The 144179-nt window shown below is 33.1% G+C and overlaps 2 protein-coding genes across 2 annotated transcripts; both read right to left on the minus strand.

Moving 5' to 3' along the window:
- Window positions 1–842: 842 nt before the first annotated feature.
- LOC145330132 (uncharacterized) lies at window positions 843–39747 on the minus strand. Its single transcript, XM_080174717.1, has 17 exons — window positions 39629–39747; window positions 38916–38947; window positions 25628–25842; window positions 24869–24953; window positions 24202–24308; window positions 21349–21413; window positions 20906–20931; window positions 17912–17941; window positions 13869–13925; window positions 13340–13411; window positions 11088–11135; window positions 9791–9824; window positions 9202–9264; window positions 8800–8860; window positions 8313–8363; window positions 6345–6388; window positions 843–1531 (listed from the first exon to the last, which is right to left on the minus strand). The coding sequence occupies exons 1-16, from the start codon at window positions 39689–39691 to the stop codon at window positions 6351–6353; spliced, it is 1047 nt and encodes a 348-aa protein (XP_080030843.1). The 5' UTR covers window positions 39692–39747; the 3' UTR covers window positions 843–1531; window positions 6345–6350.
- Window positions 39748–41030: 1283 nt separating this feature from the next.
- Window positions 41031–47858, minus strand: LOC145330133 (uncharacterized). The gene is made up of 5 exons (XM_080174718.1): window positions 47264–47858; window positions 43128–43201; window positions 42147–42361; window positions 41684–41787; window positions 41031–41216 (listed from the first exon to the last, which is right to left on the minus strand). The coding sequence occupies exons 2-5, from the start codon at window positions 43178–43180 to the stop codon at window positions 41046–41048; spliced, it is 543 nt and encodes a 180-aa protein (XP_080030844.1). The 5' UTR covers window positions 43181–43201; window positions 47264–47858; the 3' UTR covers window positions 41031–41045.
- Window positions 47859–144179: the final 96321 nt, after the last annotated feature.

Raw genomic sequence — 144179 nt, forward strand, 5'->3', positions numbered from 1 at the left:
TACGATGCTATATATAACTATTTTCTACTTTCTTACATAAACAATGATGCATTTTTCCTTATATTCAAATTTGAGTCTCAATAACTCTAACAAAACTGGTACTAATTTTATGTTTTTAATTTAATATTCGTGAGAAATTATCTGTAATACGATGCCCTACATAATTTTTCAGTTTGGCTGAGAACCGGTTCTAATCCAGTGGATATTAATCGGTTTCGAAGCCATACTGGAAAATCTATTTTCTATATAACTTGTAACTTTAAATAAATGGTAATATAATCAGAAAAAATATCTTATCCGAAGAACTAATATTTTCTGCAAACTTTTCCCATTAGTCGCGAAATAGTCATTCTTGAGACAAAACGTGTTGTTTATCTGTATGTTAACATAAAATATACTCACAAGAAACTACTATTTTTGACTGGCAGAAAAGTTAGAGGCATAAAAATTTTCTTTTGATAAAATATCTCCTTTGGTAACAAAGTAGGATTTCATGTTGTATCATTACATATGGTTAAAACTAAGATAAATAAAATATTTTTTGTTGACTTTGAAGTAAAATTAGCTTAAGCATGAAGGTAATGAATTAATTTTTCAATTACAGTTCGTCCATCGTTAGAAATTGCCACAAAAACCTTAAAGATAAGCATGGCAAAGACAAAATAATGCGCAGAATATGCACGGCTACAGAAAATGCGTTCGAAAAAGTATCTTACTCACGCGTTTATGTTCACTGCGCGCGCATATCTGTAGTTTATTAGGTCTTGGCTATTACAATACTTGGCTGAGCCACTAGCCTTTAGGAAAATAACAGCCTTTAAATTATTTTAAAGGCCTAAAAGGGGATCCCCTTTTTTTTTACGAATTTGATGTCATAATGAAATCTTAGAAATGTACAAAAGCAACTCGTTACAATATTGCATTATAAAAAAAAAACATAAAAAAGTCACAAATATCTGTTACATTCATATTAAACATTTAAGGCTTTTATAACGTTTTCTATAATATGGGTAAAAAATCTACGATGTAAGGCAGCTCAAAAATATTTTCCTTTCGAGTTACTTTCTCTCTGCCAGGGACGTCCAAGCTTTTTATAAAATTGGTAAAATGAAGGGTTCTAAAGCTTTGAGGAGGTAATCTAATGTATTTAAAAGAATTTAAGAGGGGTTAAAATCATGGGTTTTAAATGTTTGAGGAGGGTAATCTAATGCATTTTTTAGATTTTGAGGGGGTTAAAATGAGGAGTTTCAAATTTAACCCCACCCTTACTCCCTGTCAAAAAAGTAATAATAAAGATTTTAATTTTTAGATTATTTTTCACAATCGACCTATAATAATTTTTAAAAACTTTGACAGAAATAAATTTTGTAGAGCTGACAAACAAACAATTAATTATAATTATGGATAAAATTGTAACATTAAAAATGGAATAATAACTATAATACAGGAATTACTATGAAGATATAAATGGTAAAAAATGTTGCATCTGGTATAGTAGTCTCATGCGTTGCAACTTGCATGGTTCAAGTCCCTGAAAAAAAAATAATGTTATAATAGACATAGTATATCTAGATGTTCCATCTGACCTTAAAATTCGTCACACCTTAAAAAGGAAATTTCAACAGACGAACAACTTTATTTATGTTTGTTATACACAATTCTTTAAATAATAATACCAGCAATGAAATTTATACGAAATTTAACATAGCAAAGCTTTATCCTAAGTAATACGACTATTTATAGATGATAGATTATGCTATATTCCAATTGACAGATTTAGAAAGTGTGTCTCTTAATTATCTCTATATTACAATTACATTGGGTGTCTAGTTGATTAATGAAGCAGCCGCAGCCGATTTATGGCGGCAGAAACTCAACAGCTAATCACAGCCGCAGTTAAATAGCCTTCATGTACAATCAAAAGGCAGATATATATAAAAAAAGGATGACAACATCCATAAAAGCGAAGCACTGAAACGGTAGGACAAACGGACACTAACACTTGTATAGTGTATAAATGTCGAAGCAAAATTGTAAGTAAAATTGTTTAAAAACTGCTTGATACAGAATAATGTTTAAGGACATACTTACAGTTTTAGGACTTGATTATAGAGTTGCTTCGCTTATAATATTATACTTTGTTGTCCCAAGAATCAGTATACCAAAAATCAGATCAATCGGATTATTAGATCACATAAAAATTTGTTGTTAAAAAGTAAAAAAATCAACATGTTTAAAATGGACGTACGGACATTCTGGTAATGATTATAGAGTTGCTACGCTTTCTAAATCGTACCTAACTACTAAAGGAATCACCGTGCAAAGTTTGAAATCAATAGGACAATTCTAACATGCCTAAATTAGCGAAAAAAGCTATACGTTACCATAATTATAGAAAAGCCTCGCTTTTAAAAATCGAAGCTGAAAAATCCGACCTAAAAAATAAGCAGCTGCCATTTTGAACCAATACCTTAGGAAAATACTTTAAAATCAAATGATTAAAAAGTAAAACGCATTTGTTGAGATCTTATCCTTCATAATGACCTACATGATTAAGTATTTTTTTTTGGGGGGTGGGCTGAAGCCTAGAAGTGTTTTCTTATGGTAAGGCAAAAAACTTCCCTGGACCTATATGAAACTGCTCTGTAAGGGAAAACTAAATCTGTTCGGCGGTTAACGACATATTTTGTATACAAACAAACGCAGACAGCCACACATGCCGTTTCTATTAAATAATAGTGAAAACTTTAATAGAGTTTATGTAATCTATTAAAAATTTAATGGTTTCAAAGGGAAAAAGGTTAATTTATGATAGATATTGTTTATTAAGAAACTTGTGCAATTTGTGGTAAAATTTTGATGAATCGTGGTTTTCATAAATATAAGGATTGTATTATTATCAAATTTATTTTAAACAAGGACAAAATATTTCGCTTTTTAAAAGCAAAGCTTTTTTATAATTAGGGTCGAGTTTATTTTTCGTTAATTAGGCCTGTTAGAAATGTCCTATCAATTTCAAACTTTGCATTTAGATTCCTTTAGTAAGTAGGAACGATTTAGAAAGCGTAGAAACTCTGTAATCGTTACCAAAATGTACGTGCGTCCATTTTAAACATGTTAATTTAATCTTTTTAACAGCTAATTTTTTTGTGATATAATAATGAATAATCCGATTGATCGGATTTTTGAAATACTGATTCGTAGGACAACAAAGTATAATGTTACATGCGAAGCATCTCTATAATCAAGTCATAAAAATGTAATTATGTCCTTACACATTATCTTGTATTTAAGCAGTTTTTCAACAAATTCACTTACAATTTGTTTTGATTTTTTTTCATCTATATTCTGATTATTCAGTTCTGATACTCTACAAGTGTTAATGTTCGTTTGTCCTACCGTTTCAGAGCTTCACTTTTATGGATTTTGTCCTTGTTTTTGTTTAATTATCTCAGTATCTCAAATAATAAAATATTTCTATGGCGGCTATGAACCAGATTATTTCTTCTGGATAAAAAATGGTTCTGAATGATCCTTGTAATGTTATTTTAATTTTCCTAACCGCTGACAACTGTATATGAAATCAAACGACAAACATATCACATATCCTTCAATCCCTGGCTTTAACTACTGTTAGTTACCACACAATGGTAAAAACTTTAGCAACAGACAGAGAAAATAGTCGATAAACTTTTACTTGGATGTTGGACCAGATTTTCATGTACTCTGATAAAGTGGTACTATCAGCTGGCTAACGATATCCCCCATACAACTCTTTTATCTAATCCCCTCCCCTACTACTTGATAAACGAACTGACAGAATAAGGTCCATATTAGCAAGCTAAATTGACAACAAATTTCTCTGTCATAATATCCACGTATATGCTATATCCATTTAGATAATAAACCATAATTGTTAGAAGGTTACAAATTGATTTATTTACTTTTTTTTATTGGAAATAATAAATTTCTTAAATGAACTATGCACAAGGAAAGCTTTATATTTGTGTGTGAGGCAAGGTATTAAGCTATTTGCCAGAGAGGGGGTGATTATTATGCTAAATGAAAAAGTTAATCATATGGAGATTTAAATAAAATACGTTGATATATTGACAGGGGAAAATGTCCATTTAGGTCCTCATATTAGACCTCATTTATTTGTCAGTTCGTTCATTCAATAGGAGGGGAGGGGTTTAGAAAAGGGGGTTATTTGTTATTTTAGCCAGCTGAGAATATAACTTTGTTAGATTACATGGACATCTGGTGAAAGTGTTTTTATGTCAATTATAATAGAACATTAAAATATGAATATGTATAACAAGGATTAAAACATCCATAAAAGCAAAGCTTAACAAATTATTTAGTTTCAACTAAGACAGACAAATGAACATTCACAATTATAGAAAGTTATTGGTTGTTTCATTATGTGTACAAACGTTTCAACCAATTGTATTCTACATTCTTATCCCTTGAAGTCCCTGGAATGTGTGATATAAAACAATTAGAACATAAAAATGCACGAGAGTAACAACAAATTTCAGATTTTTTCTTGAAGCAACGCTTTTCAGCATTATGGATTTGTAAGTACGTACAAATCCAACGTAACGCATAAAATAATCATCCTTTTATAAAAGTAACAGGGTCTGTGTCTGTCTGTCTTTCACAAAAGCTAACCGCTGAACCGATATAGTTCTCCTTTACAGTTTAACTTCACATAGATCCTGGTAAGGTTTTTAACTATTTTTTTTGTGGGGGGGGGGGGTACAATCACCCTCCCAAGAGAAATCACCCCACTTATTTTTCCCTTTACATTTATGGATGTTGTTATCCTTGTTTCCAACTAATACTAAGAGTAACTTTTCATGTTCAGATATCTTCGCCAAGTTTTTAAAGACACGAGAAATACATAGAATTCATACTTTATATTCTATTTATTTTCATTAAAAGCTTTACTTTAGTCAAATTAAAGTTAGATCTAAATATTTATTTTAAGAGGAGTATAAAATCAAATGCTTTACTAAAGTTAATATATTATTTGCTATCAGCTGCGCCCCTAGAATTTTTATATGTGTAATAAAACGAGGAGTTTTAGGTGAAAAATGGCCTAAAACCGTCCAAAGACTTTTCGTTTGCAAGCAATCAGCTTTTTTTTTAGTGATTATAAATCTGACAAATGTTTTGCTATAGTAAAATTCAAGTTAAAGACAAATTTAATATATTTTCATCAAAAGCTTTATTTTAGTCCAAATTAAATTAGCTAAGGATTCATATAATTTGCATGGAACAACTGGAAATTATTTTCCAGTATGGCTTTAAAATCGATTAATATCCGCTAGATTAGAACCGGTTCTTGGCCATACCGAAAAATCAAATATAGCAAAGTATTACAGACAATTTTCCACGAATATTAAAATAAGAATTATAAATTTATAACCAGTTTTGTATGCCCGGGCCTCCGGCCTATCCGGGCTAACAAACCTGGTTTTGATCTTATACTTTTTCATTTTAATATCCGCGCAAAGCTGTCTATAATACGATGCGATAGAAAACTATTCTAATACTCTGAAGCAGAAAAGCCAATAGGAAAACAGCTTAGTAACTTTCCGGCCATATGATTGGTTATACAGTGTACAGATTTTAGTAAGAAGAGCAGTTATTTTTAAATTTTATTCTCATAATTAATCCCCTAGGTATAAATAGTCAAATTATTAGGATTAACTTTCTTGGAACAGAACAATTATTCGAGTTAGTGGAAAAGGTAAAACAACAGATCTATAGTATAGATGTATATACAGACAACTACCTCTCTTTATTTTCAAAGACCTCTTTCGTCTGCTTCTAAATAATTTTCTGCTACTTGGCTGTGTAATATAAGCGATACCATTGGTTGATTTTCAATGACCCAATAGAAAGGTTGCACAAGACAGTTGCAATGGGGAGATACAGTTATTTAACTCTTACTCTAATGGTAAAACTAATATTTGATAAATAAGGATGACAACATTCATAAATCGAAGCTCAGAAACGGTATTACATATGAACATTAACACTTGTAGACAATTAGATCTGAATAAGCAGAATATAATTTGATATGAATCAGTATTCCAAAAATCAGATGAATAGAATAATCATATCACAAGAAAAATTGTTGTCAAAAAAAGTAAAAAATTAACATGTTTCAAATGGACGTATGTACTTTCTCGTAACAGTTATAGAGTTGCTGCATTCCTATATAATACCTTACTGTTAAACATCCAGCACAGTTTGACAATCGACAATTCTAACATGTCTAAATTAACAAAAAGAGATAACTGTTCCGGGCGGACGGACCGACCCATACATACCTTGAATTATGACCGCAGTTCGATTTGATGAATATAAGGGCATTCTGAAAATAAGAAAAAATTAATAATAAATATTTTCTACCTTTTTATTCTAGGAGTTTCCAAGGATGTAGATACCAACAATCCAGAACTTTGTCTAGAAATATATTCTATTGTTTGAAGATTAATACCTTACTAGAGGCCTCTAGGGGCAATTGGGAAGGGGGTGGGTGCACGAGGTAAGGAGGCCCCACTCCGGGACGTCCAAGGAGGGGTAATGGGATGAATACCCCCCCCCCCCCTCCACAAAAATTAATTATTAATTCCATTTTTAAAAAGTAGAAATAAATAGAAGGGGGGTAATTTTTTTAATCCGTTGATTTCTCTTGGGTGGGTGCATGTATCCCATCTCCCCCTCAAAGAAAAACCTTGCCAGGACCTATGATTCGAAGACCTACAATGTATGGGTGGTTAGAGATCCTTCGGTACAAACAGACACACTCACAGACAGAGAGACATCATGTTACTTTTAAATAAGGATATTCTAGCATGTCAAAAATTCTTTAATAACTAACCGACAGATTTCAAGCTACTCCACTATGAATTTTGATTTCAAGCTAAGGTGATCAAAGACTTATCAAATAGTCTAAAAACATCTAAGGGACAATTTTAGCTTTCCAGAAAAACACAATAATTGTTTTTTTTCTGATACTCAACAGATAGACAGACAGCTACATTGCAATTTCTGGACATTTTGAGTTATAGATTAGCTGTAAAAATGCAAAAAAAAACTAGTTGAGCAAGCATTACTCGCTCAAGTTTCAACTACTGCCAGCAAAATAAGGTCATTCTGATGCATGCGCACACACACACACACCACACAATATTATCATACAGGTTGCCAACAATTCTTCTATTTTTTCTCAGAATATTTTTGTTAAGGATCTTACACCAGATTATTATGTACTTTTATCAAATAAAACTTGTAGCTGACAAGAATAACGACTCCCCCACTTACTCCTTTATCCAATCACCTCCCTCCTACTGGATGAACAAACTAACCATTAAACGAGTTACATGTTAGTAAGTTAAATTGCCAATTTACCCCTGTCATTGTTTTAGGCAATGATTACAGGGCACTGGGAGGGAGTGGGGGTGGGGGGAATTTTGAGAATAATTTTACCTCTATAAAGTAAAAAAAATGTAGTAAAATTATTTGACATGTTTTGGCAACCCTGGTCTTAATTCGCAGCATTTTTCCCGCCATTTTCTTGACACTGTTGTTGAATGCATGCAATTCTTATTTAGCTCTTTCAACTTTTGTCGTGTCATGATTCTAATTTCTATCTATTTAAATGAGAGAAAATAAGAAGTTTGACCGGCTGATTTAACTTTTTTTTTGCAAAAAAAGATTTTAATCAAAACTTTCTGAATAAAAAAAATTGTTGATGATTTTTATGATCTAGTATTAAGGACAGACGCTAATACATATAGAAGAGAAGAAAAATAGTAGTTCAAAACCATCCTGGGACCTATGCAAAGGTTTCCTAAAATGGATCTTAAAGGACAAACAAACAAAAACCTTCCAACCTTTGCAAGGACGTCCTAGTTTTTTTTTTTGAGGAGGCTACAATTAGGGGTTTTAAAGTGTTTGAAGAGGGGAACCTAATGCAAGTCAAAAAAGAAGGAAATAGGTCATTTTCCACCAGTTCAGTGCAGTGCAGTGGTAAGAAACCGGATGACATGTCTGCCTGTCTGTCCGTACCGAAGGATCTAACAGCTGGACCGATATGGTTCTCCTTTCAGGGAAGATTTATTATATTTTGGGTGAGGATACCACCTATTTTTCTTTTTCTTTTTAAGACTAAAATGTAAAGTTATGGTTTGACATCCCCCATCCCTCTTCTTTTTCCAGAGTGCCCCTAGAGGCCTCTAAGAGTGGGTCCCATGGCGAAATATAAAGTAGCTGCGCTACTAAAACTAACTCACCATCCTCGACCATCACACTCGTTTCACACTGTATACAGTACATCTTATATCCTGAAAAAAATAATCATTATCAGAGAGAGAGGGGACAATGGGCTGTTTATTACACTAGTCCACAAAGTTTTATTTGTTGGCTTAACAACTTTGGGAACTTTCATTGAATTTTGATTGGTTGGTTCAATAAGTTGAGTGTTCAAAAGTTTCAACCACTACTTTTGAACTATTGAAGGGGTCATTTTGTGTATCATCATTGGGGATGTTTATCAATTTATCGGCTATTGTCTTGTTCCTGGAGTTTATCAACATTTTCAGGGGGTTTTCTAAAATTTATATTGAAATATATCACTTATCATTGGTCATTTGTATTGTAAGACGTCATTTTTAAGGGCACTATAAAGAAACTTTAAAAAAATTGTCTAATATTGCATGTAAGTGTAAATTTTCCATGTAAAAAAACATATCATAAATAAATTTAAATGTTAAAATTTACCTTGTTTTAGATTATTATCTATCACGAGGACCATTTTGGCCTTTTCTTCATCCAAAATTTTCTAAAAAAATATTCTTAGATAATAATAATATTGTAATATTTTTTGAATTCTTATTTTTTAACATTTCAATTGGAACTTATGATCTAATAAATTAGGGAAAAAAGTGTATTCCATGAATAAAATTATATAAATATGAGTTGTTTTTCTGTGTACATATAATAAAGTTTTTTTATTTTCTTTTTCTTTTTTTTTTGGGGGGGGGGGGGCTAAGTTTAATCTCAGTAGGTGATAACTTGTATATGCACCCAAACTATTTTTTTTAGTAATTGAGTATATCTACAGGTATAACTTATTAGATCATAGAGTAGCTACGCTTCCAAATAATCGCAGAAATAACTTACGGCAGATTCCTCGTCCATTCTATCGAGTTCAGCCGCTTTCCGTTTGGCATCTTCCACTTTGCCCTAGATAGAAATAAGCTGTTTAGCAGCCAAACGCAGGGATCTAAAGGGATAAGACAATGGCCGATATATTGATAAACATCCCCATTGATTGAAACGTTTGGACACCAAACTTAATGAACCAACCGATCAAAATTAAATAAATGTCCCCAAAGTTGTTAAGCCATCAAATAAGAAAACATATAATATAAAACCTTGTGGACTAGTGTAATAATCAGGCCAATGTCCCCTCCCTCCCTGTATTAAGCGGCTAAACGGCTGGGCGTACAACAACTTTTATATTTACATTCTATTATTGCCAGTATACAAGAATAACAAATAACCTTAAAATGCCCCAAAAGCGCGCAGCTAACGAAAACTCGCGTTAAACCAGTTTCTAGGGTGTTGATAGTTCCCTGTTGGCTTAAAAAGTTGATATTTTTTTTTATAAAGTTTCGTTAACAATGAATGCATTAAATGTTAAACATAATTCAATAAAAATCTAAGAAGTTTTATTATAATTTATAAAAAATAAATCAAAATCACTCACCGTTAATTCGGTAACTTGATTCATTTTTCTTTTTCTAAAATTAAACATTATAAATTAATGATTGTTAAGAAAGCTACAAGTGTTTAAAAAACAAAAATGGCAACATCCATAAAAGCAAAGCACTAAAATCAGAAAAAAAGGACATGTCAGAATTTCTCATAAGGAAAAAGGATAAGAGGATGAATACTCACCCCTTTTTCATGGTAAAATACTACTTCCCCATCCCTAAATTTAGAAGCAGACAAAAATCAAAAACCGCCCAGGGGTTTTTGTAAGTCAATCATAAATAAAAAGGTGAATAAAAAGAAAAGCGATATTTAGCAAACAGCCGTGGGCGGTCAGAATCAGCTGAATGTTCATTATGAAAAAATTTTCCCCCTTTTTAGAAATAGAAGGATTCATCTTTCATGAACAAATTTTTTTTAAATAAAAATAAAATTCTATGTAATTTTTAATTAAAACATTAAAACGAAAATATCTAATCTAATATTCTTGCCCTAAATATGGAAATAGTAAAACGTAAAAAAATATTTCTTTTAATAATTTTTAATCCTCCCATTTGAAAAGTAGTGGAATAGCAATAAATTTTATCGCGGCAACAGCGCTGAGTAGGCCTCTAGGCCTACTGCCTATTTTCGTCTTCTAGTTGCTTCGATTCCTCTCTTTTATTTTTTTCTCTATGGAATTTCTCAATCAGAACATTATTTTATAAGTTTGAACAAGATTTTACAGAAATTTGTTGCAAAATTGAGTACATTGTTATCCTAGGAATCATTTTTCGAAAAATAAGATGAAGAGGATGATTATCATCAAAAGAATTGTTGTCAAAAATTTAAAAAGGCATGTTTTAAATGAACTAAAAGAGCTATCCGTTACGGAAGGATGGACCGACCCCAATTATAAAAATGCTTTTTTTTGATAAAATTGAAATTCTAGACGTACATATTTTAATCAACAATGATTTTTACTTTTGTAATCATGACTATCTGATTAAATGTCTAATGTTACGGCTAGAATTCAATTTCTATCAGATCAGGGTAATACCCAATGATAAGAAACAAAATTACCCCTGCTCTAGATTTGTTCAAACGATTGGACACTGATAGTTTGATAAAAAGTACCATAAAACTTTGGATACTAGAATTCATAAGTGTTAAAAACTTTCTCTGGTCCTATGAGAAGCTTCATTGTAAAGGAGAACCATATAGGATCAGCGGTTAGCGAGATTCTTTCTACACACACAATCACATAATTACAGATAGACATCATGTTACTTTTATATATTTGGATAATTTACCTGCAATTTTGCGCCGCTACTTTATTCTTACCCCGACGTCTAAACTCCCTGAAATTATCAAATTTATTAGAACAACAAAATTATTAATAGTTTCATTATTTCAGGGCTTAGCAACCGGGCGTCAGCCACCTGCAAGCCTCAGGGAAATTTGCAATTAAAAAAAAACAGCTAAAGGCTAAACCTGATCCAATATAGGGCAATCCCTCTTTTAAAAAAAGTTTTTAAAAGCATCCAAATTTAAAATTGAGGCTTCGTCGCGGCTGACGCGCGGCTGCCGATCCCTGATTATTATTTAAGACGAAAAGATTAAGACTTATTAATGTTTTAATTAATTAACTCTGAGACGTCTGTCTGAACTAAATTTTAAAAGACATAAAAAATGGCTGAAAACTTCCCTTTGCCTCCACCACCCCTGGTGGAGCTATTGGCTTCATGATATTTTTTTCTCTCATATAAAACAAATCTATCTAACATATCTAATAAAAATATGAATACTTATGTAAAAAATCCATAAAATATAATTATTAATAAAAAAGTCTAGACAAATGCAAAAAAATAAGTGCAAAATTGCAGCCAAAATAATAAAATAACAAAAAAACACCTCCGCAAAAACTTTTCAGTAGAAACAATAATAATAATGCTATTATGCTGATATTCTAAATTCTCGGCCATTGTCTAAACTGTATAGTTTCTGTTATGAGATCTTTTTTTTAAGTAGCGAAGCTACTCTACAATTAACTTCCTTTGAACGTCCGTCCGTCAGTCAGTATCGCTCAGGAGGATTGAGATTTACTGATACCCAAAGCTTGGCTTCTGATTTTTCTTGACATTATTCTCATCAGTATAGGGCATATTAAGGTTTATAGAATTCATAGCAGCCCGACTGCATTAATAACAGCTTTTCAGCAGCTATTCTATTACCGACTCAACATATCATACGTATAAATATGTTTGTATTTTTTGTCCCTAAACCATTTTATTTTGCAATCTTTGTTTTCGGGTTCTTCTTCACTTAAAATTTAAAGAGGTCAGGGGCGTCCAAGCTTTTTTTTTTTTTTTTGGGGGGGGGGGGGTAAATACCCCCTCTTGAATGGTTGAGGTAGAGGTAAATTTTAGATTGGGGGGGGGGGGGTAATCTTCACTTTACACCCCCCCCCCCTTGGACGTCTATGAAAGCGGTGGTAATTTAATTTAGCTCAAACATGCTTATCTTCAAAATGTTTGACTAACATACAGAAAAACGTTTAGAGACCATTGTTTTAGAGGTCCTTGGAGCTATACAACTGACCAAAAAGCATTACTGTTTTTAATAAGCGGAAAAGTTTAAGCTATATCCTTTTTACAGAAAGGTCTTAAAAACCTAATGTTCCTACTTGTTTTTTTTTAAATATCATAACATTGCCACTTCTTATACATATGCATAAATTACTTTTTAAATAGGGTATTGATATAAATTGTCAAAATAAGACGATAATAAAAATGCCAATTATCAAAAAATGTCTGAAGATAACGAGGTCAATATTAAATACCACCGCGCCGTCTGTTTTTTGGTACCGCAGCGGAGCTGCTCTAAACTTGGTGAATCCAGGGATCCAAAGGGATAAGACAATAGTTAATAATTTCATATATTTCCCCAATGATGATCCACAAAATTAATCCTTCTGTAGATTACAATTAGTGGTTAAAACGTTGGGAGACTCAACCTATCAAAATACATTAAATGTCTCAAAGGTTGTGTAGTCAGCGAATAAGAAAACGTTATTATAAAACTTTGGGGACTAGTTAAACAGTCCAATATCCCCTTCCAACCTGGATATTAGAGCTTTGGGACCTATCAAAAAGGTCTGACATTTAAGTGAAACAATAGAGGGGACACGTTTTAAATAACTACATTCCCCATCCCTAGGACCCTTTGCCTTCTTTTAATTTGGTCTTTGAAAAACAACTGAAAGCTTCAGGAATATTAACACAGCTAAGTCGATTTAAAAGATCGGAAATCAATTAGCTAGCAGACGAAAAAGATCCCCAACTGGGGGATCCAGGTGTTTGTCTGGTTATACATCTATTTTTATTTATAGATTTATTGTTCTGACCCTGCGTTCCCAGGGAGTGGTATAAATCAAGTATTGACCCCCCTACCCCACCCTACCTGGCCAAATTGATTTGCTCGGTAGAAAGCTGTTCCCTCTGACAGAGATCTTGGAATTCCTCCATGGGTAAACTAGAACAAGAATGACTGTATTACTACTTGCCTGGCCAGGTCTATCTGTTGTTTGTTTAACTGGTTCTTTTCGCACATTTCTGTAAATTCCTCGTGGGGCAAACTGAAATTTTAGGAGCATGTTTTTTTTAAGATGGGTTAACATCCCTTATTTTTATAATAAAGTAACATGATGTAGATGTGTCTGTCTGTACCGAAAGATCTCGCTTAACCGACTTGGTTCTCATAGGCTTGAGGAGGTTTATAGCTGTATGGGGGAGGGTACAATCACCCTCCGAAGAGAAAACGCCCCTAAAAATATTGTGTTGTGTTAAGTTACGCTAGGAAGTTATCCGAAGGAAAAGACTAAAAAAGCCAGAAATACATATTTTTTCTTTTTAAATTTAAAAAAGTTTGAGAGGAAAATAGCAATTTGTCTTGGGCAGGTTTTAAGCTATTTTTTTTACAAATAAGGATTGCAGTCAAGAAATAAACTTATCATTGAATAAGAAAAAATTGGAAAAAATGAAATAAGATAGGTAGCGACGTGTTTTGAAAGGTATAACTATAAACTTACTGACCTGATTAGGTCTTGAAAAAGATGGTCCATACCATTATCACGGGCACGTTTCAAATCCCTAAATAAAATACCATATTAATTGGTGGAAAAGTTTAAACATTGTTATATTATAGTACAATACAATCATAATTCAACCATGGATGAGCTGAATTTTAATTTCCGAATGTGTACACAGTTTCCTCGGTGGCTCCTCATCCTATCTCAATATTTACTACTAGCTAAACAAATCAAACTTCCAAAAAAATCTAAATTTGAATGTATAGTGTATACCTATACACTATACAATCAAAAAAAATTTTAAATTTTGATTTTTTAAAAGTGTTAAGCATTTTTTTCGCTAGTAAACAAAACTGGGTTAAATCTTATAATTTTCATTTAAATGTCCACAGAAAGCTGTCTTTAATACGATGCGATAAAAAAACAATGGTATCATTTAGGCATCGAAAATAAAATTCCTTAGAAACCAATAATTTTTTGTTAATCCCCTCATTAAGTTAAAAGTCAAACAGTAGACTATAAAAGTTTTAAAGATTTTTAATCAATATAATAGATTTGAAATCTGCATAAAATTTTAAGGATTTTTTATAAAATTAGTTTTTTATATAATTCTTTATTTAAAGGCGCAAATACGATTTAAGTTAATAAATTTTGACCAATAGGATAGCTGGATTGGAAACTACCTACGCTCTAATTGGTTGAATGATGTACGTCACTTAAGCTTCTCCAATCAGAGCGCAGATAGTTTTCAATCCACCAATCACAGATCTCAAAATTATTTAACTTAATTTGTATTTGCGCCTTTAAATAAAGAATTATATAAAAAACTAATTTTATAAAAAATCCTTAAATTTTTTTGCAGATTTCAAATCTATTATATTGATTAAAAATCTTTCCAACTTTTATAGTCGATCAAACAGTTCGATTATTCTAACCGTTTACAAGATTATAAGCGACAAATGTATGCAAAAGCACACTCTTTTAAGTAGCAAAGAAAATAACTCAAAGTTGATATTCTAGTTTTAAAAATACAGGGATGTAATTATTTTTTTTGTTTAAAGTTTTCTTTTTAATTCTAACTTAAGTTTTAAAATTTGAAAAGTTAAAAACAGAAAAATAAGTTGCTAAAACTTACTGAAATTATCATATAATGTTTAAAGCATGTCCAAATCATCCATTATGAACGAGAGAACGGACGTACATACCTAATTATAGAACAGCATCGCTATAAATAAATATCAAGTAGTGCAAAAAAGCGCTCTCATAAATTTATAACTCTGAACATTTGCTTTTCAGATTTTAGCAGGGTTAAGGCAATTTAGGAAAAAAAAAATTCCGAGTCAAAATTTTTAGCACGCAGTTTATATCGACTGTTTGGCTTTTAAAAAAAGTAGTCGTTCTCATGATATAAAACTGACAAATCGATAATCTTATTCGATTATTACTAAATGATTATTTCTTAAAAGTTTACTAAAAACAGTAGGAGTTGTGAGTTGCACAATGATGCACTGCACATTAGTTAATCACCTCACAAAATCTGAAACGTTTTACTTTAAAAGCAACCAAGATAATTATGTTTCTCGTCTCTGACGGACATACATGAATAAAATTGTAGCCTTAATAAATACTCTTAAAAAATTACAGACTCTATTTTTTTGGTTGCTTGAGAAATTGACAAAAATCTAGTTTTTTTTTAGCAAGTGGCCTATCCTCCTATCCCTGCACATAAGCAGCAAGTTTATCAAAACGCAGCAAATAAATTTTACAATTGTCAAAATATATCCACAGGGATCGTCAGCCACAATTTGGTAATTTGAAAGGCTTGCCTACCGCTTTTTGTTTGTGCATGTCTAATGGTAAATATATCATCTTATTTTTTTTCGTTTTATTAATTTTTTTCTATAATTCATGGATCTTAGGGGATAAGATAAATGAAAATTGGAGCAAAATTACCCATTCTGAAGATTAAAACTATTAGTTGAGAAGTTTAAACACTACTAGATATTGTATTAGTGACCAATTTTTTTTAAGCCAACGAATAAAAGATTGTATTTGTATTAAAAAGGATATCTACATTACTTACAAAATAAAAGTGACCATAGCTGACATTATATCAACATAATAATACTCATATGACATACTTATGTTGACACAAGGCTCTAAAGGGAGGGAGGGAACATTGGGCTGTTTATTACACTGGTCCCCAAAGTTTTATTAAACTGATGTAACCACTAATTGTATAAATGAATCAACAGAAGGGTTAATTTTATGAATCATAATTCGGAATGTACATCAATTTATCGGTCATTGTCTTATCCCTTTAGGCCCCTGATGAAGAATAGGAGCGCGCTAAAATTCATAATTTAGCGGTTAACCCACCTTTATCTCTTTTTGGACGGGAGCTATGTTATTGTTTTTATGCATTGTTTTAAATTATATCTGACAATAAATAAAGAAATATCAACGTTCGTGGGGGACGTAAATCATTAATGGATATAGAATACGTGGATATTCCGACAGGGGATATTTTGTCGTCATTAAAGGTTGCTACAAAATCCTCATTTATTAGTCAGTAGTAAGGGAGGGGATGGAGTAAAAAGGGTGGTTATATTAGCCAGCTGGGTATAAAATACGTGGATATTATGACAGGGGAAGTTTTGTCGTCAATAAAGGTTGCTACAATGGTCTTCATTGATTGGTCAGTTCTTTCAGTAGGGAGGGGAGGGAATAGGGTAAAGAGGGTAGTTATATTAGCCAGCTAGAATAAACATTTTATTGGTGTATGCAAAAATATCTCACAATATTTACGTATTCTATATCCATTAAATCATTTGACCATGGTTTACTATATGCATACCACAGAAGGGATGAGACATTGAAGGATACAGAGATGGTTAGGTTTCTGGTAAAATCCGTAAAGGTTATGTGTTATAAGTTAAAAACAGTAGTAGAACGATAAAAATTTATGGTAACTTTTTAAAATTTTATTTGTCTATAGTTCTTTTCATTAAGAAATACACATATTTAGTGAATATTATCGTTCTACTACTATTTTTAAGCCTTAAAACACACACCTTTTTGGATTCTACCAGAAACCTACCCCTCTCTTAATAAAAAACTATTCCTTCTAGAGTAATAGTAATGGAAAAGTTTAATAAACGCTCCAAAAGTGTTTAAGCCAATACATACTCTTAGAATCTAATAGACTAGCATAATTTACAGTCCAATGTCACCTCCCTGACAAAGTGAATTATAGATCAGATGTTTAGTTCTCCTAATATTTAATAAATGATAGGTGGATGGCAAAACCTCAAAGAAACCATTGGAATAGGATAATATAGACTAACTAAGCAAAAGTAAACAAGGATAACAAAATCCATAAAAGCGAAGCTCTGATACGATATGACAGAGGAATATTAACTTTTAAAAAGTGTCAGAACTGAATGTAAAAAATAAAATTACAAAATTTTTGACAAAATTATCCGTATATTTGTTGCAAAACTTCTTTAAATACAGAATTCTGTTTAATGATATACTGACATTTTTTGGACTTAAGTATAAAGATGCTTCGCTTGTAATCTTGTACCTTATTGTAATAGGAATCAGTCCTCTAAAAATCAGATCAGTCGGATGTTTATATTACAAAAAAAGTTGCTAAAAAGTTAAAAATCAACATGTTTAAAATGAACTACGGACATTCTGGTCAGCTTATACCAATAACGAAATTAATTCGGGAAAAAATCACGAAACCTATACGTGTTTTTCAGCTGTCGTTGGGGGGCAACACATCGTAAAATTGACGACCTCTCCATTTGCCCCCCAAATATTCTTTTAAATTTTTTCGCTTGTTGGTTATACCTTATACCTGCATTCTGGTAACGATTATATGTAGAGTTGCTACGCTTTCTAAATCGTACCTAATTATTGCAGAAATCAATAGGACAATTCTAACTTGCCTAAATTGACACAAACACCTATCCGTTACTTAAGGACGGACGGACGGACCGACCCTAATTATAGAAAAGCCTCGCTTTTAAAAATACTTACTTTGAATTCTTTCTTCCTCCTTCAAAGGAACTGAAATAATAAATAAATAGTTATAAATAGCATCGTATTATAGACCGCTTACAGCGGATATTAAAATAAAAAATTAAAAGATTAACATCAATTTATGATTTTTATTTCATCATTCGTGAAAAATTGTCTTTTATACGATGCTATATATAATTTTTCGTATGGAAGTTTTATATTCGTAGAAAACTGGATATAATACGATGTTATACATGATTTTTCCGTATGGCTTAAAAGTGGTTCTAATCCAGCGAATATTAATAGATTTCTAAACCATACTGGAAAAATAATTAAAACATTTTAGTAAAAATAAAAATCGTGTGTTTTACAAAAGTTTAAAATGAAAATACTATAAAAGGTAGATAATATTTGGCATGTCTGTAAATTAATCTTCATTATAAGTGCTAAACTTTGGTGCAGATATTAATACGAATTAAAACTAGAGAACCTTTTCTATAATGGGAGTCCAACCTTTCGTAAGTTCGTAAAGGAAAACTTTTATCGTTAATTTAGATATGCTAGAACTTTCAACTTGACGTAATAATAAAGTAACAGGATATGTGTTTGTCTGTACCGTTGGATCTGAACCGATCGGGTTCTCCTTAACAGGGTAGCTTCTCATAGGTCCCGGGAAGGTTTATAACTGTTATGGGGGAGGGTACCTCCACCCTCCCAAGAGAAATCGCCCCTATAAAAAATTAAACACCCCCACAAAAAAATATTTCTAAAAACTTAAATAAGAAGTGGAGTTAAAGTGGAGGGGAGGGGTCGCCCCAACACAAATTTTTTTTAACTTTTTTAAAATTCTAAAATAAAAAATGGGTTTTGGGACTCATGTTTCCCCTTCTCAGGTGCCCCTAGAGGTCTCTAGAGGCGTAGCCGCTAGTTATTAGGTACGATTCGAAAGGCGTAGTAGATTTATAATGCTTACCAAAAGTAATTATGTGCAATATCATATTGATTTTCAGCTTTTGTAATAACATTTTTTATGTGATGGAATTATTCAACGAAATTTTAAAAATATTGTAGGATTCCAATTTTATTTACTAAATTTACTATTATTTTTATGTGGAACAAAAACCAAAAAAATCTGGGTTTGGGTTTTTGGGTTGGGTTATGGGTTATCAACCCTGTATAATATTCTATGTCAACGCACCACTTCAATGTTAAACACGTATAGAGGCTTCTAGCTAAATATAGAATTTCAATTTCTTCTTTCACTCTCAAGGCAAAGTTAACTCAACTTTAACCCAGGGAGGGAGGCGACATTGGGCTGTTTATTATAATAGTCCCCAAAGTTTTATAATAACGTTTTCTTGTGCGTTAGCTCAACATCTTTGGGGACTTTTATTGAATTTTGATTAGTTAATTTATTAAGTTTCATGTCTAAACATTTCAACCACAAATTGTAATCTATGTAAGGGGTTATTTTGTGTATCATAATTGGGGATCAATTGTCTTATCCTTGTCCATGTATAGTTGGGACATCAACATAAATTTAAGCAAATTTTAATTTACAGATGGTAAAACTAACAAGCTTGTAACTTTTTTTTAATAATGTGTAAAGCTTTTTGAACATAATTATCATATTTCAAGTTTTATTATAAAAAATCTCGATGGAAACTGAAATTACCCTGAAGATTCATAAAAAACGATTCTATTATAAAAAAAAGATGGACGTTTAAAATGTTCAACATTTGCCCTATCCCTGAGAGTAGCCGAATTTAAAATGATCAACAATTGCCCTATCCCTGAGAGGACCCGAATTTAAAATGATCAACAATTGCCCTATCCCTGAGAGTAGCCGAATTGCATCTTTCCAGACAAATGATATTAAAAAGAACATTAATACAAGATATATTTACCATGGATATAAAGGGATAAGACAATGGCCGAAAAATTTATGAACATACCCAATCATGAAGTACAAAATTACCCCAATGTATATAACAATTAGTGGTTGAAACGTTTGGACACTCAACTTAATTTACAAACTAATCAAAATTTAATAAAAGTCCCCAAAGTTGTTAAGCCAACGAATAAGAAAATGTATTGTAAAACTTTGGGGACTTATGTAATTAAAAGCCCAATGTTCCCTTCCTCCCTGAATACTTACACCAAATTTAACGTCATATGGCGGAGAAACAAGCATGAAAATATCAAAAACAAAAACGGTTTAAAAATATATAATATATAGTCCCTTGCGTGGCAATTCGTCGTATTTTTAAAATTGCGTTTGATAGGGTTAGGTTAGGTTATATCGGGTTAGAACCCCGCAGGCTCCGCAGGGTTAGAACCCCCGCAGGGGTTAAAAATAGAAGAAAAGCTACTGTGAAAATACGAAGAAACGCTCCTTAAGGGGCGTTGCCATGAAAGAGACTATACCCGAAATTTCTTAGGCAGATAACCGATTGGTTCGTTTGCTGCATTAAAACCGGTTAATTAAAATCATTTATATTACCGCATTTTCCACGAAAAATAAAATAAAAATCATTAGATAAACTCCAGGTTTGTTGGCCCCAAGAGGACGAAGTCCCAGGCAACTAAAGAATGTAAAATTTCAAAAATAGAAACAAAAGTTTAAAATGTACAGACATTTAAAAAAAAAATTTAGTCTCTATTATTTATTTACTAACAAAAGATGACTTTGTAAATGCTACGCTTCAAATATTATGAAAAGAATGCTTTACAAAGAAAAAGTACAAAATATCCAGTTTTATTGATGCTAAAATTCAAAGACATTGTTGCATTTTTATTTAAAACTATTATGGTACTTTAGACGTAAGCAAAGTGTTTGATATTTAAAAAAAAAACATGGTAAACATTAAGTTTCCAGTAAAGCCTGGAAACTGATTTATATCTGCTGGATTAGATCCAGTTCTCAGCCATATTGCATCGTATTACAGACAAGTTTACAAGAATATTAAAATAAAAATAAAACTGATTTAAATAATTAAAAAATTAACTTACTTGCTTCGTTCTCCTCGAGGGTAATTCTGAAAAGAAAGATCAAATTATTAATTTTATTAAATTTTTTTTACAAATCTTAATTTTACTTTGATTAAAACCCTTATTGCCTACCATCATAATAATCTATGATGTTATCATGTAAAGTAACAGGATCTGTGTCTGTTTGTCATGGTGGATCTTGCGAACCAATATGGTTCTCCTTTAAAGTGTAGCTTAACAAATGTCATGAGAAGGTCTATAACAATTTTAGAGGAGGGTGCAAAAACCCTCATAAGGGAAATCGCCCCTAGAAAAAAACATATCCTCCCCCCAAATTCTTTTTTAAAATATCTTTCTTCCTAAACTACACTCCCTCCCCCCCCCCTATGATGTGCCACTAGAGGCCTCTAGGGCCGTAGCCGCTCGCTTCTAATAATATGCTACACTATTTAAAATATACTTACATGAATATTTTTTTCATCCATAAACTTGCTTTGTTTTGAAAAACCACTCGGTCTGATAGGAGGTTCTAAAAAAGTAAATTATTTTTTAGGCGATTTCTTTTAAAATACAATCTTTTAATAATTCATCAAAAGTAGAATGTTGTATGGTTTCTCTTTACAGGGAAGCTTTCTATATGCCTCGGAATGTTTCTGTATGGAGTTTAAAACACAAATGATCAGATTTAAATTACTAGCAGATTCAACCCTAGCAGCTAGGGGTTCTGTATTCACTGGGCAGAAGAGACTAGAAAATTTCTTAAAACCATCCGTAGACTTAAATCTGTAAAAGAAATAGGGTACCCATATGAAGCTAACCAAAAATATGTAGATAACCCAATCAGTTCAGTAGTTATTGAGATCTTAGCTTCAGACAAAAACCCAACTACTTTATATGAATAAATCATAGAATTTAGTGCAAAAACAAACAAATTACATTTTTAGAATAGCTTTGCTGATAAAAAATTGCAATGAAAAGTTGAGCTATATATTTAGTTTGTCAACTACTGTTGTTCTTCTTAATCTTAGGGAACCAAAATTTTGTGTATAGGATCCATTTAATTTTAAGTGGGCCAAAATCTCCACCCTCCCCCCATCCCGGCAATAATAGAGTGGTTAGGGAGTGCAAGCGACCCATTCAAAATTGTTATTTAATTCAAAGTATTGTAGTTATTTTTATTTGAAGCACAAAGTAGTTGAAGAAAGTGTTATACAAATCTGACAAAGTTCGTGCAATCAAAGGGTTGATTGTTTGAAGGGCATTTTATCGTAGAATCATGCACATAATTAAGCAAGATTTAATTCAGTGAAACACCAAAAGCGTTCTCTCTGGAGTTTGTTCTGGGGTGGTTTTAGGCTATTTTTAAGTCCCCTTCCCTCCTCTGAAGAAAATCAGTGATAGGGGTGAAGCCGCAAGTGTAAATAAATGTATACTGCATATTAAGTCTTGAGGATATATATCTAAAAAGATTTCACATGACTTAACCTAACCTAAAATATAAAGCAACATTTGGCTCTAGCCCTTCCCTCTACACATAATCTCTATAGGGCTTGACGATTAGCTCATTTCAGAAAATGGGGTTTTTACCAATGATTTAAACACAACCAAATAAAATCCAACGTTAAAGACTCCGAACCATATTTTATACGCAATGTATGTTCTTAAAAACATTTTAAATTCTAATAAGTCTTTTGCATATTATCTGTGCTTCTTTTATAGAAGTTCAATTAAACTAGCCACCTAAAAATAGCTTTGAACCTGCCTGCTAAAAATAATTAACATATAATTTGTAAAGAGTAAGTTACTACAAATACAAAAAAAAACATAATTTTTATTTTATTTTGTTATGAACATTTGTAGCCTTGTTTATAATATTGTTACCAAAAATGGTTTGGTGTAACATGACAGTGAATTATGATCATTTGTATTTCAAACAAACAAACACATTTAACCCTTAACGGTCGGGGAGGGGGGGGGGGCGTTGAACGCCCCCCCATCCGGTTTTTTCTATCTCATTTTCTGTGTGTGAAAGATAAAGAGCCCAAGCTACTTGACTTTTTAAGTATGGGTATGACACATAACTGAGAGTTGGAATTTTTTGAAAATCTCCATCCTAACGGGCACAGGATGCCAGCAAACCTGGCAGGGTCATCCAGGTAAAGAACAAAAATATTTTTTTGACTTAAACAAAGCATTTTATCTTACCAAATTACTAAAATATCCTTTAGTAGTACATTCTCATCTTAAATACAGGTGTTCAAGTCAATTTTAGGTTCCAGGTATGATCCTCCAGGTCCTGATCCTCCAGGTCTCCAGAAATCTTTAAAAGGCTCCTGTTGCCGCAATTTTTGACTTAGAGACTTCAAATTTTAAACTTAAGCTTTTCTTATATGTCTAGATAATGTATTAAAATTTCATAAAGATCCGCCGCCGTTTTCCCGCCTACCGCCGACTGCGGCGGCTGGCAGCTGCCAAGTACAGCTGCGGCTGCTGAAATTTATATTTTGATATTTTAAATATAAAATTTACATAAAAATAAACATTTTCTGCAAAAAAATTGTTCTTCTAGCTTTAAAAATAAAAAAATTACAGCCGTTTGAAATTTTTAAGTAAAAAAGGACCTAAAAACAAAGGTTGTTAAATAAAAGGGTGAAGGAAGCGAAAATTGACTTAAACTTATAAAAGGTCGGAAATTTATCATAACACAGGGGACTTGCACAAATTTTTTTAGCCCTCTAGCTCTAATAGGAACTGAGATAATAAGGGGGGGGCGTTGAACGCCCCCCCCCCTCCGACTGATTAAGGTGCGGCAAGGGGTCCGACTGTTAAGGGTTAAACAACATATTCTATTTCCAGGGAGGAAGGGGACATTGGGCTGATTATTACACTGGTCCCAAAAGTTTTATAATAACGTTTTCTTATTCGTTGGCTTAACAAATTTGGGGGCTTTTATTAAATTTTCATTAGTTGGTTTTTTTAGGTGAATGTACAAACATTTCAACCACTATTTGTATTCTACAGAAGGGGCAATTTTGTGTATCATCATTGGGATTTTAATTGGATGGTTTCTTAAGTTGTCCAAACGTTTCAACTACTCATTGCAATCTATAGAAGAGAGGTAACATCATTGAGGTTGTACATTAATTTATCAGCCATTGTCTTATCTCTCTAGATCCCCGATTTCATGCTACATTAAAGCGGGAAAATTGTCTGTGTTAACGAAGCTATACATGATTTTTCAGTATGGCCAAGAACCGGTTTTAATCCAGTGGATATTAATCGGTTTCAAAGCCATACTGGGTAAGTAATTTCTTTACCTGGAGTGCCTCCAACATCGACATCATCCTCGCTGTTCAAGCTGTCATCATCGTACTCCCGCGAGTAAGATTCCCGTCCGTTGTCCATCGAAAATGAATCTCTTGATCTGAAGAGAAAAAAAGTGTTTATATTAACTTAAGGTATCGAAGCTACTCTAAAATTAGAAATGCTGGTATGTCTGTCTTTCTTAAACGTGTTAAGATAAATGTTTTTAGTGACGATTCTACTAAATATCTAACTTGGTTCGTTCAGTCTGTCTCTAAATCTCTGGCGCACATTAAATTTCAATACATTAAATCTGCTTGTCTTTGATGCTATTAAAATAAATGGTTGATTTTTTTGGGAGATAAATTTGGTCCGCCAGTCTGTCTGTAATGCTCTTATGCACATAAAATTTCTGAAAAAATGTAAATGTTTCAGGGAGGGAGGGGATATTGGGCTGTTTACTACACTAGTCCCAAAGGTTTTATAATATCGTTTATTTATTCGTTGTCTCACTAACTTTGGGAACCTTTAAATAAATTTGGATTGGTAAGTTATAAGTGCCTAAACGGTTCAACCACTAATTGTAATCTGCAGAAGAATTAATTATTTGTGTCATCATTTGGGATGTACATCAAAATGATCTGCCATTGTTATATCCCTTTAGATCCCTGGTTTATTCACCTGTTGTGTTCAAATGAATTGAAGTTATTTATGTTTGATAATTCCAAAGGAGATCTCACCCTTGGTCTTTTCTCTTCGGACATATCTAGAAAATAATAAAACATTATCAAACCATCAGATTCTAAGAAATACTACTGATAATGTGAAAATAAACTGTTCCAGTTTTTTAATATTTAAACTGTTTTTAAAGGCGAAGCTGCTTATAATTAGGAACGAATAGCTCTTTTCGTGTTTTTAGAAATGTTAAAATTGTCCTATAGATTTAAATCTTAGCATGTTGGTTCTTTTAACAGTTAGATACAATTTAGAAAGCGTAGCAGCTCCATAATCGTTACCAGAAAGTCCGTTCGACTTATCCATTTATATTCTGCTTATTCAGTTCTAACACTCAAGTGTTAATGTTTGTTTGTCCTACCGTTTCAGAGCTTCACTTTAATCATTAAAGTTTAATGGATGTTGTCATCCTTACTTTATCATATTTTAATTTTTTCCCTGCCTTAAATTCTAAAAGGGACAAAAATAAAACTTCCCTTAAAGAAAGCCAGATCTATAATACCAAAAAGAAGAAAACCTTTGTAAACATTCTCTTATTTGTTGGATGACTATTTGGGGACTTTTTAACTTTAATTGGTTTGTCAATAAGTTTCAACCACTAATTGTAAAATACAGAAAGTGTAATTTTATTCAACATTATAATTGAACATCAATATATTGGCCATTGTCTTATCCATGATTAAGATAACAGAACTAAAAGATTACCAAGTCGATTATGAATTGGGTTGAAAAAGATCTGTCCGGCGGACGTCTTTACGGGCTCCGGCTTTGCCAAACGACTCAGACTCACATCTGACGGTAACAGTCTTCCGCTGCCGTCTGGTATTAGGCGGCCGTGCGGCATCACGACAGCGGCCGCGGCTTGGGTATGCAGGGTGCTGGCAGTCAGAAGCCGGTGGTGAGAAAGGTCCGCTGGGTGACTGATTCATCAGGTTAAGTTTCATAATCAGATTTTAAGATGGACTTTTGCAAAACAACTTCCCTTTCCCAAATTAATATTTTGTTTTTTTATTAATCTTACTATGAAAGTAACATGATGTTTGTCTATGTGTCATTCTAAAGCTTAAGATCTTTATTAATGCTGGGCTTAATGGTTCTTCTTTATTGATAAGCCTAGGTTAAGGGAGGGTTTACTATTTTGGGGGTAGATTACCTCTGCCTTAGCAAAAGAAATCAATCCTGGATAATAATCCCTCTCCATCCAATTTTACTTAAAAATAATATGTAATAGGTAAGAATTAACTTGAAAAATTACATTTACATAAAGCTGCAGTTCAAATCCTTAAAAATGTCAACAAAAAAACTTTTAAGATTGTTAGGTGCATATTCAAATATAAGTTCTAAAAGCATTTACAGAACATAAAGTACGAAAATGGCAATTTTGCAAATGAAGTTAGCAACAAAAGCGCAATTAATGTCAAGTGCATGTTGGAGAAAAACGCGTTTCTTTCGCTTCTAAAAATTGTCACTTAAAATGATGAGTAAAATGTTGGTGTCAGATTTACAAATTTTGAAAATTCAAATAAACATTTTTACAAAAGATTTTTCAAAAATTAATATATAAAGTATGTATTAGGTCTAGAAAATTATGTTTTTTTGTTTATAATTTTTAAGGAAGCTTTAACGCAGATATCGTATTTTCTTCAAAAGAACGTGTCCTAACTTTTGTGATTTTTGTGTAACCATTCATTACGAGCTCCCTAAGTTCAATGTTTTGATTCAACGGGGTTCAACAAAATATATTTTTTAATAATTACTCAACAGAATTCAAAAAATAAGGTGTCAAATTAAAGATCTTACTATTTTTGTTCATAATAGCAATTTTCTTCTTTCTTGTTGTGTTTTAGTACCTTAAAATCAACTTATTTAAAAAAAACTTAAATTAATTTAAAAATAAGAGGTCTACAAAAAAAAACAATTGCATATCTAAATTCTATGGATCATTTTACATCTACTTCTTACTAAAAGCACCGACTAGCTATTTAAAAAAAATCACAAAAGTTAGGACACGTTCTTTAAATAGAAGTAACAACCATTTTGTAATTTATATGAAAATTTTTGTTTTACATTTTTTGTTATTCCTAAAGTTATTTTTTTAAAGAACTTCATTTTAATGCACCTGTTTATTTAAAATCCTTAAGATAATTAAGTTTGAAATTTAAGATTTAAAACAATTAAATGTTTTAAATGCATTGAAAAGTGCATATTATTTTGTGTTTTTTTAAACTGAGCGCCATTCTTTTTAGCAACGAAGCTACTCTATAATTCCAATAATATCTATATTTATAAATTTTGGAAAAAACAAGAATTTTTTCGTGAAGATTCTTCTGACCAATGAGGATCTACTTTTTTACTTCCTCCGTAAGTTAGTCCAATTATAAAGCTATGTTAAAAATTTCGATTTGCCACAATTATAAATAAATAAGCCTAATTGTTAATACTGAGAAACTCTTTAACTCACATCACCAGTCTGTTTGTCTATCCTTTCTTTATTTATAAGCTCCGCTTCTCATGGGTCTGTTGTTCTCCTTGTTTATTCTTTTTTACTCTAGTTTTGAAACGTCATAGTTTAAACAGCTACTTTCATAGAGCAAATATTTTAGAGTATTTGAAATTGTGAATATCGAAGCAGGAATATAAAGGGATAAGACAATGGCCGATAAATTTATGTACAATCCCAATGATGATACACAAAATTACCCCTTTAGAATTCAAATAGTGGTTGAAACATTTGTACATTCACCTGAATGAACCAACTAATGAAAATTCAATAAAAGTCCCAAAAGTTGTTAAGCTAACTAATAAAAAAAACGTTATTACAAAACTTTGGGGTCTAGTGTAATAAAATAGCCCAATGTTCCCTCCTTTCCTGATATCGAAGACAACCGATAAAACAAAAATATGAAATGCTATCATTAACAAAATACAATTTTTTACAAAAAAATAGAGCAAATGCATCAAGAAAAAGGATTAATGTTGAGTTTAATAAAAAAAACATTTTCTTTAATAATTTTAATAATTGTTTCCTACTCTCTTTATTATTCTATGTTATTTTTTGTGTTAAATTGTTTACAGTCATTTTAAGAGGAGGGACCAAAAAAAAGAAAAAAAGTTTTCTATTTATAAATACTATTATTGTCTGATCATCTCTGGCCTTCAAGGACTAGAGTTGATGAATTTATAAAGAAAACAGAAAAACATTTTAAGAAATTGATGTCCAAGGGTGTTTAACCTCTCAAGCTTTGAAAGCCCTCATTTTACCCCCCTCAAACTTAAAAAAAAATACATTAGAATATCTACCTTCAAACCTTTAAAACTTTTACTTTACCCCCTTTGAAAATAGAAAGCTTGGACGTCCCTGACTTAAAGGTGTTAATTTTGCTATTTTGCGACACTACCTGCGCTCTGCACTTGTGTTGCACAAATGTTTAAAATGCATTTTAGTAATGGATATATTATTACTTGGATAGTACATCAGATTTTCAGTTTTTATAATAAAGTAATACTCCAAGCGGGCTAAAGTAACGATTTCTTCCTTACATCTTCTCCCCCCCCCCTTCCTTCCTACTGGATGAAAGAACGGACCAATAATAAAGTTATATGCTAGCAAACTAAAATGACGACAATTTTTTCATGTCATAATATCCACACATATTCTACGTCCATTATTTAGCTTTAACATCGTCATTCACAGTGGAATTTTAATGACATAAAAAAATATTCGTTACGAGAGGTTGAACGGACAAAATTTGGCAGGACAGCTATTTATCTTTCATGACGCTACAAATCTTACACCCCCTACTCTACGCTTAATAGCCTAAAACCTTACTTGTAAAAATACTTAACTTCCAACTATTTACGAGAAGTTATTAAAATGTAGGAAAGCTGGGAAGGCTTTAAAATAATTAAATTGGTTAATTTTCAAGACCTATTTTTATTTTATAGTAAATCGAACACGTAAATGGTAATCAGTTAATTATTTTCTAATTTTATTTATTTTTCACAAAGGTATGAACTATCTAAAAAATATTCAGTTTATTTGTTTAGTTGATATTTCAACAGGCTGCTTTTCAGAGATCTAAAGAGATAAGACAATGGCAGATAAATTGATCTGCATCCCCAAAGATTATACATAAAATTACCTCTTTATAATTACATTTAGTTGTTAAAACGTTTTGAACGTTTAAGGCCCTTTTCTTGCTCAATCCCTCCCTAACTGCTGAACCGATATTGTTCTCCTTTACAGTATGCTTCTCATAGCTCCTGGGAGGGTTTATAACTATTTTGGGATAGAGTAATACTACCCTCCTAAGAGATATCACCACTAGAAAAAATCACCCCCTCCGAAAAATATTTATTTTATTGTTGGGGAAATAGTTTACTTCACCCCCCCCCCCCCATTTCAGTGCCCCTAGTGGCTTCTAGTGGCGTAGTCTCTGGTAAATATATATTTGAATATATAATAACTATACTTTGTATCATTTATATTGCAAATATGTCTATCTGTATGTATTAAATTCGCAAAACAATGATTTTGCAGAAAGTTGAAACAAGTCTACACTGAGAACTCTAAGGAGCGTAGCTATTCTTATAATTTTAGCCTGTCCGTACGTCCCCGGGCGATATAATTTATTTCAAAACATATAAATTGTTTTAAAATAGCTTATTATTATATAGATGACAGTATTAATTACTGAAAAAAAAGGGAAAAAAATTCTTATGATATTAAGGGAATTTTGGGCTGGATCACGAAATATAGGGACGAGATAACCATGAATAATTCTTGTATAAATGCAACATGATGTCTATGTGTCTGTCTTGCTAACCGATATGGTTCTCCTTTAAAGTAAAGATTTTTATAAGACCAGAAAAGGTTTATATATATTTTGGGGGAGGCTACCTTAACACTCCCATGATTAATCTCCTCCCCTCCGATTCCTGAAGTTAGCCTTAATGCATCTAGGGGGGAATCCGCCTGTTGTAATTTTATGGCTACGCTTCTTTTTTCCCATAGTCTTGTCCTTGTTGTTGCAATATTGTATTTGTTGATTTGCATAAAACTCAAGTAGGGGGTAAAAATATATGCACATGAAAAATATTAGGAAAAAATTGTAAGACAAAACAGCAAAAAAATCCACAATAAAATAAAAAGCTTCTTTAAAAATTTTAACTTTTCTGGTTCAATAGTTTTAGAGATCTTCAGTAACTAGCAGATAAACACACACTGAACTACTTAGTCATAACATTATTTTACTAATGAAATAGTTAAAATGAAATATGATTCTTATATTTTTTCAGTTATCTACGGTTAGTCATAACAAAAAATCTCAGGAAAAAGAGAATTGAAACTATACATTTTATGCTTAAAATATTTCAATTATTTGTTAGGGAAGCCTTTCTATAACTTACTATCCGGGGAGGGAGGGGACATTGGGGTATTTATTTAACTAGTCCCCAAAGTTTTATAACAACGTTTTCTTATTAGTAGGCTTTATAACTTATTATAAATTTTATTGAATTTTGATTAGTTGATTCATTATGTTGATTGTCCAATATTTTCCACCATTAATTATTATATAATGGATTCATTGGGGATGTACATCAATTTATTGTACATTGTCTTATCCCTTTAGATCCCTGCTTACCATCATTTTAAATAAAAAAGTTTTAATCTAACTTTTTGTTTCCCTTTTTCCTGCATAATATGAAAAATCATTGTTTACTAAACAAAATTTTAAAAGATTTTAAAACAATTATGTCTTCAGATTTCCAAATTTAGTAGGAGAATTATTCAAGTAAGAAAATGTTTTAACAAATAAACAAGGATGACAGCGTCCATTAGTAGCGAAGCACAACATTATGGATGTTCATAAAAAGGGAGGACAAAAATTATCAATAGAAAATCACGAAACTGCCATTGACTTATCCAATTAGATCCCTGCAAAAACTAAGTGCCCCTCAAAATGTTTCAGAAAAACATACACATGGACATGATAAATTGTAAAGTAGCTTCCATGCTATAAATAGTACAACATATTCGAAAATACATTTAATACCGTTTAATAAACAGACTCAATTGGCTTATAGAGTAGCTCCACTCAGGAAGGATGGGGACAATGGTCTTTTTATTATACTAGTCCCCAAAGTTTTATAACTACGTTTTCCTATTTGTTGGCTTATAAACTTTGGGGACTTTATCAAAATTGTATTGGTTGGTTCATTAAGTTGAGTGTCGAATACACAGAAGGGGTAATTTTGTGTATCATCAATGAGGATGTACATCAATTTATCGGCCATTGTCTTATCACTTTAGATTCCTGAGCTGCTCTACTGAAAATATTCAATTGGCCTGAAAAAAATGTGAGATTTATTACACATTTGAAAATGGTGCATAAAAAGCATAACTGTAACAGGGATCTTAAGTGGTAAGACAATGGATGATATATTAATATACATCCCCAATGATGATAAACAAAATTGCCGCTGTTGTTGATTAAAAGTATTGGTTGAACCTACAAATCAAAATTCAATAAAAGTACCCAAGTGTTAGAGCCAACGAATCACGCGGTTATAAAACTTTGAATACCACTGTAATTTAATGTCCAATGTTCTAACTACTGGACATATTTCTAATCAATCTTACAAATAATCTTCTTTTTGTTTATTTTTCAAAGTACCATAAAAAAGATTCTTCCTTTTTCCTAACCCATCAGTACAAAATTCTGTATGTGGATGATATATTATGTGCAGAATTTTCTCTCACCTCCCTCTAGTTGATGAATGTCAGAGAATTAGTGATAGAACAATTGACAGTAAATTAATTAATTAAAGCTTAAGAATCTGAATGGGATGTAGACTGATTTTATTGCTATTGCCTTCTACCTCAAAGGTTCAAAATATAAGGTTCAAAAGAGTAGACATTAGGCACTGTTCATTACACTAGTCCCCAAAGTTTTATAAGAATGTTTTCTTATTAAACTTTACAACTTTGGTTGGTTGGTTAATTAATTTGAGTGTCTAAAGGTTTCAACCACTAAATATAATTTACAGAATAGGTAATTTTGTGTATCATTATTGGGAAATATATTCATTTATCGGCCATTGTCTCATTTCTTTATATTCCTGTACACAGTGCAGTGTAGTAAATATTTTCATGGAATACTAACTTTAGAATTGCTACGCTCTTTGACAGTTGTCTGTCACACAGAGGCCCGTATTAGACACTAAATTAGTATGGAATTGGAGAAGACCATGAAATTTCAAAACTTTTTACCTCCAACATTTTTTTCTATAACATTTCAAAAATAAACCAAAAACCACTAGGACTAATAAAAGGCTAACTCACTCATTTTAATTAGCTGTAAGCGGGGTCTAAAATCAAACACATCCATCTCAGAAATCTAAATCTCAATGACCGACCAATTGATGTACATCCCAAATGATAATACACTAAATTAGTGATTGAGACGGTTGGACATTCAATGTAATGAGACATCCAATAAAAATTCAATAAAAGCTCTCAAAGTTGTTAAGCCAACGAATAAGAAAACGCTATCATAAAACTTTTGGGCCTAGTTAAATAAACAGTTCAATGTCTTCTACCTTTCCTGTGTGTTTCTTCTGTGGTAAACTATTCTATGTGTAAATATCGGAGGATGTAAAGAAGATTTATGATTGTTAGTTGAGTGCTGCCACCTGCAGCAACCTGTCATCCTGCAGCTGGCAACCTGTTGCCAGCCAGCCGGCATCCAGGAATAATGGCATACATATATTTAAACCACAAAAAAATCTTCCGAAATATTTGTGTATGCCTGTTTCTTAGTATATCTTTTATGATTTAACAAACATTTCTACTTAATATATCTACTGGTCCTCTGTTGGTTTTAAGCTATTTTCTTTGGGTGGTGCGACACCCCTAAACCCCCCCAAAAAACAAAAAAATCCCACCCATTTTTTTTTAGGTCGGGACCAATTTTTTTTAGGCAAGTACAAAATTTTTTTGTTTGTTTAAATTAGGTTATAGGTTAATTTTCTGACCTACCCTGCCCTCCCCTAAATGCTAGAACGAAGCAAATAGTTTAAAATAAACTAAGTTGAGTCAAATGAAGGTTTGCAGCTAGAAAGAGAAATAAATCACTAAACCCCCGGGTAACCATAAATTTAGATAAATTTCATTATCATTTCCGTAATTTTTATGGAACGAAAACAAGTTCATTTTTAAATAGCTACAAGACCAAAGTTTATTGATTTAAGACCAAAAAAATCCCTCAAATTTGTAAAAACATTAATTTTCCAAAACAGTTTTCACAATAACAAATAAATTATACAACTTTACTCTAGTCTAAAAATATTGTTAAATATTGAATGTACAAAAAGTTTTACTAAATTATTTTAAAGGGATAAGACAATGGATGATAAATTGATGTCCATCCCCAATTATGATTATCATAATCACGACGTCTAATAATAGCCACTTGTACAGCCCAATTAAGAATACATAAGGCACAAAAAGTATTTAAGAAATGAAATACCATAATAGTAAACAATCCAATTTTAAATACATACTTATAAAATATCTAAAATTCCTTGATTATTGAAAAAAAAACAAGGATGACAACATCCATAAAAGCGAAGCACTGAAACGGTAGGACAAACGGACATTAACACTTGTATAGTGTCTAAACTGAATAATCAGAATATAAAAGTATCGAAAGAGTCGAATCAAAATTGTAAGTAAATTTGTTGAAAAACTGCTTGATACAGGATAATGTTTTGGACATACTTACATTTTTAGGACTTAATTATAGAGTTGCTTTGCTTATACTATTGTTCTTTGTTGTCCCAGGAATCAATATAACAAAAATCAGATTAAACGGATAATTAGATCACATAAAAATTTGTTGTTAAAAAAGTAGAAAAATCAACATGTTTAAAATGGACATACGGACATTCTGGTAATGATTATAGAGTTGCTACGCTTTCTAAATCGTACCTAACTACTACAGGAATCATCATGCAAAGTTTGAAATCGATAGGACAATTCTAACATGCCTAAATTAACGAATAAAAGCTATCTATCTCGGACGGACGTACGGACCGACCCTTATATAGAAAAGCTTCGCTTTTAACAATATTCTTTCATAGTCTCAGACTATTAGAACGTGAAAAAAGTGTGAGGACTTGGGGAGGAAAATGAAATAAAAGGGAAACAAAAATAGGAAAGCAAATATGGGGAGGAGTCAACCTAATTTTTTTTTGCATTTGCAGAATTGAAAAGAATTGTGCAAGCAAGGATTTTGCTGCAAAAAGAAGGTAAAAACAAGGATTCTTACGTTCATAAAATGTACATCAATCCCTATCATTGTACGACTTTTGTTTTAAGTTCAAATTATAATGAACACCTTCTTTTAGGCCAAAACATATCTTTTGTTATTATAATCAACGTAAAATTTTTTCTTAGCTGCAAAAGTCATGCACCTGACGCAAGTGCCCTTACCTAAGTAGGATGATGTCTCTTTGTACGCATTTTCGTCTGTAAGTAGCGTAAGATTTCGTTAACCACTTGACCTATTTGATCCTACATTAGAGTAAAACACTAGAAGGAGAAAGGGTTAAATAACTGTATCTCCCCATCGTAACCACCTTGTGCAACCTTTCTATTGGGTCATTGAAAATCAACCAAATGTTGTCGCTTATATTAACCTAGCAAAGTAGCAGAAAATAAATTAGAAGCAGACGAAAGAGGCCCGTGAAATAGAAAGGGAGGTAGTTGTCTGTACTATAGATCTGTTGATACTACTTTCGCAAAATATTTTCGGCTGCAACCTTAGCATCTATGGGGTCCGTATTTGAAAGGGTATGAAAAAGAGCGAAAAACCATAAAAAAATCTTAAATTTAACAATAAAATAGTTTAAAACCATCCCTATAAACATGTCAAGCTTCCATAAATTGGAGATTCAATCGGTTTAATTTTGAACTTCAGACAAAACAACCTTACTACTTTATATAATAGAATACCTTCAACCTATGAATATTTTGGTTTTAAGCTATTTTCATAAAAAGTAAATCATAAAGTAGATTAACTGAAATGAAAATATTAAGGATAAAAAATAAACAACTGACCCAATAGCCATCAAGAATACAAATTTACTTGAAATAACTGAACAATTGAAACTTAAAATTATAGAATTGGTTTTTGGAAGACAATTCATATTTTAGAAGGTACTAAGCTTCTCTGAAAATTGTAAAATGATTTTTCATCCGTTTACGAGATTTTAATGGATATAAAATCCAGGTTTTTTTGTCGTAAGGACTAAAACTTTTACTTAAAAATTGCTTTAAAAAAAAGTAAAAATGTTAACTATGGAAATCACGAAATCAGTTGCGTTCACAGGGATTTGTCATCCTAAGAAAAACTTCCTAATTTCAATATTAAGTGTAGAAACCCCTCTTTCGCACACCTGTAATATTTAAAGTTGTTCAGATTTTTCAAAATTATATTGTCTAAACCTATAAAGCAGACAATTAACAAAGAAAATTTGTGTCATATCGCAAAATTTTTAATATAGCACAAATTGGAAAAAGCTCTTTGATGCACTCATCATAAAACAACTACGTATTTACTGTATAATTTTGAAACACTTTGATTATTTCAATTTTTGTGGAAATGAGGGCGCAACCAAACAGTATACGTTATCTGATTCATTGTCTAGAAAAAGCCTTCGGGTACTTTTATCAAATCTTGATTGGATAGATCTAACTAGAGGAGTCAAAATATTTCAAATGATCATTTTAATCTATATTAATTACCTACCATTGCTTCGCCCCTAGCCTCTAGAAACTTTGCCCCAAGAGGTAATTTAAAAAAAGAAATTAAGTACCTCTGGTGCTGCCACCACTAATTTCAAATAATTTTTTTTCAAAATTGATATTTTTAGTTTTTGGAGGGGTTCGGGGTGTCCCAGCCCCAAATAAAATAGACTAAAACCACCACAGGTCCAGTAGGTATATTCCTTGAAAGTAGAATCTAATCGGTTCGGTGGTTACCAAGATCTTAAGGGACAGACGGACAGACATCAAGCTGCTTTGTTTTATAGATATGATTTAATTATGCCTTAATTTTTTTAGCTAAATCTATATATTACAAATTTGCTAAAGCCTTAGCAACAGATATTAAGCTGTTTACCTTTTTCCACTACTTAGGAAAGGTGTTTCTACAAATACGCAAGTTTTTTTTTAGTTCCGGTGCTCATTATATACGCAAAGTATTTCCGTACGATATACCGAACAGTATGTCACTAAAGAATTATTAACAAATAAATCTATTAGTTTTAAAAATTACCCCCAAAATGCAAGTTTTACACTAATTAAGAATAAAAATTGAATCATCTTTGATATTTTAAAAATAAAGCACTGAGTTCTTTTAGACATTCTTTCTCATTCGTTGGCTCAAAAACTTTGGATACCCTAGTAAATGATGGGGGTGTTTGAAATTTTAGTGCCTAAACTTTTTAACTAATAGTTCTTGTAATTGTAGAGTGGCTACACTCCTAGCAAAATGTTATGACTAGCCTCTAATTAGAATGAAAATTAATTTTGTGTTTATAAGGGAGAGAGGGGACTGTGGGCTGTTTATTACACTAGTCCCCAAAGTTTTATAGTAACGTTTGCTTAACAACTTTTGGGACTTTTATTAAATTTTGAATAGTTGGTTTATTAAGTCGAGTGTCTAAAAGTTTCAACCACTAATTATAATCAACAGAAGGGGTAATTCTGTGTATTATTATTGAGAATATACATAAAATTATCGGCCATTGTCTTATCCCTTTAGATCCCTGGTGTTTATACAACATATAAAAGCAAATATTAAATAGTTTTTAAACAACTTTGTTCAGATTTAACAGGAATAAATGTCTAGTCTTTTAGCCCATAAAGAAATTAAAATATTGTAATTTAACGGTTTGACCGGTTTAACGGTTGTTCTGGAAATTTGAGTTGGCTCTAGACTATTACACAAAAAGATACCCTCCTTCTTCATTAAAAAATTGATTTTTAATAAATTAAATTCTATCACGGAAGGTACCAACATGCCCCAACTTTTACTTGGGGCAAAGCCTTTTCATTTTAATGAATTAATAAAATTAACAGAATATCTGTTGGTCTATCTGTCTGTATCAAAAGACTTTGGCAACAACTGTACCAATATTGATCCCGTTTACAGAAAAGTAAGGCTTATTTTTAGCTACAAAATATTTTCCTTTATCTCTGCTATTTTCAAAGTTTGACTACTTTTAGCATTAAAGTTTAATGAAATATCATCGCCGCATAAAAATTAGTCGATTATATATTAATTCTTATAAAAAAGTAACAGGATGTCTGGTCTATATGTCTGTCTGTGTGTACCGAAGCATATCCTTTATACCGTTGCTTCTTATAGGTCCTGGGAAGATTTATAATTATTTTGGGGGATGGTACCACCAATTTCCCAAGAGAAATCGAACATAGAGGCCTCTAGGGGCGTAGCCGCAAGTAGCCAAACAAAGTATAATTAGCTAGGTAATTTAAATAATAATAGATTAACATATTTAATAAACATTTTAACAAACTAATTATGTGCTATTTTACATTTGGGTGTAAATGCGCTAGTAATAATTGTGTGCAATTGATATAACACCTCTCCAGGTTTTGTTATTTAGTCTGGAATAATTACTTCTAGTGGTTACTTAACAATCCGAACTAAATCATGAAAATATTTTATGTTTCTTCATCATAGTACATAATTTCGTGGATAAGACAATGGCTGATAAATTTATGTACTACATCCCCAATGACAATACACAAAATTCCCTTTATTTGTAGATTATATTTAGTGGTAGAAATCTTTGGTTACTCAACTTAATGAACCAACTAACCAAAATTCAATAAAAGTCTCCAAAGTTGTTACACCAACGAATAAGAAACGTTTTCGTAAAACTTTAGGACTAATGTAATTAACAGCCCAATTACCCCTCTCTCGATGCAATACTATCATTATAATAAAGTAACAGGATGTCTGTTTGTCTATCTGTACCGAAGGATCTCACTAACCGCTGAACCGATCGGGTTCTCCTTAAAAGGGTAGCTTCTCATATGTCCCTGGAAGGTTTATAACTATTTATTATAACTAGCTAATCGCTGAAACTTAGGCCTCTTGGGGCTAACTTTACTTATAAAAATTTTTTAAAATAATTTTAATATCCGCGAAAAGCTGTCTATACTACGATACGATAAATAACTATTACATCACTTTTTCAAATACGTTCGCTGATCTAAAACAAGCTTTTAAATGTAATGTTCCAAATAACCAAATTTGGGCAAACCAAAAAGGCCAGCCTTTGATTGTTTTTGTTTTTACTAACGTCTATACCTCTAGGGGCACTTTAGGTAGGGAATGAGGGATGGAGAAGTCGATCGTCCTATTTTCAATTTTAGTTAAAAAAAGTGTTGGGGTACATTTTTTTAGGGGCGATTTCTCCTGGAATGGTGGTGGTACCATCCCTTAAAATAGTTATAGACCTTACACTGTATTGTAAAGGAAAACCATATCGGTACATCGGTAAGCGAGATCCTTTAAGACAGACAGACACAAATCTTGATACTTTTATTTACCTACAGATAATTCTATATCACTTGAAAAATCCTTATAATAAAGAAACAGGATGTTAGTCTCTCTGTGTGTCTGTACCGAAGGATCTCGCTAACCGCTGAACCGATCGGGTTCTCCTTAACAGGGTAGCTACTCACAGGTCCCGGAAAGATTTATAATTATTTTGGGGGAGGGTACCACAAACCTCCCAAGAGAAATCACAAAAAATCTAATTTTTTACCTTTAAAGACTTGAACGCAACATAGATAGGTATCGTATTATGAAAAAAACATCTTAAGTGCCACTAGAGGCCTCTAGGGGCGTAGCTGCTAGTAGAAAAATTTCTTATTACTGATTATGAAACTAGCCTGATAGGGTATCTGATTTGTCCAATGTCCAACTAAAAAAATAGAAATACAATAGAAGGAAGACGAAGAAAGTCCCTCAATGACGTCATGAAAATGAAGGATCAGGAGAGGAGGAAGGAGTGGTAAAGAAAACCCCTAAAAAGAAATGGACAATCCCTAGTTTTTATGACGTAACATGCTGATTTGTTGAAGGACTTTCTTCGTCTTAAATAGAAGCAGCTTATAGAGCCTAATAAAAAATGACGTCATACAAATGACCAATTATAGGCCAGTATATATTCTACCTTTGGTCAATTAAAATGTATATTGGCCTATCATTGGTCATTTGTATTGTATGACGTCATTTTTTATTAGGAACTATAAGCTATACAAAATCAAAATCTTAAGATACAAACAAATATTGAGAAAAAAAAGTTTGAAACCATTTTAAGTCTCTAGCATTAAAAACAAACATAAATTTGGATAAAATAGCATTTTAGAAAAAAAAACAACAGATACAATAAATTTGTCGGTTTCCCTCAAAGTTAATAGTCAAGCACTTAGAACACCCCCCTTTGGTATGAAATAAATTGAAAATAGGTGTAGACGTGGGTGTTTTTCGTGTGTTTCTTAATAACTATAGTTATGGTATGGTTAGATTATACTAGTAACTGGGTAGCCCCGCAGTGTTGGATAACTGGGTAGCCCCGCAGTGTTGGTTAACACATTCTTACCTGAGCAGTTTGTCGGGGGATGTGTTGGAGGGGAGGGGAGGCTTGCCGTCTCATTTCATTCATAGGGACGTTCAACACGTAGGGAAGGGCGCGCGCGTAGTTGATAAAATTCACATGCGACTAAATTTTATCAATAGTTTAACTTTATACTGTTAATTTTAAATCTGTGGATGAAGAACTGGATCCAGGTAGACCAATTGGGCTCTGCTTTTCAGGGATTATCACTCCTACCTCAATAGATATTATTTATTGGATGCGGCACCAGATTTGAATAAACTCTGATAAAGTGATGCTTGCAACTGGCTAAATAAGGATACCCCCCATCCCACCCTTTACCCCATCTCCTCACCTCCTATCTGATCAACAAAGTGAATAATAAATGAGGTCCATATTATCAAGTAAAATTGGCGACAAATTTTCCCCTGTCAATATATCCACGTAATGTCGCAAAGAACCTCTAGGGCCGAAGCCACCTATTAAAGTACACAGAATTAGCAGAGAAAGTTTGAATTTGAAATTTATTTCTAATTTTGATTTAATTGTTCAGTTGTAAAAATAAAATGTTTTACAATTAGAAGTAAAACCTTACATTTCAATATTTCTTTAGGGTAAAAAGGATGCTTAAAAAGTCAGGGAGTGGGGGGGGGGATCAATAGACTAAAATTTATACGGGTACCCGAAGTTTTATAAACACGCTATCTCATTCTTTTGTTTTAAAACCTTGGGTACTTTTAAAGAAACCTAGATTGTTTGGATAAAATAGCAGACTCCAAACTTTTCAACCAGTAATTAAATTGTTTGGATAAACTAGCAAACTTGAGTCCAAACTTTTCAACCAGTAATTTTGTCAAGTTCTAATATTAATATTCGGGATATACATCAATTTATTGTCCATTGTCTTTTTCCTTAGGATCCATGTAAATAAGTTCAAGAATATTTGAATTTGAAAGAAAGATGATAAAACCAAATATCTGTAAAAGTGACAGGATCTGTGACTGTCTGTCTGTTCTGAAGGATCTCGCTAACCGCTGAACCGATATGGTTCTTCTTTACAATATATATTTATCTTCATAGGTCCTGGGAAAGTTTTTAACTATTTTGGGTGAGGGTACCACTATACTCACAAGAGAAATAGCCATTAGAAAATGAATAAGTATGACTTACTGGACTTCCCTTTGTACAATTGTAGTTTTCTTACAATTTGAAGTGAAATGTTGTCTTCCCAGCCCCCCCCCCTTCCCTACCCCAATGGCCCCTAAAGGCCTCTAGGGGCGTAGCTTCTAGTATACCATATAGAGTCATTATTTGAATAGGTTTATTTGGAAGTTGCAGGTTTCTAGTTGCTTAACGTTTAACATCAAAATAGTTTTAATTCCGTAGTACAATTCTAATTGGTCAGGTAAATTGTTTTTATTTATTATTCTGTTAAACTATTTTCCTGAGGCGCAAACGGCGGGAAATTGCCTCTTCTGGCGATGAAATGTTGGAGCTCACGATAAGCTTCGGGGGTTGGAGGAGTTGAAGATCGCAGCTGTTCTTCTGAAAGCGGCTCATCTTTGACCTTTATTAGGCCGCTGTCCAGAGTTCTCTGAAGAAAAAATGTAATTTTATTTCTAGTATTGATATGAAACCGATATATATCCGCTGGATTAGATTAGAACCAGTTCTCAGAAATACGGAAAAATTATGTCTAGCATCGTATTTATTATATCCAGTTTTTTACGAATATAAAAATCTAATTGTAATCTTATAATTGTACATTTTTATATCATCGGAAAGCTGTTTATAATACAATGCGAGAAATAACTATTCCATGCTTTTTACTTTTTGAAATTATACACTGTTGTAATGTGTAAATTCGTAAAACATGTAGATTAACCCTATCTATAAAAAAAAAGTAGATCGATGTATGCTCATATGTCTCCAAGTTAGATATTATACCTAATAATTATAATATACTTTTTTTTAATAGGGGGGAAGTGTTTAGTAAAACTTGTGATTTGCTACCAATACAAACTATTTTAGGGATCTTACTGAACACAAACATATGTATACCTGGATCGGCACATCGTCTTTGTCCTCCTTGATTGTGAAGTTTAGAGTTGGTGGTTCTGGACTCTTTCTGGAAGCAGTCATACGGGATTCCAGGTAAAAACGGCCTATGAAAAATTGTATACGATTACTCTTTAAACAGGTATTTATGCTTATTTTATTTTAGGTTAGGTTAAGTTAGGGCTAGAAGGACTTTGTAGGGTCAAAGCTTCCAAAGAAAAGTTAACACTATATAACAAGTAGTAAGTTTTTTGTCTGGAGCTTAAGATCTCAATAACTACTGGGTCTGAACTTATAAGGTTCTCTATACAAGGTAGGCTTAAACATAGGCAATGAGATGGTTTTAGGCTAGTTTAATTTCAGATTTTATTCTTGGGATGGTTTTGGGCTATTTTTCTAGCCCCTAAAACAGAACCACCAGTAACTCTATAAAGCGGCTTCGCTTCTAGAACATTAAGCAACAAACCTGGAGGCGACAAATTACTGTGGCGGTCATCCTTAATCTTAAGGTCCATAGGTCCAGGTGACCGGGTGGCTGGTGCAGCCGGTGACTTGACATTAGCTGGCGGCGACCTGGCAGTGACTGGCGGTGACCTGGCGGCCTCTGGTGGACTGGTGGCAGCTGATGATTGGCGGGAAGCGTCGGTTGTTAGATCCAGCCCGTTCGGACTGTCTTCATAACTAAACAAGAACGTAGCTTTGTTTGGTGCTATAATTAGGCTCGGCCCGTCCCTACATCCACTCCCCTTAACCATCCTTTCCTCTTTTACTGGATGAATGAACTGACCAATAAGTGATATCCATGATAGAAAGCTAACATGAAAACAATTTTACCCTTGTCATATTATCTACGTATATTTTACATTCATTTTTCTAGTAGAGATCGCATTAGTGTAGAGCGTGATGCATTTATATGATCAAATGCACTTTGTCGTATAATATCTCTCGAATTAAATGTCTAATACGTGTAGATTAGTTGAATATTACCATCTAATCCTAAATAAAGCTCCACGTTTATTCAATAATTATTATAGAAATAAATTGTCTTTTTTTCAATATATAAACGATTATTTCCAATAGTAAAAAGCCTTTGGAGCCTAAGATAGGCAAAACATTTTGTTCCAATAAAAAGTACCCAAAGTTTTTATGAAAAGTGTTTATAATTTACAGTTAACTGTCCCCTCACTTATTACCAAAAGTCATATCTAAGGTGACTAACGAACAAAGTGAGTTTATTATATTTATTAATCGCACCGTATTATAGACAGCTTTCCGTGTCAAAATAAAAAATGAAGGCCCGGGATAACAAAACTGGTATTTATAAAAGGATTTTTATTTTGATGGAAAATTGTTTGTAATACGATGCTATACAAGATTTTCAGTATGGCTGCGAACCGGTTCTAATCTAGCGGATATTAGTCGGTTTCAAGGCCACACTGGAATTTACCTGACAGCCCGTTTCTTGGGTGGCAACATCATATCTTTCTCTTTCTTCGTCATTCTTCAGACACTCTTAGCAACCTAATTAAATGGATATATTATTACTTGGATCTTGCATCAGATTTTCATGTTCTCTAATTCAGGTGAAACATGCAACGAGCTAAAATAACGAATCCACCTTCTTCAACTCCCTTTAACCCATCTCCTCCTATTGGACGAACGAACTGACCAATAAACGAATTCTCTGTCATAATATCCATTTATATTGTACATCCATTCCAGAAAAAAACATTTTAAAGCTTGGAAAATTTATTTTTCGATAATAGATCATACAAAAAAATCTCCAGTTTTGGCTAGGTACGGTGGGGTCAATGGCAATTATATTATATTTCTTGTAGGGATCAGATAAAGTTATCTGCGGCCACGAAAATGAAAATTTATAATAATTTTTTTCTAAAAAAAAGATTACTTAATTTTACTATTTTATATAAGAGGATGATAAGATTACTACAATTTAATATATTAGGGAATATTATTGCAACTTTTTAAAATAAGATGATTTTACTTAAAATTCACACGGCTATAAAATGATAGTTATTTTTAGTGCCTATATTTACATAAGCAAAATGCAACTGTTTATTTTTCTTTCAGTACAAATAAAACATTAGTGAATATGCTAATTCGAAACAAGGATAATACAATCTTAAATATTATCTATGCAATTACCAGAGCTATTGTGAGATACGTCAATGAATGGTTGATGTGCATTCTCAATAAAAAAAAGGCCCAATACGATCTGTTAAACTAAATAAATCCTTTAAATTTTATCAAAACTTATTTAGACATTGAACTTCTTTGACAGTAATTTCATATAAATCAAATAAATTGCCTTTTTTTGTTTAAATAATTTTTTTAAACATTATAAATTGTATAAACATATTTAGATCAAAGGCTAGGCAATCGCAGCTTTTTAAGGCCGCCTTGCATTAGCAATCCTATCGCCATATGCCAATTTTAAAAGACAATTAGCTGTCACAGCCGCCAGTTTTTTACCAACAGGTCAAGTATTTCCTTAGGTATATATCAGCTGTGATGTCAGCCACAGCCGTCTTTTATAATTTAAGCCGCCAGTAAGTAAACAATCCAAGCCGCTTTTTCACAGCAAATATTTACATTGGAATTGTATCTAAATTTGATCATGTTCAATGGAAGTCCATAACTACCTCTTTGATTGAACAATCTTTGTCTGAAAGTCTATTTTATACTATCAATGCCTCTGTGATGGCATACAAGACATTCCCCCATTATCTCAAATAAAATATCATGTGCTTTCTTCATGTAAAGATACGAAAATTGATAGTAAAAGCAGGTGCGTTGCCTTGCTCATCTATATGCAGAAAAAAGACTTCCAGACAGAGGTCGTGCAAACAAAGGGTTTGTTCTTTCATTCGCTGGATTAAAAACTTTCATCAAATCTATATTTAGTAGATATAATTTTGATGTATCATACTTGGAGGATGTATATTAATTTTTATCCATTGTTTTATCCCTGAATACCCCTGTAAATGTATATATGATAAGGGAGGGAGGGGACATTAGTTTGTTTATTACAGTACTAGTCCCGAAAGTCTTACAATAATGTTTTCTTATTCGTTGGCTTAACATCCGTGGGGACCTATATTGAATTTTGATCGGTTAGTTCTTTTAATTGAGTGTCCAACGTTTCAACCAGGGGTGAATTTTTAAAAAACTTTTGCCCCACTAAAATCAGTGAGGCAAACAAAAAATTTAGAGGGGATAATTTTGCCTCACTAAAATTTTAGTGGGGCAAAAGTTTTTTTAAGAATTCACCTCAGGTGGGGTAATTTTGCGTATCATCATTGAGGATGTATTTTATTTTTTCATCCATTGTCTTATCCCTGTAAATGTATATATGATGGTGTGTGTAAGTGTTCACCTCATTTCAAATGCATCCAGTTCACGGGGGGAAAGGGACAGGTAACTAATTCTGAACTGATTAGCCACAGCAAAAATATAAAACTGCTTGATTACAAAAAAAGGACTATAACTTTGACTAAAACAATAACGTCCATAAAAAAGCTTTTAAGGAAGATTTCAACGAGAATTATTTATATTATAAGAGTAAATTGTTTTCTATCTTCAATAAATCACAAAAAAATCTTTGGTTAGTTTAGCATTTTAAATTTTAAGCAATTTATGACGGAATAAAGAAAAGCAGATCCTTGGAAAATCATAAAATATTCGCATTTTTTTAATTTAAAAAATTGCTTCTTTTGTAGCAATAACTCGAATGATGTCATTGACTTTTTTTAATGTTAGTATTACTTATTTAGTATGGAGAAATATAATTTTAATAACACATCCTTTATCCCATCAACCTACTACTCTATCAATGCATTTTTGTGCATCATAACATATAGGGTTTTTCATATATTTGAGGAGGGAAAGGACATCTGTCTGTTTATTACACTAACCCTCAAGATTTTATAATATTCATGTATCTATCTATCTAATGTTACTCTATTACTCCTAAGTAATCTATTTATGTACCAAATGTACTACTACATAGTAATATGTTCATGTATCTATCTATCTAATGACTTACTGCACTGTAATTTATTTATGTACCTAGAGTTTTCTTTTCATGTATATTGTATATAAACCATCAATATGTTACTACTCAGTAATCTATTGATGTATCTATCTATCAAATGCCCACAACACAGTAATCTATTAATGTATCTGTCTATCCAATTTTCTACAACACAATAATCTATTCATTTATCTATTTAACAGTTTTCCACAACACAGTTATCTATTATTGTTCTATCAATGATTCAATCCAATATCCCACTACCCAATAATCTATTCATGTATCTATCTATCCAATGTGATACTACATACTTATCTATTTATGTATCTATCTATCCTACTACACAGTAATCTATTCATGTATCTATCTATCCTACTACACAGTAATCTATTCATGTATCTATCTATTAATCTATTGGTGTATCTATAAATCCAATGTGCTACTACAAAGTAATCTGTTCATGTATCTATCTATCCAATGTCCTATAACACAGTAATCTATTAATGTATCTATCTATCTCTAATACCCAATAATCCATTCATGTATCTATCCATTCCTACTACACTATTATCTACTGATGTATCTATCTCTAAAATGTGCATAAGGTTATGCAATGCTGGCTAGCATGGTTCTGCAAGCACTAGAATCCTCCTGCTAAAATCCAACAGTTTTTCCTGTTCTATATATTTCCAAACTTTATATAACAGCTTTATCAGAAGCGAAGCTACTGTATTATTAAGGCAAGTCCGTCTGACCGACTGTCCGATAGAAAAAAGTTATTGAATATGAATTGGATCTGTGGGAAAATTTGCATCAAGGCATATTTAAAGCTTCCTGTAAAAGAATAAAAGCAAACCAGACTGACAGACAAACCAATTTATAGATATACACTCAAGACAAAATTTTTTTTTACTCAAATACTTCTTTCATTATTTCATTAAGTAATATTCTACTAGATTTAGGTAAAACTTTTACCAAATCGTTTTACTAATTTTTTTTCTCAATACTTATAAGTTTTCAATAAGTTTTATTTTGCCTATGTATTTTAATAAAACTCTTGAATAGCTACTTTATATTAGGTAGAAAAGTGTAGAAAAATAGCCAGAAATAGCATCTAGGGGCTCTGTATTAGTACAAAACCACCCACAAATAAAATTCAATTATAAAATAGTCTAAAGTTATTCATGATCTATGCGAATCTTACATTATAGAGATCTTAAGGGACAAACACTATTTTATATTAAATTTTTTCAGTTTATAAAGTTTTTGATCTTTTCTAGATAAAACCAAGGCCGAGCTTCCCCAACCAAAGTTATATTCTATAAGCTTAGCAATTAACTTCAACTCATGCTTGAAGAGGGCAAAATATTTTTCCTCAAACATATTTTGTGCATTTTTTTTGCATTAAAATAAATGTACACAGTAGACATATGAAGAATGATTGTATAATAAATATTGTGCAATGGTTGTTGTGTATATATTGTATGTAAAAATATGCAAAATAATGCAGAAAAATTGGCAAAGCTTACCTGTAAACATCCCTGCAAAATTGTTGGTGCAAAAAACTGAAGCAGCCCCGTTAAGTTGAGGGGGGGGGGGGGCTGGTAGGGGGGTTTGCAATAGTTTGGGGGGTAAAATTGCAAAGTGGCCCGAATATATAACTAGCTGTTAGAGGGGGATGGGAGGCTTTTTTGTTCTAACCACGTAGAATTTTTTACTCCTTCGTCACTAAATTTATAAATTTCTTTTAAGCACTGTATTATATATCAATTTAAGTCAAAATTAATTTAAATTTCACTATTTTTCAATAATGTTAACTTAATATAAAGTTATATCACTTGTTTATTATGTAAGTCTTAAATGTGCAAAAATAATCACGTACTTTTAGTTTGCACGTCTCGACTTGCAAAACACTCGGAGTCACTGACTAAACGCTGGATAGATTGAAAACTGTGCGAACACAAAACTGCGTAGAATATGTCTGTGCACTTATGCGAGGTGAGGGAAGGCTAGTGATTGTCTGCAAGAGTAAAAAAGGGTGGACCAGACGACTGCTGCGTAGAATTGCTTTTTGTTGAAATTTGCAATATAGTGTGCGTACTCTTGTGTGGTTATGAGAATACTAACTGTTTACGGGTGTCAAGTTGAGATTTTGCACGCATGCTCTCCTGGGGATTATAAATAATTGTAGGGGTTGCGCATTTTTGAATCAACTGAAATATTTTTAAAAAATCATTTGAATAGTTTTGTCCCTAGAAAACAAATTATTATTACAGATTCTAGGCTGTTTCTCTCAAACAGAATATATACCTCAGATCAAAAATGATCAAGCTTTTTTAAATTGGTTAAAATGAGGGGTTTCAAAGATTTGATTGGGGTAATCTAATGTACTTTTTAAAAGATTTTGAGGAAGATAGAATTTGGGGGAAATACCACCCCTTTAACCCCCCTTCCCCTGTGACGCCTATGCCACTTTTATTTTAGGTTACCATTCATAGGAGCCATAAATATGTTTATTTTCATTGAAATTAAAAAAAGAGTGGAAGGGGGAGGGAGGGGTATAGTAATCTAAAAAAATATGCTAGAGTGAAAGTACCAGTTTATCTCTTTTCAACATTACTAACAGTCAAACGGGGTAAGTCAAATTATAAATTAGAACAATGTCAGTCCAGCAGTTCGTAAGATCTTAAGCTACGTATAGATACAAGGTTACTTTTATATCAGTTTGTAAAAAGAAAATCTGCCATATTTTTTTTATAAAAAATTAGTTGCTTTAAAAGTCACTTATTTTAATTTTTGGTACATTTGTATTGTCAAAACCTTTACATTAACCTGCTAGACTTATTATATTTTTGTAACAAGTTTTTTTTATAATTATCCCATAATAGATTTTTATAATTCTTTGTTATTTACTTTTCTTTGTTTTGATACTTTTGATATAGAGCTTTAGACAAAACGGTTAAGTAACTAAAGTATTTTTCTGTAACTACCATTGTGAAAAAAAGATTTTAAAACTCAAGTCTAAAGAAAACTTTACAAAAAAAGAGAAAAAGTCAAAATTACTTAATATATATCTCCCCCAAAATAGTTATAAACTTTTTGTGGATATATAAAAAACTTTACTGTAACAAAAACAAATATTCTATCTATGAAAGTATGTCTCTCCTTAAAGGAAAGCTTCATAAAGGTCATGAACGGATTTTTAAAATCAATTTCTTCAAGCCTCCTCCATAAAGCGGACTGGGATTCAGGATGTTGGGTTAAAGCCCCTAACGGCTGAATTGCAGCTTCTAGAAAGTAAAGATAATTTTGAGCAGTTTGAACTACACAAATGTTACCATGGATGGGGTGGGGGGGGGGGGTGTATTTCTGCCCCCAAGGGACAACAAAGAAAAAAAAACTAATAGTCTAAACCTAGAAGAATACCCCCATAATATTAAATTTTCAGGGGGTAGGATGGAGTTGAAAGATGTTGAGTTTCTCTAAGATTAAATAGATAAGCAGATGAACATAAACCCAAACCATAATTTTTGAAATTTAGAAGTGAATAATGGGGAGCGGATCGAGATACTCATCTAAAGATAGCCTTAAACCTGATTATGAAGATACGAATATTCTCTAGATTTGAAATAACACACATAAACACAATTTTTTAAGCAGATTACATAAGTTTTGACTGGAGAACCCTGAGCCGGCTTGGACGATGCAATCTAGTAATGGGGGTGGGGGAGGGTGGAAGGCTTCCCATAGATTAAAGGGTAAGCAAAAGTGTGATTTGCAGAAATGTAGATAGGAAGATAGAGTGAGAAAGAGAGGGGGTAGGGAGATGGAGAGAAAAAGTAGAAATAGTAGTAAATCCGAGCTTTTAGACATTCTTCTCTACCCCCACTTTTTTTTTGTTTGCAGTAAATTTGAGTTTGGGGGAATTTTCCACAGAGCTGGGGAGGGTGGACTGTCTAGTGCATGGGGTACGATTCACTAGGAGACTTTTTTCATTGGATTTTTCAAAATATTTCTCTAATTGGATATATTCTAAAAAAAATCTTTTAATCAAAAAAATATCAATCTTTTGATTTAAAATTGAAAAAGATTTGAAGACTTCCCTTTTCCTTTCAAGCAATTCTACTTATTCTTTTTCGTTCAATTACGGCTTCGCCCCTAGCCTCTAGGGGCTTTGCCCCAAGAGGTAATTAAAACAAAATATAGTACATATGGTGCAGCATCAAATAGTTGATGGGGAATTTTTTTTATTTTTGGGGGGGTTGGGGGTGTCCAACCCCCAAGAAAATAGCCTAAAACCACCGCAGGACCAGTAGTTATATTCCCTGAAGAGTAGAATCCAATCGGTTCGGTGGTTACCGAGATCTTAAGGGACGGACAGACATCAAGCTACTTTGTGTTATAGATAATTGTCTTATTCCCTAAGATTCCTGCATATAAATTCAACACATGGTGATGGGATTTCATTCAATGGTGCAATAACAAACAGTCAATAATTGAAGATCCCAATTGGTATTAAATTTATTTACAGCATTGCCCAAAACCTGTTTAATATCCGCTGGATTAGAACCGGTTCCCTGGCATACTGAAAAATCATGCAGAGCACCGTATTACAGACAAATTCCTCAATTATTAAAAATAAAATTAATACCAGTTTTGTAAGCTAGAGCTTTCTGCCCCTCGGGGCGCAACAAAACTGGTTTTAATCTTTTTATCATTTAAATATCCACAGAAAGCTGTCTATAATACGATGCGCTAAGTAACTATTATTAGTTGCTAAATATTTTTGTGTTGTATGTGCTGTACAAATATCATCTCAAATGATATTTAAGATAGACTGCTATTTTTATGTGTTTAGATAGCCCTCACCAAAGATCCAGTAAAAATGTACCGTGTCTGTCTGTCTGTCGGTCATGCTTAAAGATATAAATTTATGCATTATTTAGAAATATTTGTATATATACTATCTTTATATTTCGCTAGTTTTGGCTGTTTTCATCCTTGTTTAAAAGGAATTAAACTAAATCTGAAAAATATTGCCTCAAAGTGATAGGGGTAAGAAAAAGAAAGAAGTGGGAGTCTGAGATTGAAAGAAAGAGAGAGAGAGAGAGAGAGAGAGAGAGAGAGAGAGAGAGAGAGAGAGAGAGAGAGAGAGAGAGAGAGAGAGAGAGAGAGAGAGAGAGAGAGAGAGAGAGAGAGAGAGATAGAGAGATAGAGAGATAGAGAGATAGAGAGAGAAAGAGAGTTATATAGAATTGAAGTCATCAAATCTTAAATGCATGATGTGTATGTATAGTTGTGAGTGAAGCACATAGAATAATTTAGAATACTATAAGGGGGGGGGGGCATGATGTGTATGTATAGTTGTGAGTGAAGCACACAGAATAATTTAGAATATTATCAGGAAGGGGGGGGGGTTTGATGTGTTTGTATAGTTATGAGTGAAGTACATAGAATAATTTAGAATATCATCAGGGGGGGGGGGGGCAGGGATATGATGTGTATGTATAGTTGTGAGTGAAGCACACAGAATAATTTAGAATATTATCAGGGGGGGGGGGGGGATATGATGTGTATGTATAGTTGTGGGTGAAGCACATAGAATAATTTAGAATATCATCAGGGGGGGGGGGCAGGGATATGATGTGTATGTATAGTTGTGAGTGAAGCACATAGAATAATTTAGAATATTATCAGGGGGGGGGGGGGATGGTGCAAGAACTGTACATCTTACTCGAACCAAAAGTTTCTAAAACATGTTCTCCCATTTGTTGTGTTTAAAAACTTTGCTGTATGCTGTTAAACTTTTCAAACAATAATATCTATAAAAACGTACTTCAGAATGAAGATATTAAATATCAATGCTTTTTATTGATTAATTCATTCTTGTTTTTGTAGAAAAACCAGCGGTCACGGCTCTAGCATCTATATGAATGAGGGTAGCCTCAAACTATCTCAAAATTAAATTTAAAAATTAAATAGCCTAAAACTATCCCAGAACCTATGTCAAACTTTACAATATGAAGATATCAATAAATTCATTGAACTTAATTGACAATTTAGCAACCTGACAACGCGTCTAAAGCTCTCTATGCCAAGCCAGTTAAGGGGGGAGGGTAGAACTCCGCCCCCCCTTCTGAATGAAGGAGGGGTATGATTGACAGAGTGTGTGAGATAGGGGGAGGGAGGGGTGAGTGTAGCAATTTTGCCATGACTTGGGTATATCTGTGCAAAAATTAGTGTCCCGTCGTTTCTGCAAAAAAATCACATACTTCGACAAATTATAGAATTAAAGTTTCATTTTGTCTGTCCCTTAAAATCTCGCTAATGAATTGAGTTCTTAATATTAGGAAAGCCTAAAATGTTTAAATTGAATATACTACAAAATGTATGTTTATATTTGTTTTATAATTTAACTTATTCATAGTTAAAGACAGGGCTCGGCTTAGAAAAATAGCCTAAAACCATCCCAAGAAATTTTTAAAGTTTAAATGAATTGTACATCGATCGGTATCTTTAGTTTAGACAAAAAAACCTTACTACTTTATATAAAGATAAAACTTATTACTGCAATACTTTCGGAATATAAATTTTTTAAAAAATTTGGCAGAAAATATCGCACACCTGCAAAAATTTTAGCATTATTTCTTTTACAATCTTAGCTTTAGAAACAGTATTATGTATCAAGGGGTAAATATATATTTCAATAAAAATAAAATTTTTCTTATTTTTATATTGATTATATTTATTTAAAATTTAAAAAAAAGTTAATGATTTTATTATTATTTCTTTGAGGAGAAGTTGAATAATTATTTGCAAATGTTGAAGTCAGACATTGAGAAGGGAGAGTGAATATGAACAAGTTTAATAATCGGGTTGCCAGTATGGCCTCAAAACCGTTTTACATCCGCTGGATTAGAACCAGTTATTAGCAATCCTGAAAAATCATATATCGTATTACGGACAATTTTCTACAAATGTCCCCTCCCTTCTAGAGTTTGAACAATTCAAAGTATTTAAGCTTTAATATCTTCGATTTTATTTGCTTAATATCATAATAAAGATATTCAAAATTATACCTTCAAGTACAATGTCAGGTACATGCCAGAATTAGAAAGATTTGAGGGAATTGATATTTCAATTAACAGGCGAAACAAAATAATTTTTTGATTTAATACTTTAGCAACCCGAATGTTAGACTTTGTCATTGGATGCAATTATTTGACTGAAATTTCAAGTCAGTACGTCGGCCCAGGCAGTTAAACTAGCTCACCATAGAATAGTATAGACAGACCAGAGATGCTTAGCTCATTATTTAACTAGATGGGGGGGGGGGGAGGCAACCTCCCCTCTTCACTTTTAAATTTATTATTTTGCTTTTGGGAGGGCAGTGGAACCCTCGTCCAAAATAGTTACAAACCTTCCCAGGACATATAAAAAGCTACACTGTAAAGGAGAACCATATCGATTCAGTGGTTGGCAAGATCCTTCAGTACAGAAAGATACAGATTCTTTTACTTTAAAGGATTATCATAAATTTCTATCTAAAACTCTCACTCTCAATTTTGGACTTTAATTGGATCACGATTGGGTTGTACAAAATAGCAGTGTCCTAACTTTTTCACCCAATATTTTAATGGGTAATTTTGTTTGACAAAATTGAGAATAAAAAAAAAGATTATCTTTATTTGTTATGTTAGTCAGAACATAATAAACTACCATAGATCTTAAAGGGGGGGTGGTTAGGGATGATTACCCCCCTAATATCAACCCCCACAATTTAAAATTTAACCCTCCACAAACCACATATCCTCATTTATCCCCCTAAAAAGCTTGGACGTCACTGGAAGCTACCTGTCCATTAAACTATTTACATCCATGTTGTTAAATCTTTCCACCCCCACCACAGCCTACACCCTGTTGCACTTGCTGACGTTATGTTGACATCCACTCTCAATAGGTTATGTCGAACTTTTTAGAAAAATTTTCGTTAATAAATTCATAATAAATAATTCTAATAGTTTTATTATTTTTGTCAGGCATCGAAAGCGATAGGACAATGTTCGATAAATTGATGTACATGCCCAATGATGATACACAAAATTACTCTTCTATAGATTACAGTTAGTGGTTGTAACGTTTGGAAACTTAACGTACTTGATAAACCAACTAATCAAATCCATAAAATTCGCTAAAGCTGTTAAGCCAACGAATAAGAAAACTTTATTATAAAACTTTGGGGACTAGTGTAATAAACAGCCCAATGTCTCCTAGTTATGTTGATATAATTCTAGCATAAAAGTTTCACAGGATTTCAGTGGTAAGAAGGCAATAAAAACTAATTTTAATTCATTAAAAAATATTTGAATAGAAACAATAGGTTTCTACGCTTTCAATTTTTTCTACAGCGAAGCTTTTGAACATTTAGAATGATAATGTTCATCGTTTTTGTATGCATAAATAGTTCTTGAATGATAGTTTTGAATGGATAGGACGTCCAAGCTTTTTATCTTGAGGAGGGTAAACTAAGGGGTATTAAAAGTTTAAGGGTTAAATGATTTTAACTTAAATCTATTTTTAAATTTTGAGATGGGTAAAATGAGGGGTTCAAAAGTTTGAACGGGGGGGGGGGGGGGAGGGTAAACTCCCCCGTGTCTCACACTCTTGGACGTCTATGTGTCAAGCTCTGGACGTTTACCATCGCCAGTGCATATTCTGTCATTCTTGTTGTACTTGTATATTTTTATTTTGGCAAAAGCATTATCATTGTTTAATTAGCTGATATATATATTTTTTAGAAATTTAACTTATTCATAGTTAAAGACAGGGCCTGACAGCCGCCTGTAAGACTCAAGGAAATCACCGTTTTACAATTCAACTCTAAAAGTCTCACTTAAAAATTTTTGTACCTCAATGATGATGAACAAAATTATCCCCTTCTGTAGATTATTATATGTAGTGGTTAAAACTTAAAGAACTAATCAATAAAAATTAAGTAAAAGCCCCAAGTTGTTAAAACAACGAATAATAAAAAGTTATTATACCTTGGGGACTAGTGTAATAAACAGTCGAATGCCCCCTCCTCCCCTGCTAAATAACATGACATAGGATTGGGCAGATTAAAAATAACTAAAGAGTTTGAGCTTATTTGTAGAATGTGTGTGGGATAATCATTTAATTGTCCAAAATTTTTCAGCAGAACTACACACATGGTTGATATGCCTGGGAGGGAGGGGACATTGGGATGTTTATCTAACTAGTCCCCAAAGTTTTATAATAACGTTTTCTTATTCGTTGGCTTACCAAACTTTGTTGACTTTTATTGAATTTTGATCAGTTGTTTCATTAGGTTGCTTGTCTAAATATTTCAACCACAAATCTTCAGAATGGGTAATTTTATGTATAATCAATAGGAATATACATCAATTTATCAGCCATTGTCTTATTCCTTTAGATCCCTGATGATATGCAGAGTAGTTTCACTACTCAAAGTGGAGCTTTTTATAATGCCTATAAAAGTGACGTCATACTAGCCTACCATCGGTTATTTATAAGTCTGTGTATCGGCCAATCATTGGTCATTTGTATTGAATGACGTAATTTTTTTTATAGGCACTATAAACAGTTTCTTTAAAAGCGCTAAGAAAGTATATGATGGAGTAAAAAAACGCAAAAGATTTCAAAAGTAAACAAGCACGAAAAATATATATAAATACGCAGATGTCAATATGATTTGGAGATAAAAAGAGATTTAATTTTCGTTCTTTTTTCCCTCTTAGGAAATTTTAAATGTTACCCCCCTCCCTACCCCTAATTACAAATTACCACCCCCCTCCCCTCAAAAAATTTTAAGATTTTGAAAATGTTTTGTTACACAATCTAATAAAAAAATATTCCGCCATCTAAAAAAGAGAAATGTATGTAGAAGATTGGACAACTTAAAAAATTGAGAGTTTTTATCTAATATTTGCACTAATCTACTATGTCTGTCCGTCTGTCTGTCTGTCCGTACGTCCCTTAAGATCTCGGTAAGCACTGAACCGATCGGATTCTAATCTTCAGGTCCTGTGGTGTTTTTTTAAAAAGTTTTTTAAAATTATCTCATGGGGCAAAGCCCCTAGAGGCTGGGGGCGAAGCAGCTAGTAAAGTGTTAGTGAGGGAAGCGGATTCTTACAGTGATGCTATGTATCTAAGGAGAGAAAAAATAAAACAACTAAATTGTAGTACAGTATATCTGTATAATCTATATAAGATGACTGACAGTCACAGACGGACACACAAAGAAAGTCGTAGTTTAGCTTTGCTTCTAATAATTACAGTCAGAATTTCGCTCAGAACTGGATAACATAGGTTGCACAGCACCCCAGGGATCTCAAGGGATAAGACAACGGCCGATAAATTAATGTACATCCCCTATGATGATAAATAAAATTACCCCTTCTGTAGATTACAATTAGTGGTTGATACGTTTGCACACTCAACTTAATGAACCAACCAATCAAAATTCAATATAAGTACTCAAAGTTGTTGAGCAAATGAAAAAGAAAACGTTATTATAAATATTTGGGTACTAGTGAATAAAGAGCTTAATGTCCCCTCCATCTCTGACTGCACCCTCAACCAAAAGCTTGCTAATTTTTTTTTGCAAATGTAACGCTGAACTCTGCCATAAGGGTTATGACGTGCAGATTTCCCATCAAAATGATGAGGTTTGTGAAAATCTATTTGGGACAGTTAAAAAACATTTTTGCTGTCATTGGTAAAGGTTTGTTTGCCTATTTAGTATTTTAAATAGATTTAATTTTTATTTTATATTTTGGTCTAAAATATTATTAACTAGCGGCTACGCCCATAGAGGCAACAGTAGACAACCCCCTTCACTTTTTCAATTTCAGTTTTAAAAGAAAGGTAATAATAAATGGGGTATTCCTGTCCAGTTTTTTGTTTAGGAATGAATATTCACGAGGGTAAGAAATATTCATTCCTAAACAAAAAACTGGACAGGAATATCATTCTCATTTAAACAAAAAACTCATTTTTATGCTAAATTATATATATTGAAAATAAGTGTTCTTTTCAAAAAATATTATAAATATGAAAAAAGGAGATCATTTTCTTTCTTTTAGTAATTAATAAAAATTATAAAATCTTCCAAAAAAATTTAAAATCTTCTAAAATCATACCAGGGATATAAATGAGATACCAGGGACATAAATGAATATTTACATCCACTATTTAAGGGGTTGTTTATATGGGAATGCATTTTTCTTGGGGCGATTTTTCTGAAAGGGTGATGGTATCCCCCCCCCCCCCCTTCCCTTCTTTAGCTATAAACCTTCCCAAGGACCTACGAGAAGCTACATTGTAAAGGAGAACCATATAAGTTAAGCGGTTATCGAAATCATTCTGTACAGACAGACAGACAAACACACAAACATCGTGTTACTTAACCCTTACAGATCGGGCCCCTATTCCCACCTTAATTAACCCTTACAGATCGGGCCCCAATTCCCACCTTAATAGATCGGGGGGGGGGGGGGGGGCTCAAAGAGCCCCCCCCTCTATCTCGGCTCCTGGTACAGATAAAGACGTAAAATTTTTTTCTGGTGGTTCATGTGTATTTTTAGAGAAAATTACTTTTTTTAGTCATAGCAGTCAGACCGCTCCTTAGCCGCTTTTTAGCAGCCAGCCGCTAAATTTTAAAACAGCTGTAGAGCGGCCAATTTTGCAGCTAGGATGACCAAATTTTAGGACGAACCTTTTTTTTTCATAACAAAAAAATTACTGTTTCTGATCATCGCCAAAAAACGGCAAATAACGGAAACCGCAATTTTCGGCGGTTACGGCGGTAAAACGGCGGTTGCCGGCGCAAATTAATATTTTTATCTGTTTATTATTGCTCAAGGATTTACCAAAAAAAATTATAGGTCTCTAGCTGTAATAGAAGCCACGATATTCATTATATATGTCTGTAGTAAAAGCCAGACAAAAATTGATCATAAATTCGGTCAGGGAGCGTTCAAACGGTCATAACACCACTTTTCTCAGATGGTCATAGATATCTAAGTATTCACCAAAAAAATTTTAGGTTTCTACTTTATACACAAAAGTCATAATGTAGAAATTAAGATTTATTTAGAATTTTTTCTAATTTTTTTTCTACCCAACCGACTTTGACCGGACACCACGACCGACACAGACCAGATATCCTAATAAAATCAACTCTTGCCGACGTATAATTACTAAACTTAAAAAGTCATGAAGTTACAGCTCTCCATCTTACCTACAAAAAAATGAGATTGAAAAAACTAGAGTGGGGGGGCTCTTTGAGCCCCCCCCCCCCCGATCTGTAAGGGTAGATTGGGGGGGGGGGGGGTCATATTGACCCCCCCCCCTCTATCTCGGCTTCTGTTACAGATAAAGACGTAAAATTTTTTTCTGGTGGTTCATGTGTATTTTTAGGGAAAATTACTTTTTCTAGTCATAGCGATCAGGCCGCTCTTTAGCCGCTTTTTAGCGTCCAGCAGCTAGGATGACCAAATTTTAAGACGAACTTTTATTTTTCATAACAAAAAAATTACTTTTTCTGATCATCGCAAAAAAGGGCAAATAACGGAGACCGCCATTTTCGGCGGTTACGGCGGTAAAACGGCGGTTGGCGGCGCCAATTAATATTTTTATCTGTTAATTATTGCTCAAGGATTTACCACAAAAATTTATAGGTCTCTAGCTGTAATAGAAGTCACGATATTCATGATATATGTCTGTAGTAAAAGCCGGACAAAAATCGGTCATAAAGTCAGGGTGCGGTCAAACGGTCATAACACCACTTTTCTCATTCACCAAAAAAATTTTAGGTTTCTACCTTATATACAAAGTCATAATGTAGAAATTAAGATTTATTTAGAATTTTTTTAAAATTTTGGTGCTACCCAACCGACTTTGACCGGACACCACGACCGACACAGACCCGATATCCTAATAAAATCAACTCTTGCCGACGTATAATTACTAAACTTAAAAAGTCATGAAGTCACAACTCTCTATCTTACCTACAAAAATAATGACATTGAAAAAATAGAGGGGGGGGGGGGGGTCAATATGACCCCCCCCACGATCTGTAAGGGTTAAGGATATTTACATAAAAATTATTAAGAATCATTGGTTAGGCTGACTTGAAGAAATATCTTTTTAGTCATAATATTCCTGTCCTATTATATTATTTTTTTCTTCAGAAAAGCTGTCCCTGTCCCTGGGTTGACGGTGGTGATGACCAATTTTTTTTGTATGTATATTCAATTCATGCTTGATATCATATTACCAGGGAGAGAGGGAAGGTTTTGCTGTTTATTACACTATTACCCAAAGTTTTGTGATAAAGTTTTCTTATTCGTTGGTTTAACAATTTTGGGGACTTTTATTGATTTTTAATTGGATGGTTCAATGAGTTGAGTGACCAAACGTATAAACCACTAATTAAAATCTACAGAAGGGGTAATTTTGTGTATCAACATAAATCGTCTTTTCCCTTTAGGTCCCTACATATTACATATGTAGTTTAACGCCTATTAGACAAGCACCATAGAAATGTAGAAAGGGAGAGGAAATTGGACGCTAAATTATACTGGTACCCAACATTTTCAAATATATTTTCCCATTCCTAGGATTGATATTCAGATTGTTAATTCTTTTTTTGTATTTTATTGGATGTGTACATCAATTTACATTAGAATGGAGATGCGATCCTCAATTTTCAAATTCTTTGAACGTACATATGAGACTTTTACAGAAATGCTTCGCATCCACAACTATCTATCTATGCTTGATATAAAATCAACACTATATAGATCATATTATGAACCTTTGATTGACACGTGCCCTGCAATTAACTAGTAGCACTCAGGGGCAAGACACAATTACTTTAGCTAGGCCCAAGGCATTATTTGTATCAATTTATGCATTCATAGGCCTGTTTCTACCTATATGACACCATATATAGGTAACGAAAGCCTATTCATGGTAATCTGTATGTGATTTGCTAATAGTATATGTTTATTAAAGATATTATGTTTATAGTTAATGTAATCATATAAACAACCAGTACATATATGTATGCCTACAACTATGCCTGATTTACGTCACATATTAACACACAGATATTTAATTGCACAGACAAACACTAAAATCCTGGTCCAGAGCTAATGTTATAGCATGTACCTCTTGAATTTATTCAGTTATTTACTAACTCTCCTACCATCAACTTCTCTTTCTGGCTTTAAAAAGGTAATGACTTAGTTGTTTGGCATGCATTGTAGTTTAAATTTAGGCCCCTTAGTACTTAGCATGAATTGAGCTCAGGCCTTATGTTAGAACTCTAACACTTAGCACAATTCACTGCTTGGGACTTAGGGCACATTTCTGTCCTACTCTACTTATAATTTTAACACTTATCCTGTAAATATTTCCATACTTAACTTATGCACTTGTGATATAAATACACTTTATAAAAACATTTTCCTTCCTTAATACTTAATATACTTATATGATTCTAATCGAATATCAAAACCAACCATTTATTCTTAGGTTAAAGCAACATAATACTTCGCGTGGGTCTTTTGTTGAGCTTCCACCAGCTCAACCAAATTCGTATTATACTTGTGGGAATAGAGGGTTAAGCATTCTAAATAAGCGAACCGATGATGAGAATGTCTATGTGTATTGCATTAAAATTAGGTTTTAGTAGTACTCATAGAAGAGCGGTCTCCATACCTAAATATGGACAAACGCCCCATTCGCACACACAATGGTGCAACTTACCGGTTGTATCTTAGAAAAATTTTACTTCATAAATTTTTTTTCTTTTTTTCCTTACCGTACCCGAACCGCCTAAGGCAGGTATTTTTACCAAAATCGAATAATTGTAGCTATGGCAAAATCGGATTTACCAAAACCTGTGATACTATTTGAGAGCAAGGTTAGGACTATGAGGCGTTTGAAGAGATAGGGACTGAAAGGCACGACACAAATGCAATTGAGAGCCTCGTGTACGAGCAGTTGCACTAGCCGACACTCTAGAGGCCCTAGAGAATGCTAGCATATTTGTGGCCATTGGTCGCCGCCCTATAAGGACACTCGCACTGGTTGACACTCTAGAGGCCCTAGAGAATACCAGCACACCGGCACCTCCATGTCCGCCTCTCTTTAGTAAAACACTTGGGTTGGAATAATCTATGATTGAGCTATGTGCAAAATTTTGATTTCTGGACTTAGTCAGAATTTTGAAATTTAGGAGTTGTGCTAGGTGGCGGAGTATATATATAAATCTTCGGACTTGGTATGATTTTTACTTATTCGAAAATTCTCTAAGTGTTGAAATACTTGAATCTTTGATACTTAAACCAGAACTTATTAAGAATCAAGCATGGAGTAACTTTTCATTTATAAGCTATCAAAATACTATTTGTAAAGGACCATTTTGAACTGTCTTATTAAATGAAAACTTAGGAGCAAATCCTATAGAACACGGGAAACGCTGTTAGTTGGGATACATATTGTCTTTGGAGCCATGTTTCTGAAACAATATGCCGAAAGCAGTTAGTACTCTTGAGTCGTAGTAAAGGGCCAAAAGATCAGTACAAACTTGTAGCATTTATACTCAAGTTAAACTATACTAATACTTTGGTGCCGTTAGAACCGATCTTCTGAGATTTGCACTTACTTATACATGCCTAAGACTTATATTCTTAATGCAATTCTGATTTATATGCGGATGTATCAAAATAATTATCGCCTCTAAAAAAAAATTTTTTTGAGTTAAACAAAATATTTCAAAGTCTCAAAGATATTCTCAACATCGATCGGTTGGAATGATATAAGTGTAGACAAATTGCTGTATGCAACCAGAGAAATAATTCCTGAGACTCTGAGCAAAATATTCCACTTTTGGACTTAGCACCGTTTCTATTTCTTTTGTTACAGAGAGAATCTCGAATTTATGGACTTATAGTAATTTTATGAAATTATGAACTTGGTTGGAAATTTACCAAAATTTCGGACTTGTAATAATTACGATTTTTCCAACTAGGTTAACAAATTTCACTTTCCACACTTAATAGAAAATTTTGTCTTAGAGTATTTTTGTCTTAGCCAAAATATTCCAATTATGGACTTAGAGAGATTCTACTTCTTTTGGTGAAGGATAATTCTAACACTCTAATACTTTATAATTTTAAAATCCTTAAATTAGCGAGATTTGCATTTAGTCAAAATATTCCAATAGTGGACTTAGAGTGATTCTACTTCTTTTGACTTATAGGCAATCTCTAAAGTAGCTTTGTGAATGAACTGTTAGGAAATTTCATCTCGGACAAAATATTCCACGTCTGGACTTAGAGTAATTCTATTTCTTTTGTCTCAAGAAAATTCCACTATTTTTGTACTTAGCATGATTTCATTGAAAAATTTTTGGACTTAGTCAAAATTCACTAATTTTGTACTTGGTATAATTTAAAAAAAAAAAAAATTTTTTTTTGACTTAGTCAAAATTTGCTAACTTTTTGTACTTAAGATAATCTTTGATTTTTTCCTAGGCCAAAATTTATTGATTTTGTACTTAGAATAATTTCATTAGAAACTTTTTGGACTTAGTCAAAATTTTCCAACTTTGGACTTAGAGTGATTCTATTTTATTTTGACTTAGAAAGTTTTTAATTCAATCTTAACTTAGAAAATCTTTTGTTTGTATGTTCCTTACAAACACATACATAGATACAATAAACAGTTCACTCATCAATAAGTAGGACATGAAAACTAAATTTTTACTCACTTTGCTAATGCTAACATTTCTATTTCATGTACCACCAGGATTCAGCAGTGAAAGTGAAGACAAGTTAATTACTAGTGATAGTGACCATTAGTGATATAAAAGTATAGTCAACAATATAGGCCCTATATGTACTGAATAGCACACTTTAAGAGACAAAGTTCTATAAACCAAACGCAGCAGGAGGTTGCAGCAGCCTACCTTGGGAGAGTAGGATGTCTCTAAAAGAAGTAGCAGAAGTACTACGGAAAAGTACCCTACTGTCTTTAAAAATCCGGAATCATAAAATTTTATATCGAGAAACGTATGTTTACTTAGGCTTACTAGCACATAGACTATAACCAAGTAACATAAAAGTGTGTCTACATATAGCCCAGAATTTTTATAACCTAACAAATTACTTTTAGATAAGTTAGAAAAAAAAAGTGCACTAAAATCAGTCAGATTAGTTTTCAGAAAAAGAAGAATAAGTATTGCTTAATTCAAAGTTGATAGGCTCCTTTGAAGTTTGATTGACAACCTCCACATTCTAGGTTGGCCACCTAGTGTAGGATCTCACACTTCCTCAGAGTAAACTTGCACTTGAATATTGTAATACTACTAATTATAATTAGATTACATCCGGTCAGATAATTTTGAAAACAATCTCTACATATATAAATATAGGAATATCTAAATTGTATATCCCACTACAGTTATAAGAATTGAAGTCATAAGTGAAGCCCCAATTTTGCGCAAATTACGTTATAGGATTGTAAGGAAACCCCTAATACAACTATAAGTAAGAGGTGGCGAGATCTTTGACATTCAGGCAAAATTGTTGCAATATTATTAGAATATAGACGATCCTTTGGGAGTGAACCTTAGTAAGTTATATTCATAATAGCCTTACAGGAATAAGTAGATCGTAAGCTATAAACACATATCCTTGGAGTGAAGTAAGAGTTCAACAAGGATTATAAATTGCTGTTTCTTTTCTCGACAACCATAATTTGCTAGGAAAGTCGACTCCTGAGCAAACTAAAAGTTAATTTGTGATAGTATATAAGCATACCCAAATTAACTCCGCTGCAAACATTACTTAACTTAATAACCAATTTGAATAGCTAACTAGCTCAAATTGACTCCATAAATAAAACTATATAAAAGTTAAGTAGGAGTGTTTCTACAGTTGAGCCTAATTAAGGATAAGGGTGCATTAGCGCACATCTTTAGAATATCAATCAAAAGCTCACACGTACGTATATACGACGTAGAAACAACTATAGGTGAAGCATATATCATACCCATCTATAGCTAAACACAATTTAAAGCAAAGAACTGTTAACTTAAACAAATTCTTGATTGTTTTAAACTATAACCATTATTTGTACTCCTCTCGAACTTCCGCTATTTTTATCATAAAAATAGTACAACATTCCACTGGCATCTAAAAGAACTTATAATTAGTTCTAAGACTTTACAACTATTATCATGTCATCTGCCCGCAAGCAAGGCCAGCAGGATGATGAAGCTGATAAGGAAACCACTCCTTGTCGGGGACGCTCGACAACACCTGGTATGAACACCCCTTCAGCTAATACAGACATTAGAGCCTCCGATGCTTATGAGGAAATACAAATATCCAATTTAGAAGAGTCAGAACAAATTGACAAAAGGAATATGAGCCCTGAGGTGAATGCGATATCTTTGGCCTCACTAGCAACACAAGCTAACTTATCAGACTCATGGAAAACTGTTTCCCACAGGCGGACAAAAGTAGCCGAACCAGCAGAAGAACTTCTACTCTCACAGAAACTGGACACAATACAACTTGGTAGACCCAACAAGAGTGGTTCACTCGAAGTTGGAAGGCATCTCTGCACAAACTGTACAACGAGTATAGAACACAAGAGAATCCACACCACCAACACTTCGAAATCTAAAGAGAGAAGAGCTAACTACAGAGACAGACAAATTGCCAAAGTAGAGGCCATCTCAAATTATCATAGAAGAAAATCCACCGTTAAAGAAATGGCTACAAAGTCACCCAATCCCAAACCTCATCACAGGGATAACAGGGACAGGCATTCTCAGAGGAATACCAAACGGGATTATCAGGCTTCTTATAGGTTATCACCTGGACGCTACTGTGTAGCATGTGGACAATATTCTCACGACATATCTGATGGATGTAGATTATTATGTGATGATACAGGGCGATTATACCCAACTGTATTGACATCAGCTTTCTGTACAAACTGTTATAAGACATATGGTAAAGAGTTATACCATTCTCGACACTTATGTCCTTGAAGACCAGCCATGATGGAATTATACCATAGTGGTAAGGTGAGACCTAGTGGTGTCTTCAGGCAAACATATGAAGATTGGGCTAAAGCCAATGCTGAGGAATCATCTAGAGATTGTACCCTCAGTGGAATCACAGCTGCCACAGCAGAAATAGTTCCCAATGAGCCTAAAGATCAAGTAGGAGATAACATTACACCAGCAAAAGAGGAAGAAAGAAAATTGTACCTTCATTGCTCTGGTTGTATGCCAGAAGAAATAGATTGTAAATATGACTATGATGTACGCATGACAGCTTTACTTGACTCAGCAACAGATAAAAACATCATATCAGCCAGGTACTATAGCAAGTTGTTCGGCATAGTAATGAACGATGATGAAAATCAGCTGGAAGAAAGTCATGATCTACCAGTTACACGTGCAGATCACAAGATCCCCGAACCCAGAGAAGTAACTCTCATGATTCGCCCCACGTCATTCTCAAGCCGTCACTACCCAATTCCCTTCTCAATTGTAGCTGAAAACCATGAGGATGTCGCACCTATGACAATTGGACTAAACGGTATTAGAAGCCTACAGCTAACATGGACGCCTGTCACAGACAAATACCGGTTAGCACCGTGTCTGTACTCCATTCTTCACCCTGAAGGACCGCTGAGCAGTATCTTCTGTTCTGAACTTGAGCTCCAGCTCTGTACAGGAGTAGTTAAAAAGATCAAAGCTAAAGAAACCCAAGTGATAGTAATGAATATCAACCACTTTTTCAACCTAGCACCTGGAACACAAGTAATCCTCAGCGACGATCATATTTCAAACGAAAATGCAGGCATCAAAATCTTACCTGGACAAACACAACTCATTATCAATGATGATGGACAACTCAGTGGCAGAGCTTTAATAATCAACAACTCCAATCACACTATCACCAACACAGTTATCACTGGTTACATAGAGTCCAGCGACCAATCTATTGTCAGAGAGGTAGTCGTTGATTTTGACTTCTCAGGATCATTCATATATGGACTACCTATGCTACCAGAAGTAGACGAATCTGATGACGAATTGGATCAACTTGCCATAGCACGAAACACGCCAGCTATTAATTAGATCACTCTAATTACTAGTAACCAACCCAATAATACTCTTATACCAATCTGAAACACAAAATCAATAATTACATTGATTAACTTATTAAGCTGATAGATACACTTTAAATCATACAGCTGTCAAACAGGGCACTCACATATCATGAGTGATCTTAATCTGATTATCATCTTAATGCTAAATAAAACTCCAGTCTCATCTACTCCTGAATACAGTAAATTCATCGAACATATAGATAATGATGTAGAAATTAGGTTAAGGTGTATGGTCAAGATTGAAAATTTCACACATTACTATTTCACAAAAAAAAAGAGAGAGAGAAACTTGAATAATAATATAGCTGATATTTTATGGCATAATTCTAAAATCTTCATACATTCACGTGTAGACAAAAGAAAAGATCCTGAACAATCAACAGTGCCAAAATACCACTGGGACTTTGTCTAAAAGACTATTATTACTTGTGAAGCAAACTTTACACTAAAACTCACCCTAAGACAGACAAGACAAAATTGTAAAACAAAAATATATATTAAAGACATGACCTAGACAGTACACTCCACCCCAGGAGCCCAGTATACTTAGGGAGTATCATTAAATTGATTGAACTATTTAAAAAAAAAAACGAAGTCAGAATTACTGAACATATATTTTGAATATTCTGAAGAAAGTTGTGGAGAATACGCACATAAAAGAAAATTTAGTTTGAGAAAATTTCACTTACCTTGAAAAGCTGTAACTTTTCCTTGGTTCTAGATTTACATGTCTATTGCAGTACAAATTGAAAACAAGCATAGCAGTTTTCAAAAGATATATGGACTTACAGTTTTTACAAAAAAAAACTTTTTATGCGCATATTCACAACAATAGGCATAAATGAACCAATAGCACATTCGAACTCACTTATACCTTCGGGTTGGATGAACTTTTGTCTCAATCCTAGCACAACGGTGAAACTTAGAGGACACTATGAAAGTTTGGCATTTGGACCAATTTTGGTAGAATTAACTAGCACATTGACATGTAAAATAACCCTGTCAAATAAAGCTAGTACCACCTCTAGCTTTTATGTAATAGGCTTATTATAAACTACATTATTAGAACTCACAAACCACTTTTACCACCTGATCTAATCTTTATATAAGCATACAATACTATATCACCCCTGGTGATAAGATACCAAACTTATCATTGCATTTGCAAGCAAGGAAAAACCGTATTGAATCACTTGAATTTTGATTATCTTGAAACCCTATGAATTATAATTCCCCAGTAACCTTGCAGTTAACATTAAGTCTAAGAAACACATCTCAGATACTTAACCCATCAGCCTTTAATAATGCCTGAAACATGTACCCAAAACCATACTGTGGCAAAAGTGCATCTAATTTGTATATAATTGTGATACAAACAAAAACTATCGATTAGGATCTGTACGAACAAAACTATATCTTTAATGCTCTTATTTAAGAGCACAGCAACAGTATACATTGTGATATGCCACAATTTCACCCGTCAATGATTTTATTTAAAAATCTAGTAATTAAGCAAAAACCCATTGCCTACCCTTAAAGAAAATTTCAGTCAAAACAAAATTAAGTTTTACTTTCTTGCATATTGTACTCAGACTTCTTTAAAACTTTAAAAACTTCAAGCGAAAATTCCTTCAAAACTAAAATATAACCCAAATACCAATGCATCTTGTCAAACAAATGAATAACAGGTATATTACAATTCTAACCAAAGTAGATTTGAACTGTTATAACAACAACACAACTAATAATAATGCCATAAAATATTTAAGTTATAAACCATATGAACTAATTATAGCTCATACTATAAGAAGGGAACACTTTTGCTCTTCTTTCCTTACGCAATATTATATGCTGTACGCAATTTTTGATAAAACAGGGATATTTTAAAGTTTAAATAATAAAAACTCCCCTATATCTATTTTAAAAAAAAAAGATGCCAAAACCTGTTTTAATTGCTAATCAAAAAATAAGATTACAACTAAAAATCACATAAAAAAAATATATATAAAGGTAAACTTACAGAAAATTCATGGAATTAACTAAATATTTTCCACGTGAGACCAATCCTAATATCACACATACCCTCTCACATATTAATAAATTGCAAGTGTTCAAAATAAACATGGTTGAAAGGAGATCTGATATAAATACAGACAAGTTAAATACCCTTTCAAAATCAAAGAGTTTCAAACCAATTGGCTAATATTTTGACACTTTCATAGAGAATACAAAAGAGTAATTATAAAGTCTTCAATAAAGTCATGGACTAAAAGATAACTAACTAAGCGAGACGCTTCCGCTTATAAGTTTGGCCAAAGCAAAATCTGCGACTAAAAATAAAATATGTGCACAGTCATTCCTTTATGCACAAATAAGCAACATAATGACTATCATCATAACAATGCAAATTTAATTAATACAAAACCTATAATTCTGCACACGTACAGAATTCATATCTATATAACATTGTACATAAATTATAATATCAGATTTCGAGAGATATAAATCAAATCCAATAACAATCACTTGCATTTCCGTTTACCCTGTAAACTCGGGAACAATATAATAGCATGTTATTCTAATCTGATAACAGAGATATCATAATTTATGTAGAATTTTCCCACTCAAGGTTACATATCCAGTGGTAAAATTTACGTCTTCTCTCTTGACAGGGGGAGACCAACCATATACAATACATGTCGACTAAATAAGTCGATCCCTTCAAAAATATTTATACACTAAGATAATATTAATAAAATTGTATATGTATAAGTTTTGAATCTGTATAATCTAAACAGAGTCAAACGAGTAATACAAACTGTACAATTATACGCATGTCACTGCGTAACCCATTATATACAAAATTGAGTTAAAAGTTAAAATATCTAATACTTTTGTGTAAATCACGCAAGCATAAAAACATTATTAGACAACCTTTATATAAATGCCTTGATTTGAGATGAACTTGATTAGTTATTAAGCTTATAACCAATCTACATACAAAAAAAAATATGTCAAAAACTTTAATTATAGTTTGAAACCGGAAACGCCCACTCAGGATCTAGCAGTAGCGAAAGTGGGATAATAAATAGATTTTGGAAAAATAAGTCAGTTTATCATAGAACTCCAAGCAGTGAAGACCTTAACTATTAGTGTAAGTGTACCAGTCAGAAAAATAGCTTTTGATTGTGGATATAAGCATCTAGTAAATAAACTTAACTGTTTAACAATGTATTCTAAGATAATATTAATAATACTAAGTATGTACTACTATAGTACAACAGCAGACACAATGACAGACTTGATACCCACTCACTATCAAAGTGGAGAATATATAGGCTACACAGCTGTAGCAATTCGATCCATTCAAGTTGATATATCTGTAGACAATACAGCGCCTGAAATAGCAATCTATGATGGCCTGAAGAATCAAGTAGACATTAGCTACGATGGACGCACATTCACTTCAGCACAAACTAAACTTATAGGCAAGTTATATACCAAAAAGATTAAGGACTTGCTTAATGAAGTAATAAAACTTATTCGCGACATCAAGGAAGCTATTGAAACAATAACTCCTTTAATAAGTTCTAACCGCATTGAAGTGACTAATAACGAAAATAAGCTTTCTTATAAGCTAGATCATGATAAGTTTGACTTTACACAGTTATTGCTTGCGGAGATAGTACCACAAATTGTAAGTGGTATAATCCTTCATGCCAAAGCAGCTAACTTTGTGCAAACAGCAGAATACTCTTATGTTGATAGCTTGAGCAACTTAGCCATCACGAACTTAGAAGATCTTAAAGCAGACTTGAATTTTAGACTTACTCTAGTTCGAGATCTTGCAAAGACAGACATCACAGACTCTATTAAAACTTTTGTAAGGCAAGAACTTAACTTGGACTATACTCATAATCTTGGATTAGAAGTCCAAAGTCGTTTAAGTGGTGGCACCACATCATTCACCACTATCCTATCCATGGAATTAAGTTCTGAGCCAATAAAAATCTACAGATACGCACCAATTCCTTTTGATGAGTGCTATATCGATTCCATTTATTACTTGGATAAAACCAAAAGAGTTTACAGACAATCTTATTATAACGCTTATCTACCGGTTGAAGCTGACCAGTGCCTTAAAGGACTACTTAGCGTTAATGAAACATTGATAACCAAGCACTGCCCTTTGGCAAAACAGACTTATCCCTACACTCATGTGCAAGATGGAATTGTCTTTACTAGCTTGAGCGAAAATACTAATCGCAGTTTAGAGAATGCATCAATAACTATCACATCCACTCCTTTTATTATAACAGGAGGATTATATAATCTCACATTAGGAGATACAATAGCACAGTTCGCATTAGGATATGACCGACAGACCACGGCACGAACTTTACCATTTGCGTCAGAAGCACTGTGCCCACCAAAACCTAAAGAACCATTGACCATTAGAACTATCTTCGCTCATATAGAAGAAATAGCTATATACGTATCAATAACAATCATCATGGTTATAATATCAGACAGGATCACTACATTCCTAGTCAGACTCTTGAAAAGAATATTAAGAGCATTTCAGAGGAGTTTGCGTATACGCGGTAGAACGCTTATCCCTCAACGACCAGACGCACATCATCATAACCTAACGGTAATCTACGGCCGGAGAGGTCACCCCGCCGCGCATACCGCTAGTTATCGACCTAGAAACTCAAACAGAATAGTTAGATAAATATACAAGTTAACATGTTTCCTAAGACTTAACTTCTAAGGCCTTCAGATGGAAAGACTAACGGACATTCCCAATGATATAAAAGACCTTGCCAAACGGAAAACATAATACTCTCGTAGTTACCTATACAATATTGTACTTGTATTCTTGTATGTTTCTTATAAAAATCTCCACGTTATTATTATATGAGTTATCTAAAAGGATAATGACAAAAACGGTGAGAAAATAAACCACATATATAGTAATTATGATACCAAAAGAACATAGTAGGTAATATTATTACTCATTTTAATTGTTATAAAATAAGCAAGCTTTAAAACTAGGCTAAACGCCTCCTAAAGGTAACAATTTAATTTAATTATTATCACTATTAACGTGACAAACAAACAAGTAACGCTTATAGAGTAAGCTACGTAATTTTATACAACATATGTTAAACCAGTAATTAACAAATTATGTATGTTACTTAAAAATCTCTATATTTATTTTTTTTTAACAAAAGTAGATAATCTTTAGAAAAGGTATAAAAATTCGACAAATATTTCTCTTTGGTGAAAATTATAAAGTTAAGACAATTTCGAAAACAGAATATAAACTTTCATTTAACAAAAATCTTTGAAAAACAAAATTGTGATAATAAGAAAGATTTCTGACAAGTTTTAACAAATTTAGTTAATATTTTTTTTTTGGACTTAAGCTGTATATTGGCACATAGGAAAAATTCCGAGATCATTAAAAACAATTGAGCAATAAATGCAAAGACTTATATGTATATATATAGGCACACAGCTTATCAACGACTCTACTTGAATCAGGAAATTCTATTTGGTGGAAATAAAAATTTAGATTTAACTTTAATGACAGGCCTAAGAAAATTTTACCCCAAAACCTAAATTTCACGGTTATTGTAGCAAGAATTAAAGGGATGTAAAGATCTATAGTTTCGAAGAGGAATGATATATATTCTAAATCTTAGTAAGTTAAATAATCTTCCTTAATGAAATTACCCGATCCATGAAACTACTTTAATTGCTCAAATATTAAAATTTACAAACAGTCTTTACATATCTCTCTAATAAGTACTTGAATAAGCATATTTAAATAGCTTTGGCTAAACATCAGTCCTTCAGTCTACTTAGATATTGGCTACAAAAATATATGCTATTTACAGGTCCTCTATATATATCACAGCACAATTAAAATTCACGATTAATGCACAGGGATGGATATAAATGAAAAGATCAGAGAAAAGGTACTGAGGCGCAAGTTCGATTAAATATCTATATACATAACCCTTAAAGCTAACAAGAATGAATAAATTGTGATATAAGGCTGAAATTAAAATTGTAAGTATAATATTGAGGAAAGAAACTTAGTTCAACTAGGACGAAAGTAATTGAGATTACACGAAGTTTTAAATTAGGGGAAAGAAAATACAACCTTATACCAATATTTCCTTACATACTAGGTTCCTTACAAGCTAACATGTAATGGTATAACAAAATAACAATGGTGTAAATTATTTGGTCTTGTACAGTATGAAAGTCATAACGTTTAATATTTTACTGAATAGTAATCACTATTTTGACTAGTTACATAGATTAAGAATTTTGTCACAGGTGTCTGAGCAGTCTTTGTCTAATAAAATTTACAATGTCTATGACCAAGCTAACATTCGCCACTTCAACGCGTACGCTTAGGGCCGGCAGAACCCCGTCGCCGAGGGACACCTTCAGCATCGGACTCCTCTCTGCTGTTATCTGACGAACGCACAATTGAGGTCAGGCTAGCAGTCTCTGAGGCAGTCTCTGGTGGAAGAGATGGGGTGGGAGTCTCGACTGTAAGACGCAGCCGCTCTAAACCTCCAACCACTCTCTCTGGCAATGGGAACCGAATCTCACTACCCATGGAACCGAACTGGCTAGATGGTATATCGATCTCGAATACGTTCACCAGAGGAAGGGTATTTTCCGCTTCCTAAAATAGGGAAGTAAATATTAGTGAAAATAGAAAATCTTAACAAATAATCAGGGAGAAATATAATAATGTCTACCCATATATACAATTGAGCAGCCTTGATACTTTTAGAAAATTTTTATTAATTCTGCTAAAATCATGATGCTAACCAAGGGAACGGAAATAGCACCATGATTAAAATGACTTATTGTAAATACGCATAGCTAAAGTCACCAACTTCTTTACCTCATGTCACGTAGCTCTGGCGACTAATAATATTAAACGAATGTAGCAAACTTACCGCTGAAAGGTCCGCTGCAGATGGGGAATCAATTCGACTCAAGCATAGGGATGAACTATAGCTGGATCCTTCTGCAGATCCTCCAGAATTGGGTGGGCTAAACCTTAGCATGTTTGTATAGTGTTCCTCCAGATTGACTGAGTTGGTCGCCTAAAATATAATAGATCTTATTAGTTTAATCGCAATATTAACAATGAGTCTAGGAAAATCAGGAAATGAGAATGCCTAAAATCCTGTAAAGCTATATGATTAGGTAGCAATTCAACCCACTTTATACTAGAATTAAAATCTTAGATCGGTTCAAAAATGCTTATGCAACCATACATTTTAAGATTAATATTCTACCAATAAAAGAATTTTAGTTGCAAATACCTCTAGATACGTGTACAAATATGCGGTCTCTTTCTGAAAATTAATAGAAAACTAACGCATGGATACTTACATGTAAACGCTCTGTTTGATCAACAATCAACGGACGGAAGCCAGGACTTCCCGTCGAGGTTTCCAAGCCAACAGGCACACTTCTTCCAGTAATCCGATCCTCAGTGGCAGACAAACAGTGTACGGCAAACAGGCCAATTCTGGACCTCACTTCTGCTGGAGTCGATGGACTAGCAGAGGGAGCCTAAAACAAAAGGAAAACATTAAAGTCCTGATCTAACATTTAAACCCCAATGAGAAACGTACGGCACGAGCAAACTCTTAACTTCCCCAGAGGGAAATAATATTAGGTTGCTACTTAAGATTTTAGTAAATGTTAACTGGTATCTCAACTTAATTGCGGTAACTGAGCAGATTTCTCTGGCGACATAAAACGACGACAAACGGTGAGCGATATATATGGAAGAGCCGAAAGTCAACGTTGAGGAAGTGAGAATAGGACAGAACAACCATACACCAACATGATGCTTTATTATACAAATCGGGTGGCTAGAAAAAAATTATACAAAACAAAAAAAAGAAATATACAACAGAAGAAAACTCACCTGTGTATCCGACAGAATATCATCAATCTCAGAGGACGCGGCTTCATACATGGTGTCCGACGGCTCCGCAGCTGGCGACATAGCCCCAGCTCTAGTCCTGTTGGTCCTGTTACTGCAGTGGAGAAGCTCAATGGTCCTGACGCCTATGTTTCGGAGGCGCGTACATACATCTCTTATCCAGCGAGCCAGCGACCTGTCTGAGGTGTCGTCAATACGTGTAAGAGTCTCAAGCCCTACAGCGCCGAAGAAGACCACTATAAGAGCACATGAAAACAAGGCTAAACCCAACAACATGTTAATTAAGCCATCCATGTTGAAGGTGTCCAGACTCGTCTTCTGGTCTCTCCCCAACTCGGCAGACCCAGAATCGCCTCCGGCAACATCGTCACCAATGTCACCGCAGGAGTTCTGCATCACCGAATTGAGGAGAGACCAGATAATTTGTATCGTTCTACTAAGCATCAGTGAGAGATGCTCGTTGCCGAACATCTCCCCTTGATCCCTTTCGGACTCTACAGTACTTGTGCCCCCATAGTCATCGACATCAGCAAGGCTTGGCATCCCAGACTGGTCGCTGTACACTGAACTCGAGTCGTCTAAGGAGTTTTCAAGAAACGAGGAATTGGCGAGAGTGGCCGCAGCCGCCCTCATTGATTCCTCGAATCTTTCCTTAATATTCTGATGCGCGTCCAGGCTGTCAGGCACATACATTATGAGCGAATGTAAATTTAAAATAAGAGGACTAGTGATTCTGAAAGGCAATATAGTAAAGTTAATTTTATGAAAAAGACTGTACACACGAATAATTTTTTTTGTATTTCAAGCAACTATGGTTGAACCTCCTAACCATTAAAACTTTGATTTATCATCTAAAAGTAAAATTCTTTAAGTTAAAGAATATGTAATTAATTTTACATGATTCAATGCTTGAAAATAGCTATCGTTAAGCTATTCAAACATTAAAAACTTTATTTTATTAGATTCAATTAAGTTAAAGAATATGTAATTAATCTTACATGATTCAACGCTTGAAAATAGCTATCGTTAAGCTATTTAAACATTAAAACTTTGTTTTATTAGATTCAATTAAGTTAAAGAATATGTAATTAATTTTGCATGATTCAACGCTTAAAAATAGCTACCGCTGAGCTATCAAAAACATATTCATTATGATGTATCAAGCAATTAAAAAAACTTATGTACTAGCTAAATCTGAATATCTTCAATGATGTTTTAAAAAACACTTTAGATAAAGCTAGCTAAATATAATTTTTGTAAGCGATCATTTTTTTATATAATATGGTTGAGTTACTCGTAACGTAAATAATCTATCAATTAACGTCATTATAATTGAATTACGTAAAAAGAAAATCTTATTTTAAAACCTATAGTAAAAATTGTTTTAGAAAATTTGAATCAGGACACAAATAAGTTTTGATTATACAAAGGGGACGCTGTAATCAAAAGTTAAAACAAGTAGAATGATGGAATATATCTGTGTCATTATAAGTTTTGTTTACGATGAACGAATTTAACTTTTGCAGACGGAAAACGTAACCAAAACAAGGTACGTCAATTTACTTGCTGACTCAGATATGTCCTATCAAAACTACAAATATTATATAGAACAAAATTGTCATATATTGAAGATGTACCCATATTGCTTCAAACCCACTTTCGTTTAAAAATACAGTGATAAAGGTCTTATCGACGAAGAAATATAAGATTCTTGGGTCTTAAATAATGGCTAACGAATGCAATAATGAGCACATCAACAATCTATAACATGAAAACATTCATATAAAACAAACGGGTTACTATATTTTATCACTTTTATATAAATTCTCTTGGAATTTAGCGGTAAAATTAAAACACTCGAACGCAAGCTCCGCTCGCAAAGACAATTATTATATAAATGAGCATAATTACTGGGCCGCCAGCTTTTTATAACCTCGCTCAAATCCAACCCCTATCACTTTTGACCGCCCAAACATAAACAAAGGGTTGACAACTTATTGTTACGTAAAATTTAATTACGGACGTCGAACGATATATTTTATAGATATTAAGTTTAAAAGGTACACTTAATAGCGACGTAATGTAAGATATTAGTCTTTAAAATGATTAAAATTTATTCATGTTAGAAATAACATAAATACAGCTAATACCAACAATGGTATAAACCATATGTACATATACAAAATATACAAACAAAGGGTTACCAACTTTTGTTAGTAAAATCTTATATTTTTACATATATACGAGTAATGTAACCAAAGAAAATAATACGATATGTAAATACTAATTGTACTTATACATTTTTATATAAAATATTGTTTATATTCAGGAAACAGTTATATTTAACAGAAATAGAGATAACTAACCAATCCATTATAGGTCTATCTGTAACGAAAGAATCTCTAGAATATCCCAGGGATAAAAGGATTAATAAAAGATTATTAAAATTTCTTTTGTTTAGATTACCATAGCCAGGATACCCCAAGGAACCGGTTGGAGCACGCGCACTAACTCTTTTTAGGATCTACCATGGACCAGCCTGGAGATAACCTAGATGATCATGGAGTATTGGAGCCCTACCACCACCCTACCTTGGACGGATTGCGGTTGTGTTCCTGTCAACACCTTGACACAATAGACGAGAACAACAACATCATCACTACACCTGAGTACGATGGATTCTCAGAGAACCTGTCCATCACCATCAGGAATTTCCTGTTAAATTCAGCCCTGAATACCAGAGAAGATAGTAGAGTGGAGACCGATAGTGACACCAGCTCCAGCAGCACACTATCCCTCTCTACCGATGACCTCAACCAACTCTACTATGACCTGGAAAATCACTCAATCACCTTGGACGAGAATGGAAACGAGGTAGCACAAGTGGACGCCCTTGGCTACATATCTACCTCACCCCCAACCTCAACCCACACTTCGAACGAGAGCACTTCACCACCTAGTTCATCATCAGAAGAAGCTGAACTATCCAGAACAACCAAAGCAAAAACATTTATTGATGTGACAAAGTTAGATAAAACTAAACCCCTCAAGAAAAGAATGTATTCTATTTGGGAGGTTTATCATCTTGTATACCCAGCTATGAAGATACGCAAATCATACTTTCTTAATGGAAAGCGTATTTAACTTAGCTTGGAATACATTTATAGTTTATTATATATGCCTATATACTGGGACTACTAAATTTTTTCTTTTTCTCTTTTTTCTTTTTAACAACTTACCCCCATTGGAGATGCGATCCTCAATTTTCAAATTCTTTGAACGTACATATGAGACTTTTACAGAAATGCTTCGCATCCACAACTATCTATCTATGCTTGATATAAAATCAACACTATATAGATCATATTATGAACCTTTGATTGACACGTGCCCTGCAATTAACTAGTAGCACTCAGGGGCAAGACACAATTACTTTAGCTAGGCCCAAGGCATTATTTGTATCAATTTATGCATTCATAGGCCTGTTTCTACCTATATGACACCATATATAGGTAACGAAAGCCTATTCATGGTAATCTGTATGTGATTTGCTAATAGTATATGTTTATTAAAGATATTATGTTTATAGTTAATGTAATCATATAAACAACCAGTACATATATGTATGCCTACAACTATGCCTGATTTACGTCACATATTAACACACAGATATTTAATTGCACAGACAAACACTAAAATCCTGGTCCAGAGCTAATGTTATAGCATGTACCTCTTGAATTTATTCAGTTATTTACTAACTCTCCTACCATCAACTTCTCTTTCTGGCTTTAAAAAGGTAATGACTTAGTTGTTTGGCATGCATTGTAGTTTAAATTTAGGCCCCTTAGTACTTAGCATGAATTGAGCTCAGGCCTTATGTTAGAACTCTAACACTTAGCACAATTCACTGCTTGGGACTTAGGGCACATTTCTGTCCTACTCTACTTATAATTTTAACACTTATCCTGTAAATATTTCCATACTTAACTTATGCACTTGTGATATAAATACACTTTATAAAAACATTTTCCTTCCTTAATACTTAATATACTTATATGATTCTAATCGAATATCAAAACCAACCATTTATTCTTAGGTTAAAGCAACATAATACTTCGCGTGGGTCTTTTGTTGAGCTTCCACCAGCTCAACCAAATTCGTATTATACTTGTGGGAATAGAGGGTTAAGCATTCTAAATAAGCGAACCGACGATGAGAATGTCTATGTGTATTGCATTAAAATTAGGTTTTAGTAGTACTCATAGAAGAGCGGTCTCCATACCTAAATATGGACAAACGCCCCATTCGCACACACAAGAATCCCTGTATAAATAAAAGTCTTTGACCAAAAAATCCGTAATTGTTCTTTTAGTAATGTTTGTTATTGATTGGGGGCTCGTTTAATATAAATAACTCGCGGCGCGCCCCTATAGTTATTCTGTATTCGTTTGGGTGGGGAAATCAGAAAAATAGACTTAAATCTAAAAATTAAAGAGACTAAATCCATCCCGAGACGTATGTAAAGCTGTAATAAATTTGAGATCTCTATTGGTTTTTCGATATCTTAAGCCACAGACAAAATAAAACCTTATTATTTTAAATAATAGGACAATAAGTTATAAGTGTGTATCAACAAGTTCGATTATAAATAAGTAGTTAAGCTTTAAAATGTTTATGTTTTATGCAGGGACGTCTAAGCTTTTAATTTTGAGGAGGATATAATGAGGTGTTTCAAAGTATCGGGGGGTTGGGGTGGGTAAACACCCCTTACCCCCACCCTTGGGAGTCTATGGTTCAATGAAGGTAAAAGGATAAACAATTAAAATATATAAGAAAACAAGGATGACAACATCCATAAGTAGCAAAGCACAAAAATCATGGATGGGAATACTTACAAGTAGATTTAAAGTGTATTTATTACAATCAAGAATAGATTTATTGGATAAAATAAACACCAAACCTTATTTTATTTTGTATGATGACGATTGTCAAAATAAATTACATAAAAGATGCTCATAACAATGGGAAAAATTATTTTGATACTGATATCCCTAAAAAGTTTAAAAATTGGACTAAAAACATTAAAGATATAGGGACATAGACGTCCAAGGGGGGGGGGTAATGGGGCGATTACCCCCCCCCCCCACAATTTTTTTTTCATTTTACCCCCCCACCATTTAAAATTTACCCCTACCCTGGGGGTGCCATAAGCACCCCCAACCATTTAGGAGGGGGTATTTACCCCCCCAAATAATTTTGGGGGGGTATATACCCCCCCCCCCCCAAATAAAAAATCTCTAATAAAAAAAATTTTTGCGCGCTTCCCGCGCATTTTTAATATACTATATATTTAATAAAATTTAAATTACCCCCCCCCCCCAAAAAAAAAAAATTTACCCCGGGGGTAAATTTTGGGGGGGTAAACTAAATTTACCCCTGCCAACAGATTTCAGGGTGGGTAGTTACCCCCCCCCCCAAGCAAATTTTACCCCCGGGGTAAAAATTTTGGGGGAGTAAAAAAAATTTGCAGCGCCCTTCGCGCGCCATTTTACCCCCCTCAAAAACGAATTACCCCCCCCCCTAAAATTTTTTTACCCCCCCCAAAATAAAAAGCTTGGACGCCCCTGTATAGGGATATATGTTAAATATATAAAAATAGCCAAAAACCTGATAAAAGGCAGTCTGATGTTTTCGTAAAATGACAGTAAATTTAATTTTTTCTATCCTTAACTTAAAAAATTAGGAAAATCAGACCATATACACCAGAGATAAAGAAAAATGTATGAAAAATCTAAAATAGCAAAAAACCTGCAAAAAGGCACTCTGGCCGTCATGGTTGGTTTCTTTAAACGACGGAAAATTTAATTTTCATATCTATAACCAAAAAAATTTTGAAAATCGGACCATAAACACTGCAGATATGGAGAAAAATGTAAATATATAAAAATAGCCTAAAACCTGCTAAAAAGGCAGTCTGGCCGTCATAGTTGTTTTCTTTAAACGACGGAAAATTTAATTTTAATATCTATAACTGAAAAATTTTTGAAAATCGGACCATAAACATTGAAGTTATGGAGAAAAATGTGAAAAATAGCCTAAAACCTGCTAAAAAGCGGTCCGACCGCCATTGATATTTTATAGTCAATTGTGCTCCTTAATGATAGGAATGTTTCAGCATTCTATCTTTTATAGGAGCTGAGTAAATCCCATTTCCCCCATAGCGTTACGGACGGACTGACGGACAAAGTGAATTATAGAGTAGCTTCGCTACTAAAAATAGCTCTAAACCTTCCAAAGAAGTGCAATAATAAGCTAATTTTATACACTTGAGTCCAGCGGTCAGTTATCGAGATATTAATGGATAATCTGACATCCAGCTACTTTGAAAACCTAACAAGGATGACAAAATCCATGAAAGCGAAGCTCTGAAATGGTAAGACAAACGAACATTAACTCATGTATAGTGTCAGAACTGAATATTTAGATTATAAATGAAGAGGCAAAACAAAATTGTGAAAAACTGCTTGATACAGGATAATGTTTATGGATATACTTACATTTTTACCACTTGATTATAGAGTTGCTTTGTACTTTGTTGTCCTAGAAATCAGGACAATCGGATAATTAGATCATATAAAAATTTGTTGTTAAAAAATTAAAAAATCAACATTTTTAAAATGGACGTACGGACATTCTGGTAATGATTATAGAGTTACTACGCTTTCTTAATCGTATCTAACTTCTACAAGTATCACTGTGCAAAGTTTGAAATCGTTAGGACAATTCTAACATGTCTAAATTAACGAAAAAAGCTATCCGACCCTAATTATAGAAAAGCATTAATTTTAAAAAGCATAAGATTAAAATAAAGAACGATAAAAGCATAAATTTCTATATATGATTAAATTCTCTGCAGGTAGATTCTAATTTCCAAACTAATGCAGGAATAGGATATATCCAATAAGCGAAATAAATCTAAAATAATATTTGGGGGCAGATAAAGAGGTTGTCAATTCTATCAAGTGTCCCCCCCCCCCCACACCTAACGACAGCTGAAAATCACGTATACGTTTCGTGATTTAAAAAAATTTCTTTGTGAGTATAAGCTGAAATTAATATGTAATAATCTAGGGGCGATTTCTCTTTGGAGGTTGGTTGTACCCTCTCCCAAAATAGTTATAAACCTTCTCGGGACCTATGAGAAGCTACCCTGTTAAGGAGAACCCGATCGGTTAAGCAATTAGCGAAATCTTTCGGTACAGACCAACAAACATTTTTTTACTTTATTATAAGGACTAATTGCTTCGCCTCTAGCCTCTCGGGGAGGGCGTGGGATGTCAGAACAAAAGCCTCAAACCACCATAAGATATTTATAAAGCTTTCCATAAAAGCACAGCCTATTCGGACGTGTAATTTCAGAGATCTTTGAGCTTGAGAAAAAAAACCTTACCACTTTATATTATAGAATTTTAGTAAAAAAATTCAAATATATTGTATTATTATTATTTATTTATTTACTTATTTTATGATAAATTCACTGAGTGAAAAAGTCTTTTAAACTTTTTAGATATTTTTTATTCTGGTTCTAATACTGGTTTTAAATCAAATTGTTAAGGAACAGGTCTGCCAGAATCATCAGAACTGGATGTATCCATGGATCTGATGCTCCTTGGCCGCTCAGGTAAAGCTTGGAATCCTGCAGATGGTGAACTTCTGGTGGCGGGGGAAGATGCAGGGGAAACTATCACCTCTTCCAATTGGATGTTATCGTCAGAACTGGATGAATCCATGGATCTGATGCTCCTTGGCCGCTCATGTGACGCGCGGAATCCTGCAGATGGTGAACCTCTTGTGGCGGGGGAGGATGCAGGGGAAACTATCACCTCTTCCAATTGGATGCTATCGTCTTTTAATCCCCCCTTTCTTGTAAATACCCAGACTGCAATGATGTACAGGGTTGCATAGAGAGAGGAGGCAAAGCAAACTGCTGAAATACCATATGTGCTCCGAGATATGTGTATAGCACAGTAGTTCTCACTGTTCATATCCCTATAAGTTATATTTCTATGAGTAAGAGCAGCGTAGATAAAGAAAGCAAAGAACATTATTACCTGGGACATAAGCATCGCATAGTGAGAATTAATCATAAGCCAGACAACAGTGTTTTCTTTTCTTGATAGCGTTCCATCAGCCCAGGCATCCTCTACCATAATCTTACAAGCCAGGCCAATGATGACAGTGAACAGAGATATACATCCAGCAACCAGAGCGAACTCCAAGAAACCAACATTGCAGTCTCTTGGATCTTGGGTTACATACAGCATAAAGAACAAGGCGGCAGATACCAGCGGCAGGATGGGTCCTAACAGCTGCTCCGGGTTCAGATGCGGGCTGTCACATGGGGGGTTCTTGGTCAAATCCAAATTGTATCTATTCCAAGTCATGTTTTCGGCTGATTCACTTCTTTGTAGTCTAAAAAAATAAAATATAATTAATACACAAAATTTAATTTTGACAAAATAATAACAACTTTAAATGCTTACGTATACATTGTAAAAATTATGTAATTAATACCAGTTTTGTTAGACCCTAGGATCTAACAAAATGGGTTGAACTTTGATTGTTTTTTAATATCCACAGAAAGCTATCTATAATACGATGCGACAGATAACTATTATAAATTAAGTAAAAAAATGAGAAAGCTATCTATAATACGGTGCGATAGATAACTATTATAAATTAAGTAAAAAAATGAGAAAGCTATCTATAATACGGTGCGATAGATAAATATTATAAATTAAGTAAAAAAATTAGAAAGCTATCTATAATACGGTACGATAGATAACTATTCTAAATTAAGTAAAAAAATTAGAAAGCTATCTATAATACGGTACGATAGATAACTATTCTAAATTAAGTAAAAAAATTAGAAAGATATCTATAATACGATGCGATAAATAACTATTATAAATAAAGTAAAAAAATTAGAAAGCTATCTATAATACGATGCGATAAATAACTATTATAAATTAAGAAGAAAAAAATGGAAAGCTATCTATAATACGATGCGATAAATAAGGTGCATTATTTGCCAAATGTACCACTTTTCTGCACTACCTCTCCGATTTTGTTAATACTCTATATTTTGGTCCGTTGGGTGATTCAAGGATGCTGGATGGCCAAAAAAAAGTTTCAGAGTCCCTGGATGCCTAGATATCTAGCTATCTATGAAGGTAGGTAACAAAAATTTAAAAAACACCCATTTTTTCACAATTTTAAAAATTAATTTTTTCATCAATCTTACATCCAACCTATACATTTTATACACCAAAATGATCGTTTATTCATGTAGAAAGCGCACATAATGCTATTTTGGGCAAAACTCTAATTTTATAGGGTGTCCAACAAAAAGTGTATTTTGGATATCTAGCGTAATACCCAAAATACCTGTCCGAAAAAAATCATTTTTTTTGGCTTAAATCCTGTGTTTCATCTGTGGGCATATGTGGTATATAACGGTTCGGACCACCCGGGACTATAAGGTTGTCAAATTTCACTTTGGGACACCCTGTAAATGTGATTTTTGCGTCTGTAGTGCTAAAACTTGGTCCAAATTGGCTATTTTTTTCAAATTACTCTAATATGTGTCTTAGTATGTTTGGCCATAGTGTTTTCTGACCAGATCAATATTTTCCTATTTTTTGGACACCCTGTATTTTCAAAAAAAGAGAAAAATTTTTTTTGTTTTTTAAAAATTTTTTTTTCTTTTTTTAAGTTACTTAAAACTGTCATATAGATACAGATTTGGACTAATAACAAAAATATTTGCCTAGTTTACAAATTTATACACTTTTGGGACACCCTGTGCATGTTTTTAAAAAATGATGGTTTTTGCCCATTTTCGGGAGGAAGGAAACGTTTTAGGGCCATAGACTATTTCTTCATTTTTGTAGAACTTTTCAAGACACATCATTTGTTATTTATGTAAAAACCGCAAAAAACGAACCGTTTTGCCGTTATTTACCGCCAAAGGCTGAATTTTTTACGTTTTTTGCCGTTCCCGAGGACTTAATGCGCATTTTTGGTAAGAAGACGTTGATTTATCAAGATAACTGTGAAGTACTTTTATTTAGGAAATTTAATTTACAAAATTTCATGTGAAGTAAAAATTTTTGTATATCTAACCCATTTTTGTCAAAAGTAATTTCAAATGCACATAGTTTATGTTTCTTTTATTACTTATAGTTATAGCAATTATTATATTATATTCACTTCATTTTCTTGTTTTAACAATTGAAATCCATCTCGACGAAAAACGGTTAGCTGCACAAAAAATTTTACTTCACATGAAATTTATTAAATTAAAATGTCTAAATAAAAGTATTTCAGAGTAATCTTGAAAAATCAACGTCTTCCTACCTAAAATGCGCATTAAATCCTCGGGAACGGCAAAAAACGTAAAAAATTCCGCCTTTGGCAGTGAATAACGGCAAAACGGTTCGTTTTTTGCGCTTTTTGCATAAATAACAAATTATGTATCTTGAAAAGTTCTACAAAAATGAAGAAATAGTCTATGGCCTTAAAACGACTCCTTCCTCCCGAAAATGGGCAAAAACCATCATTTTTTAAAAACATGCACAGGGTGTCCCAAAAGTGTAAAAATTTGTAAAAAAGGCAAATATTTTTGTTACTAGTCCAAATCTGTATCTATATGACAGTTTTAAGTAACTTAAAAATAGAAAAAAAAATTTTAAAAAAACAAAAAAAATTTTTCTCTTTTTTTGAAAATACAGGGTGTCCAAAAAATAGGAAAATATTGATCTGGTCAGAAAACACTATGGCCAAACATACTAAGACACATATTAGAGTAATTTGAAAAAAATAGCCAATTTGGACCAAGTTTTAGCACTACAGACGCAAAAATCACATTTACAGGGTGTCCCAAAGTGAAATTTGACAACCTTATAGTCCCGGGTGGTCCGAACCGTTATATACCACATATGCTTACAGATGAAACACAGGATTTAAGCCAAAAAAAATGATTTTTTCGGACAGGTATTTTGGGTATTACGCTAGATATCCAAAATACACTTTTTGTTGGACACCATGTAAAATTAGAGTTTTGCCCAAAATAGCATTATGTGCGCTTTCTACATGAATAAACGATCATTTTGGTGTATAAAATGTATAGGTTGGATGTAAGATTGATGAAAAAATTAATTTTTAAAATTGTGAAAAAATGGGTGTTTTTTAAATTTTTGTTACCTACCTTCATAGATAGCTAGATATCTAGACATCCAGGGACTCTGAAACTTTTTTTTGGCCATCCAGCATCCTTGAATCACCCAACGGACCAAAATATAGAGTATTAACAAAATCGGAGAGGTAGTGCAGAAAAGTGGTACATTTGGCAAATAATGCACCATAACTATTATAAATTAAGAAGAAAAAAATAGAAAGCTATCTATAATACAATGCGATAAATAACTATTATAAATTAAGTAAAAAAAATAGAAAGCTATCTATAATACGATGCGATAAATAATTATTATAAATTTAATTAAAAAAATTAGAAAGCTATCTATAATACGATGCGATAAATAATTATTATAAATTAAATAAAAAAAATTACCTTTCTTGATTAAAGTCAGATAACCTTCCTCGACGGTGGTCAAAAATATAATGAGGGGACCCTTTTTTTTTATAAACTCGTAGATTTTTCAAATTTTAGTTCGAGGATTTTCCAAATTTTCGTTCGCGGATTTTTTTTTCCAATTTAATTATTTTCGAGGATTTTTAAAAAAATAATTATAATTTAACTTGAATATTGAAATCAAAATGATCTAAGATAGTTTGAAATTAAATTATTGTGTTAAGTATAATTTTAGGAAAAATAAAAATAAAGTAAGGTAGAGAACAGCTTATACCACTAACGAAATTAATTCGGAAAAAAATCACGAAACCTATACGTGTTTTAACAGCTGTCGTTGGGGGCCAACACATCGTTATGACGGTTTTTGCCCCTTTTTTGGGGGAAGGAGTCGTTTTAGGGCCATAGACTATTTCTTCATTTTTGTAGAACTTTTCATGGCACATCATTTGTTATTAATGCATAAACCACCTCTGGCGAACCGTTTTGCCGTTATTCACCGCCAAAGGCGGAATTTTTGACGTTTTTTTGCCGTTCCCGAGGTTTAATGGGCATTTTTGGTAAAAAGACGTTGATAAATCAAGATCAATCTAAAATACTTTTATTTAGGCGTTTTAATTTACTAAATTTCATGTGAAGTAAAATTTTTTGTATATCCAACTGATTTTTGTCAAAAGAAATTTCAAATGCACACGATTTATGTTTCTTTTATTACTTATGTTATAGAAATTATTTATATTATATTCACTTCATTTTCTTGTTTTAACAATTGAAATCCATCTCGACGAAAAACGGTTAGCTGCACAAAAAATTTGACTTAATATGAAATTTAGTAAATTAATTTACCTAAAAAAAAGTATTTCTGAGTGATCTTTCACACACACAGACATATTAAAGTAGAGTAGCCACGTTAATCAAGAAAATGTTTTTTTTTTAAAGTTTGAAGGTTATATATCACGACAAGTTACAATAATAATAGAAATAATAACACCATATACTACAATAATTATGATAATAATGGTTACAGTATAAACTTAATTGTACTTACAGCTATCAACAAGGATGACAACATCCATAAGTAGCGAAGCACAAAAATCCGTGGATGGGACTGACGGTCATAATTGTTTTCTTCAAACGACGGGAAATTTAATTTTGATATCTTTAACTGAAAAAATTTTGAAAATCGGTCCATAAACACCAAAGATATGAGGGAAAATGTAAAAAACATAAAAATAGCTAAAAACCTGCAAAAAGGCAGTCTGACTGTCATTGTTGGTTCTCCAAACGACGGAAAATTTTATTTTGATATCTTTAACTGAAAAAATTTTGATAATCGGACCATAAACACCAAAGATATGAGGAAAAGTGTGGAAAATAAAAAATAGCCTAAAACCTGCTAAAAAGCCGTCCGACCGCCATTGATGTTTTTTTTAGTTAATTGTGCTCCTTAATGATGGGAAGGTTGTTAAAAAATTTCAGCATTCTATCTTTTATAGGAGCTGAGTAAATCCCATTTCCCCCATAGCGTTACGGACTGACGGACGGACTGACGGACAAAGTGAATTATAGAGTAGCTTTGCTACTAAAAATGAAAGATATATTATATAAGAAACATAATCAGATAAAGAAATTTTGAAAATAAAGGAGAGAGAAAAAAAGATAATTCTAAAAAGCCAAGAAAGATAGACAGTTAGAAAGAGACATTGAAAGAAATAAAACAATAAAATTTGAAGAAGAAAAAAACAGGGATCTAACGGGATAAGGCAATGGCCGATAAATGAATGTAAATAACCACCGATGAAACACAAAACTACCACTTCTGTAGTTTACAATTGATGATTGAAACGTTTGAACAGTAACACCCAAATTAATAAACCATCCAATCAAAAATTCATACATATCCCCAAAGTTGTTGAGCCAACAGATAAGAAAAAGTAACTATAAAAACTTTGGGGACTAGTGTAATAAACAGCCAATTGTCCCCTCCCTCCCAGAAAAAAACAGGGATACAGGAATAGGTCACTGGGCATATTCAACTGCCATAGTCCTATCCCTCCCTGAAGAGAATAAAAGAGCGCATTGAATTGCAATTTCATCATGAATTTTATGATGACTGAACCACAAACAAATGCCAGGTGTCAACATAAAATAACAACAAAATTATAATATTTTTTGGACTTGATTATAGAGATGCTTCGCTTTTAATAAAGTACTTTGTTGTCCAAGGAAGCAGCATTCCATATAACAGATCATCAGGAGAAATATATTACATAACAAGGATGACAACATTCATAAAAGCGAAGCGTTATAATATGTATATATTTATATGAATAAGCAGAATATAATTATGTAAGTTTTTACAAAATTCTATATGTTGGTCAGAATTCTTCAGCTTTTTGTTTCTATTCGACATACAAACAGACAATTAGAGTTAAAGTTTAGCTTCGCCACAAAAACAAATGTTTATTTTTCTATTTTTTAAGTATATAATTGGCTTAAATGTTGAAACAACTTATAAAATGCAACAAATGGTATGAAAGGGTAGAATGAAAGAAAAAAAAGTTAAGCAGGAAAGCAAATCAAATAAAAAAGAGGTAATAACAAGGATGGCAACATTCATAAGTATAAAAAAATCATAGCCTTAGCGGTAGGGAGGGGGGGGGGGGGGGAGGGCGTTGAACGACCCACCCTCCTATCTATCTATTTTTTTCTCATTTTCTGTATATGAAACATAAAGGGCTATAACTAAGTGACTTCTTAAATATGAATATGAGACATAACTGAGAGTTTTTTGAATATCTCCATCATAGCGGAACAGGATGCCAGCAAACCTAGCAGGGTCATTCAGGTAAAGAGCAAAAATATTTTTTATCTTTCCAAAATACTTTACCTAGTTGTCATAAGAATCTTTATTCAAAAAATCAGATGAATAGGATAATCATATCTTGCAAATTTTTTTTCTTCAAAATGATAAAAAATCAGAAAAAAATCATATTTTAAAAGAACGTACTGACTTTCTGGTAACGATTATAGAGTTGCTACGCCTTCTAAGTCGTACCTTACTGCCATAGAAATCATCTTGCAAAGTTTGAAATAGATAGGACTATTCTAACATGCCTAAATTAACCAAGAGAGCTAACAGTTATGGACGGACGGGCCGACCTTAAAAATAAAAGGTTAGGTAGTGTTTATTATTGCCCCGCATGAATGGAGCTCCCCCCCCCCTCCCCAGGTGTTAAAAAGCTACTTTGAAAATACGACGAAACCCGCTACTTTTTTTTCTGTCCAAGATACAATTTCACTTAGCTACGCTATTTTTTACTCCCCGAATTTTCTTCACAGTATATGAACACCAGGGTGAAAAATAAAAATTGGAAAAGAGTAAAAATGGAGAAAAGTAACTGCATTGTCAACAGGGAGGGGGGGGGGGACAATGGCGGATAAAACATCAACATCTCTTTCTTATTTTCAATATTAAAGCTACAAAAAAGCAGTTTTTCAAGGGAGAAAGGATAATTATCATCAATTATCCTATCTCTCTATCCTTAACTGTCTAGATTACTTCTATTAGCTTGGTCATCGCTTTTAGTTCTTTTAAACCATTTATTTACGGGGAGGTGGACATTGTGCTGTTTATTATTTTACTAGTCCTCAACATTTTATGAAAAAGATTTCTTATCCGTTGGCTTAACAACTTTTATTGAAATTTAATTAAATTGTTCATTAGGTTAAGTGTCTAAATGTATCAACCACTGATTATAATCTAGAGAAGGGGTAATTTTGTGTATAATTATTAGTGAAGTACATCCATTTATAGGTCATTGCCTTATCTCTTTCGATCCTTTATTTATATAAAAAATCATTTATCAACAAGGACGAATAATAAAAAAGTGGCAAACTTTGAATTTCTGAATTTGCCGCCAATATTAACTAATCACGTGTCTATCGTGTCCAAGGGCATCCAATAATACGCTGGTGTTTTGAAAAGGAGACACGTCATTTGTTCAACTTAGCGGCAAATTAATTGTTTTGGGAAGTTAAAAATAATTTTCTCGTATTCATTCGAATCCGTTGGATAGGAACCGGTTCTCATCCATACGAAAAAAACTATGTCTAGCATCGTATTATATCCAGCTTTTTACGAATATAAAAATGCACAATCATAAGATGAAAACCAGTTTTTTAGCCCGTACCTTCGGCACCTCGGGGCTAAATAAACTGGTTTTAATCTTATAATTGTACATTCTATATCCGCGGAAAGCTGTTTATAATACAATGCGAGAAATAACTATTATATCTTGCTATCTAGATTTTGAGTGTAAATTATAATAATATACACAATAAGAAGAGAATAAATACAAGAAGAGGTTTCGTGAAATGTTTACATTTAATTTAATCCTACAAAAGGAGAAAAAACATAGCTTTTTACAATTGTACATCACTTTCGGATTAGCAGTTTTAGAGATCTTACAGACACATTCCCTTTTCCATATTGTTAGGGATGATAGTAGCCCCTCCTCCAATCTTTAAAAAGAAATAAATTTAAAAAAAGAGAGGGGATTCTTTTCTTTGTTAAATACTGTAGGTTAGATTAGTTTAGGGTATAATGGGTTATTGACAGCCCCGCGGAGTTAAAGCTCCTGAGACATAGACCCTCCAGGGGTTAGACATTGAAAAAAAAAACTGCATTCTATTTATTTTTGAAAATAAGGTGTCAGGGTTTCACAGGTATTTCGTGGAATAAGAAACAGCCCTTACCCTTCAAAAATATATTTTTTTTGTAAATTAAACAAATCAAATAGAGCTACACCACTCGAGGGTAGAGGCAGAGCCTCTCATTTAAATTTGTAAGAAATGAAAACTTTATATGAATAGATTTGTATTTTTTAAAACTGCACTTGTAATGAACTGTTGATAGACAAATATCGTAATACTTTGCATAGTAAAAATTAATACAGTTTATTTTTGATAATATGTACATGATAATAAAGGTACACTCTGCCAATACACAGGGAGGGAAAGGACATTGGGATGTTTTTACAATAGTCCTCAAAATATTATTTTTTGTCGACCTAACAACTTTGGGTACTTTTATTACATTTTGATTGGATGGTTCATTAAGTTACGTGTCCAAACTTTTCAACCAATAATTGTAATCTACTAAAGGGGTAATTTGTGTATCATCGTTGGTGATGTACAGCAATTTATCGGCCATTGTCTTATCCCTGGTCAATACATCATTGAAAAAGTAATATATATTTTTCTCTTAAAGGGACTGTGAACGTAAATTTTTCTCATCAATATCAAACCTTAACATTATCTCATTCATAATATCTCACAGATAGAGCAAAACGCGCTTTTGTTTGCTTAAAAAACGGCTTTTTCCGACGATTTTTATAAGGTACAGGGAAAGAAAGAAATTTTCCGTATTATATAAAATGTGCATTAAATTGCTATTTTCTCCCATTATAGCTAAAATTAAACTTTTTCACATAGTTCTTGATTTTTCCTAACAGTTAAGCTGACTTTTAACATAATCCTTGCTTTAAACCAATGTATAGTTACTTAGAAATTGATAAAATAAGCAATATTTTTTATTGAAAACAAAATACAATAACAAATTTAGAAACAGGTTTTTTATTAGTATCCAATTAACTTTAGATGGCCCATCTCTCGCCCACCTTTAATTACAAACTTGTAAATAATAAAGACGCAATATTTCTTTATAAACAGTCTGATAAAAGTGTAAACTAATCCTCCAAAGTGTGTTATTTATTGTCCAACACAATAAAAAAGGATATTATTATTTTAAATGACCTGTGAGATTCAACCCTTTGTAGACAGTGAGGTGTTTTTATGTCAATACTACGAATTTAAAATAGGTCTTTATTACCTAACTACTACGTTATAAAAAAACTAATTGGCAATTTTATATCATAAAATAAATCCTTAACAGTAAGTAAATTGTTTCAACTATATATGACAAGTTAAATATCCCTACAAACATTTTAAGAAACAAAAACGATCAGATTTTCCCTGTTTTTTTCTTTTTCCTTCCCAAAATACCATAAAATCAAGGCATTATTCCTGCATATTTTTGTTAATAGGACGTTTTTGGTTGATCAGTGTAGTGAAATGTGCTTAGAAAATGTTAAGATTTGATAATCAGATGAGAAATTATTACGTTCACACTCCCTTTAAATAACATAAAATTATATTTACAGTATTGCTTAGTAGGATTCAATCAATTGATTTGATATTTATCATTTGCACTTGTGCAATAATCAATGCGTGTGTATTTGTGTATTTGTGTGTGTTTGGGACTGCGTCATTGCAGTGTATAAATCAGGGCTCGGCAGCCGCTCTTCAGCAGCGAATAAGTCTCAAATTTAAACCTGCTTGGAGGCTTAAAATTTTTTTTTGGAAAAGAGCTATTGCCATTTTTAAGTCTGGTTTAGACTTCCAGCTGATTTTTAAAATTGTTAAATGTTGATTTTAGGGATTACATCATACAGGCGGGAATGCTATCCACGACACTCAAACGCCAGGTCCAACAACCCAGGGAAGCCAATTGTCTTTTTTTCTGTCCTTTAAGGATTTTAAATATGACCCTGAATTTTATTTTCAATTGTCCTATCTCTTTATTTGGTATTGAAAACTGAAAGTACTTTCTTCCTTCTTTGTGTCCTAACTTAGAAACAAATTATTTATAGAAGTATCAAAAACATAGTATTTTTCCAATAAATTAGTCTTAAAAATGTTTTATGGTTACTCTGTAATTCAATACGTTCGTCTATAAGATTGTAAGTAACATATTGATCTGTATATAAAAGTAGCAGGATCTGTGTGTGTATCGAAGGATATTGCTTACCACTGAACCGATGTGGTTCTTCTTTATATTGTAGCTTCTTATAGGTCCTGAGATGGTATAAATATTAATTTTTATGATTTTTATTTTAATATTCGTGAAAATTGTCTGTTAAACGATGCTATGCATGATTTTTCAGTATGTCTTTGAACCGGTTCTAATCCAGCAGACATTAATCGGTATTTGATTACTCTTTAATATTTCTACTATGTTGAATTTTATTGAAGGTGAATTTTGTATTTGAAATGAAAGAGATGATATTCTTTTCTAATCATTCTATTAATCGATATATTATTTCATGGATGTTGCAACATATTTTCATTTACTTTGATAAAGTGATGCAGCTGGCTAAACTAAGGTTACCCACATTTATCCCCTTCCCTCGTACAGGATGAACGAACTTACCAATAAACGAGGTCAATATTAAATTGACGACGAATTTTCCCCTGTGAATATATCCACGTATATTCTATATCCATTATTCTATTCTACTTTCAACCAGCGGTTGATACAAAATTAAATAAGCCACCAAAAATATTTTACCTAAAATCCTTTTTTCCATAACTAAAATTGTATGTGGATAGGAGGGGGAACAAAAGAGGGGGGGGGGAGGGATATTGGGCTGTTTATTACCCTAGTCCCAAAAGTTTTATAATAATATTTTGTTTCCTTAATCGTTGGCTTAACAACTTTGGGGACCTTTGAATTTTGATTGGTTGGTTCATTTTGTTTTGTATCCAAACGGTTCAACCAATAATTGTAATCTACAGAAGGGGTAATTTTGTGAATCATCATTGGGTATGTACTTCAATTTATCGGCCATTGTCTTGTCCCTTTAAATCCCTGCCAATAATTTTTCTATTCTCAAAATATTTTCAGGGATAAAGAGATGGGACAAATGACAATAACATATGTTTTCCCCAATAAAAATGTTTCAAATTTTAATGATTGTTTCGAATGCTGGATCATGGAAAGAAAACGAAGTAGTGTGTTTCGTCAAATTTTCACAGATGCTTTTGATAGTTTATTTTAATTTAGGTTAGGTAAAGTAAATGTTAATGCTTGCTCCGCAGGGTTAGGAAATTGGCCCGCATTGTCAGAGCCCCCCCCCCCCCCCGTAGGCTAGAAATAGAAGAAAAGCGACTGTGAAAATACGACGAAACCGGCTACTTCGTTTTCTTTTCATGATCCCGAATACTTTTTGTAGATTTAAGAAGAATAATTTATCTCTTGTTATCCCATCCCTCCCTGACATATTTTACTCTTTCTTTGTGTAATTTGAACTAAAAGAGTATACATACCAGGGATTTACAGGTATAAGACAATAGCCGATAAATTGATTCCCTTATGATGATAAACAAAATTACCCATCTGTAGATTACAATTAGTTGTTGAAATTTTTGAACTCTCAACTTAATGAACCAACCAATCATTTGTACATAGAATTACCAAAAATTGTTGAGTCAACGAATAAGAAAACGTTGTTATACAACATTAGGGACTAATGTAATAAACAGCCTAGTGTTCCCTCCCTCCCTGTAGACATTTAGTATTGACAAAGAAACATATCATTGCTGTCTTTAAAGAATAGATTTGTAATAATATTTAGAAATAAAGTACAACATAAATTTTTAGCTCAATCCTTCCTATACAGATTTTGTCCAAACCCCCCACATTTTGATTTTTAAAAGCGAAGCTTTTCTATAATTAAGGTCGGTCCGTCCGTAACGGATAGCTTTTATGTTAATTTAGGCATGTTAGAATTGTCTTATCGATTTCAAATAGATTAAAATCGCTGAATTAATTTCAATCCATATACTTATGGTTGATTAAGAATGACAACATTCATACAAGGGAACCTCTGGAGCGGTAAGACAAACAAACAGTAACAGTTGTTGAGTGTCAAAACTAAACAAGCAGAATATAAATGCATAAGTCGATATAAAAGTATTTTTTTGCAAAACTGCTTAAATACAGGTTATTGTTTAAGGACATACTTACATTTTTAGAACTTGATTATACAAATGCTTCGCTTATAACATTATACATTGATGTTATTGGATCATTATTCCAAAAATCAGGTGAAATATATCGTACCTAACTATTAAAGGAATCATCATGCAAAGTTTGAAATCTAAAGTTTGCCTTAATTAACAAAAAGAGCTAACCGTTACGGACGCAAGGACCGACCCAAATTATAGAAAATCTTCGCTTTTAAAAGACAAAGGGTTTGTATGTTAAAAAGATATTATTCGTCGTCTTTGTGTTCCTATTTAAAATGTTTAAAATTTGAATAGTTAATCCATACAAACGCAGGGAGAAATAGGACTTTTTTGGACTGGTACCCAAAGTTGATAAATATGCTCTTTGATTAGGTTCTTTAAATCCTTTGGGTACTTTTATCAATTTTAAAATGGTAGTTGCCAACTATCTATGTCCAAACTTTAAGACCAATGATTTAATATAGGGATAATTTTGTTGATACCCATTGGGTATGTAACTCAATAAGTCCTCTGTAATATTATCCTTCAGATCCCTCGTCAATTTACTACCTTTTCTTTTCTATAAGAACCAACCAATTAATATTTAAGCCAACAAATGAGTTGAGGCGTATATAAAAATTTTGGATACCGGTGTAATTTATATTCCAATGCTCCCTCCCTTCCGGATATGAACCCTTTTCCTTCCAATGTTTGCAACGTAATAGTATTGTAAATTTACATGGATACTCAAGGATATTTGAATAATCTAATACCATTTTAATAAAAAAGCGAATCTTTTTTATAATTAGGGCCTGTACATCCGTCCGTAAAGATTATCATAAATTTAGTCATGTTAAAAATATCATTTCTTTTTTAAACTTTTCATGGTGATTCCTGTAGTAGTTAAGTAATATTGTTATCCTATGCATCTGATTTTTTGCATACTTATTCCTAGGACAACAAAGTAAAGTGTTTTATAAGCAAAGCATCTCAAAATTAGATAAAAAAAATAAGGGAGGGTTATGTTTCCCTCCCCCTATAAACTTTCCCAGGATTTATGAGAAGCTACAATGTAAAGGAGAACCGTATCAGTTCAGTGGTTAGCGAGATCCTTTGTTACAGACAAAAACACCCTACTGCTTTATATAGGACATAAAACTACGAAATAGATTAAATTCAAACAAAAGAGTGCTGAGTAGCTACTAAAATAGCCTAAAACCAAGTAATAATTTCAGTAATCAAATATGTTAAAATTTATATGTTTTTTGATAGAATATCCTTGAAATCCTTTAATGGTAAATAGAAGAACATTTTGTATTAGCTTTTATACATTATACAGTGAGGCAGCTGACAAACATATAAATTCTATCAATTACACTAGCGGCTCGCCCCTACACCCTTTAAAAGAAAAAGTAAATATAAATTTGTTTGAGGGGGGTTATTTTTTGTTTTTAAAAAGGGAATTTTTTTCTTTTATAAACTTTCCCGGAGCCCCTGCATGAGAATCTACATTGTAAAGCTACACAGACAGACACACTCATATTCTATTACTCTTAGAGTAGGATTAATTCAATGGAAAAATAAAAGTCTTTTCTACCATCCACATTATCTTACTTAAAAATATGATTATCTTAATAAAGATAAGTTTTATTAAGGGCTGAATTGTTACTTATAAAACTAAAGGAATAATAAAACTCTAAGTAAATTATAATTATATGGTACAAACAAGCAATGTATAAACTTTTCAACCAATATAAACTTATTGTCCTACATGCCCCGATGAATTACATTTAGTCGTATTGAAACAAAAATCAAAAATAATTAAGAGGTTTAGAAGTATGTGGTTTTTAAATGACAAAGAACATATATTTTCATCTGCCCAACTTTAATGAGAGGGGGGGGGGGGCGTGTGCGATGGTAAGTGTATGTCTTTGTGTGTAGTGTATTTTTAAATCAGATTCTTTTCTTTGTGGTCTGCCTGTCTGTCTGTCTGTTTGAGAAGCTAGATATAATCTTCAAACGTTAAGTAAGCTAACTAATTTGAAACTGATTTTCAAACCTTTGATTATTCCTAGAAGGATAAGGCATAATGTTAAAAGCAAAGCAACTCTGTATTAAAGTTATAAAATGAAACTTTTTTTAGTTCGTGATAAATTTACTGAGTGAAAAAGTCTTTGATACTTCCCAGCTATTTATTGAAATATATTTCGGTGGACATTGCACCCTCATCAGTCTAAATGACATAAATCATATTAATTTAATTTACATATTAAAAGATAGGTAAAAATAAAGAAACTTGTAGAACTATAAAGGCAGAAAATGTTGCTAAAAAAAGAAGAAAATAATATGATCAACCTTGAGTTTAGTTGGATGTTAAAAGTAAACTGGAAGGGATTTTGTCATACTGTCTTACCATTGGTCAATTAAAATGTATACTGGCCTGTTATTAGTAATTTAGTTTGTTTATTGGCCAATAATTGGCCATTTGTATTATAACACGTTATTTTTTATAAGCAATATAAAGAGCTTCTCATAAAATGTAAGTATATTTGTAGGATCCTGTATTTTAGCAATCTGATTATTAGAAATTTAGCTTTAATGGTTGTTGTCTTCCTTGTCATCATGGTTGTGTGTGTGTGTTTGTGTGTGAGTATGTGTGTGTGTGTGGGGGGGGGGGGGTGTGTGTGTTTGTTGTATATAAAATATTTCCTCAATATATAGTGTAACAAAGAGACAAAGAACACTTCTAAAGACAACCTGCTATATATACCTAAGTTATACAGAATATTATTCTTAAAAGCGAAGCTTTCCTATAATTAGGGTCTGTACATCAGTCCGTTCGTAACGGTTAGCTCTTTTTGTTAATTAAGGAACGTATAAGCATTATCCTTTTCAAACTTTAGACGATGGTTCCTGAAACATGTACGAATTATAAAGTGTTGCAACTCTAATATCACCACCAAAAATCTCGTACGTCATTTTATAACATTACTATATTCATCTTATTGATCGGATTTTTGTATAAGTTATACTAGTACTATGTATAAGTATCAAATCCTAATTTATTTACAATACTATAATGTGTATAATTTCACTTTTAGGCATGTTGCCATCCTTTATGACCAAGATGAAAACATTCATAAAAGCTCAACAAATAAGAAAGTAACAATCTTTAATATTTATACAGTAGCAACGCTATAGATAAAGATATTTGAAAATATAAACTTAAAAAAAATTATATGATTTTTCTTATTCGCAGACTTATCAAAGGTTTTAAATAAATTGGACAATTCCAACAAGCCTCAAATTCCCCTTAGAGTTATCCTTAACAATGCACGGACAGAAAAACAGACATCTTAAAAACAGAAAAGATTCTCTTTTGAAATAAATTAATCTCTCAGGAATTTTATAGACAAATTAATTTAATTAACTAAAATTTGCATTACTTAATTTGAAAATTAATGTATCTTTGACTTTAACAAAGACAGTTTTCCAAATTGAAAAACGAAGCTAATCTACGGTAAAATGAAAACAGTAAAAGTGTCTGACTATGACGTCAGAAAAAATTAACAATTTACCAATGAGAGGCCGCTATATATTTTACCATTGTGAATACTGGCTTCTCATTGGTTAATTGTTAATTTTTTCTTTTACTGTTTCACTTTTACTGTTTTCGGTAAAATCAAAACAGCAAAGAGATATGCTTAAAAAAATTCTGACTGTCACGGATATTTTATATTTAACAAGGATGATAACATCCATAACAGCGAAGCTCTGAAACAGTATAACAAACGAACATTATAACTTGTAGAGTGTCAGAACTGAATAATCAGAATATAAATGTATAATAATCGAAGCAAAATTGTAAGTAAATTTGTCGAAGAACCTCTTTTTACGGCATAATTCTTATGGACATACTTACATTTTCAAGTTGTTGTTAAAAAGTAAAAAAAATCAACATGTTTAAAATGAACGTATGGACATTCTGGTAATGATTATAAGGTTGCTACGCTTTCTGAATCGTACCTTACTACTAAAGGAATCATCATGCAAAGTTTGAAATCGATAGGACCATTCAAATATGCCCAAATTAACGATAAAAGCTATCCGTCGGTGACGGACGTACGGACCGACCCTAATTATAGAAAAGCCTTTTAAAATGCCTATAATGTTAGAAACGCAGCTCATGTACATTTAGGAATTTCAGACAAGGTTAAAGGAATAAAAGAATTAGTTTTCTATTACAATCTCGCCCCTAATTTACAGAAGAACATTTCCAAACAGAGATAAAAAGATCTTAAATCCCAAATATAAAGTAGTAAGGTTTTTTGTCTATGGCTACAAAAACTACTTAACCGATTCAGTTTCTAACATTTAATTGATTTTTCTTATAGATCCAAAGATGGTTTTAGGCTATTTACCTCTTATATGTATCTAAGTTTGGTTTTAGGCTTTATTCAATTTTTCATACTTAAAATAATACAGAGCTCCTAAATGCTAGGAGCATAGCCGCTGGTGAAAATTAAAGAACAAGCAAAGAATACAAAAAATATCATATTTCTCTTCTTAAAGAATTGGAGAACAACAATGATGACAAAATCCATAAGTAGCGTAGCAAAAAAAATATGGATAAGAATACTTACAAGGAGATTAAAGTCAATAATAGAGTTTTGAGGAAAAAATCAAGAAACCTTTCTGTAAATTTTTTTTGAAAATAGATATAAGGGAAAATATCAGAAAACCAGCTAAAAGGCAGCCCGACCGCTATGGATTGTATTTAGTTAATAGTGCTCTATAATGATGGGAGTGTTTTTATAAGAAGATTCAGCCTTTTTAAAATAACAGTCGAGAAAATCACATTTCCTTCATAGCGTTACGGACTGGCGGGGTATAAAGTAGCTTCGCTAATAAAAATATATGCTCATAAGTAATTTTTCAAGAGTTGTACTTTCACTTTTACAGAGTTATTGCACATGAATAAAAAGTGAATAAATATTAGTGTACCCTTTCAGTAAAATAAGATGATTTCAAAAAACGAAGCTTTTCTATAATTAAGATCGGTACGTCCGTTCGTTACGGTTAACTCTTTTCATTAATTTAAACATGTTATAAATGCCCTATCTTTTTAAAACTATGCATTACGATTCCCATAAGAGTTAGGTTTGATTTAGGATGCATCCATTTATTTGTAACTTTCTTAATAACAATCTTTATTTTTTATGATTATCCCATTAACCAGATTTTTGGAATAATGATTCCTATTACAACAAGGTCTAATGTTAAAAGCGCAGCATCTATGTAATCAAGTCCTAAAGGGTATGTTCATAAAAAGTATCCTGTGTTTAGCAGTTTTGCAATAAGTTTACATACAATTACACGCTAAACATGTTTGTTTGTTTTACCATTCGATTGAATGTTGTCATCCTTGTTTCTATAACAATACCCATAAGAAAAGAAATATGATATTTTCTGTACTCCACATGCCATTTGTTTCGTGAACAGATAATTGCATCCACACGGAATTGCATCTATTTTAAAAGCAAGAATAGATTTATTGGAGAAAACTCGGAAAAAAGAGAAATTTATTTTGATACTTTCATCCCCAAAAAGTTTGAAAATCAGACCAAAGACACCAAATGTAGGGAAATATGTAAATATATATATAAAAAAAACTAAAAACCTGCTAAAAGTTATTTCGACCGCCATGTATGTTTTTTTTTAAGACGGGCAAGTTAATTTTAATATTCTTAACTCACAAGTTTCTAAAATCGGACCATAAACACCAAAATTGGGGAAAATGAGAAAAACATAAAATAGCCGAAAGCTTGCTAAAAAGCAGTTCGACTGCAATGGACTATAGTTGATTATGGTCCCTAGTGATGGGAATGTTGACAAAAAGTTTCAGCCTTCTATCTTTCATAGGAGCCAAGAAAATCACGTTTCCCCACTTTGTCTCTTACGGACAGACTGGTATTTGGAATTATAGAGTAGCTTCGCGACTAAAAAGATATAAATTGCAGGCAGACTGTAGAGTCTCAAGACAAATGCAGAGGCGAGATTTTTATTAAATTTAGCCACCAACACCATTACTACATTTATTAGACTACATTTTTCATATGGAACACACAAACTTTCATGGATACAGAGATAGGGAAACACAAGATTATTTTTCATATGGCACACACAAACTTTCATGGATACAGAGATAGGGAAACACAAGATTATTTTCCATATGGAACACACAAACTTTCATGGATACAGAGATAGGGAAACACTAGATAACTTTTCATATGGCACACACAAACTTTCAGGGATACAGAGATAGGGAAACACTAGATTATTTTTCATATGGCACACACAAACTTCCAGGGATACAGAGATAGGGAAACACAAGATTATTTTGCATATGGCACACACAAACTTTCAAGGATACAGAGATTGGGAAACACAAGATTATTTTGCATATGGCACACACAAACTTTCAGGGATACAGAGATAGGGAAACACAAGATTATTTTTCATATGGCACACACAAACTTCCAGGGATACAGAGATAGGGAAACACAAGATTATTTTGCATATGGCACACACAAACTTTCAAGGATACAGAGATTGGGAAACACAAGATTATTTTTCATATGGCACACACAAACTTTCAGGGATACAGAGATAGGGAAACACAAGATTTTTTCCATATGGCACGCACAAACTTTCAGAGATACAGAGATAGGCAAACACTAGATTATTTAATATGGCACACACAAACTTTCAGGGATACAGAGATAGGGAAACACAAGATTATTTTTCATATGGCACACACAAACTTTCAAGGATACAGAGATAGGGAAACACTAGATAATTTTTCATATGGCAAACACAAAATTTCAGGGATACAGAGATAGGGAAACACAAGATTTTTTTTTCATATGGCAAACACAAACTTTCAGAGATACAGAGATAGGGAAACACTAGATAATTTTTCATATGGCAAACACAAAATTTCAGGGATACAGAGATAGGGAAACACAAGATTATTTTTCATATGGCACACACAAACTTGCAGGGATACAGAGATAGGGAAACAGTAGATTATTTTTCATATGGCACACACAAACTTTCAGGGATACAGAGATAGGGAAACACAAGATTATTTTTCATATGGCACACACAAACTTCCAGGGATACAGAGATAGGGAAACACAAGATTATTTTGCATATGGCACACACAAACTTTCAAGGATACAGAGATTGGGAAACACAAGATTATTTTGCATATGGCACACACAAACTTTCAGGGATACAGAGATAGGGAAACACAAGATTATTTTTCATATGGCACACACAAACTTCCAGGGATACAGAGATAGGGAAACACAAGATTATTTTGCATATGGCACACACAAACTTTCAAGGATACAGAGATTGGGAAACACAAGATTATTTTGCATATGGCACACACAAACTTTCAGGGATACAGAGATAGGGAAACACAAGATTTTTTCCATATGGCACGCACAAACTTTCAGAGATACAGAGATAGGCAAACACTAGATTATTTAATATGGCACACACAAACTTTCAGGGATACAGAGATAGGGAAACACAAGATTATTTTTCATATGGCACACACAAACTTTCAAGGATACAGAGATAGGGAAACACTAGATAATTTTTCATATGGCAAACACAAAATTTCAGGGATACAGAGATAGGGAAACACAAGATTTTTTTTTCATATGGCAAACACAAACTTTCAGAGATACAGAGATAGGGAAACACTAGATAATTTTTCATATGGCAAACACAAAATTTCAGGGATACAGAGATAGGGAAACACAAGATTATTTTTCATATGGCACACACAAACTTGCAGGGATACAGAGATAGGGAAACAGTAGATTATTTTTCATATGGCACACACAAACTTTCAGGGATACAGAGATAGGGAAACACAAGATTATTTTTCATATGGCACACACAAACTTGCAGGGATACAGAGATAGGGAAACAGTAGATTATTTTTCATATGACATACAAAACAAAACTGGTAATAATTTTTATTTTTATTTCAATATTCGTGAAAAATTTTCTATAATACGATGCTATACATGATTTTTCATTATGTCTAAGAACTGGTTCTAATCCAGCATATAAGGATCGGTTTCGAAGCCATACTGGAAAAATGTTTACTTAACAGGCAAATTTGTATATTAGGTTGACAACTGCTTTGTATTTTTTTCTTTTTGGCTTTACTTAAATCTCTGTTAAAGTTAGAATTATAGATAGATAGAGAAAGAAAAAAATCAGGGATTGAAGGAACATTAAACTGCTAATTACCTGATACCCAAAGTTAAATAAAAAAGCCCTTTCATTTCTTGGTCTAAAAGGCTATGGGTATATTTATTAGACTAACAATATACAAACTTTCAAACCAATATGATTGTGTAGTGAAGTTTTCAAATTTGGGAATGTTCATCTATCAATTACCAAATGTCTTATCCCTTGAAATTCCTGGTTGGAGAGAAGAAGGATATGAAATTGTCTAGATATATTTCACGGCTGATACTTTTATATATCAGGGATATAAAGGGATAGGACAATGGCCGATAAATTGATGTACAATCCCAATGATCATACACAAAATTCCCTCTTCGATAAATTACAGTTATTGATTGAAACGTTTGGACACTCAACTTAACCAATCCAAATTCATTAAAATCCCCCAAAGTTTATAAGCCAACGATATTTAAAACTTTGGGGACTAGTGTAATAAGCATGTCCCCTTTCTTCCTGCTCTTATTTATATTTTATATCATTTGTTGCATCACAAACACCAAGCTTATATTTTGGATTTCATTTTTAGTAGCGAAGCTACTCTACAGTTATCTTTGTCTGTCCGTCCGTCAGTAAATCATTCCGTAATGCTATGGGGGCAAGGCGATTTTTACAGCTCACAGTGGTCCTCAAGGCAAAAGAAGTTTGACAAAACCTACCATAAAAACGGACTATATGGCCATCAAATATACACATTGGAGGGCCAGGAACTGATTTTCTTAAAATCATAGCTGTTCCTTCTTGGGGTTTATTCCATTTTAAAGTTAACAGACCGAATTTCCTAAAAAATCAAGGTTGTTTGTCACGACTTTGTTGCTTTGGATTCAAACCTTTATAACTTTGGCTGTATGAAAGACTCATGAAAGCTAAACCTACCATTGGAAAGCCTATTGAATGACAATTTCAGACATAGCTTTAAATTTTTTGTAGCTTTCTTACTTTTTGCTCTACAAGGAAAATTGTAACCAAAGGGAGAAAATCTATTGATAAATCTATTCTCAGAAAGGCTTTCACTAGGGTATTTTGATGTAAATTTTTCAGGATTTTTCTTATGTTCAGTGATTCTTTTGATGACAAATGCAAAAAATACACTTTCATACATTTAATTTGGTATATTTGCATTTTTTCTACCTTGTGCCAAAAATTTTTTATAAAAATTATAAGTTGGTGTATATTTTTTTGTCCAAAATTGTACATAAATTTCAGGAATAAATATTAAGAACCATCAATTGCTACATTTTACATTTGTAGTTTTAAATTTCTTTTATTTATGGTTGTGTAGGAGCCTCAAAAATGCTAAATCTACCATTGTAAAGCATGTTGAACACTCTATCCAAATAAATCTACGACTTTAAAAAAAAATTGACTTAAAAGGCTCGCACAGGATTTATGTTAGGTGTAATAAATTTCACCAAAAATGTTTTCTTTCCTACAAAATTTGGAGTAGAAGGGAGGTTACAAAGCAGTAATAGTTATCACATGTCCTGTTTCAACACCAATCTATGGAGGGGGTGTGCCCCCCCCCCCAAAAAAAAAAAAAATGGTGCAGGGCTTAGGTGCCCCCCCCTTTCCCCCCCTAAAAAGGGAGGGGGGTAAAATTTTGATAGTTGAAAATAATGCAAAATTTAAAAATTTAAAAAAATATTTTTTTCAAAACTCAACAAGATATAACATACCCCCCCCCCCCTGGCCCCCCTCCCCTAACCCATATCTATGGGGAATAATTCACAGTTGGGGGAGAGGGGGGGGTGTAAAAAGTGCATGAAAAGTGCTGAAATTTATTTTATTTTCCTAAAATATATTTACCCCAGGGGTAACACTTTTATGGGGTGGGGGGGGGGGGTATTATCTGCTATATATCTTTTTTTTAAAATTAGGGAGGGGGGTGATTTCAACCCCTCCCCCCACCTCCTTAGACATCTCTGGGAATTTTTTTCATCTTTTTTAACTCTTCCCCTTCTAAATTCTGGTAACTTCCCCCAGTTCAGGGGGTTTGGGTGGGGCTAACAATCCTTCCATAGAAAAAAACCTGCTCACGTTCAATCTGCACAAAGTAAAGACCAATTTAACTTAGGGCTCGGGAACGAAGTAGAGATTGGAAACAACAATATGATATTTGGCTGGGAAACCGCTAAAGGACTAGTCAGGCAGATGATTCTGAATTCCCGCAGACCAGCAAAAATTTGCACCTGGAATGTTTGGACAATGTTTCAGTCAGGCCAGAAAGAAAACATTTGCTGTGAAATGCTTAAAGCCAGGGTTGATATCCTGGCTATCACCGAAACAAGGTGGACAAATAATGGAGAGTTTAAACATCATTCAGGCTTGAAAATACTTTACTCAGGCCATATGAATGAGAATCTAGGACATAAGCAAGGGGTGGCTCTTATGCTGACCAAGCAAGCAGAGCAGGCCATGATCAGTTGCCAACCCCATGGTCCAAGAATCATGGAGGCTTACTTCAAATCCTCAGATATAAACATCAATCTGAGAATTATAGTAGCATATGCTCTTACAGAACAAGCAGATAAAGAGGTCAAAAACGAATTTTATGACCAAGTTGACTCTGTATTTAAGAATGGTCATAAAGAAAAGGACCTGACCATGCTCCTAGGAGATTTCAATGCTCAAGAGGGGAGTGATAATGAGAATTTAGAAGAAGTCATGGGCAAATATGGCCTAGGCTTAAGTAATGGCAAGGAAAATGACAATGGTGATAGACTTGTAAGTTTTTGTACTGAAAACAAACTTGTCATTGGTGGAACCATCTTTAAACACAAGAAGATTCATACTGCCACCTGGAGATCACCAGATCAAAGAACCTTTAAACAGATAGACCACATCTGTATATCTAGATGTATAAAAGGTTCTCTCCTTGATGTCAGGGTTGAAAGAGGACCATTCAGACTATTATCTTCTATCTTCTAAAGTTCGGCTTAGATTTAAAAAGCAGGACTCAAACCCTAACCCCAGGAAGAAATATAATTTAACAACCCTTCAAAACTCTGAAAAGCTACAAGAGTTTAAGCTCACTCAAAAGAACAGATTTGAGTTGTTGACTCTTTAAGAGGAAGATGGAGTTGAAGATATTGGGCAAAGTATCAAAAAAGTTTATAATGATACTAGCCAAGAATAATTAGGTTTCAAAAAGGCTAACCAAAAGCCGTGGATCACTAAAAGATCCATTAATCTCATGGATCAAAGAAGAGATGTAAGACAAAAGACACTTTCTAGAAACTCTCCAGAAGATAAAGACCTGTATAAGATGCTCAGCAGGAATCCAAAGAAGTGTCAGAATTGACAAAAAAGAACACTTGGAAAACCTTGCTATGCAAGCAGAAAATGCTGCTAATCAAAATAGAATGAAAGATGTCTATGAGATTACTAAGAGCATTGCAGGTAAAGTACACAAATCAGGATCACACATCAGGGACAAGGATGGTTCACTCCTTAAAACTGATGAATATATTCCAAATAGATGGGCAGAGCACTTCACTGAACTGCTAAATCTTCCAGTTCCAGAGGAAGAATCTGAGATTCCACCCTCAGATGCACTTGACATAGACTGTCAAGCGCCAAATTTATTGGAAATCAAAGAGGCCAATAAAAATTTGAAAAATAACAAGGCCACTGGACCTGATAACATACCAGCTGAGGTCATAAAAGCAGACCTAGATACATCAGCTGAGGCATTCCTACCTTTGATCACAAAGATATGGAATGATGAGTTATGCCCAGAGGACTGGAAGAATGGACATATCTCATTACTAGCCAAAAAAGGACACTTGACCCAATGTGGAAACTACAGAGGGATAATGCTTCTTTCAGTACCTAGCCATATCCTTAGTAAGATTCTTCTTAATAGAATAAAGAAAAAGGTAAAGGAAAAGCTAAGACCTAATCAGGCTGGATTTAGACTAAACCGTTCCAATATTGAACAGGTAACCTCTCTAAGAATCATCATAGAGCAATTCAAGGAATGGAACTCTGAGCTCTTTGTAAACTTCATTGACTACAAAAAACATTTGATTCTTTAGACAGAAGATCTCTCTGGAAAATCTGCCGACACTATGGCATTCCAGAAAAGATAATCAATATCATTAAAGCTATCTTTTTTAAAGGAGGTGGAAATGTAATGTATAAAGGTAAACTATCAACCTTTTTTGAGATTGTAACAGGCGTCAGACAAGGATGCCTTCTTTCTCCCTTCCTTTTCCTCCTTGCCATTGACTGGATCATGAAGAACTGTGAAAGTAATGATGGCATTTGCTAGGAGCTATTCCAAAATATTTGGGAGTTTTGGACTTTGCTGATGATATTGCTTTGTTAACAAGCAATAGAAGTCAAATGCAAAGAAGGACTAACATGATAGCTGAAACTTCCAAGAAAATTGGACTAGAAATTAATGTTCCTAAAACCAAAATACTCGAATTAAATGCAAATTCCCAAGAACCAACTACTATTGGAGACCAAATTCTTGAGGATGTAGATTGTTTTGATTATCTTGGAAGTAAAATTGATGAAGCTGGAGGCACTTTAACAGATGTTAAAGCTAGAATTAACAAATCTAGGACAGCCTTTGCAAGCCTGAACAAAACTTGGAATTCCAACAACATCTCCATAAAGACCAAGTTAAGATGTTCTCTCTGTTTTGCTGTATGGGGCTGAAACTTGGTTCCTAAACACAGAAGTGGTCTCCAAGCTACAGACATATATCAATAAATGTCTCAGGAGAATCCACTAGATCTTTTGGCCAAATAAGATCACAAATGCTGAGCTTCTAGAGCGCAGTTACATGTCAGACATTAAACTGACAATAAAACAGAGGAAATGGTGATGGTTGGGGCACACACTAAGGAAAGGGCATGATGATTTAACCAGGCCTTGACTTGGAACCCCCAAATAGGAAAGAGGAAACCAGGTAGACCAAAAACAACCTGGAGGAGGGAACACTTAAAGGGAGTGTAAAGGTAATAATTTCTCATCATATTATCAAATCTTAACATTTTCTAAGCACCTTTCAATAAACTAATCAACTAAAAACGTCGCATTAACAAAAATATCAAGGATTTAAGCCTTGATTTTTTGGTACTTTGGGAGGGAAAACTGGAAAAACAGGGAAAATCTGAACTTTTTTCTTTATTAAAATGTTTGTAGGGATATTTAATTTGTCACATATAAATTAAACTATTTACTTACTGTTAAGCATTTATTTTATGACATAAAATTGTTAATTCATGCTGTAATAACGTAGGAATTAAGTAATAAAGATTTATTTTAAGTTTGTATTATGGACAAAAAAATACCGTACTGTTTACAAAGGGTTGAATCTCAGAGATTATTTGAAGTGATAATATCCTTTTTTATTGTGTTGGACTATAAACAACCTACTTTGGAGAATTAGTTTACACTTTTATTAGACTGTTTATAAAGAAATATTGCATCTTTATTATTTACAAATTTTGTAATTAAAGGTGGGCGAGAGATGGGCCATCTAAAGTTAATTGGATACTAAAAAACAGTTTCTAGCTTTGTTATTGTATTTGGTTTTCAATAAAAAATATTGCTTATTTTATCAATTTCTAAATACATTGGTTTAAAGCAAGGATTATGTTAAAAGTTAGCTTAACCGTTAGGAAAAATCAAGAACTATGTGAAAAAGTTTAATTTTAGCTATAATGGGAGAAAAAAAGAATTTAATGCACATTTTATATAATACGTAAAATTTCTTCCTTTCCCTGTACCTTATAATAATCGTCGGAGGTGGAGGGAGGGGTTAAAATCACCCCCCCCCCTAATTTTTTAAAAAAGATATATAGCAGATAATACCCCCCCCACCCCATAAAAGTGTTACCCCTGGGGTAAATATATTTTAGGAAAATAAAATAAATTTCAGCACTTTTCATGCACTTTTTACACCCCCCCCTCTCCCCCAACTGTGAATTGTTCCCCATAGATATGGGATAGGGGAGGGGGGCCAGGGGGGGGGGGTATGTTATATCTTGTTGAGTTTTGAAAAAAATATTTTTTTAAATTTTTAAATTTTGCATTATTTTCAACTATCAAAATGTTACCCCCCTCCCTTTTTAGGAAGGGAAAGGGGGGGGGGCACCTAAGCCCTGCACCATTTTTTTTTTTTGGGGGGGGGCACACCCCCTCCATAGATTTGTGTTGAAACAGGACATGTGATAACTATTACTGCTTTGTAACCTCCCTTCTACTCCAAATTTTGTAGGAAAGAAAACATTTTTGGTGAAATTTAGGACACCTAACATAAATCCTGTGCAAGCCTTTTAAGTCAATTTTTTTTTTAAAGTCGTAGATTTATTTGGATAGAGTGTTCAACATGCTTTACAATGGTAGGTTTAGCATTTTTGAGGCTCCTACACAACCATAAATATAGGAAATTTAAACTACACATGTAAAATGTAGCAATTGATGGTTCTTAATATTTATTCCTGAAATTTATGTACAATTTTGGACAAAAAAATATAAACCAACTTATAATTTTTATAAAAAAATTTTGGCACAAGGTAGAAAAAATGCAAATATACCAAATTAAATGTATGAAAGTGTATTTTTTGCATTTGTCATCAAAAGAATCACAGAACATAAGAAAAATCCTGAAAAATTTACATCAAAATACCCTAGTGAAAGCCTTTCTGAGAATAGATTTATCAATAGATTTTCTCCCTTTGGTTACAATTTTCCTTGTAGAGCAAAAAGTAAGAAAGCTACAAAAAATTTAAAGCTATGTCTGAAATTGTCATTCAATAGGCTTTCCAATGTTAGGTTTAGCTTTCATGAGTCTTTCATACAGCCAAAGTTATAAAGGTTTGAATCCAAAGCAACAAAGTCGTGACAAACAACCTTGATTTTTTAGGAAATTCGGTCTGTTAACTTTAAAATGGAATAAACCCCAAGAAGGAACAGCTATGATTTTAAGAAAATCAGTTCCTGGCCCTCCAATGTGTATATTTGATGGCCATATAGTCCGTTTTTATGGTAGGTTTTGTCAAACTTCTTTTGCCTTGAGGACCACTGTATACGACGGACTATTCCTATGCCATATGCACATATCTAATCTATAATTTGTTTTGTTAGTCTGTCTGTCGGTCATGATTTAAAAAAGATAAACCTTATTTTTAAAGTTATTGTGATTTTCTTTGAGTTTCTGTATATTCTTCATAAATCGCGTTGTCTGTTTGTCCCTTCCTCGATTTTTTTATAGATTTACGTCAAAGATTTGTATTCTAGTGTACATTCTATCATGAAAAATTACCAAATTTATTCTTTTCAAATATTTAATTATCCAGACGTATTTTATCTTAATATCATATTTTAAAATATTTAAATGACAAAATTACAAGATATTTATATAAATTTAATTAATGATTAATGAAAGTGAAGGTTCTATATTTGATTTCAACAAAATTTATAAAAGCGAAGCACTGAAATCAAACGGTAAAATAAAAGAGGTGACCCCTAAAATGGTGGGTCCACGCATTACGTGCATGACAGATATCTCGAGTTTTTTCCGTCTTAATTTCTTACGACTTTTTATACAGTTTTGTATTGTGGGAGGCGTAGTTAGACAAATTAGTTGGGGGGGAAAGTACCAATTCAACGGTGGGCGTTCATTTCCGCATGCTATCACTTCAGCATATTGTTTCATCAATACACAAAAGCAAATTAAATTAGAAGGGGTATACAGTAGTGGGTATAATGGATCTAAAGGGATAATGATAATAAGACAATGGCCGATAAATTAATATATACCCCAATGATGATACTTAGAATAACCCCTTCAGTAGATTAAAATTTGTGGTTGAAAAGTGTGAACAATCAACCTAATGAAGCAACCAATTTAAATTGACCCAATCCCCAAAATTGTTAAGCCAACTAATGAAAAAACGTTATTTTAAAACTTTGGGGACTATTGTCATTGCCCACTCTTTCTCTGCTGTACAAAGTTTATACTGTGTTAACAAGGACAAAAGGGATGAAAAGTAGAAAATATTTTTTTTCATGAAATAAAAGAAATATATTTTTTTCATTAAATAAAACAAATATATTTTATATATCAAAATATTGTAGATCCTAAATAAATTGAGTTGATTAATTAATTAAATTTAACACATCGTATTATAGACATCTTTCCGTGGATAATAAGTGAAAACAAGGTTCCAAATGCCTGAGCTAACAAAACTGGCGCTAATCTTATGATATTTACTTTAATACTCATGTAAAATTTCTGTAATATTAATAGTAATAGAGTAGCCCCGCTACTAGAAATCATTTTGTTTTTTACCAACTAAGAACTTACGGCAAATTTTCAGATATTTAAATTAATTTTTTTTAAAGAAATAATAGTTGATTATTAAAATCTCTTCTTTTCTAACTTTGTTTCAAAAATTAATTTAAATACTAAGAAGAAAAAAATAATTAATCTTGTGTACTTTCTTTAAGAGAAATAATTCTTTAATTTATACATGGGAACGTTTTATGGGGGCCGGGCAGTTCAAAAAAGTGGTTTATTCACCACCAATAATTAAGATTTTAAAAAATAAAAATCTATATAATAATGTATTTTATATATGTTATAAAGTTAATTCCTTAGTAACGTTTATTTGAACAGTTACAAGCAACTTTAGATCAAGTATCTATTAATTTGAATTCGTTCGCATGTGTTCAAATAAGTTCGTATCAAAGTGAATTATGTTTACAGGAATAAATTTAGTTGAAATATGGATCTTGAAATTGTTGACGAAGTTTATCTATAATTTGAAATGTCTGTCAGCTTGTCAATGTAACTTTTTTTCTGCTTTTATTTTTAATTTTTATATTTTTTTGTATTTTCCTCAGAGCTTTTGAAACATAGTGACAGATTAACAGGTAGAAAAACAAAGTGAGTTACAGAGTAGATTTGCTTTAAAAAATGTGTTTATCTGCCAACATTTTAATTTTGTTAGTGAGTGAATAAATATTAGTTTTTTAAAAGCAAAGATTTTCTATAATTAGGGTCTGTCCGTCTGTATGTGAGTTTATCATTATGGCACAGTTAGCTATTCTGGTTAATTTATTTGAAATATAGGTGTTCAAGTCAATTTCAGGCTCCAGGTATGATCCTGCAGGTCCTGATCCTCCAGGTCTCCAGAATGATTTAAAAGCCTCCTGTGACCGCAATTTTTAACATAGAGCCGACTGCGGTGGCTGGCAGGTGCCAAGTACAGCTGCGGCCGCAGAAATTTATGTTTTGAGATTTCTAATATAAAATTTATATAAATATAAACATTTTCTGAAAAAAATATTTTTCTAGCTTCAAAGATAAAAAATGAAAATTTTAATTAGAAAAGGACTTAAAAACAAAGGTTGTTAAATAAAAGGGTGAAGAAAGCGAAAATTGACTTAGGTTCAGTTATAGTCGGAAATTCATTATCCAACAAGGGCCATGCACTGAGATAATAGAGAAGGGGGGGGGGGCGTTGAGCCCTACCCCCAACCGATAAATGTGCGGCAAGGGGCTCCAGGTTCAGGTGCTGCAGGCTGGAAGGTAACTTCTGGACAGGTATAAATGAAAAAAAAATTTGGTTTTAAGAGATAGAGATCAACTTATTCAACCAAATATGCATCTTTTGGGATGTCATGAGCATATATAAAGAAAAAATAAAAATCAGCCTCCAGGTTCAGGTCCTGCAGTTCTCCAGGTGAATTCTGGACAGGTAAAAACTGAAAATTTTTAATTTTAATAATAATAATAATAATAATGTTTATTTGGTGCTGCCAGGTACCCCCTAGCTTAGGAGATAGCACATAAAATACTCTAAATTGCTGCTATCTATTGACAATTTAGAGTTTACATTATGATGTTTAGTCTCATACAAAAATATTATAATATATACTAAGTTTAATTATTAACTAAATATAAATTGGTGGAATAAAAGGAAAAATTTTTTAGGATATGCACCAGGAGCTACAGGAGTACTATCTTGACCAAAATGGGGATAGTGTATTTGATTCCTGGAGCCCCTTTTTAAGGAGGACGAAAAGAAAAAAAAAGAATATAAAACAAATTAATTGTAAAAAGGGAAAATTGAAACTTTAATTTAGTTAAATTGAGTTGTGAGGATGGTAAAAAAAAGAAAAAAACACAAATAAACATTCATATTATGAAAGAGAAATCAGTAAAAAATAAGAAAGATGGAGAAAAAAAAATAGATGAAGGAATTTAGAGAAAAGTAAAACAAAATAAATCAAATATAAAAAATAATAAGATGGATCATTGTTGTATATAAGTTTAATACCATATTTTAAGTTTTAAAATATCATTGAAGATTAATAAGTAGAGATTTAATTTAAAAAGAAAGGAGGAAGAAAAAAATTCATAAAAAGGAAAAAAAGCAATACTTCAAGCCTATGTCATTGTATTATTTTTCAAAAAAACAGAAAATTTCTCAATTCAAAATAATATCTTTTTATAGAATGCCACTTTGACTTTTGCCCTATATTCAACCCTCCCCTCCCCGCCAAAAAAAAGACAAACCCCCCCCCCCTCCTTAAAAAAATCACCAGGTTTTTTTATGAAATCAATTTTTAAGATCTATTTATGCACTCAGAACAGTTTTCTCTATTACAAATAAAATTAAGTTTTTCCAATAAAAAATCTTTAAGTTTCATACAAAATTGTTTTCTTGACATAACTGTGCTAAAAGTATACATAACCTCGTCATTATTATTATCATTTTCAGGATTAGGATTAGTATTAGGAATAATGATTTCATTCCATAACTTTGGTAGATCAGAGTAAGGGAATTTTTTAAAAGATTCAAGTCTAACAAATGGAACATTGTACTGTTGATTATTTCTAAGAACTCTTGTTGTTCTTGTGCTATTTCTAATCCATAAGTTATCAAAAGAACATGGAAGCCTATGATTAACGTAATCAAACATAAATTGTAATTTAGAATAGACAATTTGTTGAGTTACAGGAAGAATTTCTAAATTTTTAAATAAGATTGTAGTATGTGCATTATATTTTGAGTTGGTAATTATTCTCAGTGCTTTTTTTTGCTGTTTTACAATTTTATCAAGAGTTGATGCTGCTGCACTTCCCCAAATTGGGGCACAATATGTAAGATGACTATGGACAAGTGAGTTGTATAGAGTTTGCAATGCTTTTCCGCCAATAATATGTTTTGCAGCATTTATAGCAAATAATGAGCGTGAAATCTTTTTATTTATCATATCAATATGATATTTAAAGTTTAATTTAGGATCTAGATAAACACCTAGAAATTTAATTGCAGGAGTTTCACTCCTTGAGTTGACATATGAAAGTTTGTGTACCAAATTTGGATCATTTTGGTTATCGTTATTGTGATCAAGATTAATACTAATGCTATCAAAGTCAATTGTTGATTCATTTTTTGTAAATATCATAAATTTAGTTTTTGATAGATGTAGGCTTAACTCATTAGTTCTAAACCAATAAGTTATTTTTCTTAATTCAATATTAAGAATACTAATAATATCATGAAGGTTTTTACCCGAAATTAAAAAACTGGTATCATCAGCAAAAAGTAATGTAAATAGAGTAGTACATTTAGCTAAGTCATTGATATAAATTAAAAATAGTAAGGGTCCTAAAATAGATCATGGAGGTACACCTTTGTTAATATATTTCATATTAGACTTTTCATTGTTAATGTAAACAAATTGTTGTCTATTTGCTAAGTAATTTTTAAACCAAGTCAATTCTGTACCATTGATTCCAAGCTTAGAAAGTTTGTCCAGCAAGATCCTATGAGAACAGCAATCAAAAGCCTTTTGTAAATCACAAAAGACTCCAACTGTATACTTTTTATCATTACTATTCTTTACAATTTCATTTATTAGATGAAAAATGGGCTGTATGGTTGACTTTTTTTTCTGAAAGCCATATTGATGTTTGTAAATAAGGTTATTTTCATCAAGATATGCAGTAAGTTTATTTGCAACTATTTTTTCAAGGATTTTTGAGAAGATTGGCAGAAGACTTATTGGTCTATAATTAGACATGTTACTTAATAGATCAGATTCTTTTGTTTTAAGTTTGAAAATTGGCAAAACTTTGGCTATTTTGAGCTCATTTGGAATGTTGCCTGACTGTAAGGATAAATTTATAATGTGAGTGAGAGGAATAGCAATATCTTCAATGATTTTTTTCATAAGTTTATTAGAAACACCTAGCATGTCTTGGCTTGATTTAGACTCTAGGCCATTTACAATTGTTACTATATCTTTAGGCTGAATATGAGTAAATGAAAATATGGAGTCAGATGCAGTGGTATAATAAGTGCAGTCTCTATCAGACGGATTTATTTTAGATGTAATATCATCTGCAATGGTTGTAAAAAATTCATTAAATTTGTTAGAAATATCTTTCCCCTCCTTATAGTAAACCCCATCACTAAAAATTTCAGTTATGACTGAACTTTTGTCATTGTGCTTCCTTATTGCTTCCCTTAATATTGACCATGTTTTTCTCAAATCATTCCTATTTTCTTCAAAAGATTTTTGAAAATAGAATTTTTTCCCTGTTTTAATTGCTTTGTTATAGCATTTTCTATATTCATTGTATTTAGAAATGTTTTCTTGAGTTGGTTCTCTAAGTTTAATGTCATATAACTCAAATTTTGTCTTTCTAGATTTAAGTAAAGCATTTGTCATAAAAGGTTCAACTTTATGAATATTTTTATTTAGTTTAACTTTTTTAATTGGGAAATGTCTTGAGTATGACTCATTAAAAATACTATAGAATTTATTATATGCATCTTGAGTACTGTAATTATTAGACACTGAACTCCAATCAGCATTTAACATATCTTGTTTAAAAGAGGAAATATTTTCCTCACTAAAATTTTGAGTTTGAATAAAAACAGGACCAGACTCTTTAACTTTGTCAAGAATAATAGTGCAAGTAGGGAAATGATCAGAAATATCTGCTGTAATAATAAATGACTCAAACTTATTTTTATTATCATTGGTATAAATATGATCTATGAGAGTAGCACTTGTATGAGTGATCCTAGTTGGCAATGAGATTAATTCTAAGAAACCATTTGCAAAGCTATTTTCAAGCAGTGATCTAGTTTTATCATGTTGATCAAATTTTAATAGATCAAAATTTAAATCCCCAATAATATAGGAAGGGTATCTGCGGCTATTTAGATCTGCTTGTAAGTCAGAGAACAAGTTGATAAACCTGTCTAACTGCTCACTTTCAGTTAGATTAGGATGTTTACAATTTGATCTATAGACGTTTGTTAGAAATATTTTATCATTTTTCCCAATACTAATCTCTAAAGTTAAACTTTCAATTATTTTTTCCTCAAATCTAGATAAAGCTTTTATTTCCTTGAATGCAATACCTTTTTTAAAATATATACCAACCCCACCTCCATTAGATTGAGATCGACATTTGTATATAAAATCATACCCCTTTAGTTTAACATAATCATCATTTTTTATATTCCAGATTTCCCCTAAGCATATAATGTCAAGATAACAACCTTGCCTCAAGAATTCATCAACAAATTCTTGAAAATCAATAAATTTTGATTGAAGGCTTTGAATATTTAAACCAATAATTTTGAGACCTTTCTTTGATTTTAAGTGGTTTATAACTTTACAAATATCAAAGTATTGGCATTTTATATCAATATTTTCATATGGATTAAATAATAAATCTTCATTTATCGTTTCATTATTTAAAATTGAGAAAAAGTTACTGTTTAATTCAAAATTCAGAATCCTATTTTGCTCCATTTATAAAACATTTTAAGCAAAAGATATCCAAAAAAAATGTATTTTAAAGTAAGGGTTAAGAAAAAGAAAATTATACTTATGGAAATGAATAAAAGCAGTAAGTAGATAATATGTTTGAAAAAAAACATTAAGGATTGACAAAACGAAAAGTAGAATATAAGCCATTTGACAAAAAAAATGATTAAAAAATGTGAAAAAAAAATATTTGTAGTTGTTTGCATATATGTATAAATGTATGTGTGTGTGCATGTGAGTAAAAAAGAAAAGAGGAAGTGTGTGTGTGTGTGCGTGCGTGTGCGTGTGAGTAGAGAAATATAATTGTAATGTAAAGAAGGCTCTCGTGTGATTGTGTGTGTGTGAGTGTATTATTGCAGAACAAATAATAGAGCAAATAATTTAGAGTATCAGCAGTATCTACATAACTTTATAACTATATACCAAATTACGAGCGAGAATACAAATCCTCTACAGTTGTTTGAAGTTTATAATTAGAGTATGTGTAAATCAGCTCACTTGGTTGAATGTCAGTCTTTTTAGAATAATGGTGTGTTATTTTCATCCATTTACTTTTAATTCTGATGGAAATTTGTCCGTTCTCATTAACTTCATACTTTTCAATTTTCTTCTCTTGTTTAAGCCTGCGTACCTCTGTCAGAAGAGACAATCTTTTCCTTGTTAGGTTAAAGTTTAGGAAAACATTTACATTTCTGTCCCCTCCTTCAGCCATGGCTTCGACCAGCTGTTGCCATGGAGAATTAAATCCTCTATCTGTGAACCTTATGATGAAGGATCCATTAGGCAGCCAATGAGAGGCTGATACACTGGAAGGTTTTACTTTAACCTTATACTTCTTGTCAATAAGCTCCAAGACTTGTTTAAGATCTTCCTCTGTGCATTTGTTATTAGCACCAGTATTTGTGGCATTAGACATAGCCATGATGGGTTTTAAGAGGCTTTGACCTTCTTTGTTAGAGGAGGAGCAAATCAGGGTGCCTTTACTAAGACGTGTAGAATTTTCGTCCACCTGGCTTTCCAGATAGTCTAGTCTATTATTTATTCTGTTAAATTTTTGTCTGAAACTATTAGAAGCCTCCCATTGTTCATCCTTCCTCTCCTCTCTTTCTCTTGCCCTACCTCTCTCTTGACGAGAATTAGGGCTCCCCTCTCCCCCTCCGATAACAGAGGCGCTCACACCTCTTCCCACGCCCTCCTCCCTTTCCCCCAAGTTTCTGTTGCTTTTTTTGAAGCTTTCAAGCATCTCGCTTAATACTTGAATTTTTTTGTTTGCTTTCAAGCAAAAACTGAATAATGCTTCTTCAAAGTTATTAAGCTTTAACTGCTTAATATTGGTTACGTCACCATCACTTATTTCGTTTAGTTGGTTAGCTTGACTATTGAAGAAATTGGTAATATCGGATTTTGATTTAAACACTTTTTCAGACATTTCTCACTTAAGGTTGTAAGATATTGAGGAGTTAAAAAAAAGTGGTGTGTCCTTGGTGACAAACTCAAGCTAACTTTTAGTTTTATAGTTAGAACAGAACTTATTTGACAAAAGTTTCTACTTTATTGATGGTATGAACTAATTTGAAGAAAAACTTGAAATCAGGCTCCAGGTTCAGGTCCTACAGGCCTCCAGATAAATTCTCGACAGGTAAAAACTGAAAATTTTTATTTTTGAAGTTAGAACAAAACTTATTTAACAAAAGTTGCTACTTTATGGATAGTGTTAACATATTTGAAGAAAAATTTTAAATCGGGCTCCAGGTTCAGGTCCTACAGGCCTCCAGATAAATTCTCGACAGGTAAAAACTGAAAATTTTAACTTTTAAAGTTAGAGTATAACTTATTAATCAAAAGTTGCTACAATATAACTAGTATTAACCAATTTGAAGAAAAATTTTAAATCAGGCTCCAGGTTCAGGTACTGCAGGCCTCCAGGTGAATTCTGGACAGGTTAAAAACTGAAAATTTTTACTTTTGAAGTTAGAACATAACTTATTAAATTAAAGTTGCTACTTTATGGATAGTATTAACATATTTGAAGAAAAATTTGAAATCGGACTCCAGGTTCAGGTACTGCAGGCCTCCAGGTGTATCCTGGACAGGTAAAAACTAAAAATTTTAACTTTTAAGGTTAGGGCATAACTTATTTAACAAAAGTTGCTACTTTATGGATAGTATTAACTCATCTGAAGAAAAATTGGAAATCAGGCTCCAGGTTCAGGTGCTGCAGGCCTCCAAGTGGATCCTGGACAGGTAAAAACTAAAAATTTTAACTTTTAAAGTTAGAGCATAACTTATTAATTTAACGTTGCTACAAGATGACTAGTATTTGAAGAAAAATTTGAAATTGGGCTCCAGGTTCAGGTATTGCAGGCCTCCAGGTGGATCCTGGACAGGTAAAAACTAAAAATTTCACTTTTAAAATTAGGGAATAATTCATTTAATAAAAGTTGCTACTTTATGGATAGTATTAACTCATTAAATTAGGGGTATTGTGTCTACTTGTTGGAATTTTACCACAGTTAGAGCAGTGTATTTCCTGCAGGCTTCCTTTAGTGACTGACCTGTTGACAATATGTTTTTTTTTATTTTAGTCAATTGATATTATTTTTTTGCAGATATAATTCAAAATGTAACAAAATGGTTGGATTTAACTTGAACCTTGAGCCCGATTTAAAATTTCTCTTTGAATTAGTTAAATAGATATAGTTCTAACTCTTAAGTTAAATATTTTAATTTTTACATGTCCAGAATCCACCTGGAGGCATACAGTATATGAACTTTGAGCTCGATTTCAAATTTTTCTTCAAACAAGTTAATACTATCCATAAAGTAGCAACTTTTGTTAAATAAGTTTTAACTTCAAAAATATAAATTTTCAGTTTTTACCTGTCCAGAATTCACCTGGAGGCCCCGCAGTACCTGAACCTGGAGCCCGATTTCAAATTTTTCTTCAAATATGTGAATACTATCCATAAAGTAGCAACTTTCTTTAATAAGTTATGCTCTAACTTTAAAAGTGAAAATTTTTAGTTTTTACCTATCCAGGGTCCACCTGGAGGCCTGCATTACCTGAACCTTGAGCAAGATTTCAAATTTTTCTTCAAATGAGTTAATACTATCCATAAAGTAGCAACTTTCTTTAATAAGTTGTGCTCTAACTTTAAAAGTGAAAATTTTTAGTTTCCCCTATCCAGGATCCACCTGGAGGCCTGCATTACCTGAACCTTGAGCCAGATTTCAAATTTTTCTTCAAATGAGTTAATACTATCCATAAAGTAGCAACTTTTGCTAGATAAGTTATGCTCTAACTTTGAAGGGAAAATTTTTATTTTCTACCTATCCAGGATCCCCCTGGAGGCCTGCAGTACCTGAACCTGAAGCCCAATTTCAAATTTTTCTTGAAGTTAGATAATACTATCCATAAAGTAGCAAATTTTGTTAAAGAAGTTATGCTCTAACTTTAAAAGTGAAAATTTTTAGTTTTACCTGTCCAGGATCCACCTGGAGGCGTGCAGTACCTGAACCTGGAGCCCGATTTAAAATTTTTCTTCAAATTAGTTAATACTATCCATTAAGTAGCAACTTTTGTTAAAGAAGTTTTGCTCAAACTTTAAAAGTTAAAATTTTTATTTTTTACCTGTCCAGGATCCACCTGGAGGCGTGCAGTACCTGAACCTGGAGCCCGATTTAAAATTTTTCTTCAAATTAGTTAATACTATCCATTAAGTAGCCACTTTTGTTAAAGAAGTTATGCTCTAACTTTAAAAGTGAAAATTTTTATTTTTTACCTGTCCAGGATTCACCTGGAGGCCTGCAGAACCTGAACCTGGAGGCTGATTTTTATTTTTTCTTCATATATGCTCATAACATCCCAAAAGATGCATATTTGGTTTAATAAGTTTATCTCTAACTCTTCAAACTAGTTTTTTTTTTCATTTATACCTGTCCAGAAGTGACCTTCCAGCCTGCAGCACCTGAACCTGGAGACCTATCAAAAAATTTTTAAATATAAGGAAAATACACCCCAAAACTAAACTTTTTTCCCAAATAACCTATCCTCTCACTCCTAAGACAAGGCCTATACTCCCTGTTTACGCAAAAGTGTCAGATCCGCCCCCCCCCCCCCATATCAATCAAACAACAAACCTTTTGATTTCATGAACTTTTTTTTGTAAGGCTCTTGTGACCGCAATTTTCGACTTAGAGACTTGAAATTTTAAACCTAAGCTGTTTTAACATGTATACATGACATATTTAAATTTCATAAAAATCCAGCGCCGTTTTCTTACCGACTTTTGTCTGCAGCGTCCGGAAACTGCCAAGTACAGCTGCCGCCGCCGAAATTTATATTTGGGATTTCTAATATTATCCTATTATATAAAGTAGTAAGCGTTTTTTGTCTGTCCTGAAGGATCTCGCTAACTGCTAAACCGATATTGTTCTCCTTTACTGTGAAGCTTCTTATAGGTCCTGGGAAGGTTTTGAACTATTTTTATAGAGGGTTTCTTTACCCCCCTACCCCCAAAAATATTTTTAACTCTTTTTAAACGCAAATTTAAAATGGGATAAGGTCGACTTTTCCCCCTCCTACCAGTGCCCCTAGAGGCTTCTAGGGGTGTAGCCGCTAGTATATACATAAAGGTAAACATTTTCTGAAATAAATTCTTCTTCTAGCTTTAAAAGTACAGAAATTACAGCCTTTTGAAATTTCTAAGTAAAAACGGCCCTAAAAAAAAAGGTTGTTCCATAAAAAAGTAAAAATTACTTTGATCCACTTATTGTCGGAAATTTAATATCAAACAGGGGACTTGCACAAAAATTTCTAGCCGTCTAGCTCTAGTAGAAACCGAGATAACAGAGTGAACGTTCACCCCCCCCCTCCCCTCGACCTATTAAGGTCAATAAAGGGGACCAACCGATAAAGGTAAAACATAGAGTAAATTCGCTACTAAAAATAAACTGTAAAGTCATCCTAGAATTAATCAAAATTTTTACTTAGTTTCTTGCGAAGAAATCTGCGATACCGTCGCTAATTCTTAAAATTATTATCTATGCTTTTGTCATACAAAATTTAATTCTTTAATAATTTGTATTAAATTTAAATATGGAATGTAAATATCATAAGTAGAAATTATTTGTTTCTATCAATGCGTTGCAAAATTTTAAGTTCGCCAAATTTAAGATATGTCAGAGAGCCATAAAAGAACAGTTGTAGAGTGTCAAAACTTAATAAGCAGAATATTAGTTTACCAGATTCTGTTTAAAGACATTCTTACATTTTTATGATTTGATTATAGAGATGCTTTGCTTAAAATATTTTACCTTGATGTACATCATAATTATTTTGATTTAACTGAAAAACATCTAATTACAGCATAGAACGACTTGAAATTATATTCCGGCTTCAAAACCCTCGGGTCTAACAAACCTGATTGTAGTATTTTTTCATTTATATATCCGCAGAAAGCTGTCTTTAATACAATGCGATAAATAACTATTCTTATAATATTGAGCTTAATAAATGTAGCTATTTAAAGAGCTAGAATGACATCATCCATAAAATTATAGTTTTGGCAGTTAAAAAAACAATCCTATTAAATGAAGAGGATCATTTTTTTTTTGTTTGACCGCTGATAACCAATTAACCACTGAACCAATTGAGCTCTAAATTTTAGAAAAAATATAATTTTATAAAGGGATGGTTTCGTTTTTAGTTTGATGAAAAAATCTTAGCTTTTAGAATTGTTTAGACTTTAGGAAAAGGGTTGACATTATTCTTGTTGCAATACTTCCATGGATGTTGGGGACAATGGACTGGTACCCAAAGTTTCATAAACAATGTTTTCATTCGTTTGTAAAAAAAAACTTTGGGTACTTTTATTCAATCTTAATCAACATCTACTGTCTTATCCCTAAATCGCCCTGCAAATCTCTGGAGAATTTTGCCTGGAAAACTTAAGATAATAAATATTTGTCGCTCCCCATGGATCTTAAGGGATAAGACAATGGCCGATGGTTCAAGTCATCTCCAAGCCACCTTCAACATACTCTGCGGTTTGAAGTGTAACACAAACAATGTTAATGGGTTGCGCCTGTTTTGAGCCAATATACATCACTTCTACTTTAAATATGTATGACGCGCACCTGTCATTGGAGCAGTAGGAATGATTATTAACGTCTTTAGTTATGACGCTGTGTTGGGCCGAGATTGGAACCTATCACTTTTCCGCCTTTTCCTTTCCCTGTATTCTCTCATGGATAATCTTTTCACCCTGTGCACATAAACCCAGGGAGGGAGGGGACAATGGTTTATCTATTAAACTAGTCCCCAAAGTTTTTATAATAACGTTTTCTTGTTCGTTGGCTCAACAACTTTGAAGACTTTTATTGATTTTTGATTGGTTAGTTCATTAACTTGAGTGTCCAAACGATTCAACCAAAAATTGTAATCACAGAGGGGTTAATTTTGTGTATCATCATTGGGGATGTACATGAATTTATCGGGCATTGTCTTATACCTTAAATAAAACCGCTCTTACTGATACACTCACACATGCATCCAAACAAATATAATGCAGACCAATCCCTTAGAGAGAGAGAGAGAGAGAGAGAGAGAGAGAGAGAGAGAGAGAGAGAGAGAGAGAGAGAGAGAGAGAGAGAGAGAGAGAGAGAGAGAGAGAGAGAGAGAGAGAGTAGCAAAAGTAGCGAAGAGAAAAAAGAATTTACTAACATAAAAACACAATTGACTTACTGACAATTGAATCTTTAAGCAGCCATCTATGTTAAATAAAAGCTAAGAAATAAACATTTCCATGAAGAAGTGTGATGTCTTTCAGAGCATTACAGGATGAACTTCTGATAGCAGGCAAAACTATTTTTTTAGGGGGGTGGGTGGGGGTTCTTAAAATTTGGATTTTATAGAGCTTCTGTGGTGGAGAAATATTTGAATTCTTAATAGCAAGGTTACTAACAATTCACTATGTCTGTCCAACCATCAGTCAGCCTGTCAGTCCATAACGCTATTGGGGAAATGAATTTTTTCTCAGCTACTAGTTAAGATAGAATACTGAAACTTCTTGTAAACATTCTATGAAGCATTATTTACTATAAAACATCTTGCATTACCCACCCTACAGTTTTTATGCTTCTCTTGTTTTTCTCTTACTATATAGTTGCATATTTATGCCTTTTGAAAAATAAGAAAAAATCTGATTAAAATGAAAACCTATATTAGTATATACCCTCCTCCCCTGGATATGGTAAATACATTTAAAAGCTAGTAGGACTAGATATTAATGTCAAGCAAATTGGCAGAATAATAAAAATTTTACTCAAATTAAAAAAAAATATTTTTCCAGGTATGTTTGTGTGTAGGTATCGAAAGGGATAAGCCAATAGCTAATTGATGTACATTACCAATGATGATACACAAAATTACTTATTCTGTAGATTACAAATTGGTGGAAACGTTTGGACACTTAATGAACCAACCAATCAAAATTCAAGAAAAGTCCCCAAAGTTGTAAATCCAACATATAAGAAAATATTATTATAAAATTTTGGGAATACAAAAGCCCAATGTCCCCTTCATTCCTGGTTTGTGTGTGGTCGAAGATGGTAAAAATAAATATAACCTAGTTCCCTACACACACACACACACTCACCCATTCTCACCCACAAACACCCACACACATACAAACACCCACATCCCCCCACTCACACACACACACACACACACAAACATAATGTTTACTTTTAACTTCACCTCATATATAAACTTTAACAAAAACCCAAATCAAGACATATCTTCACTTATCACTAAAATGTTATTCCTAATTAATTAATTCATAAAAAGGTGTTTACTGTGAGTTTAAACCATCCCTAGGCTTTTCTGAAAATCACAATTAGGCTTTAAACTGAAAAAAATACAGTGATAAATTCTATGTGAAAGATGGAGGTACCTCCACCACAATTGTTATAAACCTTCTTTAGAAAGAATCTTCACTATAAAAGAAAACGACAACATTCGGTACAAACACAGGCAGACAGACATCCTTTTTTATATATTGGCATGATTAACTAATAGCTAAAATTTATGAAACATGTTGTCAAAAAAATATTCATTGAATACTAGAATATATGAATATGCAATATTTTTGCAAGTTATACCTTTTATCCAGAAATTTCCTTACTTCCCAGAAATTGCAAAATTTTCCAGCTCTCTCTCTCTTAATCTTGCCACCTTTTTCTTTCTCACCATCTCTCTCTATCTCTCTCTCTCTCTCTCTCTCTCTCTCTCTCTCTCTCTCTCTCTCTCTCTCTCTCTCTCTCTCTCTCTCTCTCTCTCTCTGTTTCAATCTTTCTTTCTCTCTGAAATTGTCTACCTTTCCATCTATGCATCCTCATACATATATTTGTTTTTGCCAGGTTGGCGGGACGATGAGTTGTAGTTGGTATCACCTGCAACTCTCAGGGATACAGGGATGAGTTGTAGTTGGTATCCCCTGCAACTCTTAAGGATACAGGGATGAGTTGTAGTTGGTATCATCTACAACTCTCAGGGATACGGGGATGAGTTGTAGTTGGTATCACCCACATTTCTCAGGGATATAGGGATGAGTTGTAGTTGGTATCACCTGCATCTCTCAGGGATACAGGGATAGATTGTAGTTGGTATCACCTGCAACTCTCAGGGATACAGGGATCACCCACAACTCTCGGGGATACAGGGATGAGTTGTAGTTAGTATCACCTGCAACTCTCAGGGATACAGAGATGAGTTGTAGTTAGTATCACCTGCAACTCTCAGGGATACAGAGATGAGTTGTAGTTGGTATCACCTGCAATTCTCAGGGATACAGGGATGATTTGTAGTTGGTATCACTGCCTAGTAATTTTTCTTGAAAGGAAATAAATTGTCATAAATTGTCATTAAATGAATAGCCCTCAATCAATAAAGACAAATTTATCTTTCCTTAAATAGATTTAAAATCAGCCCTAATAATAACTTTCTCTAGTTCTTTCTACCCAAGTTAATATGAATTAGATATTGAATCAGTCAATGCAATAATGATTTCCATATATTTTACTTATTTGTATCAAAAAAAATTTTTCGACTGACCATCCTGTTCCTGTGTTCCTGGCTGGCACTTGAGTGTGGAGCACCTGGAGACTATGCCAGTCCTGTAACTTCCATTCAAGCCCAATATATAATGTCACCAGACACTCTCACGCCTTTGCATTTTCATACAAATCCCTCCCCCCCACCATTCCATTGCTTGGCTGTTCCCAATAACAGCCAAGCAATTTATAGCCTTGCCCCAGTTCTCAATACTCTATTTTCCTCTACCTCTCTCTTTATTTGCACCTTTCAGCCCCCTTTTGATCCATGATTTTTTGTTGTTTTTCTTCCAAGCTGTCTATTAAATTAATTATTTCTGTTAAAGCCAATATACCTAATAAAAACTACTAAATATTTATTTATGCCTTCTTAATTATTTTTGTTATAAAAAAATCTACCAAAACAAATTAAAAAATTTCCATGGTTGAAGATAAAATGCACCATAGCAACAGTGCGAGGATATTTATAGAGGTCTCACTCCGGCCTCAAATAGAAGTGCAAGTCATTTTGCAACAAGGTTGTCATAATTTGGGGTTCAACAATTATCTTAGCGCTCGTCGTTAAATGTTTTTAATTAGGTGTTTATCTTATTCAGGAGTTTTACCAAATCCTCTTTATTTAGAGGTGGAGGACTTACTTAGTCCCCTGCCTGTTATCTCAGAAACTACTAGAAATACCAGGGCAGAATAAAAAGCAAAGTTGCCTAAATTTCTGACTTTTTAAAAAGCACAAATATGCAACATTTCCTAAAAATTTTATTTTGTATCCATCAATCCTGATGGGCAGAGGAGCCATCTGAAATCCAAGTAAATCCAATCATATTTCAGAAGTTGCTAAAAAATTGCCTTTTGTGCTCCAAACATTGATACTAAAGCCTTTTTTGCCCTTAGAAGGGCTGTAAATATGTATGTAGCTTAGGGCTTGTTCATATTGGAATTATGCAAAGAAGGGGTGTGCAACAGATAAAGCTTACTTTAAAAAATTTCTGACCGAAAAAGAATGTTAAAAAATTGCAACCACTTGAAAATCTATCTCTTATAGTTTTTGATGTAGGATTATTGGAAACTAACCTTCAAATGTTTTTTTTTATGCCATAACAGATCTAAATCCTATATTGCAAATATAACTAGGAATCAATATAGCCTAACCTTTAATTATATTATGAGATTTTATCATATTAACCAACTTATGATTTAGCACCAATTAAGAATAATACCAAATATGGATAAAACCCTGTAGGTTAAGCAAGGAGAAAGTATTACTAAAGTATAAGAAAAGATTTAAAAAAATAAGTAAACAAAGAACACAGATTGTGAGACAAAATATATAGGTGATGCTTGAAGAAAACTAGCTGCTACGCCACTAGAGGCCCTTGGTGTAGGGGAATGTTGAGAGCCCCCACCCTTTCAATTGTAGTTTAAAACAGAAAAAGCAATAAAAAATTGGGATTTAATTATTTCTAGGGGGCAATATCTCTTGGTAGGGTGGTGGTTCCCTCCCACAAAATATTTATTCACCTTTTCAGGATCGATAAAACTACCCTGTAAAGGAGAATCATATCGTTTCATTGGTTAGCAAGATCTTTAGGTACATCCTGTTACTTTATTTTAAGGATAAAACCTTAATATGCTAACCTTGAAATGTTAAACTTTGCTGTCTGCCCAATTTATAAGAGTAATGCAGAGGAGAGACAGAGAGGAGGGGCAGGGCAGGGGTGAGCATCAGATTAAGCCCTGGCTCAGGTCTAGAAGGAGATTATCCAATCATTAAGGGTAAACATTTAGATACATAGATAGATATCATGGCTACAGATATTTAGAGAGAAGATGAGTTTATATATACACACTATACACTCTGCTGAGGGTTAATCCAATCATAAAATTGCAATAAAGTAGGGAAAGAGAGCAAGGATGGAAGGGCGAGAGGGGGGTGGTATAAAAGCCCAAAAATGTGAGACAGTGCAAAAATAATCTATAATGGGGAGATTGCAAAACCTTGTGGGGATTTAATGCACTGAGTTAGGGTCCTTTTAAGGGTGGAGGGGGGGGGGGGGGAGGGAGGGGGCACTGAGAGATGATTGCATGAGTAAAAAGTTTAGGGAATATTGACCAAAACTATATCAGCAAATTGTGTTTTCTAAAATTAGGGTCTCATAACTTGAAACATGTTATCTCATCTGAAACGTTGTATTTAGGAGGATTTATTATGTAATTTCATATTAACATGAGTATATACAATATACATAAAAACATGGATGACAACATCCACAAGTAGCGAAGCACAAAAAATCCTGAAATAAAGAGAGTTATAGATCGGATGTTCAGTTTTCATAACAAAGAAAAAAGAGAGAGCTTATACAAAAACTGAAAGAAAATCACGAAACCTTTAAAAATACTAAAGGTTTATGTCTTTATAAGCATGACCTAAAGACAGACACAAAGCAATGTATAGTTTAGATGTTCATATATCATAGGATTTTTTACTGAAAGTTCAGCAGTCTATCTTTAATATCAGCCAAGAAAATCACATTTTCCCCATATTGTTACGAACTTACTGACTGACAGACGGATCTATTATCCATGAAAATCTTTACGGGCTGAACACATACACCCGCCGATATTTAAACCGATATGAAAAAAATAATTCCTAAATAATCCACAGATATGTATTGGCAGCTGGCAACCTTTAAAGTTCCTAGATTTTTGGAGATAATCGATACCAGAAACATTTTACCAGATTCGTATTACTTGCTTTTTTTCTATCCGTTTTAGAATGGTATTGTGTGATAAATCATCATATCACAATTTAGATAATTTATTTTTTGCAGTTTTCTTTTTTTTAACAAGAAATACTATTGTTTGAAATTAAAAATATTATAGTATCCTTTCAAATTGATGTGTTAACATACATATATACAGTTAATTTTTTTTGTATGCATTAATACTGTTGTAATCATGAATTAATTAGTGCAAGTTTTAAAAAAGACATATCAAAATAAAACATACAGACAGACAGAGTAAGAGATCCTAAGCCGTATGAAGTATGCTTTGAGTATCAAAAATCCAATTTTGAACTAGACAAATTTAGAGGGTTTGTGTTTGTAATATTGCAGAAATATGATACAATTTAGTGTCAAGGAGGGAGGGGACATTTGGCAGTTTATTACACCAGTCCCCAAAGTTTTCTAAAAATCTTTTCTCACGTTGACTTAACAATTTTGGGAACTTTACTAAATTTTAATTCATTGGATCATTAAGTTTAGTGTCAAAACGTTTTAACCAATAATTGCAATATACAGAATAAGGGGTTATTTGTGTATCATCATTGGGGATGTATATCAATTTTTCGGTCATTGTCTTATCCATAGACGTCCAAGGGGGGGGGGGGGTAATGGGGAGATTAACCCCCCCAAACGAATTTGGGCACCCCCAAAATTTTTTTCATTCTACTCCCCCATTTAAAATTTACCCCAAACATTTAGGAGGGGGTATTTACCCTCCCCCCCACACAATTTTGGGGGGGTAAATACCCCCCCAAAATAAAAAATCTAACAAAAAAAATTGTTGCGCGCTTCGCGCGCCATTTACCCCCCCCCCCCCAAATAAAAAGCTAGGACGCCCCTGAGTCTTATCCCTTTAGATCCTTGATTTAAAGTGCTTTATCAATAGATCAATAGAGTAAAGAACCAATTACAGCACTAAAATTCACAACAAAAATTGGCCAGACGGACGAATGAACGTATAGACACACCCTAGTATATATTAGCTGCGCTATCATCAATGGATTATCATATTACAGAAATTTTCCACGAATAATGAAAAAAAAGTTGTTAATAGCAGTTATGTTAACCAGGGCCTTCGGCTCCTCAGGGATAAGAAAACTTGTTTTAATCTTCTATTTTTTTTCATTCTAGTATCCTCGGAAAGCTGTCTATAATACGATAGGATAAAAAACAATTATATATATACCACAAAAAAAACAACGTTTTAGTGCATCAGATTCAGACCGACCGACGATCCAAGATGGTTTTAGAGAAGATCCGCATTATAATTTTTATACTGGTTCGTCCTTTTCCCCTAAACCGATTCTATGAATAACTTGTAGAGTAGCTTTACTGGGGAAAAATCCAACCCATACCTTAAATTATGTATTTATTCTAATGAAAGTAAGAGATTATAAAAATATTATCAAAATTAGACAAATTTAAAACAATTTAATATAACTTTTAAATAAAAAAGCTTGTATAAAGACCTATTTATTAAAATGGGGAAATAAGATCTATAAAACGAAGACCCTAAAAGATAATATTAGAGAACATAACCCTTTTAATAGAATGGTCATAGTACAGCTAAAAAATTATTAGCAAATATTGTCAATATAAATTAACATTAGTAAAACAATACAAGAATCATAAAATTAGAGGTTTCGTGATAAAAAACTAAATTAAAAGAATGAAAATCTGTAAAAATTAAAGAGGACATTGAAAAAACATCATTAGAAAAAACTAATTCGAAACCAATAGTTTAATGTATTCTTGATGTAAAATAAAATAAAATGTGATCTTACTAATTTATGAAATGAATATTGTGATTTAGTTGAATTATACACACACTATTAAATGCAAAATCTTAAAAATCAGGTCGCCAATTTTTAATTAAACATAAAAATCAACACAAAATAAAAGTCATCATTTTTGTCTCTCTTTTTCCTAAGGCTTTCGGGCCTATAAAAGTAAACCTGGAAAAGAGAAACAGTCAGTCGTTTTACGGAATTTATATATCACACAAACTCTTGTTAAAATTCTAAAATTTAAGGGAAGACTCCCTTCTCTTTCTTTGGAATTTTCTTGAGAGTCTTGGCGGCTCAAACTTAGGATTTTACATTTGGAACACACCTAAAAAATAAAAAGTTTTGTTAGATAAATTCATAATACTTTGTTAAATAAATTATAGAATATCATTTTGATCTTGGTCAATTGAGATAAATTTAAGGATAGGGCCTTCTTAGGGCCTAAAGGATTAGGGATCCGGACAGATAGTTATCTCCAAATTTTCTTCTGAAGAGAACTCCTATAGCGCGGTACTAGGTACCAGCAAGTCGCAAGTCACTACGGGGCTAAATAGGAATAACACAGGGAAGGTACAGTGGTGGCTCGGCTACCAACGGTTGATGATAGCACGCTATCTGACGGCCGATACTAACAACTGTATCCTCCCCCAGCTTCTGAAGTATAGGAAAGTTGGAGATCGTTACCTATTCGGACAATTTAACATTTTCGGATTAGAACTCTAAATAAGTTCACGTCTTAAAGGTAGTTTTGCTTTGTTAATACTCTGGAAGATCGGTTCGGAGCTAACCTAGTGATTTTCTTACCTGACAAAGGTACCTAACAAAGAATTTCACGCCTCACGGGGATATAGGCAGCTGAACGGAATGTTGTAGTCATGTTCGCATGGCTCTAGTAATCACAACAGATACTTCCAGTCCAAAAGTGTCGGCAAAGTTAGCTACCTAGGAATAAAAAAATTCTTAGCACAAATAATAGTATAAAGTTATCGATAATATTTTAATACCATTTTCGGAATAGGGCTTATAGGCAAAAGATTATCCCTTAAATATATTTGGGTTTAGGATCGGTGTAAAATAGTATCACCATTCTAAGGTTAAATATATTTGTTAAAACAGGGATTAATGCGTCGCTGATCTGGAAAGGAGACATTGGTGAGAGATTGTGGTTCTGTGAAAAAGGATTGCATTTGTCCCTGGAACCCGGAGGCGACCCATAAAATTGGTTCCGTTACCGGATAAACCCAGGTAAGATTTAACTTTTCCTTTAAGGGGGGAGAGGGCTACAAAGCCACTAAATAAGTCTTACCGCTAGATATCCATAGTCAGAATTAACATCGCTTTCTTCTAGCCTCGAATATATGTCCTGAAAATGGAAGATAATATTATTGATAATATAGACGAGGACGTATTAAATCCTCCACCATACAACCCTGAATATCAACCTAACTTAGATAATACTGAACAGCAGTATTTACACTTAGAAAATATAAATGATCAAATTGAGGAAATACCTCGAATTCAAACTGAGCCTGAGGTTCACACTATACCAGCCATGTTTGTTTTAAATAACAGACGCAGAAATAGAATCTTGCATAGGCCACAATTACATTTCAACCCCCAAAATGAGATAGAGCATAATATACAAACAATAAAACAAGAACAAACAGGCACAAAGCCTAAAAATAAAAAAGAAAATAAACCATCATCAGATCCACCAGAATATGAATCTGAATCTAGCGATTATTCAGAAAAACGAAAAAATAAAAAACACACAGATAAAAAATACAGACACTATGATCCTCTCAATCCTCATGGCTTTGAGGATAGGCGACATCACAAACATCATGAACACCGCCACAAACAAAAAGACAAACAAAGCGATAGCGACAAAGAGGACAGAAGGAAAGACGATAAAAACTTCTCAATGCCAAAGAGAATGAATAAACGCAGAGACAGTAGTAGTCCAACATCAAGTTCAAGTTCCAGTTCATCTGATACGGAATCAGATTGGGACAGACGAACATCCTCTAACAATAGAGATAATAGAAATAGAGAGGAAATGAACGAAATGAACTTATTAGAAAATAAACTAACCTCTGAACAGATGGATAAATTGAGGCTCCTTCTCCAAGACTCGCCCAGCCATACAGATCTAAATATTAAAAAAATCATGAAACTTATCCCAAACAATCTAGTATGGGGTACCGCAGAACATGAGCGCATTTTCCGCCAAATAAAATATCTTGGCAAAATACCTAATCTATACGGGGAACAAACAAATCCCTTTACTTTCTTCAACACCTTTAAATATCTAGAAACATATATAAAACCATTCACCCATAGTTCCTACAACAACATAATAATCCACTATTTTAACCCAGAATCAAGGAACAAACTGGACATGCTAGAAATAGATCCTAATGTGCTAAGTGCACAGGATTTTGTAAAAGCCATCCTAACTACCATAGGTGCCGAAATACTTGGGCCACAGGATTACGAAAGGCGTTTCCACACCTATAGGATAACGACAGAGGACGAGGACAGACCTAACAAAGCTGTCATAAATCTAGCTGCAATGTTGCAAAAAACGGGAAATTCCCACGAAAATCAAATGGCTAAACTTAGAGAAAAAGTGTGTTTTTATCTGGTACCGCAATATTTGCAATCTGCATTTTTGGCAACGACAAATATACCAAATTGCACAAAAGAGACAATACTAAACTGGTTTAGCAACAATCGCAGCTATTATCATGCAGCTGTGGACAGAAAAAGAAGGATGGAAAAACAGAAAAACGGGAATGTTAATCAATTAGGAAAAAATCGCCTAAATTCCCTAACAGCCAAAAAAGAGACACCAAAAGATAATGGCAAAAACAAAGGACAACAAAATGATAAAAATGCCAAAGATGTATCTACAAAACCTAAACCTGTTTGCGAACATTGCAAAAAAGGACATTATAGCAAACATTGTCTTAAACACCCAGACCCTGCTATTAGGAAAGCTAATGGGGAATGGTGGGACAAAAAGAAAAAAGAGAAGGAATTAGCCAATCGCATCGTTTGCCTACTATGTAATTCTGACACCCATGGTAGTGCCGATTGTCACTATTACCCCAATGTGACACCGGCCCAAGAACAATGCCCTAGATGCCTACATTATGGGATAACGAGACGCCATCATCCACTGGCAGCGTGTACTTTACCACTGCCAGCGGAAAAAAACGGCTAAGGCCGCCGAGTACTTCTCAAGAAATCAATAAAATACATAATGCGGATTCTTGGGAAATACCCGGCGCCCCTGACAAAGGGAAAAACTCACCTGCTATAAACAAACATCAAATATCCATCCCAGTGGCAGTTACACTCACTCTAAAAACAGAAATAAATAATGAAAATCAAGAAATTAAACTACTGGAATGTTCAACCAATAAAGACAAACAAAATAACCCTGTAAATATTCCACTTAATTATGATATTCAAGATGAATCTGTAAATAATAAATCAGCAGCCCCTGGCAGCTTAAATGAAGGTAACAGCTGTGATATTGTAAATAGTAATAGTATAAATAATGACCAAATATTAGATATCAATTTGACAGAAACCATACCTGTCAAAGAAATTGTAAAAAAAGGTATATCCGAAAAACTACAAGAGCTTAAAGAATCAGAAAACGAACCAATTAATGATAGCAATAATAGCAACTTACCCATTTCGAACGAAGATAAAGCCAATAGCACCCTTCTTGAACACACAACGCTATATCCTAAAATAGAAATAAAAAATGTTAGTAGTAATTCTGATGATACCCAATCTATTGAAGAAAATGACTTAAAAATTCTTTCCGAAGAAAACCCTTCAATGGAAGATACCCCTGAATATGATATAGATGAAAACGATCTATTAACAGATATTACAGGATTAACTAGGGCTGAAATCATGGCCGAAATCGAAAAAATTGAATTAGATAGTGACAAAGACTCTATATCAGACTTAAGTGACTTAGATAGTAGCAATTTTAGCTCAGATGAGGATGAAAAAATTCCCCCATCAATCTCCGAATCCGGATTGGAAAAAATATTTGAAAATTTCGAGTATCGGGGAGATAAATCTGTAGAGGAACACTTATTGAATATCAATCAAACCATAGCTAACATAGATATGGCAAACAAAATAAAAACAGACGAACAGACTGAAGTTGAAACTATCGCTAGCGGCTGTTTTTACCTGGACGAATTTGATAATGCAGCGTCTGCTAGGGAAGAACATAAAGCCGGAAACATTGAGCAGTCATTTTTAGAACCTGATGATGAGTCTGAAAGCAGAATAAAACATAAAAAACATTATTTTAAAAATGAATTATCATTGGAGAATCGTGTAAAAATTGCAAAAACAATATCGTTTTTGAGTTATTTACACGAATACCCAAACCAAAATAAACTTATGACAATTATTATGATTGTGCTCACAGCCATGTTGTTGGGAAATTATCTTGCTCCATATGGGCTATTGACAATAATTTTCCTATATGTCAATATACCCAATGGGAGATATTTCTTGCAACTGCTGGCTGAGAGGACAACCGACATAATAGATATAGACAAATTAGAAACAAATTTGGAAATTAAAGCAATTCAAAGCCACCTAGGCGTGCTGGACAAGATCCAAATTCCCGTGGCAATTAATGGCAGCAAAATAATTTTTGAACTAGACACTGGGGCCGCAGTAAACTGCGTATCAGAAAATATCTTACTAAAAGTGCTGCCTAATTACCACGAGATGGAGCTTTGTTCAGCCTACCGTTTGTCTTCAGTAGAAGGCAAAGCAATAAACGTCATTGATGCCCGACGCCTAGGGGTCGAATTTGAAGGGGTAGGAAAAGTGTTCTTGGACTTCCATGTACTTAAAGAAAAAAATATTTGCCTATTAGGACGCCCATTTTTGATTACTTGCAATATAGGCATGCAAGTAAAGGGGCAAAAGGTCTTCATGGAAATAAATCCTAACAGAAAGAAGGTAAAAAATCCTTTTGCTGTCAATATCAAAAAATTAGAACTAGCAAAGGGAGAAGAAAAACTAATAGAACTGGAAGTCAAAGATAAAGACCCAAAACAAGAACACTTTATCCCACACCTTTCAAATATGTATACTCAAATAAAAATAAAATACAAAATGTATTCAATAACTAGGACAGGGGAAAATAAACTCGCGGTATACTGTGAAAATGTAGGAGAAAATCCTCTTATAATCAAACCAGGCGGGTTTCTGATCTCTCTCCTGCCTTGCCAACCTGAAAAAGACAAAAATTTAGAATTAAAAGGTTTTAAAGCACCTAAAATGGGTTCAATTAAATCAATCGCTGTCTTGAGAGGAAACAATGGAATTAAAGAGCAGCTTAATAAAATAAAAAAAGATTCCAATATTCTGTCAAAAACGCGCGATTATCTAATTAAACCCATCCTAAATATAATAAAATATGTTAAGAATAAAGTAAAAAATATTGTAAATAAACTATTGGATAAAATACCATTTAAAATAGTGCTAAAAAACGTATAAAGCCCCGCTCTAATGTTGATATTTTTAAGAATGATAAAACATATGTTAACATAGATAAGATTATTAAAATAAATAGTGTAAATACAATACAACCAGAAAATGAATTAAGTCTCGAAGAAATAGCAGATATTTTTGGGGATAATAAAGAGGGAATTGAGTTGACTGCGCCACTACCCCCACCACCATTAACCTTAGAACAAATATTAGGAAAATTAAGCTACATAGAGGACCAAAATGTAAAACAAAGAGTAGCTAATCTTTTATTAAAATTTGAAAGTGGGGCGTCCCACAACTTCGATATTGGGGAAAGCATTGAAGAAATGGATTTCCCTTGCCCTGAAAATTATGATAAGAATACTAAAATCTATAATCTCTCCCTAACAGATACGCTCCATCTTAGATATTTCATAGACCTATGCTTAAAAATGGACATTATAGAATGCTCCCCACCCAGCCAGCAGTTTGGGTCACCTGTTTTCCTTACGACCCGTAAGGATAAACAGGCGCCACCACGCATAATCATTGACTCTAGGGGGGTAAATGCTAGTATTCCTTACAACGTATCATCGATCACAATGGATCCGATGAATACGCTAAAAAATCTGCTACCTAAAGTAAGATATGGGACTTTTGTAGATATTAAAAATGCATTTTATAATCTTAAACTATCCCAAAAAGTTCTTGATTCAGGAGTGTCCTGCATTGTGACCAGCTTTGGGTGTTTCCGCTTCAAGAGAGCCATCACAGGCTATGCGGGAACACCCAGCCTTTTGTTGCATTATATATTATCAAATATTCATTTAAATGACTTAAAAATTAATGACATAATAGAATTGTTGCTAGTTTGGTTCGATGACCTCTCAATCTTCTCATGGTATGAAGAAGACATCGAGGACCACCTCGCCAAACTAGAAACTTTTCTATCCCGCCTTAATAGGCTAAATCTAAAATTAAATTTGGACAAATGTACTTTCTGTACAGACTTAAACAAAGATAAAGTAGTTGTACTGGGCTATGAAATAGGCCAGGGACGGATTACCATCCCTGACAAAAAGGTCAAATATATAATGCAACTAAAGGCTCCAAAAACGTTAAAAGAACTTCAATCATTTATAGGAAATCTTCAATATTATAGATCACTTTTGCCCCTACCTATCCATGGACATATGAATGCTTTGTTCCCCCAAGTAAGGAATTTTGATTGGAATGAAGAAGCCGATTTTCACTTCAATAAAATCAAAGAAATACTTGCATCTGATAATCTCAGCAATGAATCAGCAAGAAATATAGACTTTCAGATGTTATACACAGACGCCAGCAAGCATGCCATAGGTTCCAGCTTGCTAGGATTTGAAATTAAAGACCTTTTTCAATCCGAGCTGCCTAACTTTATGGACATGCCTGCTGAACTAAAAGCATATTTTAATGGCCATGAAGAGATAGGGGTACTCTTTAAAGAATCAGATTATCTAAAACTATTTTATCAGATATCAATCTTCTTAAAACTAGATTTTTCAAATTCATATGAAAATTGGTATAAAATTTTTTCAAATAATTTTACAATGTATTCACAATTAAGCTATCTTTTGGAAGTCACATCTGACGATGTTGTAAGGACTAAACAAGAAATGAATAAAATATTTGTAGAGAAAATAAATCTACTTAGAGCAGGGGCTCTACCGATGAATAATCCATACGTTCAGACATTCCTATTCTATTCTTTTTCAATGTTTTCAAAGCATAAACTTCGAATAATTTACCTGTCAAGCAAAGACGGATCCATCCTCGAGAACTTGCTCTACCAGCGATTCACTGAATCCTCCAACTCTGAAATTATAATTTTTGTTAATAATGACAATTTTTATTATTTGGGAGTAAAAGAAAATTTTGAAATAAAACAGAGAAAATACAAAAAGACAGTTCAGAATCTAGACGTCAGTGACAGAGAAGTTTATACGTTCCTCGAAAAAAGCATGAAAAATAATTTAAATGATATTAATGTGAGAGGAAAGATATTAGGATTTTTCTCAAAAACCGTGGCCCCCAAAGTTATGGAGACCACAGGTATTGTGTACCTAGAGATCCTGGCCATATACGAGGGCCTCACCTTCTTTGAGGTGGAGATAAAAGGTACAAGGACATTAATACTGACAGACAATGTGGCTTGTTATAAGATCCTTAGAAACAAGAAAATTGAAAATCGTAAGAGTAAACTTGACTACTTAAGTCAAAAAATTCTCTATTGGTTTGGAAAAATGGTTTCCTTTCTATCTATTCGGACAGACGAACAGCTGGCCGATTTTATCAGTCGTCTAATGCCCCATGCTACTGAAAGACTTGACTTTCAGGTGGAGGAAATAAAGCCTGTATATCAAGGGGAAAATTTTGCTATTTTTGATGCAGCACCCATTATTAGGGACAAAGAAAACTTTATAAACAAGGACACGGATGTACAAATTTTAGCAGTAACTAGAGGCAAAGCTGACGAAGTTCTTAAGAAATATGAGGAATTAACAACCCGCAATAAAAGGGCAAAAAAGGATAAAACCAAAAAGCCTAGTAAAAAGGAATTGCAAGAATCAAAAGCTTTAGCAGAAAAATTACTAGAACAAGTTTTGCCTCCTGTCCCTGCTAAAAATCCATCCGAAGGAAATATTAATGTGCAGCAGGAAAGTACAAGTATACCTATCCCTGTCCCCGAGACATCAGACAATAAGACACATGTTGAAAAAAGCTCAAATAAAATTGATGACCAAAATGTTAATTTTGATTCAGGGGTTAAGGATACAAATTCAGATAAAAATCAACAACTTTTTAATGACCCAATTCCTATAACAATTGAGGATAATAATCCAATAGATATTATGCCCGTAGATGAACAATTTATTATAAATGATCCTATTCCAATTTTCCCTGACGAAGAGCAAAAAATAATAGAAAATCCAATAAGTAGTCTTCCAGATAATGAACCAATAAATTTTAATAATATAGATCCCCTGACTCCTGACCCTATTGAACAAAATGTTAACACGAGTTCAAAAATAAATTTAAATGTTGAAAGTACTGAGGATTTAGGGATAAGCATTGATACAAAAAAATCATTTTCTGAAGTCCTATTAAATACACAAGAACACAGTACAGTAGGACATAGCTCAAATAAAGCCATGGCAGATAAAATGGCACATTTTGAACAACAACTCAATAAAAAACCTGACAGGGAAGAAAGGGAAAAAATGAGAAAAGAAATAGTAAATGAATTTCTAAATCAACCCCATGATAATGAACAAAATTTGTCAAATAAAACTGAAAGTCACACCGAATATGAAGAAAGCATAATATTATTACCAAATGCAAATGCTACTTTTGAAAGGCTGCGAATTTTTGAAAAATCCACCTTTATACAATTACAAATAAAAGAAAATTTGTCAAATGACGTCGATCCAACGACATTAAAATATAAACAAAATTTATTAATTCTACCCTACCCTCTTTATGGCTATATGGCTGGAAGCATGCACCGTGATATGGTACATGCAGGGGTGAAAAGGGTTCGTGATAATATAACATCTACATTTTATGTACAGTATAAATCAAAATTGCGGAAAATAATTGAAGCCCATATAGGATTATGTTGTACATGTATAAAATCCAAAAACAATCACCTAAGATTAAAGAGATTAACCTCAATTAATAGAAATAATAAATTTAGAAATACGGTAGTAGCAATGGACATATTGGAATTTAGTAAGAAATCAAAAATAGATGGAATAAAAGGAATACTGGTTTTTATGGATGTGGCCACCCAGTATATTACATTGCATTATCTACCAGACCTAAACTATGAAGATATTGAGAATGGCATAAGCCAGTACATTCTATTGCATGGACATGTCAAAAATTTTTGGGCCGATAACGGCAAAAACATCAAAAATTCTAAAAGTCATTTATTCTTAAGAAAAATAGGCTCAAGATTTTTAGATAGTGCTGCTTATAAAAGTGCCTCGAGAGGCAATATCGAAAATAGGATTAAAGTAATCCAAAATTTAGTACGAATTGCAAGGGCACATGCCGCAGATATAAAAATTAAAACAGCATTAAGCACGGTAATACATATAGTGAATACAATAAAATTAATAGGGACAAAGCTAAGTCCCTATAACCTCCATTACCTTAGTTTGTATGGTTTTGAAGGTGGAATAGTGCAAAATGATAATTTATTTAGACCTAATTTCTCATTCGACCCCAAATCTCTATCCAAGAGATTTGAGGATTATCAGATTCCTTTTAAGCAATTACATGATGAAACACAAGAATTTATTTTCAACAGACAAGAAAAATTGTTGAAAAAACTTAACAAGAATAGGCATGACCATAACTATAAAGTGGGGCAGTTTTGCGTGCTGCGCCGTGACCATCTAAAAAAGAAATACTACGCAAAAAATAAACCAGTTTTTGATTTAATGGTATGGGTAATACTTCATATAGGAAGACCCCTAATTACGATAAAAAATATCTGGAGCACTTCTACAAAGAAAGTGAACCCCACGCAAGTAAAAATACTGCGTGAGGATTTAATAGGCGATTATCAATTACCCAGAAAGGTTGCTAAACACTTTAAGGTGTTGACCTTGCGGGATATCCGAAAATTTAACAAAATAAATAAAGCAAATAGAATACTGAGAAGTATATCAGACGACAAATCTAGTTCTAGAGTAGATTCACTGTCAAGTATTTAATCTTAGCTAAATTAAAGAAAGACAAAAATCCTAGTTATATAATAGCTATTCTCCTTTAATATTTGAAACCCACCTTTCGTTATTGCGGCCAATTTCGGAAAGCTCAAGCTCGTCGGACTCCAAGGGTAAATCTTGTCCATCAGTTCCTTGTCTTGTAACAGCATCTTGCACCTCGCTGTAAACATCAAGCTCCAGCCACGAGCCGGACAGGCAGATGTCCTGGAGCGAGGTGGGAAGGCTACGGGTTCCGATGGGGTACAAATAAGGCAGAGATCTTGAAGTGGGGTTGCGCAGCGACAAGGGGATTAAATCCATCTTTTGTTTAGCCACGTTATAACGTCGCTGGTAACCATGCATTTCAGTCCGCAGTCGCAAACATTCCACTCTCAGGCGTTGGGTTTTTGCATTCAAGGTTCTATAGCGAATTTTTAACTCCTCCTCTTCGGTTTTAGATCTCTTCAACAGCTGGCGAACATTCCTCAAGTCACACCAAAGGCTGAGGGAGTTACAAATACAGGTCACCTGAAAATAAAAAATACAATTAATAAAATAAGTGATTAAAAAACACATTTGTTAGAATAAATGTAACATGTGTCATTCAAAAACAATAGACCTAATAAAAAGCAAACAAGTAGTGTCCCCTGATCGCATGAGTATATATTGGGAGCTAGTAAGAATAATTCGACAGTTGGATTTATTATACAACGCTGTCATCCAGGCTAAAATCTGTCTATGCAGAGCTTGTAAGAACTTAAAAAGGAGAGAAGCTACTCAGGAATCAGCAGCACGTTTTTATCGATACATGGAATTAAACTATCAACGTTTGGCACGCCCTTATTTGAGAAGAATCATTCTAAGTTTAGCCGTACAAATTAGGTTAAATTTAGGGCAACAAAACTCTTTAGAATAGTTAACCAATCATTCACTTAAATAAACTACACAAATTATTTTCAGTAAAACATCAGAAAATAAAGACAATACTTAAACTCTAAGTGAAAAACAATGATGGTTGTGAACTCACCAGAACTTTTTAGATGCTTTCCTAAGAAAAAACTCATGGAACTAGTACATGATGATATGAAGGCTGAGGATGTGATTGTACTTTGCTATGACTACATCTTTTACTTCAACGCAATGTTCAGGGACTTGAGATGGGTCCAAAGCGCCACCTCCGATGAGATATTTCATGACCGGCTGAGCGATCAAATTCGAAAGAACGGCGAATGGAAAGCCTTCTTAAAAAATTTGATCGCTTGGTTCCGTGAGTCTCCACGGAGTGAAAGGCTGACTAAAGTCTTCCTTGACCATGCGGCCAGTATAGACCATTCCATCAATAAATATCACCTAGCCATTAGGGAGTGGGACTCTGCAGTATGGGAGGGACGAGATAAACCTAGCCGGTTTCAGAGAGAACGACACGAGCTCCCCCATCACGAAGGAAGCCGACTCCAAAGCCTCGGTCGCCGACAACCTCGAGAACATGAAGATCACCGCGCTCACCACAACCAGGATAGACGAGATAGACGTTACCAACAACTGCTAGAACGCCGTGCTAACCACTACCAGCACGATACTCGTAACCTACTTGGAGAGTACCCCAGAGAACAGCGACAAAGGCATAGTGGACTAGCAGCATGGGGTTTCAGAGCCTGGCCTACTAGTGGGGACCTTCGCCTACAACTTGATAGAGGGGCAGGACGTCGCCGCTGTGCCTCGGTTCAACCAATGCCACGCTATGACCACGCCCCTAGAAACCACGACGGCTAAGAAAATCAATACCCATTCACTTAGATAGTAGTCTAGAATAGCAACATATTTAATCCTTATTCATGATAACTATATTTAACCATATTATCCTTATTTAATCTTATTTAACCATATTAATATTATAATCTTTATATGTTAATCCCTATATAACCAAAATATATTATAATCAATAAGCACAAAATGAGTTAATGTATCGCCTAAAAATAATTATGAATGATTGATAAACTCTATTTAAAAAAGTTAGGGATAAGTAGATTAAAAAATTATTTGAAATATTGATTCTATATTTAGCGAAACGAGAAAAATTATAAAAAGTTTCTAAACAAGAAATAGTAGTTTTTGCCTCAAAATAAATAAAACTGTAGCGGTAGAATGTGCGGCTGATGCCTAGAAAAGCTTCGCTCCCAGAAAAATAAGGTTGATATTAAAACGAAAACGCAAAATTTTAGAGTAGCTTACTTCCAAAAAATTGAAAGATAAAGATCTTATTTACTACAAAAATCTATATCGACGAACGTAAAAAGCTAAATTAAATAAAGTTTCGCTCCGAAACTATTTTCATTTATTAATATCCTCCTTTTGTAAGAACTAATAAAGTGTTGAAAAAAGTTGACACATGTCAAATTTGAGCATAAACAGACCGAAAATGATTTTCAATTTAATTTAAATAATGCAAATTTGAATAAGTATGACGCCAGCTTGCTTATTTTGAAGTCCAACTTGCGAATTTTTGAAACACACTCACACAGCCTAGTCTGCTGGTGTGTGTGCGTCACACAACTCAGTTAGGGATACACACACCCTAGTGCCATATAGGCATACGCACACACAAGCCAATTAGCAGTAAAGTACATCTCAGAAGGTCACTGAGGGACACACACACACACCACCCGTGCTGCACAAGCACACACACACACACAAATACACTTAGCCTAGATAAAACATAAAACATACAAAATACAATCTTTATTAACAAAAAAAAAAAGTAGCAAATTAATTTATAATCATATTAATAAAAAATTCTTCGCGTAGTCGTAAATATTCATCAATAATAGGTCTCATGCGAACGACAACGGTCTCGCGATCGTCACCATAGCTGGGATATTGGGAGAGAAAGACACTATATAGGCGCTCCAAACGTGCATGAAATCCAGTAAGGAAACCTTCCCTAACTCTCATAGGCAATTCAGGATTATTGAACCTGGTCACACTCTCGTATCTAACTTCATCCAACACTTTATCCAATAAAACCTTAATATGAGTTTGCAAATTATCAAAATTAAGATTATTCACAAGTAAGGCTTGAGAATTTTCCAGCACATTTTCTGCAAAAGACATCTTTCAAACAGAAGATATGAATGATTAAAACACCATAATAACCATTCATTTTATACCAAAATAACCAGGTACGTTGAGCTAGGGATACGAATCAAGCTCACGAGTAAACCTCATTAACCTGTCATTAACCAATTTCTATTGGCTGATAGAATGCTGCATAATAGTGCGCTAAATCACAGCGGCAGGCCTAACATTACAAATTTCACATATAAAATAAATCTAATAAAAACTATTAATAAATTATTACGCCGTTTAAAACAAATAAAAAACAATTTTCCACAATTTATTTAAAAATCAATTTGGAAACATTAAGAACAATATTTTCAAAATCAAGGAAAACTGCCGCTGGTTTTCTCACAGATCCTGTTGGAAATTGAATCGAATCTTCGACGGATAAACTCAATGTAATCATTCGAATACTCGATAAAATCATCCCCAAAAGTAGCAGGCTTAGTATCATCTGGTG

Source organism: Acartia tonsa, chromosome 10 (assembly GCF_053477335.1).
Source record: "Acartia tonsa isolate MP-2025a chromosome 10, ASM5347733v1, whole genome shotgun sequence".
Lineage (NCBI taxonomy): Eukaryota > Metazoa > Arthropoda > Copepoda > Calanoida > Acartiidae > Acartia > Acartia tonsa.

Coding starts and splice junctions, on each gene's coding strand:
- LOC145330132 (XM_080174717.1), bottom strand. CDS start 39,691: ATGAATGAAATGAGACGGCAAGCCTCCCCTCCCCTCCAACACATCCCC. Junction 13,926..17,911: donor GGAGGAAGAAAGAATTCAAA/GTAAGTATTTTT, acceptor TATTTTATTTAG/GGATTTGAAACGTGCCCGTG. Junction 9,265..9,790: donor ATCAAGTTACCGAATTAACG/GTGAGTGATTTT, acceptor ATTTCTATCTAG/GGCAAAGTGGAAGATGCCAA.
- LOC145330133 (XM_080174718.1), bottom strand. CDS start 43,180: ATGACGAAGAAAGAGAAAGATATGATGTTGCCACCCAAGAAACGGGCT. Junction 41,788..42,146: donor CAGTAATTTGTCGCCTCCAG/GTTTGTTGCTTA, acceptor AATTTTTCATAG/GCCGTTTTTACCTGGAATCC. Junction 41,217..41,683: donor AAGACGATGTGCCGATCCAG/GTATACATATGT, acceptor TTTTTTCTTCAG/AGAACTCTGGACAGCGGCCT.